This window comes from Trachurus trachurus (assembly GCF_905171665.1).
Source record: "Trachurus trachurus genome assembly, chromosome: 14".
NCBI lineage: Eukaryota > Metazoa > Chordata > Actinopteri > Carangiformes > Carangidae > Trachurus > Trachurus trachurus.
Genome location: NC_139903.1, coordinates 21,560,449 through 21,697,224, shown reverse-complemented (window position 1 = coordinate 21,697,224; position 136,776 = coordinate 21,560,449). Strand labels below are relative to the sequence as shown.

General features: G+C 41.6%; 2 protein-coding genes across 3 annotated transcripts; one reads left to right on the top strand and one right to left on the bottom strand.

Moving 5' to 3' along the window:
- The first annotated feature begins 2,924 nt into the window (after nt 1-2,924).
- Nucleotides 2,925-16,906, top strand: LOC310997649 (14-3-3 protein epsilon). The gene is made up of 6 exons (XM_083987428.1): nt 2,925-3,161; nt 7,117-7,316; nt 9,284-9,390; nt 10,548-10,754; nt 12,260-12,396; nt 15,750-16,906. Exons 1-6 carry the CDS (start codon nt 3,098-3,100, stop codon nt 15,800-15,802), a joined length of 768 nt encoding a protein of 255 aa, XP_083843554.1. The 5' UTR covers nt 2,925-3,097; the 3' UTR covers nt 15,803-16,906.
- A 3,221-nt stretch (nt 16,907-20,127) lies between these two features.
- gria4b (glutamate receptor, ionotropic, AMPA 4b) lies at nt 20,128-133,390 on the bottom strand (the record flags this gene model as incomplete). 2 transcript variants are annotated; one of them, XM_083986058.1, is made up of 16 exons in its annotated part: nt 20,128-20,292; nt 23,284-23,421; nt 26,990-27,104; nt 30,821-31,068; nt 31,841-32,039; nt 42,779-43,152; nt 49,391-49,597; nt 58,793-58,903; nt 60,577-60,681; nt 62,415-62,582; nt 66,666-66,824; nt 68,766-68,819; nt 71,458-71,642; nt 83,474-83,713; nt 129,191-129,349; nt 133,300-133,390. In XM_083986058.1, the coding sequence occupies 16 exons, from the start codon at nt 133,388-133,390 to the stop codon at nt 20,128-20,130; spliced, it is 2,718 nt and encodes a 905-aa protein (XP_083842184.1). The 2 variants fall into 2 exon arrangements, with proteins under 2 accessions (XP_083842184.1, XP_083842185.1); XM_083986059.1 differs by lacking the exons at nt 20,128-20,292; nt 23,284-23,421; nt 26,990-27,104; ... (2 more) ...; nt 42,779-43,152; nt 49,391-49,597 and adding an exon at nt 57,782-57,814.
- Nucleotides 133,391-136,776: the final 3,386 nt, after the last annotated feature.

The window sequence follows — 136,776 nt, the reverse complement described above, 5'->3', positions numbered from 1 at the left end:
TTTATTTTTGTCTTCCAGCGTGGTTTTTATAACATTATCATTCGCAAATGTTTTTGAGAAAAAACAACTCCACTCTAACACTAGTTCTTCTGCATTTTTTAATGTAAAAATGGTAAAACAGAGAATGTGTCACTTTGTCAGTTCTTGTGCCACCAAGGTGCTGTGAAGGTTTGAGTTTTTCCACCGTAAGAAGCTTTGATTCACACAAAATCACACAGCCCCACAGAGTATTATGTCATTTATTAAAATAAACTAAAAGTTTTCTTAAATGAAATGTCCTGTTTTAGAAGACTGCTGTCAGGGAGCTCTTTTTTCCTCAAAAGCAGGGTTGTCTTTTTTTAACATCACAGCTAGTAAACACGTGTAAGGTGGTGTTGGATGGTTTTAAAATGTGGTAAAATGGCAATAATGTTAATGAATTCTGTTATCAGTGACAATAACACTGTTTTTGAGAGAAAAAATGCATCCTGTGGTCAGAGCTTTATTCACATTTTAAAGGAGACTACAGTTGGGTTCTACTGACATCTTCCAAACACAGGAATCAGGTGTATCATTTTCCCCATGGTACATAAATGCAGGGAATGTTTCTATCATGCTACAATAGGAACATGGTGAGTGATAAACCCCAGCTACATGATTAGTTGTCAGTCACGGGAGGATCTGCTGAGTTACATCCTCTCTACCTCATGTGTCATGGATTGGAAAAGATGAGTTGAATAGGAACTGGTCCTGAAGCCTGAAGGTGACTCAGTCACTCATAGTTTTGTTTTTGATGATGTTAAAAAAAAAAAGAATAACATGAAGCCAAATTGTTCCCACAGATCTCACACAGATTGATTTTGTGTTTGCTTTTCAAATTACAAGTTCAACAAAGTCCTGGGGTCAGATGTATGAATGATGCCAACAAACAGAACCCTTCATTTATCATTTCACACAAGGAACATATGTTGAGATGGTGAACATCTCGCACATCAAACCAGCACATGCATGATATTATTGAGGAGATGAGTGTGATACGGTAAAGCAGAGAATCTAAAAATAAGCTCAAGCCCAAACACCTTCTGTGCCTGCGTTATAGATGCAGTTGTAAGTAAAGCCTTAAGTTTTGTAGAGCAAATTCAAATGTGTTTTTCCTGTTCCAGCTAACTGGGAGGAGAAATCAGGCTGATGCATCTGCACACAGATTCACAAAAACATAATGTTTTCAAAAGAATGCATATCCATACTTCTGCTAATAGGAAGCAAGTCTTAAATCTCTAGATCAAACTTTTATGCATCTGACCCCAGATGTCCCTAGAATTTAGTATTTGAGTTTACAGTGTTTTTATATGTTGCAAAATGTTCCTTTAATTTGTTTTGTTCATTTTTGAGGCTCAAATTTAAGGAAATTATTTTATTGTATGCTTCATTAATGTCATTTTTAAAAAATTGCTCATTAAGGTATTTGAGCCAAACTGTAGCTCTCATGCAGCCCCATATACTGTATGTATGAATAAACACCTGCTATAGTTCAAATGCTCACATTGCATGTTTCTTTAAGGTAAACTATGTGAGCTCAATTGATCACTTAACCAGTTGATATGCTGATGATAGTCAGACATTATGTAACTACATTATTCACTACTAGAGTGCCAGTATAGAGAATACATGGGTATAAAGGTGACACTAAATGACTGTTAACGACAAGAAGTGAAATGACTATGAAGTGTGCTGCTGCAAATGTGTTGTGTTAGTACTTTCGTGGAGGTTGACTATAAAAAATCTTAAATATGATGCGAGGTATAGCCCAAAATATGTCATTATGGGTAATTTTAGTGAGTAAAAAAACATTAATTTGAAATGAAAAACTAAAAAAATATGGAAATAAGGCCACAAAATGCAAAATGTAATGTCAACTGTCAAGTGTGGTTAAAAAAATGTCACACATGGAAAGAAGTTCCACAGGCTGTTCTTTTCAATCTGTGGTGGTACCCCTAGACTTGGTTTTATCCTGTTGTATCTGTAGTAATGCCTTTATGCAAAGTGTTAATTGGATGTCTCATTCAGATACATGTCTGAACTTCCACTAAATGTTGCCTTTGAGAAAAAATATTCTCATTTCATTGTCATGACATTCCTCCAAACTCCAATGAATACTTTATTTTTTATAAACCACTGATGATCCTACAATATGCACCTTATCTCCTTCACAGCTCACGACACAACATACCAAATAATGTTTTTTTGTTTGTTTGTTCTTTGCTATGATTGAATATTTTAGCTTTGTGCCATTTCACCCTGACTCTGAAGAGGACTGTAAGAAGCAAAAATAGGATTTATTTTTAAGAGACTGTACAATATGTTAAAAAATGCTATGAAAATATATTATTTGAAGTTCAAATTTTTTTTATTTTCTTTATTTTCTGTAGTAATGTGGTAATATACCTAGTCAATAAAAAATACCAAATTGTCATTTTGGGCTTTAGATAACTAACCTAATAGGTGTGAAGTTACTCCTTTCAATAACATCTAGTACAGGTTGTTAATGTTAATGCTGAATTGGCTAACCTACATTTTAATTGTGTCCACTTAAAACGTTTGAAATATTGAAGGGAAAATCATATTGTATAATGTTATAGCTCTCATCAAATGATGTATCATATTAAATAACTTAAGTTGCATAATAATATAGCTTTGATTGCAAATGTAAGAAATTGAATATGAGCCAAAAATAACTTAAATTTTTTAAATAAAAATGATAGATTTTTTTTTATTATAGGCTATTTGTATGCCGAATGGAAGAGTTTATCGAAATGATTCAAGGGGGCTGAATTTTTGAGATGTAGTGTCTAATAAATGTGAGTTTTGCGGGGTGATTTATTTCAGGATTTGGCACGAGTAGAGGGGTGTAGGCGTTACTGTGGACTGCTGCTGCTGCTGCGTGGGTTTCCCGGATGGAGCAGCGGCGCCATCTTTACGCCAGTGCCACCGGTGGGTCTTCGATTCAGCAGAGCGACGGTGCTGTTGCTGATCCACCACCAGGAATCACCGAGCCAGTCGAGACTCTTTCCCTTTCCACCGGGACGCTGCGAACAGCCCCGAGAAACACCCGAGCACCATGGCGGATAGAGAAAACTTAGTTTACCAGGCAAAACTCGCCGAACAAGCGGAGAGATACGACGGTAAGGCTCCTGGTAGATAACGGTCAGTGCAGACAGCCTGGCCCCTCTCTCTCCCCCTCAGTCTCCCTGCGCAGGGGGCTTGGAGACGCAGGTAAAGCAGTTTCTATGGATTTGTTGGGTGAGAGAAGACAAAATGGCGGAGATTTCTTCAGCCGAACGAACCGTGGTTGGTCGTTTAAATTACTGGCGTTCGGCAGAAGAGCAGTTGGCTGTAGGAAAACACACACCGTGCTTTTGTTGGGTGCTTTGGTGTCTGGTTACCATTCACGTTACGTGGTGAGCTAACGTTAGGCTAGTCCCATCTATGGCTAGCGGTGGTTAGCAGGCTACCTACATTGCTAACTAGCTGGCTAGCCTTTCTTCAGCCCCCGACACGCGTCGTCACGCCAAACTCCCATTCAAAAATACAGCGGCACTGCAAACGTCCACACCCCATCAAACATGACTTGCGGTGCACCCTGTGAACTGCTTAGTGTCCACCGACCAAGTGTCCGTGCTACGACTAGCAGGGAGGATTTATCTGAAAACTAAACGACAGTTGATGCTAACATGTATTTTGGTGAGAGGTTCGTATCAGCTTTGCCAACTAGTTGTGTGATCGTTGGAAAAAACATAACATTTGATCATGTTTTTCTTGTCGTGTTGCTTGCATGCGTAATGTGAGAGTGACACCACTGTTTATCAACCCGCCCCTCCTCTGCCAGGTGAATTCATTGCAGATAAACATGGAGCTGTTCAACTCTGAAACTACAAACTGTAAAAACTGAACTTACTGCTATTTTTTAATGAGGCCAGGATCGCCATGCGACCGTGTGGTTAATTGATTGATAAGCCCAGGACCAATAGGGTACAGAGGTAGGCGGGTTAGTGAGTTGTGCTGCGGTGTGATTGGTTAAATAAAGTTGTGGTTCAGCCAACTTTTCTTTGGCTTCAGTGTTTGGTCAATTGACTGGAAGTCTTGTTTTATTGAGCTGTTCACTGATGGAGAACATACAGTAGAGTTGATTTACCTATACAGACATCCTTACTATTATTTAGCATGTTCTTGGTTCCACAGTTTGTTGTTTAAATTGTCATTTACTTTTTGCTTTTAGTCTGAATTTCCTACAATGGAGTTTCCATGATCTATAGCATTTGTTTATGTTTCTGAATCTGAGATAATGGCTTCAAAGGTTTTTTTCTCCTACTAAGATATTCAGTTAAGAGAAAGAGAGCAGCAAATCTTAATATTACAGAGGAAGCATTATTTTATTGACATTTTTGCTTAAAAGTCACAGAAACAATATAGATTCTGAGTGTAATGGCAGGGTTATTTCCTTTCTGATGAGTGAAGGCTCCATTTGACTCATATCAAAGACTGCCTTGACTGCCTTGACTGGCTTATGTGATGGAGGAGGCAATATGTGGAAAGCCACAGGGGTCAACACATATATGCTTGAACGCTTGAGTGCTAACAAATGCAGATCCTTTATTGAATAACATGACACAGCAAGACTGACCACACATTGTGTTGCGTCATTTTACGCCCAAAACACACACTGAATAAGAAGCCTGCCGGTGGAGCACTGATGAACAATATCTTGAATAGGGAAAAATAACACTGCAGGTGTGATAAATAGTCTGAGCATGAAGCCAGTAACAACTATGGCAAAAACTTTTTTTTTTATGAACCGAGGTTTTGACTTGGCAGCCAAAATCCCTGAAGTCTCAAGCTTGTTGTGAAATTGCAATCAGCAATAGTGTTGTATTCTTACTGAGATGATTAATAGCTGATTGTGGTAATTATCTAGTAATCATCTACACTTGATTCAGTAGACATATCTACACTAGCAGCCTTTAAGCGACCATCTGCTCTGATTTTCTAATTTTCCTAGTCATTCTTCACTGCTTGCATCAGAAATGCCATTTTTAAATAAATCTGAAAAAAGAGTCAGCTGTGTCAGCTTCAGAGAGGGCTCTGCTCAGTCTGGACCGTCAGTCTGGCATAGCGTCTTATCCACAGTGACTGCTTTCCCTTTGTGCCGCAGCCTCTCCCCTGATGTAAAGAGGCACTGACAGTTTAAAAAAAAAGTTGTGTGAATAATAGTCAACAGTGTGTTCTCACAGCTCCATTTGCCTGATGAACGATGCATAAAATAACCTTTTATGTCCAAAGTCTTCACTGCAGCTCGCTGAATATTTAGTTGAATAATTGTAAAATAATTGCTATTCATCAACAACCCTATCGAGCTCCAGCGGGGTCCTATTGTGCTATGGAGCCATTAAATCCTTACCCCTAATGTCCACTGGACAGGGCTGCATTGTGTTTTAGCTGTGCTGCAGTGTTTATTGTACCAAGTCTAACCAGCTTATGTGCCCCCCTCCAAAGAATACCCTCAAAATTCAAGAATAAAAAAGAGCGAGGGGGGGTGTGGTGGTGGCGATCAGGTGTCCTGTGGTCTAGGATGAGTAGTCTACTGTTCAACTGCAACATCCCCGGTTCAAGTCCGCCCACAGACCATTGTTTCACGTTACACCCCTCTGTGTGCCTATAGGATGTGTCACAGGTTGTGCATGCATGCATCACTGGGGACACGTTTAATCTTTGAAATGACTGTGATCAGTTTATTGGTTCTGTTGCAGCTTTAAAATACTGAGAAAATGCTTAAAAAAAAAAAAAAGGCACAGAGAGGTCATTGGGTTTATTGGAGTGCAGGCCAGGCTGGAGGGTAAAGTGATCAAAGCAGCATAGTGCTCCTCCTGGCTTGTAACCATCGCGTATCGGGTTTCGCCAGCACGCTGCGTAGAACCCTGCCATTGGCTGCAACAGATAACGCCCTGTCTGTGAAGTTAAAAGCCAAATGACTGGCAAACTGCTCTTACCTCCAGGCTACTACGCTTAGCATGGGAGGTGTGACCCGTCTGCAGCTTGAGCCAGGCTTTTGTTTTAACCACCGCTTTAAAGATGGGCCTCTTTTTTCTGTCTCTCATTTGCATAACACACATGATGCTCTCTATTGTGTGTACTCGACAGCATATTATCCCACAGAATGTGTTGTTCCATTTTAATATTCATAGTAGCGTATGTGTGTGTATATATAGTTTTTGTTTATTCGGTCTAGGAATTACTTAAAATAATACTGACAATTTCAAATCCAGTTTAATTGATTTATGTGTTTATGTTCCTGCAGTCCCTCCTTGAGCTGCACCATGTGATTTGGAGAAAGAGGCTCAGTATTGTGTCTGTTTTATGTCACTCCCCAGGGGGAACTGCATGTCGTGCTGATGAGTGGCTGCTCTCCGAGCTGAATGTAAAATTGTTTTCATTGCCGTTTCATCCCTGGACTCTATATTCATTTTTCACACCACGTCACATTGAGTCACCATGAAGATGTGAAATTTAGAAGTGATGAAAAAAAGACAAATCACATTTGATCTTGCTCAGGCCTCCGGCACATCGTCCTGTCTCAGTGTGCCACCACGGGCGTCCATAGGTAGTGGATCTGCATTAGGGGGGGATAGACTTGGGCGGTGTCCCAGCCACTCCATTAATAAAGTCCTGACGATGACAGAAACCTTCCAAGGCTCTGCACTGGGGTTTTAACTTTGTTAATGGAAAGAGGATGTCCTCACTTTAAATTAAGTAAATCAGTGAATGCACCACATGCGTTTCTTCTCAGAATCTCTTTTACACCCTAAGCTGAAGCAAAGAATAGTATCGGACATGTCTGTTTGGCACTAATTGCAAGGACTTAATTGCTGCCATTGAACAACCCTGACCTGACTGTGTCACTAATTGTCTGTGAGGAGGGTTTTTGTTTTTTTTTGCCGCAGAAGAAGAACAGATTTAGAGAATTGTAAATGAACAAGAAGTAGAAGATGTGTTTACTCCCACAATCTTGTTCAGGTTTTTTTTTCAAATTCTTGTGCAGAAGAACTTACCTCTGACGGCGTTTTGCCTCTCCATGTCTTTTAGAAATGGTGGAGTCGATGAAGAAAGTGGCCAGCATGGACGTGGAGCTGACGGTGGAGGAGAGGAACCTGCTCTCGGTAGCGTACAAGAACGTGATCGGAGCCAGAAGAGCCTCCTGGAGGATAATCAGCAGCCTCGAACAGAAAGAAGAAAACAAAGGCGGAGAAGACAAACTAAAGATGATCCGAGAATACAGAAAAACGGTCAGACATTGTTATGAACCTAAATATACTAACTGCTTACATTCCCCAATTGTAATCGGTGTGAGGCTGTGTCTTTTCAGATACAGCTTCGAGGGTTTTATAGTGCAAATTCAGATGTTTATGCAACATTTCAACTTGTTTTTCTTTCCCATTGAAAACATTAGAAGAAAATGTCCTCAGAGCCAAATGATAGATAATGTAGATGATGAAATGTGTTCTTTTTTGAGAACTTAAAAGTGTCGAGTGGTGGACATTTAGTTTTGTTGTCCGGAAGAAACACTGGTGCAATGAAATCACTCCCTGTGCTAATGTCTGCAGCAGATTTTCTACAGAACATGACAGTGATAAACAGTCTTTGGGGTGACTGTTAGTCCTCCTTGCATCTCTGGTTTTTCATGCCAACAGTGTCCCATATTAGATCCTGAAAACACCCAGTGAAACTGATCTGAAGTTCCCACCTGCCTTGTTATTCCATGGCTGTGAGTGAAGCTGGTGTACTCTTAGATAATCTAATTCCCATATCCATAGGCAAGATGCCAGAGATGCCTCACCCTCTGTGGTAGGACTTTTTAAGCTCTTCTCCACTGAGGAAACGGTGAGATTTCACAGCCCAGCAACACTTGTCTGAGTGAAATAATGAGGCAGGCAGCGAGCATGAAGGGACTTAAAATCACCTTTTCTTCATTTTTGCCGCAGAGAAACTTCTGTCAGCGGCAGCACTACCGAGTGCAGCGAAGCGCAGCAGCCCTCCAGTCACTCAGTGAGGAGGGTGGGGGAGATTTTACATGACTTGATGTAGGAGAATGGATTTCATCTACGCTGCAGTGTGTGTGAAATTTGTGTTTTTTTTTTGTTTTTTTTGGTCACTTAACTGAGACCAGACTTTGGCATCATGCGACTGTCTTTGACTGACGCCGTCTTTGTCATCATGAATGTGCTGCCTGAACAAAGTGCAGCAACCCGAGCCCCGGCCTTTATCTGCTGCATTTTCTTAAGTTGCAGCTTTGGCTGTGGCAACATGATATAAAATACAAATAATTCAACATTTCATCTCCACAGTTATAATGGGGATTCACCACATGGTCTGAAATCCCATTCTGATTCAGATTAGTGCTTGTATGTTAGTGTTAATTTCCCTTAATGAGTTTGGATCTCTGAATGTATTTAGTACCTTGACTTTTAGGTGTCGTGTTCCTTTGAGGCCACAGAGTGAAGGTCAAAGTACTTCTATGAAACTTTGATATCAAGGCAAAGTCAAACATAATGCTTCATCATCCTCTCAAAAATATGAAAATGACTCTTTACAAGTACAAAATTGTGTTACTTATTGAGATAAATGTTTTGCAATAAATAAAACCCCTCTAACTCCGATGTTTAATGACAGTACTAATTCTGATTTTCAGACTTTGGAGTGCAGCATTTGCTTTTTCCTGGTGGCCAGTGTAAATTAAATTTGCACTGAATTTGGGATGATTAAAAAATGTGTTCATTTCTGGCTAAGACTTATTAAAAAGTGGAAGAGGAAACAAAGGTGTCAGATGTTTGAGTTACCAACCGATACATTCTAGTCCATAGGGTAAAAGCAGCACCCAAAGAAAAGGCTCTATTGTTTACAAGGACATGTCCCCTCATAGTGATGTTAAATATGTCAGACTTGGACGGCCGACACCAACACTGACCCTGAAACTGAGGCACAATACACCCGGTCGACTTTTCACTGACAAAGTGCTTCCATGGGGACCGCCCCAAAAGCTGTCTTCTGTTTCTCTGCTCTCTTTTTTTTTTTTTTTAACTATTATAGTGTCTGGTACTGCCAGCTCAGACCGGCCTCGCTTGAACCTCAGCAGCGGTTCTTCACATCAAGTCTGTTTTGAATTGTAACAGAATTATTGTTTTCATGTCTGAAGATGGATTGTGTGGCGTTGCAGCTTGTTGACAGTTGCGTTTGTGTGTGTTTGTGTCGGCAGGTTGAGAAAGAGCTGAAATCAATCTGCAACGACATTCTGGATGTACTGGACAAGCACCTCATCTTAGCTGCAACCACGGGAGAGTCAAAGGTTTTCTACTACAAAATGTATGTGTCTAGTACATGTGTGTTTTAGTTGTTACACAGAATGTATTGACCCTGTTCACATTATTTTGCTTCTCCAATCAACACAACTTTTCCTGGATCAACTATTACAAAGATATCTCTACATGAACTACTTCATGTAGCTGCAGTGCAGCGATTCCTCAGTTGATCCCCAACTAACTAACTAAATGTTGTTCTGTGCTGAGCAACCTGACATTTGAACATGAACTAAAACAGTTTCTAGGTTCAGATTTTTGCCCACTGGACGACTTCAGTCATGTTTCATGTGCACATTTACAGAAATATCTTACCCAAAGTCAAGCAGCAGCAGCAGTTGTTAATTTTTAATCACAGTTTGCTCTCTGATATTAATTGTGCAGGGGTTTACGCAGAATCTGAACATCCTCAATATTTCATCCTATTTAGAGCAGCCTCGAGCCACGTCCCATTTAAAATTTTTCATAAAAGGTTTGGTGAAGTAGAGAGATCTGTGGCTGAGGAAGGAAAACCATGCAAGACCCCCCACCCCCCCTTGGAAAATGAAGCTCTGCCACACAGCATGGAGCCACAAAAGAGATCACGCCTGTGCACGAAACAGTACCTCACTTACATAAATAAATAGATGATTCAGCTCTTCACCAGCTTGCAAAGAGATGAAACAACACCAGATAAGAATATTTTAGCTACAGTTTTGTGAACTGCATCTCATGTGGCTGAAGGCTACACAAGCTGATACCTCTAGTAAGACATGTGGTGGATTCCACAGGCTGATTGATCTGTTTAGAAATGAGAAACAATCATGCAAAGAGGGAGTTGATCATTAATTCCTCATCTGGTAAATTACAGACCATAATGATTTAAACCAGGTCAGAAAACTTGTGTATCAGTTGAGAATAATATTTAGGTGTCAGCCAAACATGAAGATATGTTTTGATAAACAATGAAAAGCGACAGCTCTTTGTTTGGAGACAGTATTAATATTTAAAGCCCTGTTCAGTGTCATGAGTTTGTTTATGTTGGGGCTGTACTGACATTTAGTTCAATGCTGCTGGTCTGTCGATGGGTTGGCACATTAACACCATCAGTGCCCTGGACTGTATTATAATGTGTGTGTTTGTGACGGCAGAGATCGGTCTGACGCTGTTGTTCCCTCTGCTCAGGAAGGGAGATTACCACAGGTACCTGGCAGAGTTCGCCACAGGCAACGACAGGAAGGAGGCAGCAGAGAACAGTTTGGTAGCGTACAAAGCTGCTAGCGACATCGCTATGATCGAACTCCCTCCAACGCACCCCATTCGCCTGGGACTGGCCCTTAACTTTTCAGTTTTCTATTATGAAATCCTCAACTCGCCAGACCGTGCTTGCAGGTGAGTGTAAATATTTAAACACTGTATGATATCCACTTTCATTCTTTATTGTTCTGTTTTACACATTGAGTTGCTTACTAAGAGGCAAATGTGAGGAATGTGTGCTTCAGTCACTATACAGCAGGTGGGGGCTTTTGAATATTACAGAAAGCTCGGAAATAAATTATCCAATCATCTCTTAACTGAGAAAAATGAGACATGTGTGCAGTGCTTCCCTTGGTGATTGGTTTCCCAGTTAATTTGATGAAGGTATGAACATATTGAAACTTCAAAATGAAACCACAGTGTTTTATATGAAAGAAGTCGCTCACTGTGCTGCGATTTTTAACTCTTGACTCACAAACATGGCAGCTGGTGTCAGTTCTGACAAATCAACTGTACATCTCAGCCCATGACCATCAGAGATAAGGCGGCCTGTGGCTGGCAAATAGTCGAACATCTTGAATGCAAATGAGCAAGAAGGTTTTTCCTCAGCAGCTGGTGGAGACTGAACCGGAGCTTGAAGAGAACAAATATAGGAATCAAGTGCAGAGGAACATCTTGTTTTGATCTAGAGGCTGAAACGTCCACAATTGCAATTTGATCATCCTCTCTGCTCTGCTGCAGTTCGATTTCCACACGAAGAGAGACTTTGATTGTGCGTCTCTAGTGTAGTTACAGGTTGTTCATTTCCATCTGGACCCACAGCCTCACTGCCTCTGCAGCGCCGCAGCTGGTAACACAAACACACTGTATGGTGAAACTGACTCAAGAGCAGTCTTTGTGTTGACTTCAGTGACAGTCAGAGCTGCGGGCAGGTTGTTTTCAGGATGTCCGTCCATCCGTTCATCCATCTCTCCAGGACACAATATCTCTAAAAGGCCTTGAAGCAGCTTCTTCAGAATTGGCACAAACATTCACTATTAACTCAGGGATGAACTGATTAGATCTCGGGGTCAAAGCTCACATTGAACTCACATACTAGGTTTTAGGTTTTCATTTCTTAAAATCTTTGTAAAAATGTCGATCTGGATTCGAGGTCAAACTGACAGATGTTGGTGGCTGAAGGTCAAAGTTCACGACGACCCCTTAAAACAATGGTGTGGTCTTGTGAAGGCAACATCTCCAGAGCTCCTCAAGTGAACCCCTTCAGATTTTGCAGAAACATTCACTTTGACTCGAGGATGAACTCTTTAGATTTTGCAGGTCAAAGGTCATGGTGACACTTTCTAGAGTTTCACACCTGGTTAATACCTGATGATCGAAAATAAACTGAGATAAAAACTAGGGATAGGCATTTTGGGCAAAGGACTATTTGATAATAGTGCTTTAGTCTGTCATTTTAGGTGAGAAGCTATTTAAAAAAAATAATGTAATAACAATTTGAATATCTGAAAATAATATTCCACCCCTAATCAATGAAACTAGAGGCATTTAGTCTTTTTTTTTGGTCATATTTGATGTACGGTACCTGTTTACTGTTAACATGTTGTGACCCTGTTGTCCTGCGTCCTCTCTGCTGACAGGCTGGCGAAGGAAGCGTTTGACAATGCCATTGCAGAACTGGATACGCTGAGCGAGGAGAGCTATAAGGACTCAACACTTATCATGCAGTTGCTACGTGACAACTTGACACTATGGACCTCAGATGTGCAGGGAGACGGTGAGAGACTCTCCTTTCTTCTCTGAGCATCAGTCACAGCTACCTCTGCTAGTGTTATCACTTATCTCGACCTGTTCATCGCATCAGGGGCGATGCTCCCTCTCTCTGCGTCATTACCGGCCTTTTGACAGATCGTCTTGTATTTCCAAAGCTGATTTGTTCCTACAACCCTAATGGCTCCTGTTCGCAGCCTCTGGGACACATGTCCAAGAGAAATGAATGAGTGTGTTTACGTTTGCTGAGAAGGTTTCAGAAATATTCCTCCATTGCTGAGGCTAATACACTCGAACAGCACCGAGGAAACAGAATAACCCTCTGTAACACTCCCTCTAACCTTTCCTCTCAGCGCTCTGACCCCTCTGAATTCCCTCTTTTCTGACACTCTGCTCTAACTTCTCTTCTCTCCCTCGTTCTTCTGTAGATTCTTAAAGGCAGCCCTCTTCCTTCCCTCTTCCTCCATTATAGAAGGGTATTTTGTAAGTCATCCCTCCTGTCTTGGGCTTTTTCTTTTCCCCCCACCTCAAGCGATCACTCCTGTCTCTCACCACCCCGACACCCTCACTAACTTCCTCACAGCAAACTTCAGCTGAGGTGTAACTCGGTGACATGTGCCCTCCTCTTTCCACCTTTTTTCAACACGGGTGCCATGTGTATCACGATTTCCGCAAGTCAGGAAAAGTTGCAAAGTTGTTAACTTCAACATACTGTCCAACAGAAGGCAGAGCAGGGGTGGTGTGTGTTAGAGTGAATGAATAAGAGATTTTGAAGTGTTTCAATTTGATAAAACACTGTTGTGTCTGGTGGTCACTCCTCACTGTCACTCTGCTGCAGCTGAAGAGGCTGCAGAAGCGTAAGTAAAATTAACAGTGAAAATAATATGAAATCTACTGCATCATCTTGTGAATATCTATTAAATAAGATTGAATTTGAATTCACAGTTTAAAACAGTGTTGCAACACTGTATCTGTATATATTTTGTTATCGTAATTGTTGTTTTTGTATACGGTTAAACTAAGCTGCACTAAACTAGGCGCAGTACTTCTCATCAAAAGAGCAAAACCATATTTCTAAATGCATGAAAGTCTTCCAGTGAAATTTATTTGAACTTTGTGCTGACCTCACAAACACAAATCTGCAGCAGCAGCAACAACTTCAGGTTTCAAATTAAAAGTTTGAAATAAAAGCGCAAGAACTGCAGAAATATCTACAAAAATCGAAAGCCCCTTCATATAAGTATATAAAAAAAAAAGCTATCACTGAACAGAATAAACCAAGTCAGGGTGACTGCAGGAGCCAGCAACAACTTAAAAGTTTTCACAGTGAATATTTGAAATGGTTCAAGATGACAGACTGCTGAGTTACTGCTGTGCTGTCAACTCACTCTGTTTCTTCAGTGATGTGGATCAGTCAGTTGATCAATAAATACCATCAATATACCACCCAATATAGATATTGGAGTGGATTGGTCCCATCTCTAATAATAATACTTGATCATTTAAAACATTTACCGATAAGCGTTTCAGTTCCAGGTTTTCAGGTTCAGTTTAACTCAGGCTCTTTGATAATTACAGAACCTGTGAGTTGGGGAAACAGAGAATAAGCAACAGAATCAAGTTATCAATTCAACATGAAGTGGAGAAGTGACTCCAGCCTTGAAACCATCAGGACCTGTGGGCACGCTGCTCCTCTGTGGATGGACTGATGGTGGACGAGGAGGCAGAGTGTGGAGACTTGTGAACACAGCGTACTGAAGTGTGATGTAACGGACAAACGGCAGTAGCAGCATGTGAGGCCGCCGCTCCGTCTCCCGTGGCTTTCTCACATCCCAGTTTGCCACGGCGCTAATGAGCACTGTTACGGTTTCTATTTTAATCATGATGGATTCTCCAGCCTTTGTTATTTTCGCCTCTTAGTTCTTCATTACACGGATGGCTGTGCTGTCTCCATGGTAACCTTTCCAAGCAACCAGTCGTACGGGTTCACAAGGCATTTTACCCCCTTAGTAAATCTGACCACAGCTTGTTGAGAAGACACTGAATTAACTCGTGGTGCATGTTGACACAGTCAGCGGCGACACTGCAGCGCACCCCAACACGGAGAGGCTGCTCTCTGCATGAACAACACGTTTCTGAGCTGATCCCAATCATTTCTAAACAAACATCGCTCTCTGCCTCTGAGTTCAGTTTGAAATGAGCAACAGTACACAAAGCAGAATATTATCTGTTTAATGTTTGAAATAGAAAAGCTGTCAGCACCTTCCTCCTCCCGTGGGTACACACTGCATTCAACACGCTTCAGCCTTCTGCAAATTCACTACCTTTTATTAAAACTATATTCTCTGTACAGAAACACTGACACTGCACTATTTCCTGCACTTACTGTACAAAAGATTTGTGTATTTTAGGAACTTACAGTTGGAACGACTCTCAGGAAGGTGCCACAGTCTATTTTCTTTGTTGTCCTCGTAGCTTGTATTAAGGATTAAGTTTCATTAGTGGTTAATTAAACGAGGTTGGGATCAGTACGTCGTATGAATGTTTCATGTGTACAGTCTGACAAACATTTGTGACGTCAACGCTCTAAAACTCCTGGTGCTGCTGCATGTTGTGGACCAACAGTTGGTGATTAACTTTTCTCTTAACTGACTCGCATTAACCACGTAAGTCAAGTCTAGTTTCAGCTCCTCACATCTTTCTCTATCTAAAGAACTTCAACTGAAGATTTTTGGATTTCTGGATGTTTAGACAAGTGGAGAAATGTGAGATTGTCATGTTTGGCCTTAGAAGTAGTGATAAATGTTAAGTCATTTACATTTTTGACATCTTATAAACTGTTGAATAAAAATAATAATCAGCTACAGTTAAAGATAAGTCAGATGTGAGGTAAAAAAAAAAAAAAAAAAAACTAATTTTTTTCCCCCACAGGTTTGTGACCAACTTTATTTTTTCAGCTTAAATCTTACTACAGTGGCTTTACAGTAGAGATTCCTGTGCCGTGTAATTTATAAAGTTTAGACCCAAACTCTGTTAAACGTCTGTTTTTGAAAACAGAAACCTGATCATGTAAATTCAAACTTAAAAATAACTCTAAGTGTCAAAAGTATTTTTTTTTCTAAAAGGAAAATGGACAATATTTAATGAACAATAAATGTGTCGATGGGTTTCATTTGAGAATTTGTTGCCTTGTTTGCTACAAAATCAGGGAATTTGACAGAGAAATTACCAAGCAAGTGAAGCCTGACGATAAGATGTTATCAAGTTGCATCATGGGAAGTGTAGTGTTTTTGGAGCTCGGAGGCGGCTCTTCTGTAACGTTTTGTTGAATAACGACCTGAATGTTTGTGTGTGTCTCAGGTGAAGAACAGAACAAAGAAGCACTGCAGGATGCGGAGGACGAGGCCCAGTGAGACTGAACAACACAAGACAAGCCCTCCTCTTCCTCCTCCTCCCTCCTTTCTCTCCTCCCGGCACTAGCTCCTGTCCCCAGCCACACTTTTCAACTGGGTTTCTACTGCAGCCCACACTCTTTCTCTACCTTTTCTTCCATTTCTACCCATCTGTCTCTCCTCCCTCTCCTCGTATGCACGTCATCTCCCAACTCCACTCCCCAGGGGTTTTACCTTTTCTTTATTGTCCTTTTTTTTTTGATGACTCCTTTTGCAAGTCTCTACCCTTTAAGGTTCATGTCCTCTTTTACTGTTTTTATTTTGCTTTACTTTGCTCTATCATCTGTTGCCAAGTTCGCTTGCCTGTATTTGTAACACACACATATATGCAAGAGTTTATTTAAAAAAACAAAACAATACTTTGCTGTTCAACTTTTTTTCCTGTGTACGTGTGACTATGAACAACATCATCTCCATGCTTCTGTCGGTTTTGAAACATTTCAGTTTGCAAATTTAGGGAAACAAAGTGGTGATGGAAGGTTTAAAAGGGACGTGTTAAAGCTTTTAGGAAGAACTAAGTGCCCTGTTTACTTTGTGGTTACCAAACCTGCTCCTTCAACACGTGAATACATCTTATTTTTCCTTTTTTAATGACAAACAGCAGAATGTCCCCCCTTCTCCAGGCATCACTCTGACCTCTATTCTCGTCCACTCTCGGACCAAGTATTGTGCTGCGAGGCTGTAGCGCTTTTGCTAATGGCAGATAGTTAGGTAATGGCTTTTTAGCAGACAAAATGTTCGTATGTGTGCGTGGGAGGGGAACGCTCAACACTCTTGATTGTAATGTAATGCAGTTTTGCATTGGCACTATATTATAAAAAAAACAGTTTGGGAAATAGAGGCCTGCTGTATCTTTACTCCCCCCCCACCTCCCCCCTCTTGACTCTCCCAGGTTTCCTCGTCTCAACTTTGTCTCTCTCCTCATTTCCTCTCTTCCTTCTGTTCAGTATGTGTAACGTGAATCTGATTTGTACTACTGGATATTCTCACCGGAGCCACAAGTACCATCTGTATTCTTACTGAAACACAGCATGGAATTAACATTAAACTTCAAGTTGAAAAATGGTTAAATGTCAAGTGTCAGGTGTTTTTTTGTTTCCATTATGAAGTAGTTTTGGTGACACTTTAAGTCTCATCTTTAATCACTAGAGGGCAGTGTTGGACTGTAGCTGGAGAAATTTTCCTGTTTCAGATTGGAGGTGTTAATTTTGTTTGATTATTTTTACTTGCAGTGATTGAAGATCAGATTGAAAAGAGAGAGATGGAAAAAAAAAAATATTATATATAATATATATATAATTTTGGGAAAATACCCAAAACTTGGATAACTGCATTTTAACCAATTTAAAGTGAAACTGCTTTAGTTTTACATGACAAATAAATTTCAAGAATTATTCTAGATCATTAATATTGATGCATTTATCCCCCAATGGTTATTGAGCCATTGGGGGATTGGTTGAGCTAATTTTAATGTGTATTATAGTTTAGTAGTAGTAGTAGTAGTAGTAGTAGTAGTAGTAGTAGTAGTAGTATATTATAGTTTAAGGTGAGCTGAGGGATGGTGGCTCCGTCAAAAGATTAAAGCATAGTTAGTTGGGAAAGAGGAGAATCTCTTCTCCTTTCCCATGAATTAAAATTGATACACATTGAGCTCAAATCACAGTCAGTTATTGGAAGAACTTACAAAAGAAAACATCAAAAAACATAAATGTATAGGATATCCTGTGTTTTTCCTGTGAGAGTTTGCCTGAAAAGTCAACAGTAAACCAAAGCTGTCGCTTGAAACACTTCTGTAAAGTTTCTACATGATCACAGGATCAAGACTGATTTATCTGGAATTCACTGAATTTAATTTATTTCATATTTGTTTTCTAATCAGTGTTTGGTCTTCCAAGCCTCCAGAGAATTCTTCTTTTTAATGGCCAAATGAATAACTGCACTTAAAAAAAATGATACTGAGATGTGTGTGTATGTAACTAAGTATGGATTAATGTGTGTGTAAGTATTACACCATAAGTATTCGTGTGTGTGTGTGTGTGTGCATGTCTGTAAGTAACATGCAAGTATGATTAACACCATAAGTGTGTGTGTATGTATATAAGTAAATCTGTTTAAATGTGTATGTGTGTGTATGTAAGTATCTATATGTGTGCATGTATGTAAGTAAATGCGTGTAAGTGTGTGTATGTATGTATGTAAATTAAGCCCTGAAAAGCAGGATCTTTTGCCCTAGTATCTGCTTTTGTAAGTTTGTTAATTCTGTTAGGGTCAAAGGTCACCAAAAACTAAATTCACCAGACCACATCCACGTTTATCCCGTATGTTAAATAATGACACTACAAAATGCAATTTGAAATTTGTTTTTACTTAAAAAAGATCAAAATAAAGTTGTACAATTGAACCAAAATAAGACGCCATGTTACACTTCAGCTCTAAAGACGGATGGCAGGACGAGAAAGCATGACCTGAAATATACCAGCTGGTTTTTCCTCTGCTGCCCCTGACCAGCCACTGCACACCCACAGGAAGAAACTTGATGAGAACTGGGAATAAACGATGACACGTTAACCAGCACCATCGTCAGTGGGCTGGTGCTGCTGAAGATGTGGCGTCTTTGTGTCCTATTGCAGATTGTCCGTCCTGTTTTTTTTTTCTTTTCACCAAAAAGAAAGAGATGAGGACACTTGAGTCAATGAGACCGGAGCGAATACATTTCTGCTACAGTTGTGTCCAGCCTCGGCCGAAGAATCCACAGTGTTTTCAATAAGGAGAGGGCTCTAACTCAAGGTTCAACAAACAAACAGCGGCTTCACCCGCTCAGGTTTGACGTCTCACTGGAAATATTCTAGACACTTCAAATAAACATATAGTGAGAAATGAGAAATGGCATTTTTCAATTCCACCCACCATCCCCACCCCCATTGTCTCTGGACTCACCTCTCCACACATGTAATGGTTCAAAAGATCTACCCGGATAGTACTCAACTGTCCACATTTAAAACCAGGAGACAGACAGGTTTTCTTTTTAATTTCTCAGTACAAAAAATAGATCAAAGAATGAAAAAAATAGTTTATATTCTGACGGCAGAAACTCGATAGCTCTACTTGTGAGCAACTCTCAGGGTCTACGTCTGCACAGTGAGGGTTGTGGTTTAAGGAGTGGGGGTGGAGCTAGTTAACATTCATTGTTGAACATATTTATTAATTTGTTATGTAAGGTATCAGAATATTTGGGCAGTCGATACCTCTTCACATTTAGAGTTTGAATGTTGCTATATAATACAGTTATGTATTCAACAAATTTAACACTGCCTTCCTCGCATCTCCTCCTCCTCCTCCTCATCTGCCTTTTCATTATTGCGATGAATAAAATTTTTGAAGATGATTTACAAAAAACAACTGTCTGTCTGTCCACTACAGTATCTGCTATGTACATCTGTTTAAAAAGCAAGCATGTTACACAGTCGTCCCTATGTACAGCTAGATTTTTCATCTTGTTTTTCATGGAATATACATATTTACTTATTTTCACAGTTTTCTATGTTTGCTCATATATTCAATATCAATAAATTTCATTTCTGTTATTATGAATACAAATATTTTTTTTGTTGGTTTTTTTCCCCTTTTTTAAATCACATCTTCACGGCACCGGTGCTACAACTCCTCCAGTGTCACTTGTTGATATCTAGTGAGATTGTTGTCTCTTGAATGCTGCGTCACGTCCATGTAGCAAATACTGTTCAGTTTGAAAACAATCTTGATTGTGGTTCAGTTTTTTTTTTTTTTTTTGCCAATTCACAGCAATCCAAACAAAAAAAAAGAAGAAAAATCAAAAGGAAAGAAAAAAAAGCACAGTCTTGAGTTTCAAGTTTACAGTTTTCTGGTCTTCATCTGTATCATATATTATGATATTTTTAATTTTTCTTCCACACTGTTCCTCTTCACATCACTGGAGGTTGTAAAGTGTGAGCGGCTCCAGTGGATTTCCAAAACAAAAGCTTCTGTTAAAAAAAACAAAATCAAGAAAAGTAAATTGAGATTGTTCTGCCTCTGGTTTCCACAGACTTCAGAGGGAAAATCATCGAGCCCACAACAAGTCCTAACATCCACCAGTGGGATTAGTTGTTCGCTCCTCCGTCGGTCCGGTCTTGCCCACTGGAGGTGACCTGTTGTGTGAGTGTGAATCCTGTTTCCTTGTGGTTGAGTTTCTGGTTGTTGCGTGGGCGGTGTGATTAGTGTTTGTTTCTGTTGTTATTGGAATAAGGCACTTCAGAGGTTTTTGGTTTTCACGGGAGCTCAGAGGAGACCAGGGCGAGGCCGGAGCTCTGGCGGAGGGGCGGCCCGGTGTGAACGGCCTTGGGACAGTCGGGCGTCAGCACCCGGCCGTTCTCCCCAACGCTGCCTGTGATGGACAGTCGGGCCTTGTTCCTCATGGCTTCAGTAAATGTGAGCTGAGAGGGAAAATGAAAAGAGAGGTTTGTGGTTTGGAGCAGGTGAAAGTTGGAAAAAATGTACTACATTTGCAGACTGGAGTTTTAGGATGTTAAAAGTAGAAGTAGAAATATTTAGGAATCAATTAGAAAAAAAAAATCCTGAAAATCTGCAATCATTTAAAAATGATTGATGATTTGATTGAGAATTATCAGTGGTTTAAAATGCTGACCAACATCCAGGTTCAGTAGATTTCTGGGTGCTAACCTAAACACATCCAACAATTTATATTTTCCTCATAAATGCTACAAATTGCAGCAAATATATAAAGCAATGATCATAATTTCTATCACTTCTAAAAACACAGCACTAAAATGATCAGATGCTGTGGGAAAGATGAGCATTCGAAAAAACTTGAACCCTGAGATTTGTTTGAACTTATCTGCAGGGGAAAAAAAAAGGCAAACTAAAGTGGACTGAATCTGTTGTGATGCCCTCACTGACTGATATACATTTAAAAAGTGACAAACAATAATTTGGGTGGTTTGTCTCTTCGTACGCCTTTCCAAGTGATGTGGTGTACAGTGTACCAAGTGTTGTATTTAATTTACCATGTGCAGCCAGCTTGTCTGCAGATATTTACACAGCTACACAAAAGGACACTGAGCTCAGCAAAAAGTTTCCTTGTTTAATTAAAATAAAATTGTATTAATTAATCTATTCAAATATTTTGTTTCTCTCTTGGCTTGTTTATTGTTTGCAAAAAGAATTATTTGTTGAAATATGCTGACTGTATTTCAGAATTGTCAATATTTCAAAATGTATATATATACTGTGGGCCTATAGGCTATAAATATCTGGATTATTGGGGCCACTTTTTGAGGTTTAGCCTCCAAATAAATGCTCAAATGTTGTCAAAGCTATTTTAGGCTACCTTGTTTACAACCTGTCTCATTGGCTGGCTGCACATGTTTGTTCGACATAATCAGGGTTATTTAAATTTGAGTGTATAATATGCACATTGTTGTGTTTTTTACTTGTGTACGATGTAGGCTATGTGATGAAAAACAATTGGGTTGTTCAGGGCTGGCTACCTGTGTTTGCTAACACAAAAAGATGAGAGCAAAAACCTCAACACTTAATCTATAAAAACAACAACAACAAAACTGTAATCTGGCTGTATTGTACAAGTACGAACTACATCCAAATATAATTTAGATTTTGACCAGCATTTTGTGATTGCTATTCAGATTTGTTATTTAAAAACATGTTCATTAGCTAACGCAGGAGAAACCTTGAAAGAAGTAAAACTCCAACCTGCTTCGAATAAAAACAACAGGGAGAAAAGTTTCACAATACAACTGTACATTTAAATAGGCTAAATGTAATATAGAGCAGTGTAGCGACTGCAGATTCAGAAAAAAAAACACCTTTCATAGCCATTCACTACAGTGTCAAGCCAGCCCCGGACTACATGTAAATCTATTAGCGACAGAATTATTACACAGTGAGTGATGGGTACAGGGAAGCTGACTAAGCAACAGTGAAGCTAATGAAGAGTTGGTGCTGAAGTGCTGATGGGGGACACATAACCACGTCGCACAGATATACACCGAGTGAGAGGAGGGATCTGAAAAGTCTGGTGGTCAAGGAGCGAGGGGAAATATGGGCAGCTCCAACATTAATAATAAGAACAATAATAATAATTTCAGCTCAGCTCGAGGGATGCATCAGTTAACATTTACTCTGGCCTTACAAAATCTACAGTGTTTAAATATGGCTTCACGGTGCAGCTCAGGGCTGCTTTCTAATTTAATCTGCTCTGATGCTCTACTGTAACTGACAGACATGAGACTGTCATGCCCCTGAGTTACAGCATGAACTATTCAGGTTCACGCATGTGTGTGTGTGTGTGTGTGTGTGTGTGTGTGTGTGTGTGTGTGTGTGTGTGTGTGTGTGAAGATGGGAAAACAGGGTTCAGAGGGGAAGAGTGTGAGACATTGGACGGACGAATGTTCTGCAGTTTGATGAAATGTCCTCACAAAAGTAGACGTGTGTGTACAAGTACGACATTGGTCCTCATTTAACACATGTTTCCTACCTGTTAATACACACAAGTCCAATGGAAAAGCAGCACAGCAGTAACATTTACAGAATAAACTTTATAAACTTCCACTCAGCCAAATGTGCTAATAAGATGAGTCTACGATTATGTTTTCAATTTCATACTTTCATTAATTTGTGTAAACTTTCTTTTTTACTGTCACAATTTCTGCTCACTGACTCAAAAAGATTATAATTTTTAATCAAATTGCAAAATTTGATATGGGCGATCAATCATGGCATCTATTATTCATTTCCAACACTATTTAATTTATGTGAACGTCGGACGTGAATATTATCTCACCCCTGAGTTCACAGTGACTAATACTTTTTTGATTTTTGCAGGAAAACGGGTCACACTGTACGCCCGCTTGATAAATGAGGGCCAACGTCTGCAGCCACACAAGCTGCGAAGCAGTCGAGGCGACAACTTGGAGTCTGAGGATGACTCATTGCTTCCTGTCACATTGAGAAAAAAGCTGGAACGCAGACCAGACCAGGACGTCACATGACCACAGAGTAAGCAGATAAGACAGAGGGGTGGGAAGCGTTTTGCCACTGGTCACGACAGTCACTCAGCACGGCAAAGCTAGCACAGGGATATGATAGGTTTCACTTACAGTCTCTGTGCAGGGAGCTAGTGAGGGGGAGGGGAAGCAAACACTTGGACCGACCTTCTACGAAAACCTCAACTACATCTTATCAGCTTCCCCATCGCTGCCATACCCACTGAAAACCTCGCTAAACTCGGCTAAGTTGTGGATGCTGGTGCTGGCCCTCGGACTCTGGCTGTGGGTCTGGCTAGGCTCGGGGCTGGGGCAGGGGCTGCCTGACCGGCAGGGGTAGCAGTGGTGGTGGGGGTGGTGGTGATGGGGGTGTTGGGACTGTGACTGGGACTGGGTCTCCACCTTCATTCTCTTGGCCTCGTTGCGCGACTTGTAGCAGAATTCGATGAGGGCCACCAGCATGGCCAGGCCCAGGCCCCCGACCAGGATGTAGAAGACCCCGGCCACGTTGCTCAGGCTGAGGGCCTGGGACGACTTGTCCTGCAGCCGGCGGGGAGAGGAACAAACACAAGTCAACACTGGCTTTAGTGGAGGCAGCAGACAGACACTCAACATTTACACATGTACACACACATCACGGGTCAATGTGGAAAAAATCTCACGTCAACTTGACAACACGTCACACATGCACACACACACACAAAGACACAATCACACTCACACAACATTTCACTTTTCACTACTCTGCCTCTGGCCTCAGTGTGCTGCTGCACAGCTGTATGTTCTAGTTAAAGATAATAGACAGCAGGTCTTCTTCTCCTGGATATTTCAAACGCAGCATCTCACTTAACTTCAGTGCAGCTGGACATGCAAACAATTTAGGTTTTATTTACACACCTATGCGCCAATATGGAAGTCACTTATTTTGTGGTCCAGAAACAATGTCCAACTTACTCTGAGTAAACCACAAAATGGCGCAACAACTTCACGCCTTTATTTCATGCTACAGTACACTTTCTAATGAAAACCTAAATGACAGGAGTGAGACTTTGGCAAATTGGTCCATTGCCATAATCCCTATAGTCTTAGGAGTAGGTTTGTTACCTTTAATTGTCGGTGCAAGCTATTTTTAGAACGGTGGAGCAGAGCCGCAAGCTGCTCAGAACTACACTACGGAGCTTAATTGGATTTCTTGGTTTTCCTCATCAAACTCATCAAATACACAATCCAACAACTCCAAAACGCTCTCATGGACAAGTTGTGACCTGCACATTCACCACGCTATGAGATAATAATTTAATATTACGAGACAAAGTTGTTTTCAAGGTAAATTCATGCAAAACCGCTGATGGGTGTTTCCGCCGGTGGCAGTTTTTCAGCAAGCAGTCAATGTGCAGGTCACAACTTCAAAACGCTCTTGTGGACAAGTTGTGACCTGCACATTCACCACGCTATGAGATAATAACGGAACGTTACGAGACGGAGTTGTTTTAGAGGCAAATGCAGAGACTGCTTGCCGAAAAACTACCCCCGGCGGAAGCGTGCATCAGCAGTTTTGCATTAAAGGTAACAAACCTACAGTACTCCTAAGACTATAGAGATTGTGGCAATTGGCCAATTTGACAAAATGTTGAACTATCCCTTTAAACTGTACAATAAACACATGGTCGTACTGTTTTGCTACAGTGTAAGTTAAGTATGAAAATGCTGCAAAACCTTGTTAACATATGCTCTATCAATGCAGATTCTGTCTAAAGTTTTATATTACATTATGCTATGTTATGTTATATTGTATTATATTATATCATATTGATTGATGTCTCATAAATTACACGATTTTTGTGTTTCTATATGTCATTTTATTTCATTTCTGCTATGGAAAAAGAAGGATGTGCCATGGTGTAAAGCCTGAATAACAACACTGACTGATTCGCTCCACTTAGAACAAATCCAATACATCCTTAGAAACAGGTTCAAGGACATAGGCACCATTGATCTCTTATATGGAAAGGACAGAGATGAGATGCACGGCACAGTGAGCTGTTTAACACTTCTAGGTAGTGATGCTTGTTATTTTGTGTGTGTATGTTTATGTTGCTGTGGCTGTTCGTCTTCACTGTCATTGTTGCAATTTGTTAAAGTTAAATTGAACCTGTGTCAATAAAATTTTGAGTCGTCCGTTGTATTTTTGTGCTGCTTTATGCCATATTGTAACTGGTTGGTTAGTCAACATTGTGTTGTGGCAGCACTGTGAGACTCTGCTTTGACACTGTCAGTGTCATTGCCACAGGTCGTCTTTTGCCTCTAAAGCTGTAAACCAGCTGCCGAAGCCTCTCACACATCTGAGAGCCAATGCTGGATTTTAAACCACACGTTTTTCTCATTTTGTCTTGTCACACACTGTAAAGCTGCAGACAGCACATTTGTGGATTATTCACAGCAACAATAACACTGTTTCTAAAAACAGAGACGCTGCTGTTGATACTTAAAAAAAGGAAACTAAAACTGTCTGCATGTCTAGATACAACCGGAGGTAAATGAAGACACAAGGGTTTTGTATATACTACAGTAGGACGGACTGGCCCTTTAATTCTCCGACAGGCTGCTCTGCCTCTCAGTTTCTGACATTCACCTTTTAACCCCCTTTTATTTAAATGTATGCAGATGATCTCTCTGAGCTCTGACTCCTGCTCCTCCCTGCCATTTATCTCCCTCCGATAAATCACCTCCATCCTTGAGGGTGCATTCAACTTATTACCTCGACACAAACGACTGTCTGTCATGCTTAGTCTCATTTGCAGGTGATGGCGAGTGTGTGTCCTGTGTTTAAGGATCTGATTAAGAGGACATGACTGATGTGGACGGTGCATGCTGCTTGGTTTTCTAAAGAATGTGACAGCTCTCTCCATGCTCCGGTGCATCGACAGTGTGGATCAGTACAGTACGCATACAGTAAAACTGACATCTAGTGTGACATACAGTAACGTATGAACATGCCCTGGGAGCATCTGAGGTGACAACCAGCGTGAGTGTGAGCCTTCATCTGCAGTTGCAACGCATAGCTTAGCTGCTGTAAAGACCGTTAGTGCTGCGCCATGCCTTGTTTCTGTCATGCTGTATCCCTCAGGCTACGCCTTAAGTTTCTACCTGCGTGTCTCTCTCTCTCACTCGCTCTCGCTCTTTCTCAGAGATTTATGTGTGTGCGTCATATCAGCCAGCCTGCTGTAATAACAGAACAGTACTGCCAGCGTTATAGAAGGGTGCATAGAGACAAAGAGAGGAGGGGAGGCTCCCGGGCTGGTGGAGACTGACCTTACTTCCCGAGTCCTTGGGTCCACACTCCCCTTTATCGTACCACCATTTGTTTTTCAGTTTGTCTAAGACTCCTGCTTCACTCAGTTTCAATACGGCAAGGTTTACAGGCGTTCTTCAAATCACGGGGGTGGGGGGTTGGGGGAAGGGTAGGGTGGGGAAAATAACATAAATAACATCATAGGACATGTTATTTTATGTTATTCAATCAGAAGAAGCCCAACAAGAGCAACTCAGTACTCTTCATAAAGTGACGAAGCCGGGAAGGGGCCCCACTTATCGCTACATGTCTCTTTGCTCGTTTGGTCAGAGATAGTTGTTTGCGATGGGGCGTTTGGGTTTACTGGGAGTTGTTAAGGGGGGAGGGGGCAGAAGCTAACAGACATATATGCATGGGGCCCCGGCTGCATCGCTTTTCTGGAACAGGCACATACTGCCGGGACCTTTATTTGAACAAGTACGAAGGCTAGTACTGTCAACCCAAGACTATTGGCTCACAGGATGTAGTTTACGCTTTAAAACCCAAGATGGCACTTCCATCGTGTTCTGTATCTACATTAAGCAGGCCACCAATGATGATGCCGTCACCTAAGGTCAAATTTTCAGATCACTTTACAGCAAATATTTTTGCTTCGACAGTACTCGCTCTTCTCTCAGGATTTAAAAAAAACGCCATTTCCTAAACAGCGGCGTTCTGTCACCAGCATCGACCCGGCAGATGCCCCTGTTGCCAGCAAAACACATTTCTGTTTTACCCGCATTAAGGTCACATGGGCATAGCGACATAGTGGCTAACCTTCTCGCCACCGCCTCCGCTGCCACACTCTCCTTTGTCGTACCACCACTTGTTTTTCAATTTGTCCAACAGGCCTTGCTCATTGAGTTTTAACACTGCCAGGTTAACTGCACTTCTTGAAAACGATAAAACATATTTGGTGAGAGGGGTGAGTATGCTGTCCAATTTGGGAGGGAAGGAAGAGAAGGGGGGGAAGGGAAGGGAGGAGTAGCAGTAAGAGAGGGACAAGGGTGGAAAAGTGCATTAATGCTCTAAACAGTTAAATCCCAACCCTGGACCTGAATACACACTGAGCACAAGTCTCTCTCCGGTGTTGTTAACAGGCGGCTGAGGAACGTCAACAGGAAGTATCAAAAACTGCACTTCTTTGAATGGCCACTTGAGGCCAGCTTTGGTCTCTAATTCCCTCCTTCATACCAACTTAGAATGATTTTTATATAATTCACTTGTTTATAAAGTTATGTGTAATAGAAGATATGGCCACTTTGAATGACAGTTGAGTGAATGTATGCTAGCATGTAAGAATGTATGCTTAAAGGGACAACGAGGAGTTTTGGAAAGCGAAGTGTCTTCATACTACATTTACCATGAGCCTCCGCGCGCACGGTGAAATTCTTGGACCGGCGCAAGACGGATGTCTTGCCAAGAATGTTTTCATTCATCAAGAATTAAAGTCAGAGGTTCGAAGACGATCAGATAGCGTCGTAGTTCCGACAATTAACGGCGATTCGGCTGCGTTATTCCCATGACCCGCCGGGCAGCGTCCGCGAAACCGAAAGTAAGGAAACGCTGGTCGGCTCGCCCAGCATTTCCACCATTAATTAAAATAACAAAATAACGATAGAGACAAAACGATATAGGATCGAAAATGGAGCCATTAACAAGTGTGGGTAGCGTAGATTCATCCACATTAACGTGATACTTTTTTTATAACCAAATAGAAACTCCTCGTTGTCCCTTTAAGTCTCCTCTTTATACATTGTTGATTTTTGGTTTAGCTGGGAATTTGGTGCTGCCACGATGGCAACAGTCGAGCAGCCCACTCTGAACTTTAAAACTGCTCTTCAGAAGGCTATGTGTGTTGTAACAGAGGCTATGTCCATCTTTATCTACAGTCTATGACCCTAAATAAAAAAAATGGAATTTACCGGTAATAATGTTATACAATATAAGTCACTACATCACTACCTTTACACTATTGTTTATGTTAGTTATGTTGTCTGAGGAATATAACACAGAATGAGTTTGCGGTGTAAGTATGTAGATATTATGTGAATATTCAAAACAATACAGTTTAAAATGAAATCAACTAGCAACTTTAGCAGTGTTAGCATTAGCTTATACTGGATATCTAGTGACAGTTGATATATTCCGCTAGGGACGGTTGTTACTTTGGCAGAGAAAATCCACCGTTATGAACTGACTGCTTCAAATGTTGTGCAGATTTTGATATGAACGTGCGCTGGATTGGAAATCTTGACATAAGGACGGTAATTAAGGGGAGTGAACTTCAACAATAATTGATTGATACTATTGGTTTAAGACAGTGGTTCCCAATTTAGCAGTATAGGCACCTAAGGGGCTGTAAAAAGATCGGAGGATTAATAAGATGGAAAAGAAGATGAAAAACATATTTATGATGCACAAACTTTTCTAATCTTTACTTTATTTAGCAAGCAGTGTGTGGCTCTTTAAAAAGGCAGTGTCATCATGTATTAAGTGAACTGCCATGGAATGAAGTGATAACACACTCGTACTCGGCAGACGATGATTTCTCAATGCTTTGGTGATCCTCTGACTTTTAATGAGGCTCCACAAACAGCTTTTTAATTAGCCAGTGAAATATCAACCTGATGAATCCTCACAAAACCTTGAACAAACATTCATGGTGTCAAGACAGTGACTCTAACTGGCTTTGGTTATCAAATACATTTACTTTAAGTGCCACCATCTGGTCCAAAGGTTGGGAACCTCTGGTTATATGAAGAAAAGTCACTAGAATCTTCAACAGCATGAATATGGTAGATATTAAACCATTACAGAATACTTTCCCCATCCTAAAGCATTAAAAAATATTGGCTATAAACGTCCTTAATTAAACACTTGATACTTAATTGAGTCTGCTTTTGGCATAAAATTTGACCAATTTAAACATTAAATATTGGCACAAAATGTTGGCAATCAGCACCGTTGGTCCCAAAACAGCGACCTCAGCCAGCGCTTTAAAAACAGACACCCCCAAATAATTTGGACCTGGTTTACACATGTATACAGTCTATGTGCGTCAGCCAATTCAAAGCTCAGTGGATTTCTGAGCATTAAGCTGTTCTGGAAAATCATGATTGACTTGCATTAAATGTCTATGAAAAGAGGTTTTAAATAAGTGTGCATCATAATTTCACGGGTTCTTTTGAAGGCTGCAGTAGTGATGTCTGACGATAGTGGAGAGAGAGATTTGCCTCAGCGTGCATTTTGATCCTTTTAACGTATTTGTATCATTATGAAAAATAATAATAATGTAAAAGAACAACAACAGTAATTAATGGAGATGGATCAAAAACACAAAGCAACACAGCCAATATTTCAGTTTTAAGCTCACAATGTTGTTTTTGAGGAGCCAAGTGAAATGAGCAGCCTTGACCAACCATGCTGCCTGCTCTTGGTGTTGCTGGTGTGTTTCGTCGCTGATATCCGGACAAGTGACTGACAGAAGATGATAATCCCCAAAAACAACAAGATGGAGGCCCGGAGAAAGGAACTACCGTGATCTGTCAGGGACTCTTCCTGGTCAAAGCAGTGGCTGAAACCTGGCACCAGCTTGGCTGCAAAACAAACCAGTAGCTGCTCTGCTGTTCGACTTCAGACTTGACATGGGCAGAGGAATTTACAGAAGACAACTAACAGGGTTTGATTTACTGGCTGTGAGGAGTTGGCTGCTTTCGGAACAAATTACTTTCCTTACTTATTTACAAAAAATGAAAACTTTCATGTTTGTCTATTGCTTCCAATGCACTCTCCACTTGCGTATGATGGATGCTGCAGCACAGTTGCTATGAATTGTGGAACAATGTGGGGTCAAGCAATCATGGAGCTGTAACTGTTACTTTGCACATACTGTACATACGAACATCTGTGCAGTTTTGCCTTTAGTATATTTATCCATTCCCTCGAGCGAGATCTTGCCAGCAGGCTTTTGATCGATGAGTGTGCGGATTGAAAGTGCAACTCCCCACAGTAATGACACTGTATTCTCTGGCAGGTCTGTAAATTCCACTATGTGCGGGAGGCAGTGACAGAGTCTGGCAGAGTTACCCAGGGCTGAGCATTCAGATGGCTCCCAAAACACTACTTCAGTCACTTGGTTGAAAAGAAAGAACCAATCAACTGTGAAGGAAAGCTGGAGAAGCATTAGCTAAATATAACAAACTAATTACATTTGCATATAAAAATGTGGATGACTGTAAAGCTTTTCTTTTTTCTTTTTTTTCTCTAAATAGCACATTTTCATTTACCAGAGCCTCGAGCATGCCATTCCAACATGTTTGCTCAAACGACAAGCACAAGCACAAAGATTTACCTGGTGTGTAGAGCTGTGAAGAAACAACAAATGAAATAAAAACCACCCCTGCGTAATCACAGTAAGCGCCACATGCATGCAACAAACACAGATGTCAAAAAAAGCCACTAGCTCTGCACTAAAACAAACAGGTAAAAGGCCCCGCCCACCCACACCAAGCAGTAAGTGGAGACAGAGATAGAAAAGGCGGCACACCAGGGAAGGTGGAATACCATAACAACACGTATGACATATTGTTACACTATTCCACCCACCTTAACTGTGAACCCTTGGGTGTGGCTACTCCGTAGCCTTTGGAGTCCAAGTTGCCTCCCACTTTCATTGTGTCGCACGGCTTGCGCTGCTCTGTGTACTCATTCATTGTGGACTCCAAGAGGAAGGCGTATTTCCCTTTGGACTTGCGGACTCGAGCCACGCCTTCGGCCGTGGTCTTGGTGAAGACTGTGGGCTCGGCCGACTTCATGTAGCCCCACATCTTCTCGTAGACGGCGATCTTTGACCGCTGTGGGGTTATGAGGGGGGTTGGAGGTTGAAAGGTAAATGTGATGTGAGAGATGGAAAAAAAAAAAACATGTCCACAGACAACAGCAGGTAGACAGAACATGGAGCATCAGTTCACAAGTTGGTGTTAACGTTTACTAGGTTTCATTTCCCCATTTTAATCTCATTGAAGCCAAGGAACAAAAGATCAATTATATTTCCGATAACTGCCTCTACGACTTACCGTGGCTGGTGAGTCAGCTGCACTTCTACATGTTGGGTATTTTAGTCCTTACATTGTTAGGTTCACCCAAATATCGTGAACAATGTTTCTTGGGGTATTTACATACACATTATATATACAGACATTTTTGATTTTACTTGTTCAGGCTTTGCCACACGTCTCCGTCCTCACAAAAAGCGATGAAGGAGACTGTAGAGAGTGAAAACTAGGGTGAACAGACCCAAATACTCCACCCAAAAGAACCACTTGAATCTTATAGCCTTGGGAGGTGGTGACTAACAGAGAAACACAGAGGTTGTGGTCATGCAGACCCTGTTGTCCACATATATAGGAGGTATTTTCTTGTATTCTAAAGAAAAGCCTTTGGTATGAGTCTTTGTATGTGCACATAAACTGTGCATAAAATGATGAGAAACTGACACTTTTCTATAATATAACTGACATGGCTTCAAGCAGCCGACAGCTGAAGTTGTGCTAACTGCTCTAAAACCAAGGCTTGAACCTGGTCTTCTGGGAGTGGACCATTAACCCCCGGTAACGACAGACTCACCCTGAAGAACTCTTTGGTGGAGCCAGAGTCCAACGTGCCGTAGGCGATGTCCGTCTGCTTGGCCAGGTCCTCCGCACTCTCGATAGGCGACACCATCCTCTCCACAGTGAGGAAGGCAGCCAGGTTGGCCGTGTAGGACGAGATGATGATGAGGGTGAAGAACCACCACACCCCACCCACGATTCGCCCCGATAACGATCTAGGAGCCGGGGGGGAGGAGGAGGAGGAGGAGTAGGAGGGAGGTGAAAGAAAGAGGAGTAAAGGAAGCAAAATGGGAGCGGAAAAAACGTAAAGAAGGCAGTGACAGAAAAAAGGTCATTGGGGTTGTGTACAAGGTAAAATTAGGAAAAAGAGGAGAGGAGAGAGAGGTAAAGAAAAAAACAGAGACTACAGTCAGCATTGGAAAATATTACACAGTGAGAGAGTCTACAGTTACAATGAGTTATGACGGAGTAAAGCATGAAGAGACTGGCCACCACTGTGGACACCAGGATAATGCTGACTTGTCACCACAGGGTGGAGCTCTGACAACACTCAAACCCACCAGAGCTGTATTTACCCTTCATTAGTGCAGATTGCCTCATAAAAAAAACCCTCTACATGCTTGTGTTGACCGGGCTATGCTACAGAAAATGTACAACACTTCTGTCCCTTCTTCCAGAACACCGACACCCACCCTCCCACCCCCTTTTCCCCTCTTTTTGTTTATTGGCGGGATGAAAAGAGCTGCAGGTCCCCGCGGCCGGCGAAGCGAGGGCACTGTTCTTTTCTTGTTTGTTCGCTCGGGGGAGACAGATAGCTCGCTGCTCAGGAGCAGCGGAAGGTCGTGAGGAGAATCTTAAACCATAAATGCTGCATTGAGGAGAACAAACAAGATCTCCCCTCGGTGCAAATCAAACAGCAGAGGATACAAAACCCTCAGGCCTCCGTGTCAGATGGAGAGAGAGAGAGAGAGAGAGAGAGAGATGGGGACGTGAGGAGGGGAGGAGAGAGGCATCTGCAACAGTCAGTGTGTTTTCCTGGCTGGTATTTCCAGTGTCTCTCATTGCAAATCTGGCCATTCTCCATTGTTCCAAATACACAAGGGGTACTTTGTTCTCAGCGTCCTGTAATGTTGCATTGCATGTGTGCACACGGCTTACGAAAAGGGTGGTAGCATCCTTTTTCTCTGCACCAGGCACCTTGATTACCTGCACCTACAGAACGTTCAGAGGAAAAACATTTAGCGTACGTCAACTCGCTTCTTCTGCAGGAGCGTCACCCCCCAAAACCACAGAATCACTGAGGAAACCTTTGTTTTCTCGCTCTGTGCTGATGAAAGTGCTCGTGGCGGCTGAGGCAACTTCCAATAGAGAGGAGCTGCAGTAGTGCATGTCTCCTCCACACACACACACACACACACACACAGCGAGCTTTGCCCATGAAATAGACTTACTTGACGTATTAACTCAGGATTTGAATACAAATGACTTCCGTCTCTTTCTCTCCCCACACTCTATTTGCCTCTCCTTGAGACGATTGAGAGCATTTCTGTGGCTTTTGAGCACAGAGAATTTAACTGTAAAATAATGACTAAAGAGGTGGAGGGGCGTGTGCGATAAGATGCGTGGATGGGTCCCATCCCCTCTTTCCCCCTTGTCTGGCTTATTTCCTCTTCCTACCTGCTGAAATCCCCTCTGTCTCTCTATCAGACCGTCTGCATCTCCCCCTTTCATTCTCATTTTTTTCTATGGGAGCAGAAGTGGATTGTGGGGAGTGTAATAATGGGACCAGAGGAGGAGTGTCTCTTTGCCATCCTTCCAACCCCTCTGAGCTGTGTGTTTCCTGGCTGATACCACTGACTCTGATCCACAGTGACACACTGCTGTGTCTTGATGAGCCTGCAGTAAACACAGGGGATGGGGGAGGGTGGGGGGAGAGAGAGGCCTAGCAGTGGGAGTTTGTATAATTTTCAAGCTGCATCTGTATCTCCAGTGTGTTTTTTAGTCTCTATTAACCTTGAATTGATGACGGCAATGCGCAACGCTAATGCATTCCACATAGAATAATAACAGCATAGAGCAGAGTCACCGCGGGTTAATCATTTAAGACCTACACAGTAAATATGATTGATTTTCATTCTCTGCCGATAAGATGCGTGATGCAATTTATTTAAGATTTATTTTACATTATTAATTAAGATTATTTTACTAATCTCAGGGCCTAATTTTGTCTGATGGTGCTTTATAAAGGGTGGATTCAACAATCAGCAGCTTATGCAAGAACCACTTAGTCTACAGGAAATATCTATGGTACGTTGTATTCTTTTCTACTCCACTGTGTTGTGGAGATTTATTATCTTGTGTTTGTGGCTGCACAGTGAGCAGCACCATCTCCTCACAGTTAGAAGGTACTAGGTTTGAGTATGTCGGCCTTTCTGAGTTTCCACACTCTACTTGCCCATGAGTGTGAATGTGAGTGTGAGGTTTGTTTGTGTTATGTTTCAACCATGTGATAGACAGGCTGCCCGGGGTCCCGTCCTACCCGTCCTCACACAGTAAGAGTTAGGGTACAACGTGATGCAGTGACGTAGATGCTATATCGACACTTCCTACCATTGCAGCCCAACTGTTTGCTATGAGAGTAGTTTGCCATACTCTGTGATTCGTTACAGAATTTGCACATTTTTCTGACATCTGACACCGTCACTTTCTATATATGCTATACCACTGTTAGTTAGTTTATGGATTATGAGTATACATATTAAATGTATGCTATTTTGATTGAAAAACCATGACGCTGTCCATGGTGCTGAAGTAACAAACATATACTAGCACTTCATGTGATGTTGAATTATCTCTGAAGCAAATATGGCATAGTAGCTGTCACCTATCAGCATGTATGAGCTGCAAATTTCTTTCTATTATTCCTGAGAAGTCCTGACTGTGTTGAAAGAAAAATCTGATTTAAATGAAGGGTGAAAATTAGCTGTAGGTACCTACTTACCTCCCACTGTCTGTGCCATGTGCAAATATTCATTAGTGGTTAGTAATAAGTTTGTCATAGCTTGATTAAGCATGTAACATGCATCACATAACTCCAATCTAAACTGAGATAATCCAGGTTATATAACAAAACACTGGCTGTGGGACAATGTGAGGGGAACTGACACAAAATAAACTACAGTACACTGATCGATGAGCTCTGCCAGGGCTTTGGCTTCAACACCACACCTGAGACTAAGACCAGGTCACTGATGGTTTTCAAGACATGTGTGGACAATAAAAATACAAATCTTCCTTTGTACTGAAGTGGTCTGTGTGGAATTACCACCAGTGAACCTGAGACCACCCCGAGGAAAACAGTGACCTGCTTTCTTTGATTGCTTAATGCCCAAAACTATCATCATCTCAAAGACATTTTGCAGTAAAATACACTGATTTCATATGGAACAGTGCACTGTGTATTCTGTAGCATTTAAGTATAATTTAAATAAATCATTAGACAATACTCAAAAAATAACAAAAGTTTGGATGCACACGGTCAGTAGACATTTAAAAGTTTTGGTCATGTACAACATTTGCTTCTCCAAGTGTGGTCCTTACCAGTGTTTTTGTACAATATGAAACTCTGTAAAAAAAAAAAAAAAAAAAAAGGAAGAAAATCAAAAAATGTTTCACTGCAAGACTTGACTGTAATGATGTATGAGCTGAGTTTTCCCACAAGTGGAGGAAACAAGAAAACCAGATGGGGAAAGTATTAGAAGAAATAAAGTGGAAACAAAACAGAAATTGGCTCCAGTGTTTGGGGGAATGGGATTCTCTGCAGCAGTCCACCACGCCTCAGGGTATAAAGAATACTAAATGTAGAAAAAAACATGAATAATTTCAGTAATTATACAGCAATTAGTCAGCACTTCTACTCTACTGGTAAACGTGCCTATGCTAAATTAATTTGTATTTATTAAATGGGGCAGGAGAAATGGAAAATGGCTGGCATGGTGTGCAGTGCACGTTAGCTAGGTGGCATTTTTGATCTGCAGCTATTTATGTAATTAACCTCCGCAACAAATGAAGTGAACTAAGTCACACTGGAATATCCACATGCAGTTAATCAATGTAATCTATTAAGTTATCTGAAAGGTCTCGTGTTGTATAAAGGTAGATTTTCATTTCATTATAAAGCAAGTGTAGATTCTATATTAATAATGTGAACATTTTAAATCTTCAGTCCAAAGAGAAAAGCACACAAACCATATTCAAACAATGAGCCTCAGAACTAGCTGTCAGGACTTCCTGTAACTTAGTGATGTCACTGAACTCGTCACTGCCCTGAAATCTGCTAAATCGTCATTACTGAGTCAGAAAACACTCAGCCTAGAGCTTCCTCTCCTCTGATTGGCTCCCTGATCTGTTTTCAGAGCTGAAGAGAGAAGCCTGAGAGAGGAGATGTAAAACTACACTGAGGTGGATTTGGGTTATTAAAACACACATTAAATGAGTAAAAAATTGACTTTTACAGAGAAAAAGCATCTTTTCTACACCAAACCAAAAACATTGTTGTGGTCTGTGGCAACGTGGTGATTACTCCCACTGAAGGATGATGGGAAAAGGTGGAAAAAATAATGCACAAGATATCCTTTTTTTCATCTGATGCAACTATGCAGCTAAAGAAAAGAGGGTGGCTCAGGGTTGAATATTTCACACCGTATGTGCGTCATATATTGTAGCTTCAAAGAACCATTGGAACAAACAGCATATGGGGTATTAGAGTACGTATACTGTGTGTGTTTGACACCGATACACAGTGTGGAATAATGTTTATTTTCTCAATCTGAATAAAAGCAGCATTTAAAGGGAAAATAAGCTTCAGGAGCTCAAATGAAATTTCAAGGACAAAAAGCAAGATGAAAGCAAAGAGAATCTCATCTCAGGATTAAATATAATATAGGTTCATGTTAGTATTGACCAGTCAGCAAACCATCTGACACAGTGATGTGAGGTAACAAACTTTAAAAGCACACAGCTCTCACTCTCTGTTTCCCCTCTTTCTATTTCCTTTGATGTAAAAAGAAAAAAAATACACAGAAATAAAAAGCTGCTGTCAGAGATGATTTGGTGCAGAGTATAGATGTGCGTGTGGAGGTTTTCCACGGGATTTGAGGAATGTTTGTGGGACAGAGAGTGAAGACAACATGAAGTGGAGGAGGTGATAGAGTGAAAGACGTGGAGACAAGGACAGACAGCTCTGACCTTGAGCTGAGCCTAAATAAATGAGGAGGTACTGGTCTGCTCCCAGGGTGACACCTGGGGCGACCACACAATTTGACTTATTCATAGAAGACAATCTGTCACTGTAGATGCCCTTCTCTACCTGTCTCCACATCCTGTCATCCTGTCTCCCTCCTCACCTCGGATACAGCCCTGCTATAAGATTTTAAATATGTGTGTTACTGTAAATGAAAACTGAAAACACAAGGGTGCTTATGAGAGTTGGGTAATGTTCATTTACACCACTTTCTCCGTCAATACAGCCAAATATTCACATCATAATTTTCTTTTGATCGCTGTTAAGCTACGGACAGCGATCCAACACTTCCTGCTGGTTCTTCACATTAAAAGCCAGCCAGAAAACGGAGGCTAATCTTTCAGATGGATGGATGGAAAAGATGGAAATAGGAACTAAGATTGTTTTTTTTTTATATATAATATAAAGCTGTTTCTCATGTAATGTAGGTCTGGTTCCTTTACATTATTTGCAACACTTCAGTATTCTGTTCATTCAGTATGTCCACCATGAATCTTTTGTGTTCTACTGTTTATGTTTAACTTTTAATGTGGGATATTTTCATGAATAAAACTTCCAACAGCTCAAAGGTAACACCTGATGTGGGGTCTTTCCAGAGAAAAATAAAATCAAGCAACAGATAAAAACAATGTTTAACTGTCAACATTTTTTCTAATCTTTATTTTCTCCTTGTGAAACAATGTAGGCTTAGCTTCAATGGGCTTTAAATGTTACTGAAATAAAACAGTCTTTTAGTTAAACTACTCCCAAAAAACTCTCACACAAGTGCTCCAAGTATTAAGGAGGTCACAAGCAGGAAGTTTAAACCACATCTCTAAAATGTTTTCATAAAGGCTACACAAATAACACTTCAGTGGGAAGCGGAGATGTTTTTGATGAAAGCTGCCTCATTAAGCACTTACTCCGACAATATCAAAGCAGGAAACATTAGCTTGGCTCTTCTTGACTTTGATATAGCCATAGACCAAGACTGTACACAGACGCAGTCACAGCCTCTAGCGGTGTCCATAATTTGCAAGAAGAGTGCGACAAATCAGCCGAGTGTGAGGAAGGACAAGGCCTGCTGACATAAGCAATAAGCGATGCAGCAGAACAGCAGCGTGTCAGCTGGATAACAAAGCTAATTGGCAATGAATTAATAGAATAATGGGAATCTTGCAGATAGGCCACTTGAAAGTCATCTCTTCACCTAGATTCATGACTGAAATTAAAAGTTACGCTTCATCTGCGGCTATCAGGAACTGTGCCATCAGTTCGCACACACTCCGGGGCTAATCAGGACCAATCAAGCCAATCACGGCCTCCTCATCCGCTCGCCAGAGATGTGACGACTTTGACTCAGCGGAAGAGACAAAGACAATCCGTCTGATGGCGACGAGACGGAAGTGGCTGAAAACACCTGGTACAGCCGTGACCAATTACACTGCGTGGAGCGTCGGGTGCCGGTCTCCACGCTTCAACTGATATTTTCTGAATTAGTGATGTGACGTCACAAAAGTCTCAAGAGGAAGCACTAGAAAAACTTAAATTCTGTTCAGCTGGGATTTGTAGTCAATTAAAGAGACGATCATGTCACCGTTTCATTTAAGCCCCCTTCTTCTCCTGTTTCCACGGAGACATTACCATCAGAGACCGGGATATTAATCACTGAATTAATTATTATGGGTTGCCTTGAGGGAGCAGAAGGGGGTATTAACCCTTATTAAGAGAGAGGAGAGAGGGGAAGATGTTCTGTGCTTTTTCAACCTCTGACTTTCCCGTTGGAGCAGTGTCATGAAATGAGCAGGAAAAAAAAGAGGTCTACATGAAACATGAAACATGGGAGAACTACTCTCTCATACAGGACAGAATCACATGAGGAAATACAGCTACAAGTACTACGCCAAAGAGTGGAACGTAAAAATAGGGCGATCAGGGAGCTTACACTGTGGCTGTCCAGTGGTAACTAACATTATGGACTGTCTGTAAAAGGCTGTAACCTTTAAATGTTTTTAGACCAAAACAATGTATCAAATGGCAACATACAAAAGAGTAATTAAGTACAGTATCAGCTCGTAGTTAGAAGTGTGGTTTGCCCTCATTTTCAGATGAAAGCTTCTAAAACCCAGTGTAATTTACAGTATGTAGCAGTGACTCTATATGATGATTGATTAATCAGATAATTTGTAGGCGTCTTCTGTCCAGTGGAAAGCCATTATCACCACTGTGACTTTGGTTAATGACTAGTTTTTTTTTTATTCATATTTAAAAAAAATAATTTATCATTTTATTTATTTATTTTGAAAAATAAGATTGTTTTCCACAAATGATAAAACACTGGCTTATAATTTTGAATTATTAAATGCTAGAAGCCTGAATTTCTGCCAAACAAGACACTGGGCCTTTTTAAGGAAACTTGTTAAAATCTTCTCTCTGATGCTGACCATCTGTGGAGAAACCTGGCCACAAAAAGAACTTTACAGGTAGCCTGATGTAGACGCTGATAACGCCACTGATCATTTACCTCCTCTTTACCAGGTTGCGTTTGTCAGGTTTAAATAAATATGAAAACTGTTTGAAAGGACCAATACCTGAAATCATTTGTATTTACATACTTATACAACTCATTTGTGCTGGATGAACATGTGGAATACCAAAAGTTTCAGAGAAGAGGAGTGAGTTTCCAGCGTCCGGCCGTCTCCCGACTGTAACCCCCTGAGCGAACACTGCGGCTCTCTCGCTGGATTCGTCCCATTCACCTCTGCCCTTGTCACTCCCTCCGTGCCGTCTAATCTCCCCTGTGTGAAGGGATTTGCATGTTGCCCTGTCAGGCTAAACTGGAGTGGAAGCGCTCCTGAGCTCCGGGGCTCTGTGCTGATGGATTGGGAGAGGCCCATGGGATTAGCGGTGACAGGTGGAATGCAGCGGGGACCACAGCCAGAGACAGAAAGGGTTGAAATGTAGACTTTTCATTCGAATGCCGACATTGTTGTGCGGCTCTCAAGTCCTTATCTTTGGTATACAGGCAGAGATGGTTATGGTGACGGTGGTGGTGGTGGTGGTCTGCACACATGTGAACAAAGCGAGTGTACTTCTTAAATGAGTGTGCTTAATTACAGTCACAAGGCCAACTACAGTCTCCTCTATAGGTTGCTTACGTGAGGCCGGGCTACAATTTCGAAGGCGCTCTAATGTACCTCAGGATCCTCCATCTTGTGTGTTTCTCTGTGCTCCTCTGGTGTGGGGGAGGCTGAAAGATACAGGCGGGTTTGGTCCTCCTTTCATCTTCTCAAATCTTACCAACTCTATTACAGTATAAGATCCATAAGGGCTTAAAGCAGATAAAAGAAGAATTATATAAAAGACTTAAAATAACTATAGGAGCCATTTTATCAGTAGCTTAAAATAACCCAAACAATCCATCTGCTGGAACTTTAAGCTTGACAAAGCCATTCAAACAGCCAAGAGAGGCTTCGCGGACAATGAGAAGCCATTACTGTAAGAATAACAGGCTTTACCAGTCTATGGGTTTCACATTGACGGGAGATGTCAGCGGAGAGTATGTCACTTTGATAATGGACATGATGCCTGATCTTTGATTGCAAAAAAACAAAGACTCCAAGGCTGGAGAGGAATACAGCCACACAATAAACAGCACAAGTCCCAGTTCTCCATCCTTTTTCCGCCGTCCCGAAGCCCAAAGGGCTGCTCGGTTTGGGTCTCGTAATTTGGACAAAGGTGGGAGAAGCCACAGAGACGGTGAAGGACGACACGTTGACAGTGTCTTCTTAATGAAGCACACAGGTTTTCAGACTGGAGCAGACGGCTGGTTCACAGAACAACGGTCGCTTAATGTAACTGGAGCTCAAACACACAGACAAGTACAAGTGTGAGGCCACTACGGCCGAAGCCGACAGACACAGAGACAACCTAATTCCCTTACAGGCAGACGACACAGTGTGGCCTATGCAAGTCAGACAGTGAATTACAATATGGCCGAAGAGGAGAGAGAGAGAGAGAAAGAGAGAGTAAGACAAAAAAAATCAATACTAGTGGAGACGCTGTCTCTCTCTGTCTCTCTGTCTCACTCACACACACAACAGATAAACCAATGAGAAGCTACTATACACATACAGACACATGAGACAGCTGCTTAACAACACTAAACATGGTACCTGACACTTAAAACCTTTATTGAACCACAGTCCCCATGCAGCTAAGTAGCACAATGTGCAGTAACTTACTTAAATGATACAAACAGACTACATCTGCTGAGATGGTGTTCACTGCATCACCAGTAGCAGATGAAACAAACTGAATAAATATTTTAGTTGTTATTTAAAGGAACAGTTCAACTGTCAGAGATGAGAAGACTGATATCAATCTACTGTCTGTGGGCTGGGATGTTAACTTAGTTTAGCTTAGCTTATTACTCATTTAATCCATCCGTGCATTCACACAGCTATAAACACAACAGTTTGTGCTTTTCAATTTCTCAAAAAGACAAAGTAATGCACAGATTACACAAACAAGCTACACTGTGTGTGTTAATTTAGTGTTAGACTGCTTTCAGTCTTATACAGTACGTAGGCTCCATACTTACAGAGCTTTATATCAGTCTTCTCATCTAATTCCCAGAAACCACAACCATATTTCCTAAAAGGCTGAATTCTTGCTTTAAACACTTTATGGTCAACACTCAAGTTCAGCAGCAACTAAGTTATCACATAATAAACTGTTAAGTCAGTAACGTAATATGTTATTGCACCCAAAGAGCAAAATATATCTGGCCCATACTTGGACCACAGTCTTATTTTCTCCTGGCCCAGTGTAAGCCCAAGTCCACAGCCTGAATTTGGCTCATATAGCCTACCACATGACTGTCAGATGCTACTTCCACATCTGGACTTACTCTGCTGCAAACACAGAAAATCTTTTGGTTGTCAGCCAATATCAGGGGAAAACAGCTGGACTATGCCCAGATGTGGAAGGATATGGGCCAGACTCGGGCCGAGGACCGGGGCATACATGGGCCAGAAGCTCCATTTTGATATTTGGGCACATATACTGTAAGACCGTTATGTGGTTATAGTCGAAACGAACAGTCCCCATTATAGGAAGATCTCCATGGTTTATAATGGAACCTCTGGCTTTAATGTAAATATCAGCTGTGACTCAAGCGAAGGACACACTACACAACTGTTGGGACCGTGGGAAAAAAATACACAAAGACAATCACTCATGCTACCTGATCCTCAGTTGAGGACCATTTATACTTCATACTTTGTATTTGAAAATCAGAGGCTACTGCTACTGCGTCAGTGACAATTTAACATTATTATCCACATCACGACAAACTAATGTGTTTTTCTTTCCTCTTCACTGTCACAGACGACTGCTCATCACAGGGGGGCGTCAAAGCTTGTCCAGTTTCTGCTTTATTTTTGTCAATCAAACACGTCTGAATTAATGATGACTGTCTAAAGTGAAATTGGCAGGTGAGGGATTTGAGTACTGAATGCCGTCTGTCTGGAGACTAGCAGGCAGTACAATCCAAATAGACACGACGGCACACTGAGAGTAAAACTGGCCTCCAGGTCATGTAATGTGTCCCCAGCCTGAGGAGATAAAGACGAGTAACTTCTCTGATGGTTGAACCAAAGTGGGGCTTACCTGGGGGAGATGTCACAGCCCTGCTGCATGAAGGCGCCCAGGGAAAACCAGAGGGAGTTGAAGATACCAAATTCATTGGGGGGCTGGTCGCTTGGCGGACCGTCGGTGCCCTCTTCGGGCTCCTCGGTGTGCCATTCGTACGGGCTGAAGCGGCTGACCAGGAAGAGCACCACGCTCACACCGATATAGGCAAACACGATGCACATCCAGATCTCGTAGGCCAACGGGTCCAGGAAGGAGAACACCCCCGGTTTGGATTTTTGGGGTTTCTTGATCATGATGGAAATGCCCAGCGACATGAAGGGCTTGGAGAAATCAATCACCTCCTCCCGGACCAACGTGATAGTCAAAGGGGCCACAGCGATTTCCGCTTTCTGTGGGGAATGAAGAGGGATTTGATTAGGCACCTGAACGAGCCTTTCTGAGAGCAACTCTAAATCCCAAATGATGACAGATAAACAAATGCAAATGATGGATCATCTCTCTAAGCTGTACCACAAAACAATCAAACGTCATTTAGTCACAGATATGACATCCCGAAGGCCAACAGCTAGCCAGCCATCAGAAAACAAAACAACAATTACCCCATTTCTTCTTCTTCTCCTTCAGCTCGTGTCACTTTATCTGAATTTCTCCCTTGACTGAACAAATCTCAGAGCGATCAAGTTTAGACGGCAGCTGAATACATCTCAGAGTGATCAAGTTAAGACAGAGGGAGAAAGAAAAGAAATTGAAAAAGAAATTCTGAAACCCTCTCTAATGCCGAGAGGCTTAGCTGAAACTCTCGGGGAATCAGCAGGGAGGATAAAATAATGTGTCACAGAAATATGCTTACAGCAGAGGAAGGCAAAAAATGGGATACAGCCACCTCTGAGGTCTGCAGCTGTGGAAAAATGCACACTGGCTTGCTGAAAATCCACAAACCAGATTAAAGTTAGTGACTTAGCAACACTTGTGTGACCTTGTCTGCCTGGCTTGGGAGCAAAAGGGCTTAATATCAGCAAGAATTTAAAGTTTCATTACGACCATCTGACACTTAAGGAGGTGGGAAAAAGGAGAAAACAGGGGCGACAGAGAGAAAATGAAAGAGATTTAAGTTCTTTCATCCTCAGCAAAATGCACTAAGATGACAGCCTTGGGGCATTTAGTGTTCGCTAAAATACATGGCAGGTTAAATGGAGGCAGGGCTTTTGTGGTAGTGTGGAGCTTTTCAGGGGAAGCCAGGAAGAAATGAATGGTCTCCCGGCAAAGTCTTAGTCGGGAAAGTGCTGACAGCTTCCATGTCCTCAGTCGTTCCCAAGAAGACTGTAGAAAAACCTACCAACTTCCCCTCTGCCCCCAATCACACACTCCGTAGTGTCCCTCCTGCTATACACACAAGTGCCCTGCATATATTCTCAAACACACATTTTGGTATTACTATACTTGTGACAACCTTCCACTGAATCTGCCATTACTGGCTCCTCCCACTAAAGCAGCAGTCCCCAAGATGATTGCGATCTACTGCTAAAGCTTTAAACTTATAGAACAACAATAGAAAAACTAAGTCCATCCCTGGGGGGAATGTGTTCACTGCAGTCGATGGAGACTTTTTGGCTCTGTTACTATAAAATCTGTTTGTAACTCATGTGAACGAATGTAAGCAACATTTCATTGAAGCTGCAATTCTACCCTCAACCACATTATGGGTTGCAAATGGCAGATCAATGGTAAATCCATACTCCTACACAAATAGATCAATAAATAAATTGGTAGTTCTTACTCAACCATAAAGGCTTGTATTTTCCATCCAAAATGTGAAAATTTGAAAAGGAATTTCTTTCTATCTTGGTGAAAGGAAATTAAGAATATTAAGAATAAAAGGCCACAAGCATTTATTTTTTGTTGGAATGATAGTCAATATTTATTTAGAGCTGAAAAGGTGACGGAAAAACCCTTAAAACAAGAAGCTGTGGCTGTCAGACTCTTGTGTTCTTGGTTACATTCATTTGAGAGCTGGGGTTTTGTTATACGGATGCAGTCAGGGCAAATAAAGAGGCCCTGAGCTGGACACACAATCTGGGTTGTCTTTTTTCTCTTGTTGGGCAGTAGGTAGGTATTGGCTTTCACTCAGGCTGAGCTCAGGGATCTTTGGCTGAAAAAGATTGGTGACCACTGCTCTAAAGTAAAGCTCAAGGACTTCTGTGGCAGATTCAGCATTTATCTATTGAACCCACTGTGGATCTTAAATTCAGCTGGTAACGTGTTCGCTCCTTTTCAAAACGGAGGTCAATACTCCAGCAACATTTGTAGGATATAGAAAAGTGTTATTCTCAGGCACGTTACAGCCTGTGGCCCCGATGACCCTGATGAAGGCCACAAGCCAAAAGACCTTTTGCTTTTCTCCTCTCTGTAAGTAGGTGAAGTTCAGAGCAGCAGAAACCTTTCCTCTGCTTCTACTCGTTTTCAAACAGCCAAACAAAAATGTTCAATACCTCCACATTTAAAGCTTATAAGAAACCTTGAGCAGCTGATAAATGGAAAACAGATTTCTGCTTTTGGCAAAGCACAGCATCCATACTTTTCCAGTTAAGGGATTTATATTTAAGTAATTTCGTCTCCCAAAGCTTCTGAATAGGAAGCGTTTCTGCTCACAGAGCTTGTTAAAGAGACAAAAATAGCAGAGAGTACAGCTGCACTCTTTGTTCCTTTGTGTTTTACCAAGCTGGTCAGTCTTTACACCTTAAGTGCACTGTGCTGCTTGATGAGTCCTGACACATCCTGAACTGTGCTCTCCTCTCTGCAGTCGACCTCACAGTGAGTCACTGCAGCACCAGAGAAGTTCAGGTGAGAAAAATGCCACTTAGCCCATCATAGAAAATAGGACAAGAAAAACGTTTCCTGGGCTCTTTGTTTCTAAAATATTGTACATTTTAAACTAATTGTTGTTACTGTAACTGTTGTAATCAGAAATACAGACTAAAGATGTCAGACATTTATTGATAGATTTTATTTTTTCATTTTTAATTAAACCCTTACTCAGTGCTTCCTAAACCACATCTGACCATGTTACAATATGGAAGTCAAATAATGCCTTCACGGAGCACTATTTATTTTAATGATAACATTCAAAAATTCAGGAGTGGAAATGTGGAGGAAGTATATTTTTTTCTTTTTTGTCTGATGGTTAAGAGATCACTTGTTAATTCCCAATCTGTCTGTTGAATCTTTCCCCTTAATCAATTTAATTCTAAAACATTTTAAAATATCTTAAAATATGTCCCTATTTATACACACATTTTTAATGATTGCATGTAATGTTTTCCTAAATTTGTAATGTTTTGTTAATTTTGCAAGTTTGATAATCTTCTGTATTTTTCCTCTTACAAAGATGCTCTCTTTCTTCAGTCTAATGCCTTTATAGGATCTGACCATCATCCAATACAAGATTGTTGCATCCTGTTTGATTGCACAGGGAGGTCGGCAGCAGAGAGACTTCCCAACCTCTCTCCCTGAATCAGACCATCACCTGCAAGGTTTTATAAGAAACTCCTCCACACCCCCGCTTCTCCACTTTAACCCCTCCAAAAGCTCTGCTCTAATGCCACACTAATTCCCCCTCTTCCTGCTTGGATTTATACCACCAGAGACTGCTGGCTTGTTTACACTTTCATTTTCAGGTGGTTTTGATCTTAGATTTATCTACACAACAAACAGCACAACACAAAGGTGCTGCAGACAGAGAACTATTGTCTGCACAAAGACTTGTTGTCCAGCAAAACCTTCTGTAAACGCAATATTGTCCAAACTGCAAGACATCTTGAGTGTTTTAGAGATGCAGTTATATACAGTAGTATCTTATTATTTATCCCAACACATCCTCCATGTCTGCTTGTAGCCTTAGTCAGTTCTGAATAATATACATAATAATTTACACGTACAGCAATACAACAGTGATGTCATACTCAACCATGATTTTTCTCCCTCGAACAGAAACATTATTTTCATTCACCCTTCTTTTTTGCATTTTTTGAGCTTTTTTTCCCAGCTGAAGTAAATTAATGCAACACCTACTGCAGAGATATTTCACATTAAAAGTGTTAAGTGCCAGCTTCCTACTGGTGTTTTTAATTTGAAACATCTGCAGGAAGTGTTGAGTTCCATTGATGGTCGTTTAACGGCAATCAAACAACACTAATGGGCCATTCGAACATAAACTCAAATGCTGGAAGACTGATGGGCTGCTGCGCTTTGTGAATGGGACGTGGAGTTGCAGCCCGGCTCCGCTCACTCAGCTGCAGATTTGAAATCATAAATACATGGAATAAACTTCAGCAATCCATTTAATAGTTGTGTGGGTGTTTCAGCCTGCTGTCCCCAGAGCCACGCTGCTAGTGTAGCTAATCTAAAGCAGAGTGGTGAGTACAACATGACTGTGTGGTAGGGTTGGGCCATATCCAAATGTTGATATTGTTAAACCTCCTCAACATTTTACCGCGGTATATGGTATTACCGTGGCCAATAAAAAATCATGTTGTACAGCTCAGAGTCAGCAAAATGTCGTTCAGAAAAGGAATAGCCTACCAAACACCAAGAACAAGAATACTGAAACAATAACAAAACATGTACATTACCAACATGAACAACTTTTATTAACAACAAATAGATGAGAACAAAATGTGGATGGCCCTGCGCTCTATACGCGTGACTTTCCGTCTTTTCCTCTCTCTCTTTCTCTGAGCTGTCCCATGACGACGTCACGTCCATCAAAACTCAACCACACACATGTAGGTGCTGGACATACACTCATTATTGAGGCAGTAAAATAAATTATATTTAGTAGGTAATGTACCAGGCCCCTATGAGTGCACTGCAATTTTTTTTAATGACGTAATGAAACTGATACCATTTCTATTTTAAGATACCGCGGTATAACATATTACCTTATTACCGCCCAACCCTGCTGTGTGTTTCTACTGATGGAATTGGCGCTGCGAAAATGTACTGTAGTGTACATTGTGCTCTAAAAACCACGTGAACAACTGGAGAACTGGAAGGTTCTTCACAGCATCGGAAGGGACATTAAAGTAACCGTCGTAATGTAAACATATAAACTTAATGTTTATTATTAACTCATTGAGCGCCATTGACGTCCATAGACGTCAAATGCACCTTTCTGCGGCTGGTAAATGGGGACGCTGTCGCGCACACTGTGAGTAATTTTGGGGCTTCTGGGATGCGTAGAACGAAGAAGACTGTAGATCAGAGCAAGAAGTGAAGAAGAAGGAGAAGACGAGCGCGATCGGTACGGAGATAAAAAAAAGTTGGAAAAAGTTTCTATTTCTAGAGAAAAACGACGGGCAGAGCCTGGAACAAGTGTAACGTGGAGCTGGAGGGAAGCTTAGCCACGGATCATGAAGTGATCGGAGGAGGCAGGAAAGGTAATCAGTACCAAAATGCCGAAGCGAAAGCGGATCGCAGAGTCAGTTTCACCGGTTGCTGTCTGAAACCGACGTGACGACGAACCGAGAGATCAGCGCGGTGCGTCGCTGCCGCGGCCGCGTCCAGCACAGAGGCTGAAGACGCCATGACGTCTCCCTCCCTACTTCAGAGACGATGCAGCAGGAGAAGTAGGAGAGAGAGGGGAGGGGAGGGGGAGGGGGGCGTAGGAGAGGCTGAGGGGGCAGCAAGTGCTCGTACTTGTTGTATTTTAGTTGTTGTTGTTTTGTTTTGTTTTGTTTTGTTTTTTTTTGGGGGGGGGGGGCAATGAAAAAACACGTGAAATGAAATTTTCAGACGTCTTACATGTTTTTGAAGCCAAAATTAAAACGGATAAATCACTGTTTTTCTTGAGAGACTCTCTTTCACAAAAATGTATTTTTCTCAGCTTTCTAGAAAAAAAGTGGTCTTTTTGGTGCAACCAGGCTCTATTCAACTTAAGATATATCAAGAATGGAACAAGGTACAAACAAATGGTTTTTTCCCTAGTTAAATAGAGAGTCTCCTCTTTCCTGTGAGCTGTTTGGTGTTTTCAGAGTCATAGTACAAAATATTCTCTGGGTCTTGAAATATTACTCAAAATGCTCCAAAACGTTGGCACTGACCATTTTATAAAAGGGCTGGCACTCAATGAGTTAAGATATAAGATCTGTTTTCACATCTAAGTGAAACTGTACCCAGTGACTGATCCAAGCATTAACTCTGGGAAATTCATTAGGCCCATTAGTGTTTTTTATATTTGAGACTAGCTCCAAGCTACAATACAATAGTTAAGACAAATCAAGTCACGCATTAGTATTTATTATCTATTTATATAATCTATAAACGGTGGTGACACGACACAAAACAAATGATACAATGATAACAAATTGTTCCTCTGAATACATCCTGCTTTTATTTTATTTAAAATGTTGACTTTGATGTCTAATTTCAGTGATTTTCAGCTTTAAGAGATTAATTTTTTTTTTCTGTCACAGAAAAAACGTCTGTTAGTACGAACTAATTGTCCCTAAATACCATCGTGAATCTTCCTGACAGCATAAAATTAAAGTTTGAATGTGATGAGTCAGTTTCCATGAAAAGCTGATTCTAACCGCTTCCTGTCATACAAAGAGTGAACACAGCAGCTCTTACCCCGTACACCAGCTCCCCGACCATGCCGTTCCAGATCTTCGTCTCTGGGTCCCTGGCGCCGTACTTTCCATCGGGGACGATGGAGATCTTGTACTTGATGCCGATGTGTTTGGCGATCTCCGAAGCCAGGTCCACGCAGTATCCCTCATACTGGTCGTTGCCCTCGTACATCTCCCAGTTCTTCTTAAGCATCACATAGGGACCCTCCTACACAAGGGACCATAACCAGTGAACCAAACCATCAGACAGACACATGGACACGACGGGCTTGAACAGTGACTCATCAACACAACAACAGACAAACAGAATGATAAACAGGAACTGTCACTCATTGGTATCAGCAAGGGTTGAGGTTAAAGCTGCTGAAGTTTTTGACCACTGAGGGTTCTATGGAGCAATGTTTTGATGATCAGACTGCCATTTTGTTTGTATCACACATGTGAGCATGCATGCAATGCAATACACATTCATGCCATATAATTAATCAACATTGGGTGGCAGTAACATCTCTATAAACATAGAAACATGGCAGATTTCTTGCTAACAATATGGATGTAAACAACATGGGCTTAAAAAGGCAGAAAATGCATTTATTAGGTCTCAAAGATACACATGATGATGCATTTGGGTAACTGTGTTTGTTTGAGAGAACTCCATTGGGCATCTTCAGTTTCAGCTCAGGAAATGGATTTTCTTCAATGCTGCACATGGGAGACATTTGATTTATGATGAAACAATAAAATATAACATAATTTTAAAGCTGCACCAAATTCTCACAAGCTCTGCAGACTCAGTTGTTGCCTGAATTAAAGATGTGACTCATTTTTTGGAGTACAGGACATTTTCCACATTAGTTTACATGATGAGTTGTAATTTGAACAACTATGATGATCTGGTTGTGGTTGGTGAACTTCTGAACTTTACTGTTGGGAAGCAGTATTTACCAGAACTGATTTCAGTTATAGTTGTTGTGGGAAATGGAAGCCTATGTCAGGAACTCAACATTTACTATAATTTCCTGTCAGCAATTACACACACATTCTTATTCTCATTAAGTCTTTCTCTCGTGACTAAAAATTATTCATCAGTGGATGGTTGCAACAACTAACAGTACCCAGGATACCTGGAGGGAGAGTCAATTCGAAACTCTGCCATTGGAGGAACAAAACATGATACCATTGCTTCTAAACTCATCAAAACTTGATTAATTTAAAGAGGCCATTTGGAAATTTTCTTTGTCAGTGGATGTGTTTTCTAGATTAGATTAGTGGTGGTGATTGTTACTTGACAAGAGCTTTGATTATCATTGTGTTTATAAGACAAGAAGTAATAGCAGTGTTACTTCTTCAGGGACGAGTGGCTAAAGTCGCTATCCGAAAGTGATGAGACGGGCCGGGGGTAGCTGTTAGCATGCTACCGTCAATGGAGTAAAAGTGGTGACTGAGACAAGAGTTAATAAAGATGTTATTTTTCCACCAACGAAGACAGCTGTTGTTGACTGAAGGAATGAACTTTGTAGTGTTTATTCCAGACTGGTCAGTAAACCGTTGTTTATGCTAATGCTAGCTAGCAAAGGCAAATATGGCAATAGCTCCTTTAAGCCGCAGAGTATTTCCAGTTTTGTGAGAGGCATAATCATTAGCAGGGGATCAGCAAATGTTAAGTTCTATGTCGGTGAGTTGTAATTTTTCTTTCATGCTCACACATTTGTTCCCTTTATTGGCCATCAGTCGTATTGATGACATGAACCAACTGTTGTGACACTGGACATTAAAGGATAATTTCCGTTTTTTACAACCTGGACCTTATTTCTAGCATAAAATAAGATCATTTTACTCACCCAGAAACTTTGGTGTCATTTGGAGTTGTTTTGACGAAATTAGCCCCAGTGGAGCTGCGCGTATATCCGTATAATGCGAGAACACGGGGCACCCAATGCAGCCTCTAAATAACACATTATCCGCTGCAAAACTCGTTCATTTCGCCAATATTTTGTTATGATACACTAGTGATATTCCCCTCCGAGCCCGTGGTGGCATGTTATCAACATGCTGCGCCTGTAGGTTGACTACTAACCTCCGACCTGGATGATGTCATCTCCGACCGCTGCCCAGCGCGGCTAACTTGCTACGGCTGATGCTATGGTTCGTTTCTGCGTATTTCTGACTTGTCAGAACAAAATGAGCAGCTGGATGAAGTTCAGCTTCCACAGGCTTCCTCTCCTCAACCTGGACTCACTAAAGCTCCGGCTAGTTGAGGTAAAAATGGACCCGAATGCCGAAGCAGAATGATTATTATCAGAATGAGCCGGGCAGCGGTCGGAGATGACATCATCCAGGTCGGAGGTTAGTAGTCAACCTACAGGCGCAGCATGTTGATAACATGCCACCACGGGCTCGGAGGGGAATATCACTAGTTGTATCATAACAAAATATTGGCGAAATGAACGAGTTTTGCGGCGGATAATGTGATATTTAGAGGCTGCATTGGGTGCCCCGTGCTCTCGCATTATACGGATATACGCGCCGCTCCACTGGGGCTAATTTCGTCAAAACAACTCCAAATGACACCAAAGTTTCTGGGTGAGTAAAATGATTGTATTTTATGCTAGAAATAAGGTCCAGGTTGTAAAAAACGGAAATTATCCTTAATAGAAATGCTTCCAGACACTGTTGAGTAATTCAGACTCTTTAAAATCCCTCTATTTCCACCTAATGTTTCAGTCTATACAAGAAAAAAAAGAGAAAGAAAAAAAAAGCCTAGTGCAGCTTTAAATCTAATGACTTTAAACTGACTTGATCCCACCTGCTGGGAGATGCATTTTTTCCTGAAGGTAATTTAGTGTTGTACAACCGAGGGGGATGCATGTGTAATCATAGTGACAGCCTCCTGCTGCATAAACACAGCACACACTGGAGTTTAGACAGGGGGAAAAAATCATCAAAGTGTTAACATGGATGCATGATGCACAGACTCAGGAGAAGGCAGGAAGGTATGACTAAGCAGAAACGGAGGCAGACATGGAGCTAAAGGGAAGTGAGGAATGAGCTGCAGTCAGACTGAATGACTTAATACCTAAAACAAGCCTGAGTCGACACAAACACTTAAAGTAATCGGGGTGGCTGCATCAGTCTACACAGTAACCAGCGGTGGGTTATAGATCATTAGATCCGCTGTTGCTCAGAGAGTGATCTAAATGTAAACCTCGTCTGGTTTCCGCGCTCACATTTCCAAACAAATTACTTTTGTCATGGAAGGCAGCCTGCTGCATGTTGAGAACAGGAGCAATTTATTCTTGAGATGTGTTTGCTTGACATTGCCCCAGGCCAAAGCAAGGTAAACCAAAGACTCCTCAGCGGGGAGAGAATGCAAATGCTCGGCTGAGCCTGCGGCACAACAAAATGTTACTGTACAACATAATGACGGCAGAGTTTAGCAGTTTCATGTCATAGTGAGACATTTGTATTCTGAAAATATGTTTCACAACTGCTCTTGCACAAAAAATGCTGATAAAATTATAATATACACAGCACAAAAGATCCTCTTTACTTGAAGTGTATTCATGCATTAATAATAGGTTAATTAAAATGATTTAATAAGCTTATTACAAAATCGTCAAATACAAAAATGAACATTTTGCCATAATCTTTAAAGCATCCATCAGATGAATAATTTCCAAGAAGCTTCCTGGAAATAATGGTATTGGTTCACTTCCAATTGATAATTCAAATGAATCACAAGCCAGATTTACATAATGTAGAGACTCTGTAGCACAGCACAATTTTAGTGTACAGACGACAACATGATGTATCTAAAGATTTATGTTTCTGATTAAAATAATGATGTGAATATTTACTTGACTTTAAATGCAGATTTAAGCTTTTCCTATAATTAGTACTAAGTTCTTTCCAGGACACCTTCTGGGAAATTATTTAGAAATGAGGCACCTGTAAAATAAAGCGTCACCAAAAGCATCTCAAAGCCTATTTATGCAAGGTAGTAGAATAGACAGGAACAGTGGTCTGAAAGCTACACATGGATCAGATGAACTTTACCTTGACCATCTCAAATCTCTAGAAACATAAACTGATGGCCAAAGAATAATCTGAATTTTAATGGAAATCATAAATGCTCTGCCCCATTTCACAGGTCTGTTATCAAGAGAGCTATATCAAATACACACACTGCATCCTAGGACATTTAGACCTTAAAACCTTTAGTTTTAGTGCCTGGTGCAAAGCAGCTAAATTCACAAAATGATGTCTCTAACTGGACATACACATGTGGACAATAGAGTTTCCAATTTCTTTTCTTTATGATTGATGACAAATCATGTTCCTCTGATGAAATGTATCAGAAAAATAAAGCATTACCTACAAATGTATAAGGTTAATTCTTTCGACCGACTGTGGTGACCTTCAGTGGTGGTATCGTAAAAAATACATAAGGCTTAATTTCAACGATGCTTCAAGCTCGGATAAATTCACATATATTACTGTCTTCAGCATCACTTCAGCTGCTCCCAACTTTTTACGCCAGCTGGAAAACAGAAGTCATGATTTACTGATGGAAACTTCATTCGCCAGCTGATTTTCGCAGATGTTTTGGATGCTAATCAAAGAGAAAGCGGCCAGAAGCCGTGTGATTTAAGATAGCAGGGTGTATGACAGAGCTGGCAGCCGGAGCAGCGGGAGAAGTGGCAGAGATAAAGGATTCAGTCAGTGTTTCTGGCACAAGAGAAGGAGCAGTGCTTCAGAGGTCTTCACAGCAAAAGGCCAGCATGGCTGACAGGCTGGTCAATAATCACAACCACACTGCTTCACTCAATGCCTAATGAGACTAATTAAACATGCCATTAAAAGCACACAAACACACGTACACACACTACAGGGCACACTAAATCCATACGTACACACACGACGGCACACACATGCATGTTTGACTGTGCTGCGTAAAACTCTGCCTGTTTGGTTTTGTGTGTGTGTTTGTGTGCGTTGTGTAAGATAAACAATCTGTTGCACATTGTGTTTGAATACCAGCAATGATAAGCAGCAACGTGATAGTCCATAATGCACAATAACTTGAGCACAAAACGTTTTATGAAGCAAACACACATTAGTGCTTCTCAGTAAATGACTCATTTCTGTGTCTCATTCATCAGCAGCCACTTGAGGCACTAATCACATTTTTATTTGACTTTGATTTAATGTGGCTGTGCGACATTGAAAAGGCAGAGAACACTTAAAGCAAGAAATGGAAATAAATCCTATTTGCAAATGTCCAGATGAAGTGCACTGGACTGGCTGCTGCAGAGGGACATCTCGGCCTCGTTGAGGGCTTTTGATAACCAGAGAGTTTGAGTGGAAACCTCTATTGTACTAGCTGAGCCTCAATCGCATAAAAACTGTGCATGTGGACCTGCAGCAGGAAATATAAAAATATATGATTTAAAAATGAAATTTTATGTATGAAAAACAACTACGGACTAACTAATATCCAGTTGGATTTGAAAAGCCTCTAAACCACCACCTGTCCTCCTCTATTTGTCTGCAGCTTTCATCCACAAAAATATCACCCTGGAGTAAAGAGAAGAACTTTGAGCTAACAGGCCTTTTGTAGATGTAAACACACTTCCACTCGGGATGTAATACTATCTAAACCTGTCCACAGTGTGTCATCAGAGAGCCTGTCTATGACAGAGAGAGAGGAGGACATGGAATTAGATGACAAAAAAAAAACATCTTGCTAAAGCAAAGCAGTGCTTGACTTGGGGGTATTCAATCTGACAGGAGGAGAGAGTGTCATACTGAAGTTCACCTGCTAAGAGCACTTAGTTGAATGTGATGGGTTCTCATAAAACACCTGTACGTGCTACTTCAGAAAGGATCTATTCTAGCCCGAGGCCCCGTGTGTTGTCAGTGTGCTGCAGGTGCATCGTCAGGGGTTCCTTGGGCAGAGGTTAAACAAAATCATAATTACAGTAGGACCTTGTCTGTACTTCCTAGCCTCTGGCAAACTGATGGTGTGCCAGGTTTAAAGTGCAATGGAGGAGTTTGAAGCCAAGGCACATTTATCAGAGCTTTAAGCCTTGTCCTGCCAATACGATGACAGTCAAACTTTGTCCTTGGCTCTGGGAACTTCTCTCAACTTCCAGGCAGAGATCTGTTATCTGTTACCAGGCTGAGATAGACACAAATCAAAATCCAACAGACAAAAGAAGAAGATGCCATTGATGTGGATCTTTTGATTCACAAGGGCCAAATTAATGTGAACATGACCAGCCAAGTTAAGGGAAACATCATCACCTAGCTCACGACAATGTTTAAAACTGAAGCCAGTGGCATCTAATAACCAAGCGGCGACGAGAGCTCACAAACAGCAGGAGATACTGATGAGCACTAACCCAAAGGCTACAGCAAGAGGCAGTAATGAGCCCAGGCACGTCAATGAGTCTTTTTACATTAAGCAAAAGTTACTACTAAAAACTTTTTTAGGAGGAAACTTTCAGGAGTGACTGGAATTACTGCTGTAATTGGTTAAGTTCATACTGTATGTCATAGAGAAGTGCAACCTGACCGGATAGGTCCTTAAGGGTTGTGCTAATGTTGGCTTATTTTCAAATGTAGTTTAATAGGAAATCTCTCTCTCTCTCTCTCTCTCTCTCTCTCTCTCTCTCTCTCTCTCTCTCTCTCTCTCTCTCTCTCTCTCTCTCTCTCTCTCTCTCTCTCTCTCTCTCTCTCTCTCCATGTTTCTCTCTGATTTTGCAAATCATCCAACCTCCTTCCGCAACACCTACTCTCAAAGAACATCCAGATGGAGCCTGTACAATGTTCTGCTGGGAAAAGTCTTTTAAGTTTAACATCTGGTCCATATTGGGGAAAAAGTGAAGCTACTAAATGGTAAGGCGGATAATTAATCATTTTAAGATGCTACAGTTTTACACATCAGCTGCGGCTCATTGGCTCAGAGAAGTTAAATGAGTGTGTTGATAAGCCACCAATCTATAGTTGTATTTGTGGGAAAGCGGGTACTGTATGTCCTCAGGCCTCAGGTTCCAGTCTCAAATCCTACAATACCAGCTGGGTTCAGGGAGTTAGGTCAGGTCTGAAGTGTATATTTGGGGGCCAAGTTCAGGTCTCTGCTATAGAGCCTGTGCAGACCTCTACATTAAAAACAACATCTTGAAGTATTGGGAACGCAACCGACTGTGCAGGGAAGAAAAGCAAGATTATAGAAAAGAAGAAAAAGCTCACAATGCATTCAGTGAGGCGCCCCCCAGATAAACTATGAGGTGGTTTGAGGCTCTAGAAGACAACCACACTTATGTTCACTTAGACATAAAGGGAAATAAATAACATTATTTCCATTTTTTGTTGCTGTTTTGTTATTAAAAACCTCCCAAGCTTCTTAATGGTTCGAAATAAGAGAAGCTCCTTGGTGTGACGATGTGTGTGAAATTTTCTGCAGCAGAAACTAAAGGCCTGGGATATGACTAGCCTAGCTTTATTAAACACTGAAACCAGGAGGCAAACCGCCTATGTTTGATGACTGACACAACATACTAAAGTGTTTCTGTAAGGACCTAAGACACAGAGGCAGCCTGACTGTAATATAACACTGCAACACTTCATTAAGTTCATGCTAAACAAACATTAGTCTCACAGACATGGCGAAGAACACATTAAAAGCGGGTGTGAAAGGCAGCCGTCACAATGTAACTATAATATCATACTGCATAAAAGCATGATGGATATGAACTGGGATGATTATGGGTGCATTAGTCTTTCTAAGCTGGTTTAAGCTCACAGGAAGCCCTCTGAGTGTGTAATGTACTGTAGGTAGAGCAGGTAGTCGGAGAAAAGTGACAGATTTAGAGCAAACAGTAATTCAGTTAGACATTATGTATGTTCACATTCTGATAACGCCTCGCTTTTTTTTTTTTTTTAGCTCGGGGTCCGTGGAGCTTTGCAAAAATTACAACTTCAAATCAGGATGTAGTTCAAGCTATGATTAGCCACACAAAACACACGGGGCATGACAATGTATGAATCTGGCATACACACAAACTGGTGTAGTGGGAGTTTGTTTATGCTAGTAAACAGACACTGTGCTGTTAGGACCCATTTGAGCCTCAATGGGCGTCCATCCACAGAGCACCGTCCTATGAAAAAAAAAAAAAAAAAAAGACCTCGTTTTGCATTTCATTTTCCTCTCGAGGGACTCCATTACGGCTCCATTTCTTGTTCTGATTTCTGAACGGGGCGTCCATTAACATAGTTGCCGTGTCTCTCCTCTCGCCCAGTGTCTTTAGGGCTTCATTTTGGCTCGGGCTGTTGTGTCCATCACTCTGCCATTAAGGGCTTTCATATCCTGCTTGCGTCCAACTGGGGCTCAGTTTCTTAAAATGGGGTTCCTCATCAGGGGCTGAAAAGAGGGAGGATTGTGCTGAGCTGTGACTCTCCATTCCCACCTCCTTCCCTCCTCCACTCCCCTCGCTACATGTACGCTTCAACATCTGGCTTGGCATGTCAAGAGTCACTGTTACAGCCAGAGGTTCACATGCCATGCAAAGGCCATTCATTTTTATCATGTGTTAAAAAAAATGCTTTATAGCTGTTATGAAGTCTTTCATCAAGCCTCGGCTGGTTGTGGAGCTGTTTGGCTGCTTTTTGAGATGTTTATTGGTGCAATAAAAGAAAATCTAAGTGACGGTAGTTAGTCCTGGAGTTGCATGATGTTTTATTGATGTTTCTATTGGAGTAATAAAAATGAATCCCATTGCTTCAAGGGTTTCTTCACTGAAAATGTGCTGTTGTAACAAAGCTTGTGATCCCTGAATTTTAGTCAGTCATAGCAAACGACATAAGGGCCTTCAAGGAAATTAAATTCTGGGCAGTGAAATGTGTATTCCTGCAGTATTCATCATTCTACCTTCATTACTAACGCTGGAGAAATTTTAAGTTTGCCTACATCGATGTTAAAATACAGCATCAAACAAGAGAAGTTACCCAAGAACAGAGAGTTCAATACAAATAGATGCTAATAATGTTGGAGTGGAAGTACAGGTAGTAGAGTAGTAATACTTGTAAAGAGCCTCAGGAAAAGCTGAAGCGCTTAACAAGGAAAAGGTGGTGAAGCATGTCAGTGCAGCTGACCCCCACGCTTCCCTGTCAGACTGGCCGGTGTCGGAGATTTGAATGCAGGGTTTGATGGAGGCAGGATGTAAGATGTGTAGCCGCTGAACCTCGGGCTCCTGTCTGTGCATATCCCTCAGCTATTATGTTCAATGTCGTCTGCAGCAGCACCACATAATAAAGTCTCCTGGCATTACAAATTGCTTACAATATCAGTGCATGCCTGAGAGTGTATGTGTGTTTTGGCGAGCACATGCCGGACTCTTACCATGATGGTAGTCACGACGACAGTGCGGTTCTCCATGCCAGAAGTGTCATTTGGAAGCAGCGGAGAGTCCTGGATCAGCACCAGCTTGTCTGCGTCGTTCCAGTAACCGATCTGCAGGGACAAGAAAATATAAGGAACTATACCATAGCAGGGATGTGTGCAAAACTGAAGGACATGAGTGTTACTGCCTTTGTGACCCTATAGTAGTAGTAGTCTAAATATTTTCATGCATCTCCTTCAACACTTTTAAAACTTATGACACTGACGACAACAGCAGCAGAGGTGAGACTGCAAGGGTGAAGAATTCACTTTTGTGCTCGAGCCATGAGTTTGAGAAGAATAAAGGTATGAGTCTTACTGTATATTAACAGAACAAAGATTATTTAGAGAACACAGCTGTAATTGATGAGTTTTTTTTTTACCTACAATATTTAATCTTTTTTTCTTCCTCATAATTATTACAATTGTCAAAACACACTTTCTCAAAATATCACAATTACTCCCTGAAAATTTTTAACAAAATGAATGAATCCAGACTCAAAGTAAAAAGATCTCAATAGATTTTTTTTTCTGAGACTTTAACCACATCTCATGGTCCTTACCAATGGATAGAAAGTGCTCTATCGGCGTGAGGACAATGCTAAAGCTAAAGCTAGCAAGTAAATCACAGATTACACTATACTTATATTTTTAAACACTAGTTCACTGTTTTTTTTTTTTTAGTTTACTTAATCAAATAACATCCTTTCACGATACAGCGTTGTTACATCGTGCAGAGTTTAATGACATGTTTGATGATCAGTGGTGTGATTTATTGCCTGATCACATCTGAAACGCCCCCATACACAATCCCTACGTTAAGATCGACATCGTGCTGCCTCTTTTTGTCTAAAGCCGTTTCATGTTGGGCTGACATCACTGTTGTCTTCCACGAGTCCTTCAGGGTCAGACTGACTGACGGGGGCTGACACATGATCTGATGTGGTCACAATTATGAACATCTTCTGACAAAAAGGATGTTGAGAGGAGCTGCCCTGCACCGCTTCCTGATACATGACTTTTAACAAAAAGCCGTTTCGTATTTGCAAACCAATACTGTGTCAAACTGATGTATTGATCTTATTACAGACATGAGCTTTGACAGCGACCATAAGCTGCTATAAGTCAGCCAGAGTGGAGACGCTGAGCGAGCCAGCTGGCTGCTGGTGGCGTGCCAGAAGGGAGCGGGGAGCTGTGATTGGCCGATATCTCCTGTGTGCCAGGGCATCAGGATGATTGAAGAACATAGAAAATGTAGGAGAGAGGCTGTGACCCAAACCCCCCCCCCCACACACACACACACACACCATGTCCTGACAGGACCCGTGCTGTGAGCAGGAGGCCAAAGCGTCTTTTGATTGATGGGAACTCCTCTCTGCTTCCTCACCCCCTCCTCCTCCTCCTCCTCCTCCACCTTGATTGTTCTCTATTTCATTTCACCCTCTTGCCATCACTTTTACAAGTGCCCTCTCTCCCTTTTTTCCCATTTTCCCTGAATTTCATCTTCAGACATCCGCCCTGTCATATCAGAGGCAGAGATGCTGGAAGCCTACTTATGATAATAGAAAATGTCACACTACAGACAGAATCGTCCCAGATACTTCACATGACAGGAGTCTGCACATATCTCTAGGCGAACACAAAATATATAGTGTCAGCTAAAACATATAGCATTAGTGCCATTTCAAATGTTCATCACATAACAACACAAATGGAAAAAAAAACAGTGTGGTGTGATGCTTTACCCGTCTGGGTCCATTATTCTTCAGTTCAAACACGTCCATAGTGTAGTTGACCCTGCGGCCATAGTGGTCAAACTGGACATTACCTGTTAATCCCTGCAGCCGGACCTGCACACACAGGAGAACACAGAGATGCACATTAAATGATACTGCTAACACCAGCAGGCAACAGATTTCATGCTTGATACGGGTTGAAGAGAAAACTGCAGCGTATGAAGGTCATAAGAAGATGATAATACCTCTTAGGAGGAAGAAACAAGAATTACCACCCTGCTGTTGTGTTTGGTGTCAGGTTACATCCATGCTGTCTGACTCCTATCCTGAAGTATGACTCAGGAGAGATTTGTGCAACATTTTGGCCTGAATGCTGCATGATGTTTTGTTTTTTTTTTGCTTTGTGCTGCCATAGTGACCTTGATCTTTGCCCTTCAACAACCAAAACCTTATGAGTTTATTTGTGAGCCCAAGTGAATGTTCATATCAAATTTGAGACTAAAACTGTGGGTTGTGCAGTCACCATGACCTTGACCTTTGACCACCAAAATTTAATCCATTCATCCTTGAGTGTTGCACTGAATCTAAAGACATCCCATCCCACCTAAGATATTTCCTTATAGACAATCTGAAAACAGAACAGCTGTCACCAGCGTGGAGGCACAAAAAGCAGATCAATGCAACAATAAAGAACACACAACCACTGTGACAGTTCATGTATTGATAATGGTAAACTTGGGTACACTGATGTAATAAACACTGGGGAGGAGATCATCTAACACTTGCTTCAACTGTTTTGAGGGCTTTACAAAAAGAGCTCAACATTTTGGGAAACACGGATGCCTCCACAGCTTCATTAATATTACTGTGTTAAGAGTCTGTGCCATACTCTCTGAGGTTACGTCAACTGTTTCCGTAGCTGAGACGCACCTCTTCAATAATGTAACTACGTGTTGATGGCTGCAGAGACACCATAACGGAGCTCTGTGTGTGACTGCTGGTGTGTTCTCCTGCAGGTTTCTGACGCCCGTGGAGATCACGAAAGATCAGAGTGAATACAACATGAAGCAAGTTAGGGGGAAAAAAAACTGTTATCTTCTTCTTTTCAATAACACACATCCAACAAAGACATCTCCACTGCAAACCTCCCGCTTCACCACGACCCCCGCTCTCTATTAGTGAATGAAAGCATGTAAATGCAGCAGCTGCACAGAACGGCCCCGTATTCAGTAATAAAACAACTGTCGCTCGATCGGGGAGGATACAGCAGAGTGTTGGCACAGTTATTGAGGAGATTAAAATTAAACCACGACTGTGTTTAATACATGCGTCTAGAGCCGTGGTGGTGCTCTCAGTCCCATGCTGAACTATATAATTGGTTTGGGATTTCTATTAACCCCTTGTGTCAGCTGTAAATCTAGCTTGAGATGAAAGAATCATTGTCAGTCTCGTGTCTGTGCATTAAGAGGACATATTTTAGCATAAAGAGTGGGAGCAAGGGGAAAACAGCTTGTCGGGTTCATAAATACTCCTGCCACCTCAAACCTCATTAATGGCCTGAATATATTTACATTTACTGGAGCTGTTCTCAAATAGAAACCTAAAAATGACAATTTTAGGGTTTTTTATGGGGATCTATATGTATATTTTATATTATATTTCAAGGTGTTGTACATGAAGGGTTTTTGTAAGTGAAGGAAAGGAAGCTGTGAAATCTCCAGTGCTCATTTCTGAGATTACATCAGTGTGTGATGTCTTATCCCTCAGCAGGCTGAGACCAGTTTTTCTGAACACCATGCTTTTCTCTGTAACCCCCCCTCCTCCACCCGCCTTTCCCTCTCTCTGACCTGTTTCAGAGTGCGCTCCATGTCGATGCCCTGGTTCCACGGGGCTGCCGGGTTGGCGAGACAGTCGCCAGCGTTCCCCCGCCTGGAAATGTCCACCTTCTGCCTGCGCAGGTTCCTAAAGGCCTCGGCCATCACCATCACCCCGTCATATGTCAGCGCTGAGGTGTACTGGGGGACAAAGAGTGGAGGGATCAGAGATACAGACGCAGCTGCTGTGTACTGTGTAAGCACGGCTGGGTTATGTACACGGCTCCTATTCAGCTAAAAAAAACAAGCTAACATCACATAAAAACACTGCAGTTGGAGATATGGTTCAACTCAGGCCTATTACATTTATCAAAAGGAAATAAAAACCCGGTGGGAATGGAGCATGTGATTTGTAAATTACAGTGTTTGCAACCTGGAGGTCACCCTGCTGCTCTGTCTGTTTTGGGTATATAAAGCACTGGAGGACACAGGGGGAAAAAAAAGTATGGGGCCAATTAAATGCTGATTTAGCTGGACAGGCAAAAGGCTTTGCAATATTTGCTGGTCAGATCTCTTTAAAAACAATCTGCGTAAGGCTGCCTCTGAGAGCACACTGTGTTTCTGCAGGGCCATGCTGCACACTGTAATGGCCTGGCTTTTGCAGAGATGCAGCAGTTTTACTCAGCTCATTATTTTCTGGGAATGGAAAGGAGGAGAGGGCGAGAAGAGAAGAGAAGAGAAGAGCACATTCCCCACAGTGTAAGCCTCCCAATTTCCCCTAATCTGTCTTTGACCTGAAGACTCTGTGTTGCCTCTGATTATTTGCGTCTACAAAAATCACGCTCTCCCTCATGAGCTATGCATTTCCCTAAAACTCACCTCTGGCGCTGCGGAAAACTAATTGAGTGAATGACGAAAAGGCAGCAAGATGGAGAGTGAGTGAGTGAAAAAGAAAGGAAAAAGGCGAGTGTTTTGTCCAGCCGGGTAGCAGTCTGGCATTAATTATCCCGGCTAGCAGGAGTTCATTAACTTTGCCTCCGGCCGGGGGTGAATCCTATTCATTAGCCCACTACTCACTGTGACATTATGGCTCTCTACGGAGGCTGCTGCACTCTATCCCCTGGTTAATCTTTGACAAGCTGCCTGAAGTATCACACACACACACACACACACACACACACACACACACACACACACACACACACACACACACACACACACACACACACACACACACACACACACACACACACACACACACACACACACACACACACACACACACATGCAAACAAAGGAGGTGTGTGATAAACTAACTAACAGTCAAGACCACCTTCACTGCGATTAGTTCAAAGCTGTCAGGGACATCAGCGTGGGGCAGTGGACAATTCAGTCTTCAGATTCAGAACAAAGTGGATGTCTGACTCATGCCTACTACATGTGGACTTCAGTGTCTGTTTCCTGAGTCAGTATATTGAAGAAACATACCAATTTAGAGTTATTTGCACTGTAAATAGACTTATGATGTCCTTACTCACACATACTGCCACATTTTGTTCACTATTTTCCATGAACATGACTACATAGCTGGGCAGCTATATAACAAATTCACATTCACTGTCTTAAACCTGCCTGAACAGCTCTGATTGCTCATTTGTTTCCCCAAACCAGGTGTTGTTGACACACGGCTGTATTATAAGAATTAGAGAATTAGAATTAGAGATTATAGCGTTTCATTATACATCTGTGGTTGATAGGTACAACACCAAATTAGTGAACAACGTGGTTTATGTGTGTATGGGATTACAAATGTGTAGGCCTATGTAGTCAGTTAGCCTACCACAATGCCATGGCCCCTCATACAAGAACACAAGATCACTTGTTAAAGGAAAAGTAGGAGCTTTGTGGCTTCGACAGACTCTGTTTGACATCTCAAATAAATACATGAAATGTAAATTGCAGTTCTTCTGTGAACTCCAATGTGTTTATAGAAGAGTCTTTCTAATATGGCGGAGATGTTGACATAGGAGAACGAACAACGTCTCCTCATGAGGCTACGATTCATTGCCACGCCACCAATGGTAAGATTGCGAATTACAATTATAGATTTATTTGTAGTATTTTAGCTCAGTTCAACCGCTAACTGTTCAACTGTTAAAACCAAGGATGTTAAAATCTCAAAAAAAAAAAGTAAACGTTGTCAAAAACAACAGGAGCAGCATTTGAAAGGGCTCGGCAAAACGCACTGTGTAAATCCTCCCACTTCAGAGATCAGGGTGATGTGAGTGTGGGTGGAAGCTGAAGCTAAGAATTAACACTTGTCATAGCTAGTTTCTCCTCTGGTGGCATTTAGCTTCAGCGATCCTGAATGTCGTAGCAGGCTTTGAAAGTATCCCAAATGTACAATGTGACAAAGTTATTTGTTAATACGACATGTTAATAGTGTCTAATGTCTCCTAGACTCCAAACTCACAGTACAAGCGCTGTTATGAGTTCATCACCTGCTGATTCATAGACCTTATATACACATTGAAATGCATTTGTCTTAAAGTGAGTAAACATGCCAGAGGAAGACCAACAACGACCGTGTTAATAATAAGGCTGTGGACAAACTTAGTGGGAGCACTATAATTTAGTGTGAGTGGATTTCCAGCAGCAATTTACTAATCGCAATTTATCAAGAAGTGAAATGGGGATAAGCATGGACACACACTTGCACACGCATGCAGTATAATGTCATGTGATATCCCACTCTGGTGTAAACTTTTGATCTGAACCACCTCAAACCATCACACACACACACAGCCTGACTCACACAGTTTCCACTCCACTGCATCTGGATTTTAAAATAGAAATCTTTGTTGGACACACAGATTTGCTGGAGGGGAGGAGGTTTGCTGACCACCATGGCGTGATGCCTTCTTGCCCCAGTGCCATTTGCAATCTGTGTGGCTGAAAAGAATGTAAAGTGGGTCAGTCTGTCACATCGCTGCGTATGGCAGCGGTGGACGAGGTGGAGCCGATTCCTGCTCCTTGTACAGTACGTACACTCTCACAAACACCTTCTCCCACATCTGCTGTTTGTTCATTTTTCCCGACAAATACATTGCTCTCATATATTTCTGTCTCAGTGTCACTGCTGCTGTTGTTCTGCTCACCTTGCAAACGTGCTGCTATATATTCATACACTCTTCATCTTATCTGACGCTGTGCTTACTTACATTTTCTCAGTCACCCCAAAGGAATGATTAAAAGGGCTGAGGTTTTGCATATTTTGGCCTACAACTTATAAATAGCATGACATTTTCTTGCTTGTGCTCAGGCTACAAGCAGCAGCAAGGAAGCAATATTAAAACAATCACAGCACACAAAATAAAAATGCATATTAATAATGATAATGCAGCATGTTTAGTTAAAACTCTGGGAACAATGAGTAACACTGCACCAGTCGATCTGAGTGTTTCACAAGCTGTGCAGTGATTTATGGACCAGTCATAGGATTTCCAAGTTAATTCTTTCAGAGACTGGTGACCAATGAAGGGATCTAAGAAATGGAGTGATGTGCTGAGCTCTTTTTTTATTGGCTCTTGTTACAACCCTGGCAGAAGCAGCGATGTGGATCAGCTGAGGCCCTCTGACAGCTGTCTCAGACAGACCTGTAAACAGAAACACTGCGGTAATCCATCCTGCGACAGATAAATGCATGTATGAGATCCTCTAGATCAGGTTTTGACATCAAGTCAATCCTTGCAATACTTTTGAGGCGGTAGAAGACTGATTTTGTTATTGACTTCATGCGATTGCTGAAATTCGAGTTCGAATTGAGTTTAACTCCCACCGGGTTTTTTATTCTTCAGTGAGCACTGGCTTTGAGTTCTTCTTTCTTTAGCACCAAAACAATAACTTGTCTTGGAGCAGCCAGCCACTCATTTACTTTACCGGGGAATATAATGAGCTGTAGTTCTTTAGTGACACAACCAAAGGAAGCTGTTGGATCCACTTCATTTCACCAGTCTGAGAAAAATCCAACTGCAGATATTTGAAACTTGCTCAAAATTGGAGACTTCACAGTTAGTTCCTGAAAACCGACTTTTTTGAACTAATCCTTTGTCAAAATCTTTATTCAACTTGTGTACATGTGTTTTGATTTTGTTAACAGCACGGCCTGCCACCAGTGAGTTCCCTGCACACTTCTAATGCACCAGATCACAAAAAAGACAAACGTGGTGTCTTGCTGCTCATCTGATCTGCTTCCATGTGATTCCATGGTCCAACAGGACATACCTTGGGCGGGGCGTCTGAGCCAGGATACTCCCTCTGATCCAGCTTGTTCCAGCGCTGCATCAGTTTGATGACCATGGGGTTGCTAAAGTCGACCAGCTGGAAGCCCGTCACGTTGGCTCCACCATGCATGAAGCGCTCCAGGTTGATGTCCTTAAAACCCTTCAGGGCAACAAGAGGAGAGAGTGGTCACGGTCTGAAGTTACAGGTACAATGAGGTCATACTTGATGATTTGATTTACATTTTTTAGCAGCAGTTGCAATTAACTACAGTAGTTTTGATTTATTTGTGGTAAAATATATGATGGTGTCTAAATGCTACGTTGTCCTAATCCTCAAATCACCATCATCACAAAGGCAATGGGCTGGGATAGGATAAAATGTCTATTAAACAGATCCGCAGCAGCTTTCATGGGTGAAAAAAAAAATCCTCTTCCAGATTGTGAAAAACAATTAATTTTTTCTGATCAATTCACGAGGATACTGACATTGATTATTTATGCAAAACATGTGCAGGTTCAGCTGCTTCACACCGTGTGACAGATGGTGAAGGAAAGATGAATAAATGAGGGAAAGGTTGATGTGAAGTAAAATTTTAATTTTTCTTTGATCATCTGGGCAATTTTATAACTAGTGTGGAAGCTAACGATTATTTTCATTACTGATTTATCTCCCACTTATTTTCGAAATTAAACAATTAGTCTATAAAAACATCACAAAACAATGGACTTGCTCAACTAATGGTGCAAATAACTATAATTCAAGGCCAGAAAAGCTGTTTTGTCTATTTTCTTCAAAGTTAATTTTCAGCCTGGCAGATTTACTCTTGTGAAATATGAGCAATCGAACATCTAACTGTGAAATCCTTCCACCACTGAATACTTGAAGATCACCTGCAGACATGTTTTATGATATATAAAAATACTCTGCTTGGAACAGTAATTTGAGAGAGAAAAGTTTAATTACACAATTAAATTTCACTCACTTCACAATATCTCCTAGTTCAATTTCAAGTTTTCACATCAGACATTAAGTTCAAAACTGGTTGTGGTGTCACTAAATAATTTAATGGACTTTCTTCAACAGACAAGTTTTATTTGGCAGGAAACTCTGCACATACTGTACATCACTCTACGCAGACGTCCACAACAATTAACAATAAGATAAATACATTAATGTTGCTTTAATGTTATTCATTAAAGGGTCTGGTCTGGTCTCTTTCCCTCCATTTTGCTAACCCTCCTCTCGGCCATGTGCATTTGTCTTCAACGAAGCCGGCGAGAAATCAATCCATGGAGCTGTGGATAATGTTATACATCATATATGTGTTATGTGTATATTTGTGTAGTCATAAACAAGAGATTAGGGGTTACGCGGCGCCTTTACGTTGCGGTGCTGCCTAGACGAGAGCTGACACGCCGGGTTCGGCAGCACTGATCTTGCAAGGTTGGTTTTGAGCCAAGAGACGCTACGTGGAAGGCAGAGAGCCTCCATTCTCCTTGGAAGAGGTTACGAGTCTTTATTGACTTGATTTATTTAACCATCACAATTACTCTGAAGCTGTTTGATTAAGGTAAAAATCTTGCATAGTTCCTCTGTAATTTAAGAGAGATGAGACCTGATGAGCTATTGGATGATTGGTACTTGAATTTTCTACGTGAGGTGAAGAAGCAGAAGAAAAACATCAGGTTTTTGAAATATGAATTGAAATAGCTTTCAAAGAGGAATTCACACTATTACCTCAGACAGAAGGCTTTGAAGGTGAAATGTTGCAACACTGTTTAAAATTTAACTTAGTATCCTGTTCTCTGGGGTGATTACACCTCGCAGTAAGGCATTCTGTCACTTGTACCACAAACTATTACAGCCTCTCTTTGTTCCCATATTGGGTATGCCAGTGTTGGTTGGGTGGTTGGGCAAGTGTTGTCTACTCCCACAGCTAGACCTTCAAAGGCGCCGGGACACAGTCCACAGATCAATAACAAAACAATGTTTGAACAGAGGGCTGTGAAGGCGAAAGAGATGAGGTGAAACTAAGGTGATCAGAGGAAAAGAAAAGAGACAAAAAGGGACAGAGTGTGAAGACGTGTCATTTTCTCTCACCAGGTTGGCCATGATGTAATGGTAGCCTTTGACGTGTTTCCCGACGCTGACGATCTGCGAGGAGGCGAAGCACAGATCAGTGTTAATCTGACTGGATTACAGCATGCATGCGTTAATTGCTTTAAACAATGCATATGGCAGGCGTGTGGCTGCATCCTGACACAGTGGGACCGCTGGCTTTAATCCGTGGAAGATCGGATGTCTAAACAAATGAACAGGCAGTCATGTCAGCGTCTCACTGAGGAGGTAAACACTTCACGCTTTCACAGACATGACAATGCTACTCAACGCACACGCACGCACACACACACACACACAAGTACGACCACAGAGCTGTGATATAAACTGATTTTGAAAGCTGACATCTGCTGGGAAATCCCACTGGACATCTAGTTAATAGGGGCAATAATTAATAATAGAAAATAAAACAAACTCACAAAAGCTCGGATTGATATCAATTCCCTAACATCTTCGCTGATGTGAGGACCTGAGTATCAGGTTGTTTAACAGTACTGTTAGTGAACAGTCATGGCTGCAATATTAAAAATATAAAAATACATCCCTTATAACAAAGCTGAGGGAAAGACAGATCAGCAGCCATGCCACAGGGCTGAGAGGTTGGAAATGAGCTCAGATTAAAGAATTGCCTCTTTGCCTGAAAGTGGTTTCCGATCAAGTGTTTTCAAAAGGAAAAAGAAAAACCGAAAGTGCAAAATTGACTCAAACTATGGCATTTTCTTTTCTTTTTTTACTCGTTCTATTGTTACACAGCAAATCCAGTTTGACTGATTTGATAAACATGATCATTGTGAGTAGTTTACTGACCACATCCTACATAAGAGATGGTTGGTAATTAAGTGATTCATTCATTCGGTTGCCCAGAAAGGACAAACTAAGCTGCAGCTAACGACAGAGAGGCTTTTGTGTTTTTCATGTTTCTTGAAGGCCACCACATGTTTGGAAAGGAGAAGGAGTTATGGGAGAGGAAATCATTTGGTTGTAGTTTGTAGCCCCACCACTAGATGCCACTAAATCACACTGCCCCGTAAAAGTGACTCCTGTTACCAAGTAAATTAACTGAGTAAAACATGACACATGAATGTTACAGCACGTCTGAAACAAACAATACATAAAGTTTTGGTGAAATTTTGTTCACTTTGACCTCATTGTAATTTTAAACTAAAACCTTAAAAGTCCTTACTCAAGTCTTCATTTTGCCGCCTTGACACAGTTTACAAAACTTGCAAATTAGCCGTCATCAGATTACATTTCATGTGTGACTGAAACACTGACATCCAAAGTAACATCTGGTTGCTCATAAGTGCTGATGTGTTCTGATGATTCTGTGAATAAGCAGCTAATGAGGCCTTGTTATGAATTCAACTCCTCGTCCTGAATCACAATGACTTGGCACCATGTAAACATGAAGAAGGAGACAGGTGGGCTGAACGCAGGATAAAATAGATGTTTACGTCTTTGGCAGCATTTCTGACCACCGCTGCACAAACAAGTGCATCATCCCACAAGCTCTAAATCTGACAGAGCCCATCACGTCTACTTGAGAGATGTTCTGTGCTCTGGCATCGAGTGAGGAAGGAGTGGGACGTCAGCCGCTCTGTGGGGCAAAGAGATTCACACACATCTGCAACGTAAATTGTTAGAGCTATGACAGATGTCAGAGTGGAAGATTTCCTGAATAATTGAACAATTACACAGACACCAGTAGCTCCAGGGAAAGATGGAGGGATGAAGAGGAGCAGGATGAGGAGGAGGAGAAGGAGGAAGAAACACAACATATTCTGAGTGTGTTTATGCCAAATAACACCACCGGAGATCAGAACAGACTGTTTACAAGTTCAAAACTTTCTAATTAGCACAGACACTCACAAAAAAAGAAGTGAGACAAACACTGAGTAAATGTGTGAAGTACTAACTTGTGTATATTTTCTTTTTTGCTGAATTTAAGTTTGTGGGATCCTGCATTTCAGAGTAAATTCAGTAATGTAGGTGATGTAAGAGGAGGACTAATGTACAGAAGTTCCTACTTAATAAATAATTTAATTTAATTTAATTAAAAAAAAACATACAATAATTACTCTGCTCACTTATGCTCAACTGAAATTGTTTTGTAACAATGTTGGGGATCTCAGCTTTTATTTTGCTAAGTACAGTGTTCTTAGCACTGACAGAACCAATGGAAATGACCTCCAAAATAAAGCGCATCATGGTATCCTTTTTATATCTCAGGTGATGTGTCCTTTGCCAGTCGACCATACAGGAGATTTACAGTTTTCACTTCATTGCTAAATTGTCTCAGTCGTATGGAATAGACCATTAAACATCATTGCCATTAGCACTCCACATGCTGGATAGCTGACACATATTAGCAGGCTTTTTATGGCCATTCTTAGTTGGCAAGCTAACAAACCAATAAAGCTCAAACCCAGATCAGCTGACACATATGAGGACGTTATGAGGATGTTTCTATCTGGAAATACAGTACACAAAGCTGAATGATCATTACACTGCCGAGTGACTATGTTGTTGCTATGGTCACACACTTTTAAAGGTAATGTCTTATATCAACAGTAACAATTTGTATAAGCAAATCTCTCTTCTCTATCAGTTCAACCAGGTAAAGTCAGTAACAGCTACTACTGTAGGTGCTGATGTCATGGTGTGGTGGCATCACCTGTTCCAGCATGTTCTGCAGCCGCTCGGCCTCAAGGTCGATCACAAACTTCTTCTCCTGTCTCCGGTCCAGATCCTCCAGCAGTCGTCGGTAGTTGGCGTCGTTGAAGTTCTCTACGCAGATGGCGCTGACCTGCCAGTTGTTCTGTCCTGCCTTCTCCATGATGGCCTGAAGGATGGCGTAACCTGTCAGACACAAAGCACAGGGAACACTGATTCATTTAGCACAGCACACAAGTATCTGAAGCTGGTTCCTGTGTTAATCATTTTATGTACTGGATCGTTATGTTAGCTACTACTGACTATGACTACCTACCAATGATACTTAGTTTTGCTCTGCACTTCATCAACATAAATAAATACACAAACATGCCAATCATCAAATTATTGTGATGGATAGTTGCACTGAAAATGAATAAAAACTAAAATATACTACTATAGTTTACTGTTAATAACAGCTACAGTATATAAAAATAATGATAAAGTGTTTCTAGGACGCTGTGTACGTCAATGCAGGAATTAGCTACGCAAAGAGTCAGTGTGAAAGAGCTGATGGTTGGAGTGATGGATGATGTGATGGAAGTGCTAATTGAAAGTAGAAATAAATATCAATCGTCAACAAATTAAATCTCTATTTTTGAACAGAATATACAAATTCACACACTATTTCAGTAAATTGTCTGACATTTCAAGGCCTTATTTTTTTGCCTTAAACTTCCAAGCATCTATCATGGAAAACCGGTGACATAGATCGATATATTTGTTACGGAAGGTATGAAGAATCAACCAATAACAGTGTTCTAGTCAGGTATTGATATTTGTTGAGACTGTTGTATGTGTAGTCCTGTTTGTTTATTTGTTTTTGTCTACATGTCTCGAGTTTCATGAATTTTTAAATAAGGTTTCTTTAATCTGGAGTTTTTTGCAAATGTGTTGATGTGTTCAGTCAGTGTTTATCGTCTGTCTCGTGGCCCCACAATCATGTTGGATACATTTTCTTTATCAAACGGAAACTGTAAAGCTCCTTTAGGAATGTGCATTTACCATCTATCCAATGGTTATAATTGGATTTTCTGATAAAGGTTCATATTATGTAAAAATGTGTTATTACCATAATAAGAACATGCTTTCTGAATGCCTTTTGCTTTTCAGTGTAACAGCCCCTGAATATGTTAAATTGAGGCTGATATTGTCCTGGCTGAGACATAGAACATTGGGCAAAACACACTGCTCATAATTGCTGGTTGAAATAGCGAACTGGCTTCAGTTGACACAACACGCCTGGCAAGACAAACTATTTCCCATTGTACGGGAACTGCACTCATGCAAACTCCTCTAAAGCTTTTATTCTTTTCCAACCGGATCCTGGCTTTTGGTCCAGTCGGGGAAACAGGCTCATTTCCATGAGTTGGATGTGTCACTCGACTTAGAGGGGTGGAGGGTGGTGTTGGGAGGGTGCGCTCTCTGTGTATAAAGAAGATGAGTGTCAGAGAGGAAACTAGGGAGCTGTGAGGGCGGCTGTTCTCCAGCAGGAACAGATGTCCCCCTTAAACGGCCCCTCCTGGTGGCCATCACAATCTGGCAACCCGTCTCCCTTTGCTCCCAATTAGTGGATTAACCTGTGCACTGGCAACCCAGCTCCCTCTCCACCTCCTCGATCCCCTCCCCAGCCCCTTGCTCCCCATTAGAGGGCTGCCGGTGCCAGGAGGGACTGCTGGTTGAGGCGACGCACAAATGGGAAACACTCACACACACACACAGTGTACATACTCACACATGCATGTTCTGCCTCATGTCAGGATGCCTTCAGTTACTCCTGAAGGAAGAAGCCAGACTTCTCCATATGGTGAAGACTCTAGTCCACAAATACTTTCATTTCCTGCTCTGCAAGAGCAAGTGATTTTACATGTGTAGCAAATTATATTTAACTAAAGCCAAGCTCATAATTTAATATCATCAATTAGAGCTACAATTAAAAACTAAGACTACAAACAAAGAGTTCATTCTTTAAAAAAAAAAAGGAGTGAAAGCCCAAACAGAGATCCATCACATCTGACCTGGTTTCTCCTCTGGAATGACTGATATCAGTTCCTAAAAGGCAAAAATCAATATTTCTATTGTCTCTAGACTTTGGACCAACTTGTCAATGAAGCTAAGGATTTCTTCCCCCAGGAGAAAAGCAAAAAGACCTAAGAGTAAAGTGACTAGGCCTTCTTTCAACACATTCAGTGTCTTCGGCTCTCCAGGTGTGAACATGCTTTATTTTCTTATCTTAACATTTACTTTGCAATGTTTGCATCTTCCTGCCCAGGGACCACAGTCTGATACCGGACTGCTACCTAAATCTGATTCAAAGTGTCTCTTCTTATTGCTTGAGAATAAGCTTTAAGCTTTTGCACATAGTCCCTGACAAACACAACATAATGAAAAGGGCGGACTGTGTGCAGGGTGTGCAGGCTCGGCTCAGAACGACTCCCTGTGGTAGCTGCAGCTACTTTGCAGCTATTGACTCTATTGACTGAAGCTGTTTCAGCTACAAATGAGCAGCTGTTACAGCTCATTGTAAGTGTGTTGCGGTTTGCAACCATACTTTTTTGTCATTACAGCGGTGTCCTGCTATCCTTTTGGTTTTGCTTTGAACCTATAGCAGATTATACATTTTTTATCCCAGGCTGCGGAGTAATACTTTAACGTGAGGAGCCTCAGTGATGCTTTTTAAACTCAAAAATTATATTAACAATATATTCTGTATCACGTAGCTACGTCCTCTGCAGATATTATTATTCAATCTGTCAAGCTGCTCATTCTTGTGGAGAAATTAATCTGTTTACAATAATGGCAGCGGAAGATTTGTCACTTGGAATCGTTCAGTAAATTTTGAAAAGATTGTTCTGAACAAAAGCATTTCCAAACGACATTATGTGTGGACTCAGAAACAATGACTGTCACTGACAGCTGTTATTAGCGTCTGCTACGTAGTGTATGCTAATGCTGACGCTAAAACTTCTGATTTGGTTGAAATGTGCCGTCTTTAGCTGACATTTAATGTTTCCATCTGATTTATTGAAACTTGTAAAAGGCTCTTGTAGTGTGTGTGTGATGGCAAGATACACTTTTTAATGCAAAAAGCAGCAGCGTGGCGCTTGTATTTAAGATCAGAGCTAACGGTTGACCTATAGCATTATACAAGATATATGTAAAGGAAGGTATATCATTGAAGGCAGTCAATGGGAAATAAATAAAGCAAGTAAATACAGTAAGTACCAGTAAGTAAGCTTTATTTCTATAGTACTTTCAAAGATAAAATCACAAAGTGCTTAATAAAAGTGCAAGCATGCATGAAAATAGATGTAAAAAGCAAGTAATTAGTAGTAAAAGTAGTAATTTAAGAAAACTGTATAAAAAATAGAATACAAATAATGATTCATATCTAATTAACATGTTATTATATACATTGTATTGTAAAAAAAAAAAAAAAAAAAAAAAGTGCCATGGTTTGACACATCACACTAGCTGATGCAAGTTACTGTATTAGACTTACTGTGTAAATCCCTGACCAAAATTAAAACTGATCAAACCACTAACATGTGACCAAAACATACAGAGCAGCTCCCTCAGTCAGCAAACTCCTCTGCATCATGTCCCACATGTGAAATAGAGACTGGGAGCTTCACCCACACTGTTTGTGATCTTATCACCAAATTCAAAAAACCTGGAGTTTCAACGTGTCAATGTTGGATCACAGATAAGGAGCCATGTTTAGTAACTGGGACAGAGTCACACATGAACACATCTGACACGTATCTCACACACACAAAAAACAGCTTTTATCTTAAAATCTGGGATCTCTTCGTAATTGTGTGTGTGTGTGTGTGTGTGTGTGTGTGTGTGTGTGTGTGTGTGTGTGTGTGTGTGTGTGTGTGTGTGTGTGTGTGTGTGTGTGTGTGTGTGTGTGTGTATATGTGTGTGTGTGTCATCAGTTGTTTCCCATTGCAAAACTATTCTGGTCTCAGACTTTCAGTCTTTAGGACCAGCCACAATGAAACCAGTTATATTACTAGATGATCAGTGTGTGTTCCACATGTGTTTTCTTAACTGAACTTAATTGAGTTGGATTGAATTTAGTTTTTGGTATCTGTTTTTGAATTGACCCCCCCCATCCCATAATATATAATGTATATGCAATGTACTACTGTATATGTATAAGAATACACCAAAGCATAAACTATACCAAAATCAGCACTCAGAAATCATTCTGTCCTTCCAGATGCAAATTAGCAGCTGTAGTAATTTGCTCATGCAGTAAGTAACAACAATGACATTGATATTCCATCATGTCCTATTGTGCCGCCCGGTCCACACAGTGTACGGACAGGAAGCTGCAGCGGCGGCTGCCGAGGCAAGCAAACTGTGCAGAGGGGCCAGCTGATTACCAGCTGATAAATGTGTAGCCCCGGGGCTGTATGTGGAGCAGCAGCCAGCCGCAATGAGCATCAGCGTCAAAGACACCGCCCAGGGGCCAGGGTGCAGACTGACGCTAAAGCATGTTGTGCTGATTGGAGCAGAGCCGGACACTAGATGGAAGCAGCTGCAGCATGTGGAGAGGGAAGCGAGTGCACATCTGGCCTCATGTGTGTAGTTTCTGCCTCTGCTTTATCTTTCTCTCCCTGTTGTCCCGTCTTAACTCTCCACTGTGATGCACACTGTCAGTGTCTGACTGCTGAGCCTCCACTGCTCCCTTTCCTTTCACCTCTTCCTCTCCAGAGAGCACACAGAGAGACTTATGCTTTTAAAAAGAGCCATTCATCATGGCCTGTACACACGGCTACTACTAGTCCATCTGCTGGAGAGAGATCATGTTTCCTGTTCTTATTTCCACTTCCTCTTTTGACTCCCCTCTTCATTTTTCATGGTCTCATTTCTTTTTCTCATTTTCTCTCCTTTTGTTTCCTCCTCATCTGGTTTTCTTCCTTTTCTCTCGTTTATTCTCTACCTTATTTTCTCCACTCCTTCCATTCCCTCTCTTCTCCTCTTGTTTCCCTCTCCTTTTTCCTAACACTCTCCTTGCCCACCCCTCTGTCTCATCTCCTGGGTTCATTTTGTCATTCAGTATAATTGTATTCCGCTTTTCCCCTCCTCTCCTTTGATTCTTTCTTTTAAAACTTTCCTGGATTCTTTTTTTTATTTTAATCTATAACCTTTTACTACTTCTTTCCTCTGTGTGAGCGTGTGCATGTATTTATGAGAAAGGCTAATGGGAAAAGCATGCACTATAACCACACAGACACACAGGCCTGCATGCACGTACGCACACACACAGCTATAGTATCCAGCCCCTTGTATCGCTGTTGTTTTGATGCAGGGAATCAGACTGGCGCTCATTGACTGAGCTCAGCCATGCGTGGGCTGATTCTACATTATAGTCAATACTGGATGAATGCCTGGTCCTGTGTGTGAAAAAAATCCTCAGGCTAAAGTGCTGCAGCCTGCACCCAAAAGCCTTCTGAAAGGCAGTGCTGTCGTACACACGTACACACACACACACACACACACACACACACACACACACACACACACACACACACACACACACACACACACACACACACACACACACACACACACACACACACACACACACACACACACACACACACACACACACACACACACACACACACACACACACACACACTTTAACAAAGACAGAACACCTCACGACAATATTTAAGTGCTTAAAATATGTAAGTCTACCTCTTCTGACTGAGTCCACTCCTACCCACCTGGGGCCTTAGTTCATTGAGTAATAGTAATTTGTCATTTATCATTTTCCTCTCTAGCCCATTGGAGGATGAGGGCTTCATGGGCTAGGCCTGTCACAGTTATTACATAATTGCCTGATCGCAATTATTTGAGCTGCCGGCAACTATCATAATCGTTAAAATGGTTTCCATATATCTAAAAACAGCTGGATAAAACTAACATAATTCCATCACTATTCCCTTGCAGTTTTCGACCGTTTGAGGTTTGGCTGGTCCTCTTTTAATGACATCATCATGTTGCGCCCCCTTCTTCTTCTGCTCTGGTTAAATGACATATGAGTGGCGCGCCATTCTAATATTCGACGAGCACATTTCGATGAGCATCTATTGACATATTGACAAAAATGTAATTTATTATTGCCAATAAATGGCTGATTAGATTACTGGTGGTACTGGTTACTCCTACAGTAAATAGGTGTGCACGTTAACAGTTCTTATTACTTAATTTCAAAGGCAATTAGTAAGATTACTAGTTACAGTAGGCTAGCTACTAGTTACACCATCCCCTAAAAATAAATAAATCGGCTAAAAAAAACAAAAAAAACACTAGTAGGACAGCGGAGCAGGTCGACACTGTGTTGGTTATTATTGGTTGATGGGCTGGGGGCCGGTCCAATTGACTGGCGGGCCCGCAGGCCGCTAGTTGAATAGCCTTATACTATTATATGGTCAGATATTGTGATTGTGATATGTGATCACAAATTCAGTGAGAATGGTCATTTCTGCTTTTCATTTTGACTCGATGACTTGACAAGACTGATGATGTGATTTTTCTTGGGTTCTGCCCAAAGAAACGTCTTAGAATATAATTTGCTGTCCAGGGCATCTCACAACACTTACAGTGCTAACAATGCACAACAATGTTGTGACACATTTTACCTTTATCAAAAAATTGCAGCTCTTTCGGATATTGCACTTGGCCATATTGCAATTTCAATTTCACTGTGATTCATTGTGCAGCCCTAGTCTGGGCCAACATTTGTTTTCATGCTATGCCAGGTAGCAGAGCAGATATCAAGCTGGTAGGGAGTTGAGTTGGACAAAATGTGGAGGATGAGAGTAAAAAAAACTCACAAGGTTACTAATTCATGAAAATGAATCAACTACTGTGAATGTGTTTAACTGTATGAATGTATTCCCCTGGAAAATGACTTTCAATGCAAAACTGACAGCCAGAGTTTCCTCTGTTAGCAAGACAGCAGCTTCCACAGAAGCACTACAACACCAGCAATCAGTCAGTTAAAGAAGAGCAGCTTCCCCATTTCAGCACCATGGACAGAGCTCTCAGAGGGGAGCTGCTCATACAATAAAAGGAGATTAACGAATCCAGGAAGACACAGTTCAGCAATATTTTAACACTGAACAGGTAACGTTACGTGAGAACTTAGGCTCAACTGGATGTACCACATAAACATTGATGGGATCCCATTCACTTCAATGACATACAGGGAGAGAGATGTACTCACTTGAAGTCACTGTTCACTCTGCACAGAAATATTGATTGTTTACACCCTTACTCCTATACCTGCAGTGTTGAATAATACAAGGAGAAGAGATGCAAGCAAGGCTACAGGGCAGTGTAAGTAGAGAGATGCTCAAATTCTCTTCTACGTTGCTCTGTTTATAATGTAGGTTTAATATATATCGGCTAAGTTTACTTTACTTTAATCATGAAAATTGTTTTTTTTTTCTTAGAATAGCCATAGCCACCTGAGAAGTCTTACAGGACAGAAATCAAACCATAAAACATTTTCTGGCCAAAAATACAGCTATAAAATAATTGCTGAATCCTCGTATGTCTTTTTTACGTGATTTCTTTAATTTTTGCACTAAATAGTCAATGGGTATCTATAAAGTATCAATAAGTATTGGTATTGACAAGCAGCTTCTGTGTCAAAACAGTTAACATAGGGTTATCCGTTTTTCAACTTTGCTACCCATTGCTATCTCTATATCCAGTCTTCTATTTTCCTGCACATTAATTTTACCATTGTGTGTGCACTGCCTCATGTAACACAACTGTTTAAACCTTTCTCCATGAAGGTACAGTAGGAGACCTCTAGGATGTCAGATACAAACTTCACATAGAGCTTGGCACTGTGATTACTTTTTCAGCAATGTTCAGTTTCTCTTTTTGCAAAGAGGAAAAACAATATCCTGTTAGTCACTGTTCCAGACAGACAAACTAAAGCCTGCTGCGCTAACTTCCAACAGATCATTAGAGATTGAAATGTTCTTCCTTTTCCCGGTATTTGAAATTTCAGATAAAAAGTGACAGCCCAGTCTCTCAGACACAGAAACACAGAGCAGACTAAAGGGCAACTCACGCTGACATAGTTTTCAAAAGATTCTCTGAAGAGTTTTAGACATCCATCAGTCATCTGTCTCACAGAACAGACAATATTCTTGTGTTTCTACAAATGTATCGACTCGACAGGCTTCCATGCGTCACCTCCCAAAACACCATCACCTCTGTTTATCGGCATTTGATTTCTGTTGCTCCTGGTTTTCTAATGTTGGGAAGATGTTTTTGAGAGACTATAACCACTGACAGATCAACGGAATAACAATGAGTATCTTGAGAGAATGGCTCAGGCAAAGGACCGGGATACACTAGGTAGTAAATGTCAATGACAGTCAAGGGGCTGGAGGAATGGGAAGGTTCAGTATGCTTTAACAAGAGCTGGATGGTTATGGCCAGATGACTTGGGCGTCCCTGCTCAGCAGTGGTGAGGACTTAGTGACAGTGGTTGGAGTAGAGACAAACTATGAACAGGGTGTTGGGGGATCTGCGGGGAATCCAGTCTGCAACTTACAGGACTCAAAGAGCACATTGCAGGTTAGAACCCCCCTTACATCAGTGGTTAGAAAAATATTTTAGAGTCTCAGAGGGTCGGTGGCGCACTTTGGACCAATAGCATATTAGTCAGTGGCGGATAATGTTTTGGCTCATCACTTAATATCTAGAATGATCAATAAAGGTCACCAGTTTCAGGACAGAGTCACAGTTGGATTGGTTTTGGGATTTGTATGCTGGAAAATAAATCCAAACATTTCTACAACTACGCAGCAGACAGGTGAAGAGTTTTTTTTTGTTTCTTGTGTTCAAACTGTCAGTACTCATTCCTCTTTATGTCCACCAACCTTGTTTGTTTGTCAGCAGGATTTTGCAATAAGTTCTGGACTGATTCGTTCAATTTTGACGAACGTTTTGACGTTCATGTTGGTCAACAGCCAGTTTATGTCTATTTGTCTCATCTTCATAGACATGATATCTCAGCTACGCTTTGATGGAACGTCTTCAAACATTCACTAGGACTCAGTGAGGATGAAGTGCTTAGATTTTGGTATTGAAAGGTTAAAGTTCAAATGGGCAGAGAATAGATGCCCCCAAAACCTTTTGAATGCAATATCTCAATAACACATGGAACACAAGAAACATTTACAAATTCGGCACAAATGTTGTCTTGGACTCAAAGACAAACTAGATTTTGGTGGTTAAAGGTAACGCTCATATCACAAAGTATGGATTTGACCTTACTGAACATAGTATCTTACCTAGACTAAAGGAAGGACTGATTTTGGATTTAGTATTAATTCTGGACTTTGGTTGCTAAGGGCTAAAGCTCAAAGTCATAGTGACCTTGGATCACTTACTCCAGACTTTGAACAGCAATTATGACAAAATGTCACATCAGTGTTCCACATCTTATATTCTCTATGATTCTAACGCATATAAAATCTTCCAAAGAATTATTACAATCTGTTTCAAATCAAAAGGGCAGAGGTCTTTACATATCACAACAAGCTGAATCCATCACCAGCCTATTTGCACTGCAGCTCAGTCTTACGGGAGAAGCTGCTGCGTATTTTATTTTTTTTTTTTTTGGGGGGGGGGAACTTCATCAGATACAAGTAGGTTTTGTTGAAAGGGGAGGAGGTTTTTTATGCAGTCAAGCATGTACAACCTGAGATAAGAGAGAAAGAGGCAGGGAATGAGTTGTTCTGAATGGACGCCATGCTGATACGGCGCTACCTCGTCGCCCCCTATACACCCAATCTGCTCAGACATTCAGTGCAGTTCCCACGGCAGGAGAGAAAGAACGAAAACCCATGGCTACCTTCTGGAAAATGTATGAAAGTGAGATGTGGAGATGTGATCCAAGCAGTAGCCCATATCCATTCTGTCTTGTAATGGAAATGTGGCATGGGAGTGGGGGGAGTTGAATAGGTACAAACCTACTGCCTGAGTGTGTGTGTGGTGAGAGAGAGGGGAAGAAAAAGAAGAAAAGGGGGAGGATAAGAAAATGTAGAGAAAAATCTGAGAGGGACATATAGAAAGAGCCTGAGAGAGCAAAATAAAGGTGAGACAAATACTGTACACAGTCCTCATCCTCAGGTGGGGAATGGAGCCAGAGAAAGAGAGATGGATGGAGAGAGAGAGGTCCAACAATATCCACCAGACTTGTAACAGCGGCTACACTGCAAGATTGATTACTTGCAGGCCTCAAGACATGTTGTGGATAAAAAACCATTATTTTACAAGCACATCCCTTCACACCTCCGTGTTTGCCATGTAGGGGGCAAAATCGGAGCAAATGTGACTGAGAACGTCTTGGATGAACTGTTTAGCTTCCTCATAGAGATCTGATGGAGGCGTTGTAGCCTCTTTAGAGAGGGAGCTCAAAATTCAGCTAATTGTCAAATCTGAAAAAACAAAAATCAGACATCTTTTGTTCGTCTAATAAGTGCATGTTACACAAGAAAACAGACTGCCAACCCACAAAAATCAAGTGCATCTGATATGACAAAGACCGTATGATTCTTCGGTAACACTTTACTTGAATAGGTATTCATAAGATTGACATAAAACTGTCATAACCATGACATAACAGCTGTCATAAACATCAATGAATACTTATGACAGCTGTTGTTAAGTGTCATTCGGTAAGTTATGTCACTTTTGATGCAAAGTTGACATTATTTGAGATGTCCTTGTTATGAGAACTTGACATAATTTGTAAAGTTTGGCAGTTAGGTCTGCTATGACAGTTTAGATTGTCTTTATGTCAAGTTGTCCGAACAAAAACATCAAACAATGTCAACTTTGCATTAAAAGTGACATAACTTACCGAATGACACTTAAAGCAGATATCAGCTTCACGGCCGTTTCGGCTAATGCTGCGTTCAAGGCAGGCTTTTGAAACCGTAAGTTACAGCTTCAAGTCACAACTACGACTTGGTAGCGTTCCAGGTAACCCGTAGCTCGTGTTTTTACCATCCTGTTGTCTGTGAAAGTTCCCTATAACGGCCACTCGTAACTTCCGACCCGTGAACTCGTACCAGATCGAACTGGTATGACTTCACAGGAAGGAAAAACACAAAGTACGAGTTTCTTTGAACGCACCATGAGTTAGCAGCCCCCGCCCTTGTCAGGCATCAATTGGTCCTCGTGCTACGTCACCACATTCACGCGCATCCCTTGGCTGCACACACAGCCCTTCATGCCGTTCTCTCTCCTCATTGGATAACACTTGTATCCCACAAGGAAAATTTTCTCCTCGGGTTACAGCAGAGCAGAGTGACGGAGAGACTCGTGTTTAGGCTGAAATACTTCATGTAAGTGATTGCTGACGGAAAATAGGACTATTTAGGACTTATATTAACAAAAACATTCCACTGATATCTGCTTTAACGACAGCTGTCATAAGTATTCATTGATGTTTATGACAGCTGTTATGTCACTCTTATGAATACCTATTCAAGTAAAGTGTTACCGATTCTTCCTTCATCCTCAGGAGCAACAGAGTTTGGGTGTTGAACAATCGACTCCAGATGAAGGAGGTCAGGGTGGATGGATGAGCCAAACAAAAAGTCTGACTTAAACATGGGAGATTTTCCTAATTACTCTCAACTTTGGCCTCTTTTAATCATCCATGCCAATTCCCCTACCTAACCAAATGTTTATTATTGTGACAATCTTAACAAAGTAGGAATTTTAGCCCCCAACCACAATGTTTGCTAACCTTAACTAAGCTGTCTGAATCTAACCAAACCTTTCAGAGTTTTAAAGGTTTTAGATAAGATACACGGAGTGCCCTCACATTCTGGCACTGCTTCCCTGCTGAGCACATCTTCATCTTCTACATAACCTCCTGACATGAAAAAAACTCAATCCTCATCCTCATCACTCACCCCGGTCGGTGTCGTACAGGAAGACGAACTTGTTCCAGTCGTAGTGGTCGAGGAGGGACAGGAGCGCGCCCCGGATGGATGGCCGGAGCTGCAGGGTGAACTGGCTCTCGCCCTCGGTGGGGAAGCTGGGCGTGATGAGGGAGATGTGCAGGGCGCTGCAGAAGGACGTCAACGTGTGGACCGAGCGCTTGTCGTACAGGCCAAAGATGGCGAAGACACCGCGGGAGTACTGGGAGCAAACTGCAAGAGAAAATAACAATGTCATTATTTATTGTATTAACTCCTTTTTCCTTCTCTGCACCTTCCACTAGCAGTGACAGCCATCTTGTCTATTGTTAAAATATGTAGGCCTATGTGTTTATGTACACTGTATATTACTGCAGCTTTTAACCAAACACATTTATAAAATATTTTTCTTATTTTTTTTCTCATTATTTTTTGTCTTCTTCGTGGTCCATTGTTCTAAAATCAAGCTTCCGCACGTTGATACAAGGACATTGTCAGGCAGTGAATCACTACACTTATCTTTTATTAAGCACATTTCTCCAGTGATAATTTCATTGTGTTGGAGAAAAACAACAGTGCACACAAATGAGGGCTCATCTCCTGAGAAACACATTTTGTAAATGATACACATCTGGGCTCGCTGCCAGGAAACAAGGCCCGGCACACAGGAAGTGATGTTTCCATTTCACTTCAGATAAATAGTAGAAGAAGCGGGTGGTTAATACTGTATGAGCAGTGACAGGAATCACATTTGAGCGATGCACCTGAACAGATGATGAAGAGAGAGAGAGAGGGGGGGGGGAAAAAAGAAAGAAAGAACGCTTGCTGTTTTGAATGACAATGGCACGCTGGGAAACGCGGTGCAAAAATCACCACAGCAATGAGCGTTTAGCAACGAGACCGGAGACAACGAAACAAACCATTATCCCACTGATTACCACTTTAAATCCTTTCAAGAGAACCGCTGAATGCAGTAAACAGAGATCAAACCTAAACGCATCTGTTTCCACTGACGCTTTCATCTCAAAAGCTGCTCTTTTTCCCCATTTAAACAGCAGCAACACTGAATCATTCCCCTTTCTGTAGTGTAGCTACGTTCCTGGCGACGTATTCCCCGTCAACAAAACGCATTGTGTTCACGCCGCGCTGCTTCGCGACATCAAAACAGCGCCAACTGAACCTGCATCTACTGCGTTTTATTGGTCATACTTTGAATTAAAGGGAAACTTTTCATTTGCATAAAGTCTACACAGGCTGCGCTGTGCACACATGCAGTGTGTCCTGCTTAAGGAGATCTCCTCATTATAGAAAGGCTTGGCTGTCTACAAGAGCCGTGCTATAATTGCCCACTTTTTACACACACACAAAGAAACAACAACAACAGAGGAAGGAAGATAATGAGCAACCTCTGCCAGTTTCCGGGTACGGGGAGAATCAGAGTGAGTGGCAAACTGAGGGAAAAGCTCAAGATGTTCCTGTTGTTAAAGGAAAATGGGGGTGGGGAAGTAAACAAGGCCGCTGCTTTACTGACAAACCCATTGTTTCCATGCAGAGTGCAGTGCTCCACTGTAGACAGAGAGAGAGGGAGAGAGGGAGAGAGGGAGAGTCTGCGTCTTTTCTGATCTGCCTGCAGCTTCCTCCCTCAGTGAGACAAACAAGACTACAGTGAGCGGGCGAGAAAGCCACGCTTCTTCTGCTGTACACACAATTAAAGTACACAGAGGTGCTGGGAACCTGCACCATCTGGAATAAATGAATTTAAAGAAAGAAAAAAAATGATGGGGAAGTCCAAACTGTGCTGCAGTGAGGGGCTTGTTGTAACATCACATCTGAAGTTTGCTCCGCGACTCGAGTGTTGGATGGAAACGTGACGTAACTATGAATATTCTGCCTTCGTGGAGCCAGAGAATTGTAATTGACTAGGAAACGGCTGTGTGATATTACAGGTACGGCCACACCTGCTCCCTGAAGACCAACACAGAGATCGGCATTTACTGTAAGTGTGTTTGTGTGTGTGTCCATATTGAAGGATGAAGGCTCTGGGGAGGGGTATAGTCGTGGTAGAGAGAGTATCCGCTCAACCAAGAAAGGAGTCCAGAGGTTGGAAAATCCACAAAGCCCACTGATGTCCCCTCAAGGGATGGGATGACATCAATACACGCACAAGCACACACACATTTCCCAGAACCCCACACCCTGTGTGTAGACGCTACACTTCCATTACGCAGAGAGAGACTTTGACTACTAAAACGTTCCTGGTGTGATATCCAAACCTCGACAGTTTTGTTCAAACTTTGTCTCCCCCTGCTGTGTTTGTCTCTAATTACTGCCTGTTGTCACAGCACCAGGGTTCAGGCCCGGTGTGCATGTTTACGATGGCAAAACAGCAAAAACAAAAACAAAAGCAACCACCTCTATGAATAAAAGTTCATTTCAGCTCCTGCCCCTGTACCATATAAAGCCACTAGCTCGTATAACGACACGCCGCCGCAGCGCGCTGGATGTTGAGTGACTTTGCGGACACATCTGCCGGGTAAATACCCATCTGCTGCCGCTCTCGCCCGGAGTCAGTCAGGTAAATAGGACCAATACACCAGCAGCAGAGACTCTGATTATCATAATGTTGCCGCAATTCATCTCGAGCACACTCACATTGGTGGTCACATTTACAGAAAGCGCTCTGTAGGACAAAAGGACAAAACCGACAGTACCAACCAATTGCAACGACACAATTCATAACAAAGTCAGACAGGATGAAATTCCTGTGAGATCAGAAGAGACTTTATACTAGATTTTCTAATGTTATCTTTCCTAATTTTCCCCCTGTACCCTGCCATGTGTATTTATTCAGGAATAAATATATTTCTGCAAGTGGTGCATTTAGAGGCTGTCCATAGTGTTTAAAAGCCACAGGGAGCATAAATGCAGGAAACAGCGTGAATGACACTTTTGCCTTCAATTGCAGGTACAGGTTTATAGGAGGCTGTTCTTTTGTGGTTGAAAGCTTATAGTTACTTATTCATTTTCTGAGAATGTTTATTTAGTCCTGTTTGTAATGTGAGTGTAGCATATATCACGCAGTCTTGATTCATCTTTTCAGTCTGGACTTCTTCCAGGGAAGGCACAGAGAGAGCAAATAGAGACTCTGTGAAAGCTGTGAATGTTCCTTTACAACTTGGATTCGTAGAAAGTGTTGTGTTTGTCCAGGCTCACAGTATAAATACGGCCTCAAAGTTCCTTGGTGCGGAATTAAAAGAAAAAATCTTCTGTCCACAAAAACATGGGCATAAGGTTCATAGACCATGAGGCAGCTGTCCGATTGGACGCCTTATAGCTGCAGCATCTCCATAAGGTTCATTACTATGTATGTTCGGTCCAACTCCGATCATAACAAAGGATTGGTTCAAGGTCACATCCGCACACTCAGAAGCTGCCAATGAGACTGTTCTGCCCAGAGAAGCTCTGGCAGAGTGGACGGCACAGTAGTGGAAGTACAGTTGATGCCAAATGGCCAATGATGAGTGTTTCTGTTTCATCCAAACAGACTGGAGAAGGAATCCATCTACCTCCAGATAACTGGTACCCAATGACAGACATAAGAATTTCCATTCAGCCCCTCACCACACACGGACGTAGGAAGAATCTCTTCTCAGCATGCAGGACACACGACGTCTCTGTCAGGCTGCATATTTTTCTTCTTATTCTTAATGCGGCGCACCACACGAACGTCCCCGAGCAAAGACACAGAACGTCACTTTGCAGCAGAGGCCAGGTGAGTGTCAGATGTTACCTGACAGGCAGATACAAACACTGCTGTGCCGAGAAGTCAGATGTGAAGCACATGACCACCTGAGGCACAGAGAGACATTCAAACATTCACATCTTTTTACAAAATAAAAGCCTGGGCAGTGGGCAGCCAATCCTGGGTATCAACCACAGGAAATAAGTTTAAAATATGCCATGATCACACACACTTTTGGTGCCATTTAAATGTAATTGACATGGTAAAAACAAGTGAACAGTCAGCATTGTTACCATGATGCACTATTGAGTATTTAAGATTACATTTCTCCTGAACTCTGCAGAGCTTGTTGTTTGCAGTCTAATTAACTTGAGTGATTTAGTGCAGTCTCCTAAACCGTGTTCCTATACTCGCAGCACCTGACTGGAGTCAGTAAGTGGCGATGTGGAGAGCGCAGCGTGGGAACGCTCATGCTTAAGATCCCGATATTTCCCAGGAGTCACCTGGGATCAATGCTGTGTCTTAAAGTTGTCAGTTGACCAGAAACACGTCGCTAAATCAAAGTAAATGTTTAGTGGTACGCGCTGGATCGATTGGCCAGTGTTTCTGAGGATATTTGGAAATTTAACAGTCTAATGTGATAATATCTACATCGACTTTGTTGTTTTGTTTGAGCACGACATCACTGACATTGAACTTTCACGTGTCTTGACTCGTCTATTTCTAGAATAATCTAGTCAAATGCTTTTACACAGTGATTCAGCGATGATGTGACAGACACGTCCCGTCATCAGCTGAATCTAAAGGTCTGGACTTGCCGAGACCTTGGACTGATAGGCTTCAGACTGATGGAAGTCTGGAGCGAGACCCAACTGTCAGTTCCACCATTCGTCAAGACCGCAGAAGGGCAGATACAGACTTTATGACTTTCAGAGCCTCCGTCAGATGCAGACTCCATAAGACAGTCTGTGTCAATTCATTTAATGCAAGAGGTGATACGACGCCAAGTCCAAATTAAACTGTTCGCTGGAATGGACGAAGCCTAGGTTTCTCCAAAATATTATAGGGAATTAAAGCAATTAAGTCAGCGAGGTCGTGGTGTTGTTCTTCACACTGAATTCAGCAGGTGTCGGCACTGTGATAGACCAGCAACTCATAACTAATGGATGGATGGATGAATGGATGAACGGATGGATAGATAGTCTGTGTTGTGAGTCTGGTTAGGCAGACTGCATAGGAAAACATGAAATATATAATTAAACATGTGCAACTGACTGGATCTAATGGTAAAAAATATGCTTTTAAATATTTAACTGTGTGTATATAATTCATTCACTAGTTAGACTACCCCGCTATCTAATGCTGATGTTTGTAGCTTGGAGCGGGAAAATGGCGACGACTCCTTTTGATGTCGTAGGAAAGAAAAACGCAAAAAGGAAAATTTTTCACAAAAATGTCAAAGTGTCTCGTCCTCAGCCTGAGATGTGACATTTGCCACATATGTTTGGAGACACACAGCTTCACGCAGAGAATCCCGAGCAGGAAGGCTGCGGCGCAAACAGACAGCACAGGCCAATAGTGGCAATCCATCAGAGTCAAGCTTTATCAAAGAGAGTTTGCTCTGTATGACCTAGTCGTGATGTGACAGCAGTAGTACTGACAGTGAGTGGGCGGCCACTAGTGACAGGCTGGCCTCCTGGACTGGTCCATTTAGTCCCACACCAGCAGTGACCCTGAAACAGCATCCGCTGGCCTCACACTCCACTGCACAAACAGGTCACAGCACACACACACTCACTGCAGCTCATTCTGATCAATGGGCCAGACTTTTCTGCGTGTGACACACTAACAGAGCAATGCAACCGAGGCTCTCCTGTCATTTTACATAACACTTGTCTGAAATCAACTCGCAGCACTTTGAGCACAAAAACAAACCCCTGTGAGAGTGAATTTGGCTGAAGTGCATCTTCTCCCTGAATCATGTGAAACTCAAGAGCGCCGAGGTTATCGGAGCCGTGCTAAGCTAAGCTATACGCTAAGGTAAGATAAGCTTTCCTAATCTGGTGCTATTGACCAGCAGGACTTTGGGGAGGCTAAACTGCCTTGTCATCAGTGCTCTGTGTAAATCAGTGGACGGTTGGACACGGTCTAGTGCCAGTGACACACTTTTCCCTCGGTCCCCCAGGTGTCAGGCCTCACCCACAGCACAGGGCGGTTTGATGATGACTGCCCCCGACCTCTGCCGCGTCAATATATCGATCTCAGCTGCACAGAACAAACCTCCATTATTTACCACTTGTTTTAGAAGCAAGAGCATCCACAGCGCTCACTGCCGGGGGAGCCGCTCCACTGGACTCTGAGTTATGGGAGATTCTTCTGCATCTCGCGTCACTTTCCTGTAACACAACCTGTTTTAAATCAGGGAAAGGTGGTGGAGCAGTGAATGACGGACAACGGCCCCATGTGTTCAGCTCGCACACAGCCTAGTTTTATCACATCAGAAGACAGTGCAATTGTGTTTTCAAAAAAAAATTGTATTGTATAATTGTATTTGTTTACAGGAAATAGCTAAGAACACGGTAACTCCCTTGTTTATAAGAATCTTACTGTTTTCTGAGGACAGGAAATGGATACAGGGAGCTGTTTTATTCTGGGGTTTTTGTGACTTTGTGGACTGAATAATGAGGAGTTTTATTTTCTCAGTTATTAAAGAAATGTATTCAACTTAACAGAACTCCCATATATATATACTAAATTAGGTTTTAAGTTTAGGTTAATATGTTGTTGTTGTTGAGACTTATTGAGTGCATGAATTAAATTGACGCATAGTGATGTAGCTGTTGTCAATGAAGTATTTTCGATAAATAATAAAAACAATAAGAAGAAGAAGATGAATTTTACTGCTATCTATTATATTGTTTCATCTCATCTTATTTTCATTTGGTATTTTCACTTATTCCCCTGAGCATGGGAAACTTTGACAGCAGACTGGGCTAATAGAAAGGCTTCATACTTTGAAGAGTTACAACGTAGTTCCACAAATGAAGTGAAGTGGCGTTGACACCAACTGTTTAAACTCATGGGTAATCCTACCAACAGCGTAGTTTCTTAAAATAGTGAGGCTTCAAAGTGACAAAAGAACATTTCTTTTCAACACAAGCGAATCAAGTGTTGAAAACCTTTCAAGTGTGAACTGGTTGCTGGAATTACTGTGACAAGCCATTTATGACAGTATTTTCTATCATCAGCAGCTCTTTAAGGACGATTGTAGTGAGACGTCTTCATCGACTCCCCAAAGAAGCGAGCGACATGAGTGGAGGTCTTTTATGAAAAGGCATGGAGTGGACAAGAATGAAGCCCCCTTTGTGTCCGTAATAGTTTCAGTGAAGTAAAAATCAATACGGGCATCTTGTCTGAGCAGTCCGGATGAAAAGAAACCATCACTATTTTGCAGACGGTACACAGAGCTCACGCCGGGCAGGCAGCCATTTTAAACAGGATCACAGCGGCAACAATCGCTCAATCCCCTCAGTCTCTGCCCGACACCTCCATTGACACAGCTACTGTCAGACACAATACAGTGGCTTCATTGAGCTTACCATTCGTTTATTTAAAGGCTTAATTACTTGGTTGAATGGGCGCTCATTGTGTCAGCTGGACAACAGACAGGTCAAAGTAGAGAATCAACATCACTACAGCCGAGTCACAACAGTAAAACTGCCTCATAAGAGGCGCCGCTGAATTATGGCAGTTAAAGCTACTAACTTGCACTCTTATTACCTTTCAACTAGGGCTGTCAAATGACTCAATAACACACCAACATTAGCAGCAATTCAGTAAATCAACCTGTCCAAAAAGAAACACCTATGGCCATTTGGAAATCAATGAGAAACTATTTTCCGACAGTTTTTGTTTTTAGCCACGGGGCCAATAAAGTTAGGCAGGTTATCAGTCCACCACTGCTCCTGACTAAAACATTACATCACTACTATTGGATACACTGACACTCATTATTTCAAGAAAATCGGTCACAGCCCATAATTTAAATATAGCCGAATACTTCCATCAACAAAAAAACATCATTATCAGCCTCAGCTTTGTTTTAGTGCCAATTAGAAAACTGTTGCACAAATGGGGACATACGCAATATATGCTCATTATAAAATAAAAGTTTACCTTCTGTGAAGACAGAGTATTTCCTGTTATCAGAAAGTATACAAATTCTATATAAAACACATGTATCCCATGATGATAGTATCAGTATTCAAAATAAAAGTCTTCTTTACTAAAACAATGTGAGATGGTAGTCTGGTTTGCACCTACAGTATATACAGTATATTATATGCTTTATATGGTCAGTTGTTTTACAATTTGGCACAAATATTACCTTCAGGATTAATTTAGTTCTGTGTTCTTTATAATGTTCTGTTCATTACATAGAGCAACCACGACACATTATGACACTAATCTGTACAGTGATGACGATTACAGACATTACCTGTTGAACATCAATATGTAACATTCTCATTATAAGCATATACACGTCAGCAGTTTTCTGTCTGTGTGCCTCATCACTGTGGCTAATGTGACAGACACAACAGCATGACTGACTTCCTACAGCCTGTGAGTCATCGCTGGTTTGAAATCCTACACGGAAGCACCGAAATCAAAGCTGCAAAACCCACTGAATTTGTCATGTTGTTGGTGTAAAATGTTTCTAATCTGCGTCTCTTTGTTCCTTCAAATACCGATGAGTATGTTCTTGTAGTTTCCTTGAAGAAATTCCTGCATCTACAAATGAATCCGGTGCATAACTCTATAGTATATCGTCCCTGCAGGACTCCGTGGAACAGAGAACATGTGGAGACAACACAGGAACAGTAGCTGAGCTGTGACCGAATGTCTCACCACAGTGGGAACAGACAGCAGAAACACAGACATGTACAGTATCTGAAAGTGACAAAACTACACACACACACACACACACACACACATCGTCTCCCTGGCTCCTGCTGCTATTTAGTTAAACCTGGCACCGTGCAGCACACTGCTCCCTTATTTCCTCTGTGTATGTGTGCGTGTGTGTGTCAGCTTGAATAAGGTGTTTGTGCAATGTGCTTGGTTGCATTCAAGTGCATGTTGCATACATGTATATATGCATTTGTGCGATTTTTCCTTTGGCATTACACACATTAACACACAAAGAGAGAGAAAGAGAGAGAGAGTCCCACTGGACATCATTGCAGCACATTTCCACATAATGCATGAGTGCCACTGACAGACCAAGTCTCACTACCACACACATAATACACACAGACACACAAGCACACATGAGCACACGCATGCAGTGTGCAGTGCCGTATTCTGTCTGCTTGACTTTGTCTACCACCATGCCCTGGGTTAAAAAGTGTTGGTGCAGGAGGGCGGGAGGGGAAATGAAGCTCTGCTCTGCACACCATTTACACTCCTCCTCCTCCTCCTCCTCTCCTCACCCACCCCTCCATTTCCCTCCACCCTGCCATACAATCAGGCAGCCTGAGGTTGAATACTAAGAGAATTAGAGGTAGCCTTGTGTGTGTACTTACACACACAGGCTGGTTAAACCCACAGTGTCACCACTACAGTATTCATCACACCCACAACAATTTTATCTTTTAAATCCTCTCATCATTCTCTGAATGCGACTTTTATTTCCTGGCCTTATCGAGAAGGTGAAATCTGTTACATTCATCTGAAAAAGCAACAAAATAAAATATTTATATGTGAAATCTATTCAGGACAACTTTGCAGTAAACAGATGCAATCAAACAAACTGCCCCATCATATCCATCATATCAGATGCCAAAGCCCAAGATATTGGCCGTATGTTAGTAAATATTGGTGAGACATAAAAATCACACAATCAGAAACCGAACTGGAGCCACACAATTACATTAAGTGCATGCTGTAGTAAAGTGGAGCTCTTGTACCTAAGCTGTTACCCCTGTGGGGGGGGGGGGAGCTTGTGACAGATGAGTAAACTACAGCTGTGGCCATAAGTCACCCATACAGCACCCACCAGCTACGTGGAGCCCTTTATCCCAGCTATAGCTTTATGAAGGGGCTGGGCTGGTCAGGGTAAAATACACAGAAGACTTCCAAGTCAAAAAGCATCAAAAAGCAACAAACACAAGAGCTAATAATGTAGCATAGATCCTCAGAGGGATTGCCAAGAGGCACAAAACGCTGCAAAGTGTGAATATTTAAAGTGCAAGCACCAAGGGATGAGTGAACTAAACTCCTCGTAAATCCTTTACCACTTAGCATCCATAAAACATGAGCCAACCAGGGGTGGGGAGAGAAGGGGGGTGGGGTTGGGGAGTTATTGGGAGATAACAGCCAATCAAACTGCTCGGGCTTCCCACTGAGATTTTCCGTTGCTCTCGTGCAGGAAAAACCGATGGTGAAAGAGAAGCCATGGAAAGTAAGAACGAGTTCCTCTCGAGGTGCGAAGTGAAATTGGACAGCTGAGCGTTGGCGCTAAATGACGCAGCGCAGCATCGCGTGCGGCCGTAAAGCTTTTCTCAGAGAAGACTATTTTGATTAGTCATAGAGAGAATAAAGCAGTGGTGTTGCTATTGCATTAGGCTCTGTTGATCCAATGGCTCTGTTTGACTCAGGTGTTGCACTGAGCCATGGCAGATGTGTCAGAAAACACCAGGACTCTGAAACCGGAGCAGCAATGATGGAATTCAGTCATCATTAATTTTATTATTTGCACCCATGCCTCTCCTTCTGTGACGTGTCACAACCTTCTACAAACCACATCTCTGAAATTATACAAGTGAAGTATCTTAACTGCAGGAACTAAGTGCACTGGAACATAACATACTATAGTCACTGTCACAGATTTCCCCAGCTCACTTTGTGGATGTTCATGCACGGCTCAGGTGGTGACACAACAAACAATGCCGTGCAGAAATGGGGAAACAACAACACACAGCCAAAAAAAAGAAAGAAAAAAGAGTGAATAAATAAACTTCTGAAAAATGGAGGGTCACAACATTTGTAGTGAAAAATACTCTGGTGCTCTGGCCTCTGTTTGGCTTGTGTCAGCCCTGGCAGCGCTCTGGATTCTCCGTCAGCTTATGAACTCTATATATTTCATGTTCACTTAAATGTGAAAGAAAATCAATAACAATATCTGTACCACTTGTGCTACTGTCTGTTCCACAACTGCCTATTTAATGAAGTATACAGTACCGAGTCATTTTAGGTCATAATTCTACAGCTTTCGTTTGTTTCTCTGACATTAAATTTGACTAACCTCAGAGTTTGTTAATAACCTGCCTGATTGGCTGAGTTCGATTTTCATCATAGACACCAACCAACCAGACCAACACATGGAAAACATATCTATAAAACACTATAATCCTCCTTTAAGAGCCAACAGCAGTGCCATACTTGGTTTATCAGAGAGGGAAAAGCAAAGAACCGTCTTCTTTAGGAGCCTCGTTTTTTCTGGACAGAGGACCAACACTGATAACGCTTTTCACTCTGTTGTAAATTAGCTACACAGCCAGTTTGACGGTTGCCAAATATTGACAAAGTGCAAAAAACAGACTTTTATGTGCAGCACCATGAGCTCACACAGTCACACAGATTCATTTCTCAACATGTTTTTTTTTTAACTACAGGAAAATTCATATAAACCTGTGATAAACAACTTGCAACTACAGCATCAGCTCTTAATTGCTAAGATGTGCAGTATTTTCACCATAGTGGAGGGCTCCCACTGAAGGGTTGGTGGTTCAATTCCTGGTCCTTCCTGTCAGAATGTTCCTATATAACTTCAGTCCTTTATTTTTAAAGTATTTACAGCATGGTATAGATATAGGCATTCACAAGATATTTATACTGATATTTTCAGCACATTTCCCCTGCTCCTTCACAATAAAAGTCTCCCTGTATTTTGTCAGTTAAATGTAATTGGCTTTGCATTAGCAGTAAATGCATTCCTTGTATCGTGTGAGGCATTTTCCTGTGCATTGGGTAATTTGATTACATTACAATTAAGTATAATATCACAAAACAGGGTTTGATTAGGACAAACTTCAATATTAATTTTGATATATTTCAACTTGTCATTTCCACAGCATCAGTAACAACATTGTATTCACAACATTCTCTGTTGATTGATGAGATGAGTGAGAAAAAGTAATTTATTTTGGGGGAAATTCGTCAATTTAACTGCAACTATCTGCCTGTGAATGATACGGGCAGATTCATCCATCATTACAGGTCACTGTTTACTGTTATGAGCAGTGGGATAAAGTTTTTTTTTTCCTTGTGCTTTTCTACTGCTACACTCCTGCAGGTCTGACTGTTAAGTCTTGATTTATACATTTCATTAGTTTGTCATTCCATTCCTCATAACCTCAGACAGTATAGAGCCCTAGGAACAGAATAAACCAGGTGTATATAAGCCAAGTTGTTGCTTATTTATTTACAGCCCACTTCCTCACCTGAAGACGTCCCGCCTACTTTCCTTTTCTTTACAGGCCTCTATAAACGTAAAGCCAATGTTCTCATGATTTGAAATATGATGCTTTATCAGCTCAAATGGGTCCAATCCTCACATGAAGCTGAAAGACACTCTCTCCCAATGCACATTCTCACTCACACACACACACACGTGAGCATATCAGCGAGAAAACCAATAAGCTGCAGTATAGCTCCCCTGACGATCACCACTGCTGCTGCTTCATATCTGTACAGCCTGATTTACAGCAGCTGACATTTCTCTGCTCCACAGGTGACTTGGCCGATATGGCCGAGTGTGGTTCATCCAATACAGACGTCAGCAGCTGTGGTTTATTTCACCTCTGCACAGGGCGCACACCAAACATGTGAGAAAAATAAATCATTTTAGAATTAAATGATTAATGATTAACTGAAAAGAAAAAAAAAATAACTGCTACACGTTGAACAACATAGCCAAATCAAATAGTGAAGCCCCCCTGTTGTAAATATTGTAAATTTTGTTATTTTTCTGGCAGAGAAAATGATTAATGTCAGCACAGAGATAAGATTAAAGTGTTCATTATGAAACATCTTCTCTTACAATTTCCTGAGAGAATGTAATATTTGCTTAGGAGACCATTTAATATCAGATGAGGAGTTTGTATGAATCTGTTACTTCAGCACCACGGACAGCGTCGTGAATGTACAACTATGAAGCATCTCGACATCTGCTGCACTAAATTAGCACTAAATTTGTGTGCATAAACGTCAACATCAGGTGATGATTTGTCTTGACTTGATATCCTGAATTTTTGTTGTGTCTTTTGTTGCCAACACCGAGTTGACATTTTGTGGGTGTGAACTGTGTTGTCAGTACCCATGATGCGAACTTTGAGGAACTTTAGCGATTCTTTGACTTTTAAGATTCAAAGATGTTTATTTTTTTAATCTTATTTATTTGACCTTTGTTCTTTATCCATGCAACATCTTTGAGACACAGGATCTCATTCTCAAGAGAGATCTCTTTAGGACAGACAATACAATGTAACAACAATTACTTGCCAACTGGAAGCAGTTCAATTGGTAAAACCTAAAAACAGGAACAAATTTACAAAGTTGCCTTTCTGTATGTAAAATAGTTTAAAATCCTTTAATGGGATTCAGATCCTGCTGCAGCATATTCCAGTCAAGGGGGCAGAGAGGGAGAATGCCTTTTTGCCAAGCTCTGTATGAACTGTGAGCTTGATTCACTTTTAAAACAACTTCTGATGTGAGCATTTACATACCACAGTGTCCGTAGCGTGGCTGGTGAATTCATGTTATACTTCCTCATCCCCACAGACTTGTAAACTATATATAATGCTGAGTCCTCATCTTGTGCGGGTAAGAAACAAAAATCCAATAAGCCACAGCTTTGTCAGACCATCAAAGCGATAAGAAAACATTTCTAAAACTGGACATGAATTTGCAGAATCATGTATCCACTCATGCTCAAAATGTCCCGAGAACATTTACTTCCACTACACTGCCAGTGCTCCGCCATAACCCTTGAATGCGGCATCAGCTACGTTACACATCATCACCTTAAGACACAGAGATGTCACGATGCATATTGGCAATGGGAACAATGAGGAAACGTAGCTGAAAGAGATGCAGAGCGCATATTATAAAAAAGGACAGAGGGCAGACACAACAATCAGCACCAGGTGGTGTGTGTCTGTGGTAATATATCTGTACTGTGTACTGGCGCAGCAGCGACTTTGAGTCCAATTGTATTTAATGATATTGCTGCTATGTATTTTCATATGTGTACTCTGGTACATGATAATGTAAAAACACAGCGCTTTAACTCGAAAATCGCGTGCGTACGATTTATGTGTAATATAAACTATGCCCTGTTATGGGCTGTTCTGTGTTGTCATGAGATCCAATGGTGGAGGATGGGGCTGTGTTAGCATGTTAGCTAATGGTTTATGACTCACTGGACGGTCAGAAAGCACAGCCTGGGCCTGGGGGAAGAGCTGCACCACGAGGCCTCCCCCTGCCCCACTCAGTCAGGTGGCTGCTGGTCTGCTGTCAGCCCTGGGGCCCAGCTCGGAGCTGCACCGTAGGGCCCCTGAATGGCTATACCACGGAGGAATATTACGGCTAATAGGATCTGTTTTAGGTCATAGAAGCGCACACATGAGCGGACACACATGTGTGTGCTGGCTACACACACTAAGACATCATGGGAAAGGGCATTCAGGAAGAGGAAGCACACTGGTTGAAGAAACACTCTGCTTCACTGATTTTTGAGACAGCGAATCCGCCCACACTAACACACACACACAGACATCGAGAGAGAGAGACAAACACACACGCCGACATGCCTGCACGGACGTACACACTGGCAGAGCAGGGAGATTCTTGGTCTGAGGACAACAGTTCTTTTTCGGCTGATGCTGTCAGATCCGCTCATCCTCAGAGATGCATGGAGCTCACTGCACACACATGCATGCACGCACACACGCACACATAGATTGGGCCTTCCTCAAGCTCTGTCTTAAAAGCAACAGAGTAAACAGTGAGAGAATAGGATTTAGGCAAACAAACAGATGAATATTCATGGTGTGCAGTGCGTATGTGTGTGCGTGTGTGCGTGCGTGCACATGTTTGTGTGTATCTGTAAATCAAAGCTATGAGTCAGGAAAAGGAGGGACACGAGGATGAGAAGGTTGAGGCCAAAAAGAGGACAGGACACAGGGAGAGGGCAGTACAGAGAATGATATCTCAGTACCATAACAAAGCAGAATGGAGACGCCCCCCGCCCCTCCCCCTCCCCACCAGCCCCACTGCAGCATCACACTCCCCCCCTCCACTTGACTCACCCTGCCTCCTCACTCTCTGTATTTCAATTAAATCACACTTTCTGCTTCCATTCATGACAGTATTAGTCGCTACATTTTCTTTTCGTTTTTTTCTTTTTCTTTAAGAATTAGACGAAGGCTCATTTCAGAAGGTAACAAGAAAGAGCAGGATGGTGTTGATGAATTCATTTTTATTTTGCCGGCGGCAGGGCAGAGGTGACCGTCCTTCTTACATTCACTCCTTTCATCTGTTCTTCCGTCCGGCACTTTGGAGGAGAGACCTATCTCAGGGACTGCTGATGGGCTGCCCATGAAAATGAGGTGTGGATATTCATGGTCGGGGCCCAGAGGATTAACCTTGTCTCCATTAGATCAAAATTCCCCCCTTGATCAACACATTGCTCCGTGAAAAGGTATCTGGGAGACTAATGTTCAGAATGTCCGTGAATTTTACCGAGCTCCTTGGGGAAGGAGCGCTCCCTGTTTTGGACAGTTAATGACTTTTAGTCCTGTTTCACCTTCAGGATAAAATTTCCTCACATTGCACATCCAGTGCACCCACCCACCACGACGAGGACTGCAGAGCATGTTCATGGTCACCAGGGCATGAGGCCTTTTTTTCCTGGTGTTTTTTTTTTTCTTTTCTTTTTATATTTTTAGCCACACTGCTGGCAAAGCCCTAAGACGAGTTACATTATCAGCCTGATGTTGGCTCTGTCCAACACTTTCTGAACGAACATTATAGTCTGTTTTGATGGGCTATTATAACTGATGATGCCGGCCAAAACTTTAAACCTGCACTATTGTATATCATTTAATATACTAACAATGGATCAAACGACTATAGCCCAATTCAGGGGCCCCATCTTCTGGTGGCTGCATTTGAAGATTGATGGGGTCACAATGGCGCAACTAGACTATCTGACAATGCAGCCAACCAATACGGCTTTATTTTCCAGCAGGATCGAACAGGTTGTCCTTCGAAGGATGCAACAGGTGAATCATTTGTAGTGCTAGAAGCAAACAAAACTAAGAGAGAGCCACGTAATACTGAAAGGTAGGGTTGGAGATCCTGGAAAATCGGTTCTATCAGCCAGGCCACATTTTCAAAAGTCCCAGCCCCTTTCCTCAGACTTCTCTCTGAAGCCACACCTTCACCTTTCTGCGGACGTGGGTGAAGACACCCAGCGTGCATTGCCAGAGCTATATTGATACCCACCGGACTGGAGTGTGGCTTTTCTGCGGACGTCGGTGAAGACTCTGATCGTGCACACGAGAGGACGAAGAGAGGGCGAGAGATGGTAGCTTAATTGACACATCATGATCCAATTGACTACAACGTGACATTGTACATGATTGGATGGTGTTTTTGAGGCCTGTTCGTTCCCCCAGCAAGTGATTTTCTTCATTTTTGTGAAAAAGCCTTTATGTACTCAGTTGCAATCGGGTGTTAAGAGGATTTCTAGCAGATTAGTAAAAAATGATCCAGAATAAGATCTCCAACCCAACCTTTAATTTAAATATAAGGTTTCAAATCAGATTAGCATCCTGTACCAGTAACTCCATTTTTTTTAGCCTGTGTTAGCTCGTTGTTTTGGTTTGGCATCCTGAAAATTTGCTCTTATTAAACCTCATTTCCAGCTGCTGCAGACACCTGTTTAAAACCAAAGAGCTTTTCATGAACCCACTGTAAAAACATGACCAGCACCAAAGCATAGACAGAGACGAGAAGCAACTCGTGGGTGAACTGAGTGAAGCATTTTGCAACTCATGAGCCAGATAGCTTGACTCTTTGTCTAACTTAATGGAAATTTGTCTTTGGCTTCTCACTAAAATGCAACCATGACACAAAAATCCTTAAAACATCAAAAGATACGACACACCACATACACACCATTAAAACATGTGACAACAGACGATAGAGAAAATGCGCAGGAAACAGCAGCAGCAGGTGGGATTACTTGGTCTCAGGAGTTGGTGGACTGAAAAACAGACTGAATATTGGACTTGTAAACATAATGTGGTCAAAATTGGCCATTGTTTGCAAATCTACTGTGGTAACACATCAGAGCTTGTTCAACTTCACTGCGCCTAGAGGTTTAAAGCAATTAATGGAATTTTAAAAAACATGTTGCTGAGTCAATAACAGAGACATTCAGGATCAAACATCCTCCAAACCATCCAAATTAACACAGAAATGAACTGACACCTTACTGACACTGTGTCAACAACATCTGAAGATTCAAATCTTCATAAAGACCAGATTTACTCCGGGGCTGATGTATTAGATCGTATGACAGCTACAGATACACAGACCTTAAAAAATCTGGTGGTAAGTGATTATCAAGATACTGTTGAACATTTTCTTAGAGATGCACAACATGGTGACACGACGTGATGTATAGAAAATAACATGTTTCATCTACGTTCATGGGAATGTGGTCCAGTCCCACCACTGCTGTCATGCAGCTGCCATGTTCTGTCCTGCCGCTACCTTGCACTAACCACTGTAGAGATTTGTCCTATTTTTAGAAGGCGCTGAAAGCAGCTCAGACAAGCAGAAAAATATCAAAAAGCACACAATATATTTGCAGAGTTACCCAGCAAACGCATGGGAGCGGAGAGGAGGAGGGCAGACAGTTATTTACAACTTAAAGTAAGCATCAATTTGGATTGCCAGGGAATGCTGGGAGGAGCACCGATCTCTTGGCTGCCTTTTATCAAAAGGAGGAAAAGCTGCAACGGCTTTATGTAAATTCTGTATATTTGAGTAGGTATAAAGATGTGTAGAATGGTGATCACAGCTTTACATTACAACTGATGACAAATCAAACGCAAAGCAGCACACTACAGTAAAGTAAAGTCATCACCTGACTGCAATTGCAGCTCGCTGTTTAGTGTGTACTTCACTGTACTGCATCCTGCAATCCTATCTTTTCCCATTCACTATTTTTGTATCGGCTTATGTCAAACAAACAGCAATTGAGAGTCTGAATTTCACTTGATTCCTCTGAGGGGAAACTTTTACCTTCCACATCAGACGTAGAGGAGAGAAATCAAATATGAAAACATCCAGAAATAATATATCTAAACAGAAGAAATGTCTGTTTATTTTACAAAACAGTGCTGCGGAAACGGTACATCAACAAACATAGAACACAGACCAGCAACTCATTCTAAAAGAAAAAGTGCAAAAAAAGTAATTAATTCAGGAATGAAATGCTTTCACCCCTGGGTGGTGAACACAGAAGGTCATGGGGCGGATGAAAACAACAACAAAAACCAACAGTGACCTTCAGGCTTTGCACACACACACACACACATATAAACATCCATATTAATAAATGCCTGAGTGTGTGCATGGAAGACAAAGTTTAAATGAGCAGGTCATGTTACATGTTCATGTCATGATGTATCTTATTTCACTGAGTTAGCGAGTTCATGTCTTTATTTAGTCTCTATGTCTGCATTAGCACAGTTGCTTTTCTTCTAGGGGTGGGGATAAGAAAGCACAAACACACACCACCACCAGGAGGAACAGCTGGGGCGGGTGGAGTCGTCTTCAGTTTTGCAGATCATCAAAAATGTATTAGACAAATTTAAATTATGATCCGAGGGCAGCGTTTGAGGGAAAGTCAGAGGGTCACGGAAGTTTTGGCAAGGACACGTTTCAGCATAAGTCAAAGTATCAGCAGGATCCAGAGCTTGATCGTCACTATAATTACATTATTTATGCCTCTATTGACAGTAGAAATGGAGAGACATATAGAAGGGAGAGACAATGGGGGACTGACACGCAGTAACTGATCAACTCAGTCACGGTGGGACAGACTCTAACCACTCACCCACCAGCGCTCCCTGTAATTGCCATTTTTAGAAGATGTTTAAAAGGTTTCAGCTCCATGTTCAGGGTCGCTTCTCCACCAGCACATGAGAAACTTTAAGTTTCAGATCCATAACAACCACCTTGAACAAGAACTCATGACTGGAACAAGACCATAGACTGTAAAGAAACAATGGATGTATCTTCCATGATGTCATCCACAGGTTTCTGAAGGACAGTTTTGAAGCTCATCTTGTCTCATATAGCCTCATACCAAAAAATAGGCAAAGAGGAGGGGCACGAACCCAGCCAAGACTTGTTTGTGGCGACGTACCTGTCAGTCAAAGAGGACCCACCCTCAATTACACATAGGTTTAAGGCTTAATAAATCTAAACAAGTAAGTTATATTAAAGATTCACCAGTGTACAGTCTTCATGAAGAAAAATAATTTGCTGTAGAGACCAAAAACGGTTTTGTACCAGGCTGTAAACATCTTTAATTCTGCAGTGAAGTCTGTAATTTTAATGGGAGTCTATGGAAATTGACTCACTTTTGGAGGCGGACCCTAGTGGTCATTCGAAGAACTGCAGCCTTTGGTTCTTCATCTTTCAGCCTCAGAGGAAAAGAAACACGAAACGCGTGATCCAAATGAACGCACATTGTTCTACACACAATGCCCTCCATCTTGTTGTTATTATTGTTACAGTAAATAGTCGTATGTTGCACACAAGTGATGTTATTGTAGCAAGTGCCTGCTGGCGTCCCTATAGGCAGTGTATATTCAAACAGAAAAAGCCCTCGAGGGTATGTACTTCCTGTCAGGAACTCCCCCTCAACTGCTGGGTCCAACACACCTGATAATTACTCATCTCAGAAATGAATAACAACCTCGTCCGATTTTGAAATAATCATCAACAATCAGCCTTAATTATCGGTCTGACCCTTTGACATGAACAATCCCACGAGGCGGAAGGAGAACCGCAGAGAGGAGCAAACGACAAGCGAGAACCGATGTGAACGATGGAAGAGGGAGAGAGAGAGAGAGAGAGAGGGAGGGGTGATTGAGTGACAGTGCAGGGAGAGCATGCCTCCATTTAAACACCGCCACAACTTGCAACCAGATGGGAGGGTTAATGAGGAAAGAGTCATGCCTGAACACGATGCTTCTGTGTTGGGCTGCAACAACAGGGAGCACCAAAAGACCCAACGGGAGAGAGTGTGTGTGTGTGTGTGTGTGTGTGTGTGTGTGTGTGTGTGTGTGTGTGTGTGTGTGTGTGGGGCGGGTTTACAGTATGCGGTGTGTGTGTGTGATGAAGGATTGAAGGTTGAAGCTTAAAACTGCATCACTGGCAAACACCATCTGGATGCTCAGAGGAGCGTGGACACCCAATCTCTCTCTCTCTGTCTCTCTCTCTCTCTCTCTCACACACACACACACACACACACACAAAACACACAACACTGTTATCAGGTCTTTAAGAGTAATTGTTGAAAGAGAGAGGACTTTTCCACCAGTGCCTTCCTGGGGTTTAAACTGACAACTCAAGCCACACACGCACACACACACACACACACACTTACATACTCAGCTTCCTGTCTCAGTCCCACTGTTACTGTTGTGAAATATGCAGTGGATGTAAACTTAAACGTGATGCATTATTAAAAACTTAGACCATGAATAACCCAGACGATGCATCGCATTCACACGCATCATGACACAACATGAATTGTTTTCTCAGTCCAATCAACACACAAGGCGTCAGCCTTCACCTTGAGAATGAGACGCCGAGTGTTGACACATGTTTTTCTTTTTAGCGTTAAGTGTTGAATTTTTGACTGACTGAGTGACTCTTATTTGAGTCACTACTTGTCTTAGCCAGGAATTCAATATGATGTCACTATACTACAGTTATTATATATACAATTTATGTTTTTGGTGCTATGGCAATTATCATTTTTGACAATTTGAGGGATAATTTCAATATAAGTCCTCTTGACACACAGCCTAATGGTTAAACTGCTTCATCTGTGTCTGAAAAACATCACAAGTCAAAACATTACCATCAACGTTACTGGCTTCATTTGCTTCATTTTGAGTTTCCAAAAAAAGGGCTCCTCAAATCCAGCCTCATGTACAGTAGTTTATAGAAAAACCTCCCAGCTTTCTGTCACAGTTTTTATTATTAGCTCTTAGTTTGTGTACTTCCATTATTTCCACACTAGCAGCATAGTCACTGCGTTCCACAGCCAGGAATTCAACATAATGTTATGCGCTTTATGGGCCTGATTTACTAAGATCCCAGATAAGGGGCGCTAAATTGCGTGCTCCTGGTAAAATTTTGCATGTTTGGTTAGCGCAGGCAAAACGGGTGATCTACTGTAAGTGTAACCCACTAAATGACAGCATGCGCAAACCGCGATATTTAAATGAGGGTTTTGCACGTGGTAATCGTTTCCACCATAGAGAGTGTGGACAGAGAGCTGGATGGCCGCAAACGCAGAATGAAATTTGATCTCGATGGATTAATAGAGAGCTTAGGTGGGACACTCAGATCTAAACGCCCTGACCAGAGGGATCACACGTGCTTAAAACTTCCACCACTGTTTCTGTAAATCACATTGCACACATCTTTACGCACACAAACCTTAAATAAATCAGGCCCTATGTGTTCTTTGGATGCTTTTATTTTGAAAAAAAGTTTGGTTTAATTCTGAGTAAATAAACATGTGTATGTGAACAAATAACATTTACATTTGTGATGAGAAGCGTGGACACTACAGTTACCATAATGCTTTGGGTGATGCATACAGATAAAGAGGGAATGTCTGCGGGGGCTGATATACCATCTATAAAGTGATGCAGATGGCAGACAGGCACACAGTTTGACCTGCATTGGGTAATCAATAAGTGATGTCGTCATACGTGAGGACAGTGTGTACGGCTTGTGCGTCCATACATTTTCGGTTGAGCACAGCTGCCAACACATAAAATAACATAATTGCATTTGTGCGTTGTGGTTTGAAGGCAAAAGCATCAGTCCATTCACGTTCAGTGTGGCATAATGTGTCGGATCCATTTGATCTATAGTAGTTTATACGGCAGCGCACAACAGTGTCATTGGTGATGCTTTCAAAGTTGGATAAGAGCTCGCTCTGCTGCAGAGGCACTTTCAGCTCTATACACATCAGTACTGCAGAGTCGGACTCAGAGCAGTGCTGAGGATCTTGTCAGGTTCACCAAACTGCACTGAGATACAGTTGGGAGCTGCACAGATAATTATTTGCAGTTGGCCAGTCTTACAGGAGGACTTTACTTTGTACCTGTAGAAGAGGTACCTGGTAAAATGTCACCTTCTAGCCTCTCGGGAACACTTGGCTCAGCTCCAAAGCAGATACTGCATAAACCTCCAAACTCCATCTGTTATCCCCGGTGTTTTTTGTCCTTTGTCTCTCTTCTTCTGCAGCACTCTCTCCTCCCAGGCTACTGTGAATGCATCGGCTCCCGGCAGCCCACCCCCTCCCTCTCCACTCTGTATTTGTTCTGCTGCTAAATGTAGTCTCTCTCTTACTGTGGAGAAGAGATGACATGGTGGTGGGTAACTCTGGGCCTTTGGTCTCTCGCCTCCTTCTGCTGCTGTTACACCTCAGTAAAGCTCAGTGCAGTGAATTGCTTCAGCCTGTGTGTTTAATTGCTTTCCACTTCCAAGAAGCCTCCCTGCTGGCCCAGACGGAGAGATTCCTACGTCAGACTGTGGTTTTTCATTTGTGCAAGAATTTGCCACTTCGCTCTTGCAGAAATAATCCACTTCCCAAAAAAATTGCCGGACGCCCACCTGCGGCTTGATGACCCTCAGCCAACGGCCAGTGACTAAAGAGGGGACAATCACGCCCCACCGAGAAGTTTGAAAGTAAAATATAAGGTTAGCTGCTTAAGGTGCTGCAAAGTCAGACAAACATTTGAAAATCCAGCCTTAAATCTACAGTTGGTAAATTGACGAAAGTGAAAGTAAAGTCTGCATACCATATCCATAGCAACCGGAGACTCGAAAACGATCTCATGTCTTTCTCACCATGAAACACATGGGCCAAGTGAGGTAACTGTAACAACAACAATCTTTTTCTTACTTGTTTTCGCTGTAAGCGGTCTTTGTCCACAATGTCACCAACAGTTTTACATATTTCAGCTGGGGGAGAGGGGTACGTGCCTGCAGCGTGTGTACGAGCTGTGATTGGCTGCAAGTCTTCTTCCCCCCTCTACCTGACTGGTGGAAAATCTCCGGCGGAGGATTTTGGCAAATACTATTTCAGGCTGTAGGTGGAGCCAGAGGAGTTGGATTTGGTCCTAAATGACCCATTTCATGTCCTAATATCAGAATATAGTGACAGTTCCAGCAAATATGACTGAATAATTGTCACCAACTGAAGCTTTAACAAACGGTTGTGCTGTGTGCGCAGTGGACAAAAAGCATAGAAAGTGGATTAAGGTAGAGAAAACACTGGACTTCCTGTGAAGATTTAGGGTGCTTTCACACAGGAATTGTTTAGGTCGACCCACTTGAACTTTTGGTCCAAGTGCAGTGCAGGTGGGTCAGTGTGAACACAACGGCCCCACCAAGACCAGCCCGAAACTATGGCACGGCCCGTATGTACAGTATGTGAACACGGTTGCACTTCGGTCTGCACTAACTGCCTGGTGAACTGTACGTTACAAGTTTGAGCAAAAAAGGCTCCCATAGTCGGCTCCCGCATCCACACTTCACTCTCAAAATCTATTATTTGCAGAGAGTGGTGAACACAAATAGGTCTGTCTTTAACGATGATTTTTCAATCGACTATTTTTTCGATTAGTCGATTAGTCAAACGATACATTTTTCAACCAATCTAGCAATTCTTTTTTGGTTGACGATTATTAATGCACATGATTAACCATTTAACCTTCAACAGATAACAATAACTTTGACCGATTAAAGGGATATTTCAACATTTCGGCAAATTCGCCCACTGCCATGATCCCTATAGTCTTAGGGGTAGGTTCCTACCTTTAATTGTCAGTGCAATCTGTTTTTAGATTGGCCGGGCAGAGATGCGAGCTGCTCAGAGCTACGCTACGGATGCTCATGGTATTTCTGGGTTTTCCCTCAAAACCCATCAAATACACAATCCAACAACTCCGAAGCGCTCTCGTGGGCAAGTTGTGACCTGAACATTCACCACACTATGAGATAGTAATGGAGCGTTACGAGACAGAGTTGTTTTCGAGGTAAATGCATGAGTAAATGCGCTTTCACATCAGGGGCAGTCATTTTTCAGCAAGGAGTCTCTTTTCGGCACGACACCGACTTTGCATTTACCTCGAAAACAACTCCGTCTCATAACGTTCCATTATAATTTCACTGCGTGGTGAATGTTTAGGTCCAGCCAGGTACCGGAGAGGGATGACCACCAATGATAATTTTGCTAAAAGGATACTTGGGCAGTCCCCTGCTGATGTAGAAAGGAATATTTGCCTGATTTAGCCACTGTTTGTCAGAAAACACATTATTTAAATTGTTTGCAATATGCAGTCACAGTTTGCTGCTGGAGAGCCACGTTTAACCATCTCTGTAATGTCAATACCTCAGCATGTTTGTCCTGCTCCTGTATCAGACCGCCTTTATTCCCCATCATCCTCGTCACCCTTCATGCTCAAAGATACTTCAGTAGATCTGTCTTTATTGGTATGTGCAGTGGAAGGCAGCTGGACCTCTTCATTTCTGTATAAATCTCCATCTGAGCCAGACAGTGGCGACTCTGACCTCATTACGGTCAGTAACAAGCGTTATCAACACCATTTGGGCAGAGGATTTATCCTCGCGCTCCCCTGCTACTCCCCTGCTCCTTTGGCCACGCAGCTGAACACAAGCACAGCTCACACTGCATTGAAATTGATGTTGTGCAGAGCTTGTGTGTTTTTACCGCAAAGTTCGGACGAGGTTAAATGAAGACCAATGAGGTTTCATGAAAAACAAAAAGTCTGCCGGAGCCTTGTGTTTAGGCTGATATTCATTAAACTGTAAAGGTCAATTCATACCAGAGAATAAACAGAAATGAAAGGATTCAGGATTTTCCTCCAGAAGAATGGAGAAACTGGAGAGCTGAGATTAAATGTATTTATCCATCGCTTTGTTCTGGACTCAAATATCTTCACAGCAACTGGGTTTGATTCTATGAAATTTTATACTGAGATTTATTGTCCCCAGAGGATAAATCCAACTATTTGTGGATTCATCCAGACTTTTCCACTTGCGCCACCAACATGTTGCTTGATGGTCTGCCATGAACCTTAAGGCTCATTTATGGAAGGGTTTAAACAAATGCATTTATTTTCACACTAATGGGAAGCATGAATGAGCCATTTGGCTTCAATAATCACTGATCATTTTGGCGTGATCAAAGATAGAGCTGATTCCAGATGTTGCTGCATTAAAACAAAGTCACAGGTAATATTGCTGTTAACTTCTGTAAAAACTGTTAAACAATTTCTGTTGATTTTTGATGCTAATAAAAATAAACATATGGTGTGTTTTTCTGAATTGGTGATCACCTAATGGACAAAATCGAAGTTTTGATTTTCAATTTCAAAATTTCAATCAGGCTCCACTGTGGTTTGTGGTTAATGCTAATTAGCACTCACTACTGTGTTACTGAGACTCTTGTTTGGGAACTTTTGGGTTCATCAGTGTGATGTGTTGCATTGAGTGTAAAATTACATGAATATTCACAGCGTTAAACAAAAACTCAGTCTGAGCATTTATTTGCACTGACTCTTTTATCAGATCAAAGTCAGGAAGAAGCCTACAGTATTTACTATTGGACATCAACAAATCTGCAGCCCTGCTATTAACCTTCAGGTTTCAGGACTGTATTATTGTGTCTCTGTAATTTTTAGCTCTGCACACAGCTCCTCAATTAAACCAAGACTAATTAACTAATTAAAATAAAAAGGGTAAAATTTCCCATAAGCTTGAATGCGTAAATCTTTAATTATGCCTAAAAATATCTCACTGTTCACTACGTCCACTGTCTGCTTTTTGGTGCTGTGAAAATTAACATTAGTGACAAAGCGAAGTAATTAATTAAAGGGACCATTTCAAAACAAAAGTCTTCTTGACACTTTAAACCATTCAAAGCTAATTAAAACCTAATTGTGTTTGGTCCATCTGTGTCCTTTGATTAAGATTCAAGTCAAAACATTACCTTAAAACAGTTTTGACTCCCCTCCCTTACTGACTCCTAATGCAACATGACCAGCTTCATTTTGAGTTTCCCAAAAAAGAAAGATCCTGAAAAAACAAGATCAAAGCCTTGTGTAGTTTGCAGAAAAACCTCCCAACTCCCCTACACAGCAGAGCTACAGTGCGGGGACAACAACAGACACAGTAGCGATGATAATGGGACACTCAACGTTTTTTTTGTTTTCTCGTATCTGTCAAACGTGTTTGAAGAATGAATCCAAAATGAAAGGACGGAGGAGGACTGGCGATGAGAAACATCCCGGAGGTTTACCACTGACTGAGGATGAAACAGATGGCGACTTGGCCGGCAAGAAACAACACAACACATTCTAATTCATATCTCTTACTTGCAAAGGTTGAAATGAATAAATAAATGAATAAAATAATAAAAAAGTCCTTTGGTCAGCATCTACATCAGCATCCTATTGGGTTTGGGATTATCGGTGGAGAGTGGGAGTGTTTTGGCAGAGCAGCGTCACCCTGTCTCCAGCATCAACAGATGATTGAAGTTCAGGTGCGGTTTCCAACTAACAGCAGCCCGTCAGAGCTGCAGCGGACTTTCAAAGTGTCACTGAGATCGAGTTTGTTTGTGAGCGTCGGTGGGAGAGCTCTCACCGTCGCCGTGGATATCATTAATTAAAACTGCTGGCTGCTGTTCATTTGTTTGTTTGTACACTCACTTGCAGTCCTGACAGTCGGTGTACTGGGGCATGGATGACAAACATTGGACTGAAAATGGATCAGGATTTGGCTGATGAGGATCGATTTAAGGTGCCCTGATCCAATGGACTGGATTAGGACATTACAAATGTACACATACAAAACTGGGGTTGTTGTACACCTGAAAAATTCTAATGTTTAAATAGCTGAGACAGTGGAAACCAAAAAATATACATTTTTTTTTACCAATGATGTTTTAGAGAGCTTTCTTCCATTGTCTCTGACTTTTCAAACTTTAATTCGTACACTGTGTTTTTACTTTGCTGTTGTAACAATCGATTTCCCTACAGAGATCATTAAAGTTTCCCCATTTTTCTTAAGGTCTTGGAATAAACAGAAACTGCAAGAGAGTAGGACAGCTGACTGGATGTGGTCCAACATTGAGTTCTCCGGTTCTGTGCAGTAACAACACAACTCTATTCCCCCACTGCTACCGATCCACATCAATGAGGAGCCCTGTGTTTGCTGTGTTTGTGTGCAGGTGTGTGTGTTTACATTTTATATTAGGCTAGTGTCAGGCCGCATCAGAAAATCTCTCCTCCCCATCTCCTCTTTCCCCTGAGCACACACTCTCTCTCTCTATCTCTCTCTCCACCTCCTCCTGCTCTGTGTTTTTGTGCCTATTATCTTTCAGTCCCTTTTCTCACCCGAACACACACCACCGTCTATCTAAGCCATCTAACAAGGATGCACATCATCGGGGTTTACTGCATTTTGTCTTGAAGACTAGTTGGACATATCTCACATAAACACACACATACACACACAGTATTTCAGTGTGAACTCAAATAAGACCAGTAGGACAACTGTTTCTAGCAACATTGGCTGAATTGATTTCTAACACACCTAGCTGAGGTGTTGAGGATTATACTGTACCAGGTAAACATCATAAGTTTAACTAGCTCTTGTTGACTATTGGTCATGTAGCATTTATCATATCAAGGGTAGAGACTTGTGAAACTTTACAGTCTGTATTGCTGCAATAACAACTGTGATCTTGGCAAAGAGCACATAGTCCTCACAGCTTTGTGGAAAACTGCACTTAAGAGAAAATAACTCAAACTCTTGTTTTCGAGTGCAGCCAAAATGATAAACACACGGCTTTTATGTTTTATGCCGTATTTCACTTCCTGGTGTTGACGACATGGGAGAATTTACTGTACAAGTTGAATGACTACAGACGTGATTAAGTGAGTGAAGGTTAAAAACACTTCACGTTTACAATTTAAAAAGTTGATCTACAAGACAGAATCTCACAACTCAGACATGAATGTGTACTGGATGTGACATAGACTTGTAGCAAAGCAGTAACGACGTCAAAGCAGAGAAGATCTTGTCTTGCCAGGTTTTTTCTAATTGTGAAAAAAGGAAGGCACAAACACAGCCACACACACCACAGTATGATAAAGAGATACTGCAGTTGTGGCTAATTGCTTTACAACTGCTATCAACTTTGCTACAAAAGCTACAGGGATTTCCAGGCGACTATCTGTGTTTGCTTTCAGTTCAAATCCATGTTTGAGACGATTCCTGTTTTGTTTGTTTTAAAAGCCGATGTAAGTGCGATGATGATGATGCACTAAAATACGACAAATTCCACTCTAAGTGACTGCATATATGTATGAACGGAAGATGTTGATCAGACGCAAATTCCAAAGCAAGTATTTTAACCTGAGTTCATTCGCACAGCCTCAAATGGCTTTTATCTCGTGTCAGACACGGCTCTTGTAAAGTGCAGGTTTAAGGAACTTTGGATGTTCTTCACCAGGAGGAGCATCATCTGGCCTGTCTGCCTCATTAACCCACCCTCAGCTCCCCATGGAGGCAGGAAATAACACTGGGAGGAGGCCTGGATACATGGAGTGGTGTGAATGATGGGTGAGTGCGTGTGTGTTTGGGCGACAGATAGAGAAATGGGGCAGAGGAGCTGAAGGAAAGACGTAAAGTGATGATGTACAGAGGAAGGGAGGGAGGGAGCGAGACGACGAGAACGACCAATGAAAGAAAGAATGACTGCAGAGCTACACGGCAATGATGTTTTCTGTTGATGTAAAGAGGAATTATTTTAAGAATCTGGCCGGTTGCAATAATGTGCACAATCAACGCATCTGTAAAATGTTCACAGACAACATTTTTGTGTTACACTGCACAAAACACCTCAGGATCCAGAAATAGTTGCACAAATGTTTCAAACTACGACCCCATTTATGATGAAATCTTGACTGGCTCTGATCTCAGCATTGAAATATGAACGAATAATAAAAAAGCTTCAAAACTGTTCCAGAAATGATCAAGATTCTTACAGGAACCTAAAATGTTGTATCTCCAGGTAATATAGCTTTTAGGGCATGTTTCAGCCCTTGCTCTGGATTACCTCAGAAAAAGAGCACAGTATTAATTTATCTTCATCCACATCATTCTCTCTCTTTCTTGCTGAGGGAGCATCTGTAACTTTGTAATTTCCCCCTTGGGATCAATAAAGTATTACTGATTTCGATACAGCAGCAGTAAAGTAGGGACCTGGTTGTTTTTAACTTGTCCCTCAGAGTCATGTTAAACCTGCAGGCCATCCCTCTCCCCTCTCCTCCTCCCCTCCATCTCCTCCTTTGTTTCTTTAACAGAATCAAAACATCTCATCGGTCCCAGTTGGGCGCTGTCATATGGAAATGGTATTTTCTCTCTGCCTGGGCCATTAATGTACATCATCATGGAGTCTGTTCCCACAGGATCAGGCAAGTCAGCGATTTTACTCTGAGAGGAGAGGGGGGTGGGGGGGGGGGGGGGGGGGGGGCGGAAAGGAGGGGGGAGGTTTAAGATCTCCAGTCAGGATTCAAGGACAATTCATTATCAGAGCCATGGTGCAGCAGGGCAAAGAGGGAGGGAGGAGGGTGGGGGGGTGGGGGGTAGTGGTGGGCTGTAGGACCTCGGTTCAATAATGTGAGTTTTGATTCTCTAACTGAGCTGAAGTGAGGCGCCGAGAAATGTCAAGGGCATCACATAAACAAGCCGCTTCCCCACTCGCTCTCCAAACCCACTACAAACTGTCTCAGAAAACGAGCCTTGACGTCAGTGCTGGGAATTTGCATCAGTGAATTACAGAGAAAGAAAGATGCAAAATAAAGCCTCACTAAAAAATCTAATTAGCACTGCATGCTCTTCTTATTTCATTTTTATGCTCGTCTGGAACCAGAAGCAGCATCACAGCTGGAAACCACTGCTTCCTTTACGGCAGATTTACTAACGCCACTGTTGCTAATGCTAGTCCTACTGCTAACACAACGTAGCTATGCCTCAACTCATACTCATACTATTCAATGTGTTAAAAGCCATGAATGTCCACTCCTGTGGTCAGTTTTCATGGATCTTACGACTTTGGCCATGTTCCAGGGATTGTCTCAAAACTACTGCTATGTTGTGCACACACAGTGAAGGCTGGGCGGATTCTAATTAGGAAAGAGGAGTAGTTCACATGTAGCTATATATAGACGCTCCGCAAGGAACAGTTCCTCCTCAAAGCTCAAAACTGGGGAGAAACTGTTGCAAACTCGCAGCTAAAAGTGCCGGCCGAAATCTAAACCAAACATTTCTGCAAAAAGAATATTAAAGCGAACAAGAAAACAGGTTAGCAGTTCAGGGACAATGTCGTGCCAGTTCACTCTTACAGTAAGAGAAATAACTGGTTTAATACAGATGAAGATGAACTAGTTCACATTCATAAAATTTGAACCAAGTTTGACGTCCCAAAAATGAACTAGTTGGTATCAATCTGTTCCTTTCTTCTTTTTTTAATAAATAGAAAAATATTCTTTTATCAATAGAACCTCCTTTTGCCCATCCATCACCAGGACTAAATACCCGCCTCACAACTTAACTATAAAACTGAAGAATCACAGACACAAGCTACATTTAAAACTCAAAAGATAAAACAATGTAAAGAATGAGATTATACTTTGCTGCAGTACTGCAGTTACCATGACGTCAGAGTGAGACGACATGTGGTGTGCTGTCTTATCATCATAAACTGATTCAGTCAGTTCAGTTGCAATCCAATACAGAGGTGGAGGGTTCCCATTAAAAAACTCATCTTTAATCACAGTTCAGTTTTTTTTTTTCAAATTATGCATTACTATTATGATGATGTCATTTTAAGAACAAGACAGGGTTACCATACCAACAGTAACAATGAAAACTTAACTACATGGACACCTGTGTGCCCAGGGTCTGTCATCATATAACCTATGATGATTATTGGCAATTGATGGAGTAAACAAGTGGTTTGATTAGTAGTTAATCTTTTTTTGGGGGTCCTTACTTTGCCACAATGATTTTGTCTTTATTCCTAAAGGCCCTTCCCTTCACCGCCTGTTTCCTTTTCCCTCAGCAACCTCAGCATCCCGAGGCCAACTGCAGTTATCAATCAGCCACCATCATCTAAGTGATTTTGTACGGCGTTATTAAGCAACAGAAATGCCCAACTTCCCTGAATCATCTCATCCACTCCCTCCCACCGACTGCCGACCAATGAGTGGGCGTATCTGGGGTGATAAAAGCGCAATAATTGGCCAATCATGGCGCAATCACAGGCTCTTCTCTGCTAGCCTGCTGGAGAGAGTTGAAATGGTGAGGCCACCCAACAAGCAGGGAGAGCACACACACACACTGACACACAAACACACACAGGCAAACAGGGTGAATGGCTTGCAAAGACCTGGTAACTAGTAATGATCGGCTCTAATAATAGTTTCATCATTAGGCTGTATGGAGCAGTAGTAGCACAGGGTGAAAGGTTAGTGTGTGTGTGTATGAGAGAGAGAGAGACAGTGTGTGATAATTGTTCAGGTGGGGCCGTGTTATTTCATCACTGATTGTATGTCTGCCTATAGACAAAGCTGTCCAGCTGCTTCACAGAATCAATGCTGATTGATATGAACACGGCTGTTAAAGTGTGTGCACCACGGATGCAGAAGCGCAGGTACGAGTACAAAGCTCCGAGCTGAATGGTCCCTGCTGCAGTTTTCTATCACCAGTAACATCATGCAGAAAAGTTTCTAACAACTAGGTCCCTATTTATGTTTGTATCATACAAGGATGAAGCATATAAACTTCTGAGCACGTGGGCGACATGATATTTACATGGGTGTCGACAGAGTCCTGCTTTAACATTGATCATCAGCTGGTGGTGGTAAGTCATGCCACAAGAAGAGGAAGAACACTGTGTCTAAGGGATGTGGGTGTAAAGGATGTGTTGTGAGTAAAGTTAACTTCAAACCAAAAGGAAATAAAAGGTATTCATTTAAAACATCTGCCATAAAAATCCACGCCTGGTCACACGAAAACATAGAAAAATAATCTTCACCATGATGTACCACTTTCAGAAGGAAAACGGTAAAAAAAAAAATGAGAAAATTATAATAGCAAGTTTGACTTAGAAAAGCACAGAGGACACAAGGAAATAGGAAAAAAATCGAGTAATCGAAACACACATTTTTCACCCCCACTTCCCTGATTTTACTTTTTGTTTGTACTGTTTATTTCGAATATGCACATAATATAGCTTCCAATTGCTACTGAGCAAATCCTTGCCCAACATAATATAGAAATGAACACTGAGGAAGATGATAATAGGTCAAACCTTTGCATCTATAAATCCAATTTATGGAGTTATAGCTATGAAATTGATGAGAAACATTCAGCTCTGGATTGAGAGACATCAGCTGGCTCCCCTCCATTTTTATTTTTGAGGGGGCGGGGTTAAAGGTGAAGAGGTCATAGCTGTGTGCCAGCAGAAGGTCCAGTCCCTCCCGGGGCAACTCAGTGGGAGATTGACCCCTTGACCTCAAACTAATGAACACTGTAGCTAATGAACAAAGTCCTCCGAGGGTTTCGCCATCAAAGCACCTCGGCTCACACCGGAAATATAATGGCCATCGTAGCAGACCTGCTAATTGTTTGGACACACCTACTCATTAAACTAACAGACACGTTGCTCATTTGTCTTGTTCACAGCACGTTCCTGACACCAGGCTGATGATGACAGTGAATTACCTCATTAACACTGACTGAAAAACACTGTATTAAACTGTGCTGAGTCATCACAGCTTCACTATCCATTTCCAATACATCCCATATTTGTTATGATTAACTTTTTAGAGATGGCAAACACAGGCGGTGTAGAGAAAAAGTATTTATATTTCACTGAAAAAGTCTGAATTATTTGATGATTATTCTGTAGGCAAGATGAAAACACAACATCTCTCAGCATAATAGAACATTTTAGAAAAATGTGGCAAAGAGGCTTCTTTTTTCACTTCCAGTAGAAAATAGAACAATTTCTGAAAATCTTTATGAATTTCTAAATCTGCTCAAGTCAAGTCCAAAAAGTCAAACGTCCCGGCTCTGTTTTGGCCTCCACCACCTCCTTTGACTCCTAAGCTGATGATCGCTCCACTATGTTCACCAGGTCGTTGCTAACTTTAGCTTATTTAGCTGAAGACTGACGCTAGAAACAAGGCTGACAAGGGCGGAGTCAGAGTACTGATATGTCAACAATAACTGTGCTAAAATGCCAATATGTAATGTTTATGATATTCACCATGCTGATTTAGCATGCTAACATCCCATTATTTACTGTACTATGCAGTAAACACAAACGACAGCTAAAGGCTGGATGTCTTTGCAGGGTTTGCAATCACTTACTGATACTAATCATGGTACTGTATAGGAGATGTACTGAACCCAGTTCATCCTCTGGGGATCCTGTGTCCTGCTAATCCATCCAGTGCTTTTTGAAATACTTGTCTTGGACCAGTGAACCAAACCACCACACCACAAGAACTTTGGTCAACATTTTAGTTTCCAGAAACTATTTTGATCATAACGCTTCAAATTTCTTTTGAAGAATTCAGATTAAATTATAAGTGAGCTACAGTCCTGACACGCATTAATTCTCAAAGTATCTCATCAAAAATATTTAGCATTGTTTGGTTTCTCAAGACAGCTTCATGAGGTGGCATTACTAAAGCTAATTGACTGTAACCACAGACAGGAATCAAGCATGCTACATTTTGTGTCTCCTTTTAAAATTTTGATGAATCCTTGAGAAGTTTATGTGCTCAGTAACATTACAGCACTATCGAGTTCTTTGTCATCATAAACCACTGGTTATACCAGAGCAAGTCAAGCTGTGGCAGCTGGTGAATTTATATCTCATGAATACAACTTGTAATTTGGAGGAAAATAAAATGATTTATTCCGTACATTATATTACTTCAAAGTAAAACAAACCCTCCTCAGCACAAGACAAAAATAATAATGTAGTAATAAGGTCAAAATGTCCACTCAATAACATAATTATGAGACTTCTTACATGATTTGAGCCTCCTCTCAGTCCTTTTATGATGAGGGTTTTTACAGCTAAACATGAGCCTCCTCACTTGATCTACATACCAAAGGGATTTCTCACAGCTTGAAGGCTGAGTCTACTTCCTGTCATTTCAAAAATGTGATAGCGGCTCATGCGTGCAGCACGTTATAAGTGTGTGTATGTATGTGAGGCTGTAACAGCATCCTCCAGCATGTGAGAACAACTCCCCTGGCCAGAGTGTGTTCCTGCTAAAACCCATCTGTGATTTCACACGACTCATCCACTGTGATCTGAGCGCAGACCTACTGTTATTTCCCTCCCACTCCACTCTCTGTCGGTCTCTCCAAATATTCTGAGCAAAGCAATTCCCTTCAATCCGTCAGGCTTTCATTAGCGTTAATGTTGCATGCACAATGTTGATATTAGCAGATGACTGATACGGTTGTTTCAAGGTCAGCGTTGGCTGCTGTGGGTTTTTGCACTGAAGTCTTTGGGCCAATATCCTTAAGTGGTTAAAGCTAATCCACCAATCACAAGGAGCTCAGAAAGTAATTCCCCAATCACAATAAATGCAAAGTGGCGTCAGTTAGCCTACAATGACAAACTGAAATTAAATCAACTGCCAAATGTTTCCTGCTTTAACTATTTAAAACTATTTTAAAATGTGTGTATTTCATTGTTTTGTGTGCAGCTGTAAATTGACAGTGTTTGACAAACATCATGGATCTCAGAGGTGTCACTAATCAGCTGATTTGCAACAGCTGTGCCCCCACCCTCTTCACTCAAAGGTTGCCATGGTTATGTCAAAGTTGACATCAGAGCAGAGGAAAGCTCAGGCAATCTGATTAGGTGCATCCAGGTACATCCCTATCCTGAAATGTTGATTCATTATGTTACAATATAATAATTATTATATCAAAAGGGTACAAGACACTGTGCTAAGGCACCTGTTACGCAGAGTCCGCTAGAGTTTGATTTGAAATGAACGATTTCATGGAATCATTCCTAAAGATTTCCTATGACCCCGTTGACCTTTCCTATACCACCGTCTCCAGGTCAGACTTCCCTTTCGAAAAAAGCTGTAATGCAAGACAAATTATCAATTATTAAGAGTAGCTGGGTTCCTATTCATTTGGAGCTTTAACGGATTCATTCAATAGATTTTCTTGACCTTTGCCCTTTTTTGCCACTAACACCACAATCAGGTCAAATGTTTCACTTGGACACAGGAGTTATAATGAGCAGGTATCCACTTATTCCTTCTCCCCAGAGGATGAACCATGACTCATCAGAGTTGTTCGTGAGGTTATTAAATAGCTTCAGAAACATGAACCCCCCGCACCTTTCCAACATTGGATTAGGTAACACTGTTCCTAACAGTATCAGAAACTAACAGCTCAATTCACTCCTACTTCACACTATAATTTGCCAGATGTGTTGTGAAGGAAAAGAAGCTAGACATTCGTCTTTTTTCATGTGAACAGCTAAGTACAAAGCTGTGACTGTCTTCCACTGGAAGGAGGTAATAATCTGTTGGAGCACTTTCGAGACTGGACATTCACAACAGCTCTAGACATGTCAAGGTGTGTCAAGGTCAGTCAACATGCAGTTTGGGACAGTTTTTATTTTGTGCAAACCAACGTTTGTAATTTTTAGTCTTTCCCATGAGGTCAAGAATAAAAAATAATATCTTCAAGTCATATCTACAGTTAGGGAAGAAAGTGGGACTTTATTCCTTCGTTTTTGATCGACTTGAATTACCTACCTAGACGCCATCATTTCCTGACCCTTCTTTCATTCAACATGGACATGGACAAATTGTTTTCCCCAGGTGAGGATTAAGTTGTCCAGCCAACGTGGACAAACAGATTTAAGCAAAAAGTGAGCTTCAACAAAACTTCAGTTCTGCTCCTAAGATGCAGCTCAACTTATTATTTATAGTCATAGAACAAATAGAAATAAATAAATTCATATTACTTATCAGACGATCTGTCCCTAAATAATAATAAAAAAATAAAAAAATGTTAAATTCGGCACTTGTTTACTTATAATAAATGTTTACCCAGTGCTGTTGACTGTGGCTTTATTTCCCTCTGCAGTGATGCATTAAAAATCAAATGGCAGCTCAAAGATGCTCAAATTTGAAAAGAAAATCTCTAAATGATTCACACAAAGTAACTGGCATGACTTCCTGTCCTAGTTTGGAGAAAATCCATCAGAACATGCTCGCGTCCAAAAATAGATTTTCTAATTGAGTAAGAAGGTGGCGAGGCTGCTTCACACCCCTGATGGCTTCTAAATGTCCAATAACTCCCCACAGATGACGGTGGCTGTGTAAGTGTAGTGCATGGCCTGCTGACACATCTCAACCTGCATATAAGAGGAAAGTGGCTCTAAATACAGACAGGAGGTGTTTTACATGCAGTTTGATTATAATAATTGACATTTCAGTGTCTTTGCTGCTTCTCTCCTTAGAGCTGATGCTCTGCAGCTGAGCATCACTTTCATGAAGAAAAGGATTTCTTTCAGGTTTGACACTGTTGCTCAGTTCAACATCTCCCCTCAGAGGCCTTCCTCAACCTGTGTGACCCCTGCTAACACAAAAATACAGACACACACTCATATAAACACACCGGAGGGAACCACTTACATAACCAGTGTACAGATCAAGCGGGTGGGGGGTTGGGGTGGAGGTGCAGGGAGGTGCGAGAGACAAAGTGGAAGGAGAAACATGAAAAAGAAATCGACACATGAGAAGATTCTCTGCATTCAGCTGAACACTCGAGGTATCACTTCTGCGTCGTTAATGAAAGATAAAAGCTGATTTTTTTTTCAATTACACACTTGTGGAGTTTGTGTGGGAGCAACGTTCAACACGCACACACACAAAAAAAGAAAGGAAATCTCAAGCTATGGCTGGTGAACCTCAGCTTCTTCAATTATCTTTTCCACTAAAGCAGAAATGACGAATGAGTCATATATGATAAATACTTGTGAGAGTGGACACTGTGTTTTAAATGTGTCTGAACACAAAGCGATCCAGTAGCTATACACTGTATAGTTTCAACATTGTGACTGATCTGTCTATTTTCTTGACTGAGCGAAGCCTTGTAGTTGTGGAAAATCTATGAAACTACAAATTAAGTTTTAAATCAAATTATTAATGACACAATAAACAAGCATGTCTGATGATTTGAACCTTATCTTCATTGTAATATTTGATTATTTATATATTTGAACCATATCCTCCTTTTTTTATACATTTGTTACTACCATAGTTTTTGTATGTTTATTTTGCAAAAGCTGTGGTTCAGAGAGAAAACTAAATTTCGATCCTCTGTTCCAACTTCTACCGGTAGAGAACTTGACTCTTATTTTGACGGGCACACAGGTGCAGCCCAGGTCAGAGCCGTCTGAGTGCAACGTCGACTCTATGGTTGGACGTGTTTTTGCTGCTGCTCCACGCACAGGATGATGCAGAGGGCACTTTTCATCGAAATGTCTAGACTAAATTTATCCACCTATGACTAACAATGCCCTGTCACACGTTCCAGTGACAGGTTATACATGCTAATACGACTGCACCAAGGAAAAGTCATATTTTACCTTGTACAGACATGAAAATAACTCAGACTTTACCTTTTACTATGCCAATAAATCCCTTCTTGTAAAAATCCCTTACTTTCCCCTCCATCACCTCCTTGTCCTTGTTACCCCCCCCCCCACATCTCCGCAACCCCTCCATCCTCCATCTTCCTCCCTGCATCGCCACATTAATCTCTCATTAGCTGCCCCCTCCCCCTCCTTCCCTTCCATCCTTTTCCTCCTAACACCAGCCATTACACGCACACGCGCGCACACATACGAGAGAGTGCGTCGCCAAAAGGCCTGTATATTTTCACTCCCGCTTCAGAAGAATCCTCAGACAAATGAGGGGCGCAGGCGGCCATTTAAAGGGCAGCTCTACAGCGCAAAGAGCCCCTCTGAATGGAGCCCATGGAGGGAAAGATAATAGACTTAAATAGGGCTAACATGCAGCACAGACAGATTATTTTTGCGTGCATGCCCACAGACACACACACTAAGCACACTACGCACAAATGGGAGAGCTTTTTCATACTCAAGGACAGACAAGGAAGGCATATGTTCACGTGTGAGCAGCAGAGAAAATGCAGAGTCTCCTATGAGTACATATAGGAGTGCAGGCTGCTCGCTATCTGGATCTGGAGTGAGTCAGAGTGCCACGCTGAATATAAATGACTCAATGCAGATTAAGATGTCACTGTTTCAATGAAGGCAAAGGCAGGGGCCGCATGTAGGAGGTCAAATTAACCCATTCCACCCCCACGCTCCCTTTTTTTCAACCTTTGTCTGGCTTCATGGTTAAGGGGGCTACCTACCACGAAACACACAAAAGATCAATTGGATGAATGAACTGCAGATGAAATGGTAACACACACACACATACACACATGCCGCCGCTGAGACGTCTGCAGCTGCTCAGAGGCATATTGATTGGTTTTCATTTTATTTTCTACATGATAGCGTGAGGTCTCGATCTTTATTTAATTTGGAGTTTAGAACAAAGGCAAATGAGATCTAATGCTCACTTTCCTCAAACTGTGAACCTCGATTACACACAGCTCTCCAAAGCCCTTTGTCCATCGCTCAGAGGTGAAGTTTTTCAATATCCCGGTTCACATTTACTTTCAGTTAACTCAACCGTTCCATCCAACCCGCCCCGGATGTATAGTTTGTCTCCTAGCAGCTTGGAAATTAGCGTCTGAGATTTAGCTCATTTAAAATAGATCCCACATACAGAAAATTCAACTCAAAGACTGACCCAAAGTGTTGCTAATCATCCTCCACATTGTCGAAAGTAACCCACGACCACTGCAGGTATGGAGATGAGCCGAGATGCCATAGTGCCAATCCTGTGTAACCACCAAACCACTCATGTTTGTTGCTCTGCTGAACAGACCATGATCTCAACAAAACAGCTCATGAAGACACAATGTAAAGGCAAAGGTCAAACGTTTTGAGCTTTATCCATCTTGGTTTTCTCAAATCAGTAAATGAATGCATCAACAAAGAGTCTCTTTTCAGATAAAATCAATCAAAGTCAAGACAGTAACAGAATAACTAGGAATGTGGTTAATGGCAACTCTAAAATAACACCACATTATAGATCTAAATTTGGCTTCCTCAAATCATTCCTCACTTCCTCTCTAAAGAGCTCACATCACCAACCAAAACATTTAATTCTATTAGTAAGGTGTTACCAATTGTGTAAGTACATGGGTCAAGAATGAGTTAGAGTTATAACCTCTTCGTGTATGACGCTGTTTTGTAACCAGGTTAAACTGGATTAGGCTACCCTTCTCAAATAAATACCCAAACTGGACTAAACCAGTGTCTGTGGATTAGAATGTGTGGTTTTCTTTGAGTTAAGGACCTCATTTCTTACAGCGATGGCTGAACAGATATCCAGGTGACACACACATTTGGCATCAAAGAACATCCTTGAGCAGCTACACACATCTACACCTGAGCCACAGCTCCATTCACTGTGGCTGAAAGCTCAGAAGACTGGAAAAATAGTTTGAATAGGAAAATAACAGAAAGCTGTTATTCATTTTATTTTATTTTTTTTTGCATTCAGCTTCACAAAACTACCAGACTACACAACATGAATAATAAATGTAAACTGAATGTAAATAATGTAACCACTGTGCTACAGTGGTAAAAGCATGGCGTAGTCCTTTAAATGTGTAATTTGAGGTTACTGAGACAAACGTGGTCAGCTTTTGTATGCTTGAAGATATATGCTGAGCACTAAGGTTTTGTCTGCAGGTCACTGAACATCACTCAAGCTTTTATGTCATGAAAATATGACCTGTCCTTTTGAGTAAAATCTGGTGGGTGGAGTCTCAACCCGCCGTCAAGAGGGGCGGCTCTCTCCGTGATTCCCGTCATGTATGCTCCTCACTTTCATTCACACTTCAATGTGGAGAATCTGAGATTAGAGAATTATCCTGCCAAAGTCTTGTTAAAGTGTATCTGCAGGATCGTACTGAAAATACATCGGATATCCAAAAGTTCTCAAGTACTGCAGGAGTACCACGGCTAAAGTGCCTCAATTTTCTGCCTCTTGTCTTTTTTTGCCAAACCCGTTTCACAGGTGATGTAGAAAACTCTCTCGTTGTGCACAAACACCTGGATGTTCTGACTGACTTTCCCTCTGAATCCCCTGAGGACATGTCCTCACATCCAGGAGACAAAATGTTCGAGAAGCCGTTCAAGCTCAAGGACTCACACACTCCCAACACAGTCGCTCCGGCTGTCCCGAACTTCTGCACCTCACCGGCAATGGCACCTTGACAGCAAGGCAGAGATCCATGAAATCACTGTCATGCTGGCTCAGTGTTTCATAATGAACCAGGTGGTCTGGTGCTTTGGCGTTTTGCCTCCAGCCCCTTCCACACATGTGAGAAACTGGGATTTTCTTTGCCCAACATCAGCACACAGAGACTGAAATGTGCTGTGCTGGGGGGAAAAAAAGACAATTTCGCATTCAGATTTCTGTCTCAGTGACATCTACCATCGGTGACGCATAATTTGTAGGTGACACAAGGCAGCATTACGCATTTCTACCCACAAGACATATTCCTCCGAACCACTCTGTAACAATTGTGTCACTTTTCTGACCCCATGACCTCTTTCAAAATGCCAAAACGCAGCAGGAAGACGCAGCACTTCCCTACGTTTGAACACAATCCAATCATCTGTGTCTGAGACATTTCAGAATTGCACATTAAACAAAAGAATAAATGAATCAACAGTGACCTTCCTCCCTCACAAGATGTGCACAACGAAGCCATTAAAACATAAAAAATGTACAGTTTTGAGTTAACTACATGCCTTCTATTTAAATTTGTCAATAAATAAAAATGAGTCAAGGCAATAGTGCGTATTATTGCTATGAATTCGCCCTGATAGGTATAGCATTTAAGAATAACAGCTCACAAATGTGATTTTATTCTTTAAAAAGGTTCGGCCATTTCCTAAAACAAACGGTAAATGTAGTTTTTATGTCCTATACTCAAACAGGAGTTCACAGTGGATTTGTTGGGGTCTCGAGTAGCTCAGTGCGTGCTCGGATTGCTACAAGGTAAATTATTACAATGTCCATGCTCATACAGTAACAAAGAACATTGATGTGTCTTTGATTACATTTCCTACATTAAATGTACTTCAGCACTTTCCAGGGTTATTTTCAGTGAATATGTGAAATTTATGCTGAATTAGTAAATGAATTATTTGTTGTTGCTTCATTACATTATAACACTGGTGAGCAGTTCACACTATGATATATATCAGCATCTACGTTATTTAAGGTTGATGTTCGACAAATGGTAATTCTACATTATGGGGGCTTCAAGTAAGTTTTGCTTCTTTAAAGGGAGAGTTTTTTTTTTATGTGGGGTTGTGTGAGGTAGTTATAAAATTCATGGATAACATTTTTAGCAGTTCAGATCCTACACTATATTTTTTTCCACCACCTTTCAACCATATCCCTACACACATTCCCATGCATGTGTGTCCATAATAACCAAATCAACCAAAACAAGGACAAATATTGTCCAGAAACCTTTACAGGGTGCATTTGGCATGAAAAATACGCGGCCATCTGAGTGGTAAAGAGACAGTTTAGCTTGTGTCTGCAGGTGGTTCAAACTATGCGTTGGGCCAAAAGCCAGAAACAGAAAGTGTGTAAAAAAATAAATTAATTGGGTTGTTTTTTCTGGTCCCTATGCAGAGCAACACATTGTCATGCCTGTGTGCTGGTGCTGAAGATCAGCTCTAGATCTGATGTACTGACAGGTAGTGTACACACATCACTACCTCACACAATCCCAGATCAAAACACCCAAACTATCCCTTTAACAAAGACAGAACTTTTTTGTAAAAACTGTAAAAGTGTAAAACACAAATTTCAGTTCTCGAGTTATTGTCCTATAATGAAATGTGTTTATAAAACTTGGACTTCTTCTGAAGAAGACAAATAGCCCTCAGAAGTCCATTTATTGGCAGGAGCCCAGTTTCCCCCACAGAGCTAAGCACCACAAATAAATTCCCAGCCAAGAAACACTGAACACCACCACTGAGAAACAGACTAACAAATGTGCGACCATCATCTCATTTGTTGATGGTAATTACACCGAGGTGTCACAATTAACTTGATAATGACACAGATAGATATTGCTGCGTGAAGGATCTTTGAAAGTTGTGAGATGACCTACGAGATAAATTTTTATTAGTAGCGTTACATCCCAGCAACACCAGTAACCCCGCTGTGTATAATTAAGGGCTGCGCTGTTAATCAAACGTACGCGGCAGAGTTTATCAGAGGGTCCGCACAATGATTATCAATGACAGTGGGAACATACAACAACATTTGTCCTCGTCTTCCCACCAATTATGCCCGTCCGCCTCCCTGACAGCGGCACGCACACGCGCTGAATGGCCTAATCTCTCCTCACAAATTAGCTCCGTCTCTCATCTCCCCATCCCAAATGTACACGATGCCCTTAAACGTCACATAGTAATACTGCCTATTCATAACCATTATCTCAGGGCCTTTGATAACGGAGGGGATGAAAAGGGGGAAAGAAAAAAAAAGACACAGAAATGTAAAACGAGGGGGTGAAAACAAGCAATGCCGTTCGATCTCAGATTTCCCGCTGGCCCTGAGCTATCAGAGCCATTGATTGGCTCATGTAATTCTGCTCTGATTTGGCTTGACCAATCAATGGGCTGCAGACTCACTTCCTGTGACTGTGCAGCCATTAGACTGGAGGTGAAAAATCCCATAGTTTCTTCTGTTCCTGGAAATACACGGTTTACACCCACACGTGCCTCCACCACTGGGCAGCAGGACATCGAGCTGCTTCCTGCCTCACTTGCAGCCAGGTAAAATACAAGCGAATACGAAGGGAACGTTAAAACAAGGATACAGTATGTGAGATTAGATTTTACAACCTGATTTATAACACACTTGTGAAAAATACTCAGCAATTTGCAGTAGTTTCGATCGGGATCATTATGCTTATCCACAGCAAAGGCTTTCACCAAATAATCAACAGACTGTATATGAAATGATTCCAAACTAGGACCGTATTAATATTCATGCTTTTCCTCACAGTCCACTTGAGCTACGTTGCAACCGCCTGCTGTATATTTATATATGCATTTATATAGTATGTATTAGTTTTAATTGCTCATCTGTTATTCTATTCTTGTGCTCATAACCTACTTTTCTGTTTCTCCCTGCATTATTCTGTTTGCTGCTGGCACTCATTTCCAGAGATCAATACGGCTTCATCTACTGTGATTTCATCTTAGGTCAGCAACAGGCGAAACCTTACTGATACGTCGGTTTTAGTGATAAAAGCATTTGAGCCGAATGCTTACATCAGCGCGGTTTCAAGGTTTCCAGTGATCCCACTACAAAGATGCACATACCTTTTCCGTGGAAGGTTGAAAATCGCTCATGAGATGTTGTTCAAATAGTTGTAATATAACTTGAATGAAGTACCAGAACACACTATCCTGAATTTATCCTGCATTTGTGTTGTTGTCACTGTGAATCAGAGGGTTTCATACCGTGAAGGGAGTTTGAATGGGCAAAATTTCATACTCTTTCATGGAGCTATAACTCACTTCAATTTGAAAACACTGGTGACATATACACAATTTTAGATTCTGTGTGCATTATACTTTCCAGTCATGTCACTATCTCCAGTGTCCATCGTGTATAAATCTCCTAAGAAACCATAAACTCCTGATCATAGAACTTGCTTGAGAATCATTATGTTTTGAAGTTTTTTTCATTATCAAAGTAATTCAGTGATGGTTATTATGTGTACATCCATGGGTAAACTGCAAAAAGGAGCTGCTAATGTGCGATTCAACATAAATTTGGTGCCAAATTGCCAAAGTGCTACTTTGGAGGCCTCCAGTGTAATTTAAGGGTCAAGAGTAAATCTAAAGGGGGGATATAAGCAATTAAAATGCAAGAGTAGACTTTTCAAAATACTTAATCACTGAAAATGTGTTCCTGGTCGTCATCGACACACACACACACACACACATACACACACACAATTACCAAGCAAACATAACAGCACTTCATTCTCTGCTTAATTTAGTCATTGATTTTTCTAACACCAGATCACACCATAGATAGCACAAGACATCAGGCTGCAGTGTTTTATGGTCTTTACGGGAACCCCCACACCCTGCACACACACACACACACGCACACACCCTGCATACACACACACACAAACACACACACACAATCAGACAATGAGAAAGAAGGAAAGAAAGAGGACATTTCCCCAGGGACCATCGCTAAAAATCACTGCCTACTACTATTAGGAAATCTAACCATGGCAGTATGTGTGATTGTTGTTTTTGTGTTTAAGCGTGTGTGTGTGTGTGTGTGTGTGTGTGTGTGTGTGTGTGTGTGTGTGTGTGTGTGTGTGTGGTTGCAGCTGCTGTCGCCCTCAGCGTGTGCAGCTTTGCTCAGATCAGATGTGAACCAGCAGACACTCACAGACACAGCTGTACTGACACGTCACACACATACACGCATATACATTTACTGTACGCTCACACACACACAAAAGCTGTTTTAGTGACACACAACCAAAATATGTGTCATCTCATCTGTGTGTCATTTTTTTTGGATGACGCCCGTTATAATCACTATAATTTAACCTTATTAGCATTCATACCATTACTACGTCTACTGGCACTGATCCTGATCCGAGTTTAGCTAATAATGACGCTGATGTTGTGTTATTCATCGCAGAGAACACCCGGCTTTACAGGATCATTCCTGTTGCAACTCTCAATCGTTATTTCTATCAGTAATAATAACACTGTGATGATCGCAAATGTAATTGCTGAGATCTGATGACACAACAGCGCCCAAACCCGACATGGCAAGACACACAAGCAGCAAACGAGCCAAGAGTTTAATCAGATTATATGAACCACTGGTGAGTACGGCAGGAATGTTGGTAACGATCCCTCGTTCCACAGGAAAACCGTTTGCATACGACTGCAGTGAACACAAAGTTTAACCAGGAAGTAAATGATGGAGGATGTTTACAGTCATTAGCCTCCGTTAGGGAAATACTTTATTTTAAGCATCTACCTGTATGGAGTCAGGATGTGGTTAGCCTTGCTTAGCTTAAACAGCTGGAGGTAAAGCTAAACACAAACAATGTTTCCTGTGTTTGTACAGAATACTAATAAGTTAGGATCCTAAACGTGGTGTTTGCTTTTAGGGAACCTAATTATCCTGGTTTCCTGTAATTAAACCCCCGCAACTAACCACACGAACACAACATATGAGCAAACTTACAGGCATTCGTGACGGCAAAGCTGTTGGCCGTCTCGATGTTGTCCACGTGAGGCACCAGGTTGAACGGGGCTTCCGAGGCGTTCGGGCTGGTGTTGTGCAGGAAGATTGCCAAGCGAAAGGCAGTGTACTCCTGATCAGTGTTTCTGATGAACAGCCCCCCTGAACAGAGACAGAGAGAGAGAGAGAGAGAGAGCGCAGGGGGAGAGGACACAGGTCTGATGAGAAGGGACTACAGATAAAAAATGTACTTGCACAGAGGTGGCAGAAAACCTCTGAAATAACCATCTGAAAACATTCGAAGATAAGACCCGGTGGTCAACAAACACATTCACATAAACTGACAAAGTCCCTCAGAGAAAACAGATATGAGAATGAAACCCGTCACAAGTGATTCGTATATACATCATATGTGGAGGAGGATTTTGAGAATTAACAATTCCTCCCCTGCTGAGGGCCCCGACCAGAGGAGTTGAACTGAATCAAGGAGCAAAATAAGTTTTTTAATTTTTGCTTGAGTGGATCAAACCCTTTTCTGTACGATCACATCCCGTTATATGACCAAGGTTCTGTCAGGTCACAAATGAGCCTCCACCTGAATAACAATAACAATATCTATCTATCTATCTATCTATCTATCTATCTATCTATCTATCTATCTATCTATCTATCTATCTATGTTATACTTCAGGATAAGCGTGGTTTCACCTTAATGCTTACATCAGCATGTTAACATGCTCATGACAACTATGCTGACAGTGCTGATGGAAACATTCACCATGTTAACATGCTAATATTTGCTAATCAGCAGTAAACAGGCGAGGATGATGTCATTAATTAATGTCATTTTTGACTTGACAATGGCTTTAAGAGAAAAAGTGCAGGGATCAGTTCACAACAGTTCAACCTGAGGGGGACGTTGACATCTGGCAGAAATGTCATAGCAATGTATCAAACAGATGTGGAGACATTTCACTCTGAATTAAAAATGTCAACCTAGAGATGGTGCTAGAGGAAAGGTCAGACGACCACAGTCAGGAGGATTCATCCTATGGGTACCATGAATGTGTGCAGCTGCACATCGTCCAGTAGCTGCTGAGATACTGCAGTCTGCGCTGACTGAGTGGATGGCATGTCTAAGAAATACTTGGTTGAAGGTTAGGGGACGAATCTTGGTTTGTGTGTAAAAGGAAAAACACAGCTATTGTAATGTTAATGGTTAAAAAAAATAGCTGTTTGGTTAAGGGTGTATGAATAGAAGGATCCTAGAAATAGATACAAGAAACCATCATCATTGATAGGTAAAAACAGGAAATACTAAGTCTGAAAAAATCGACTGATGCCATATTTCTTGTGCAGACAGTCATAATATAGGGCTTTTAAAATCATCCACCTAAAGCTTATTAGAGGTTTCACTGACTGTTTTAGTAGCCATGTCCAGAGAGGAAGCTCCATCATATTAGTGGTGGACACAACTGACTGGACAATATATGAAACCTAATGAAAGGCCAATATTGGTCTTTAAATCACTTTGCCAATATCCTATTGCTGTCAATTCAGCCTTAATGTTACAATATAGGAAGTCATAGCTCTTTGAGCACCTCTGGGCTTTGTGGCACAGCCTGTTTAACATGTAAATCACCTTTGTTTCATTTCAATGCAAGCAGAGAAAAAAAGTGATACAATATTCATCAGATGTCCTGCTGAATCGACAGTAGTTCCAGTATCAAGCGTCTCATGTGTGAGTTTGCTCTTGGTTTCTCTTCTTTTCTTTTACAGCCATGCTCATTTACAAAGATCTGGACTAAGCTGTTCATGGCTGTGCAAATGTCAGTGGTGTTTTAAGTTAGCAGCAGTGCCTTTCACATTTCAAAATTTAACTCAAGGCCATAATTCCTAGGATGAAACTGTGTAAATGTCATTTTAAGCAAAATGCCAGTGTGGTCTTTTCGACAGCTGACCTCTTTAGAAGGTAAACTTATGAATACGTTGCCCTCTTTATGTAGCGTAATCCTATAAATCCCATAGATATCGCCAGTGGAGATAAAGCAGTGGAGACGTTTTGATGCACATGAAATTGGTTTCACGTCCCATTGATTCACACTTCCTATCAAAAGCTCACAGAAAGAGTTCATTTCTGAATTACAAAAAGAAATGGAGCAGTTATACATCACATAACCTCCGTGTATAACCTCTGAAGAAAGGCACGGTGTTAAGATAGGTATATCTATTCTACACACACACACAGAGCAAGACTATTCAGATAATGTTAGGATCTTCCTCAGAAGTGACAAGAGCTTCAGGATCCTTCAGAGAGAGCCAGTAAATCCCTACAGAACTCTGAAAAACCTTTTACTGTTGCTCAATACCAACTCTCAACACCCTGCTTCACTTTGAAGGAGGATTTGAACCTATGCGCTTTGCAAACATATAGAATCTTGATAATTTGGTGCGTTTTTATTTCATGGATCCACTTCCTGTCAGGGATGCCCCTCCTTCCTTGCCCTCGACGCAATGTGTGTTGACACCAGGCTGCAGCCCCACCAAAAGAAATAAGACAGTGCGGCAACATATAATTCTCAGGATCAGTCTTCACGTCTCACTAGTGTCAAAATGAATCTGAGGTGGTAGCACAGTGCGTTGGTGCAATTGTTTCTGCTGCTTGCATGTCTGTGTAGGCTACACCATAAATTTACCAGGGGATAAGTGTTGATTTTTCAGTGACAATTAACTGATTAACAGCTGAGAGTTGATTGGAGAAGCTGATGGAGCCACTCAAAAGTATGAACTATTACATAACATCAGGGGGTCAGGACAAGGACACAGTAGCAGAGTTAAAAAATATGATAACACAATAAGTGCATCAATGTTTGTTGTCACTGGCCAAATAATAATGTATGAGGGTGTTTAAAATAGAGAAACCACATGAAGACACCATGTGTTTAATTTGTGTTTTTCTTTTGGCTAAATCAGCAGTAAATATCACTTGAACGTCTGTCATGATGGCACAGCAGTTCCACAGATGAAGCCCCCTCCCTCCCTCCCACCCACCCAGCTCAAGTGTCCTGACTTCCAGGGGTGCTGTTCTGTAACAGACCCTGGCCCCTGACCTCCCCTGGAGTGAGGGAAAGGGGGGAGGCTGGGAATTCGAGTATCACGTTGATATAAAAGGACAAGGAGAATCATTTGAACAGCTTGTCATTTTTCATCAGGCTGACTGATTCTAATGTGCGTCAACTCTGATACAAGCAGGGGCGCAGTGGAGGGAAAACCCACCAAAATATAAAAAATAAAAACTCAGTGCAAGCAAATATTCACTTTCAGAAATGCAGCTTTAGCATACAACAAGATAACAATTAATTTATGAGGCGATTTTTACAGGGGGAAATAATGAATGACTGCTTTTCTGATAATTGATTTTTTTTAAGGGAGGGTTGTGATGATCAACAACTGGAGGTCACAGTTTGCCCCTCTTTTCATTCCCTGCCATTAAATCATGCAGGTCAATCTGCTACAGCAGTGGAACGAACCACACATCCATCACCTTTATCTCCTCCCTGTGACAAACACTTCTAAGTTTGTTAAATGCAAACATGGAGGCGTTTTTTTTTTTGGTGGTAGGCTATGTGCAACCGGGGGGAGCAGGAAGCAGGGATGCTGTGAAGGCTCATGGGACCGTGGCAGAGGTTTATCGCAGCGCCAGGACCGGGGGTCTGCAAGAGTGTTAACGGCAGTCAATGCACAGGCAGCCTGCATAGGGAATACACACACTTTGCTGCTCTGATCTGCTGCAGTGGCGGAGTGCACTGGGATACACACTCTAGCCTGCAGATACAAAGCGCATTAGGTGCGTGTGTGTGCGTGTATGTGTGTGTGTGCCTGTGTGTTAAACATGCACAGCATCTACAGAGGAAAGAATCCTGCCCCTGTGTGTGTGATTATTTCAGAGGAGGAAAAAAAAAAACGCGGAGGAAATCAACAATTTCCACTTTGAGTAGCGCTGAGGTGTTGAATGGCAGGGCAAGAGGCGGCAGACAGGACCGTCCGCGGATTCATCCACATGATTCATTTTCTGCTTTAAATTAACACTGAGGCTTTCCATGCACACTTACCGATCTGAACGCTGCTCGGGAAAGCTCCCATTGCCAGTCCCCAAAAGCCACAGAATATCAACAGAAACCAGCCTCGAGAAGAAATCCTCATTTTGTTTCGGTTATAAACTGATGAGAGACATCGAGCAGGTTTAATTAACACCCCCGGGGCAAGAGCAACATCATGGGGTAGAAAAAAAAAACAAAGAGATAAAAAAAAAATATGTCAATGTTTGTTAAATATCCATGTCTGCTTCTGCTGGCTCTTTTTTTTATTCTTCTTCTTCTTGTTCTTCTTTGATATCCCCCCGCAGTGCCGCTCGTTTGTACCGTCAAACTGCGTTCGTCCGTCCGGCGCTGGAGATTTTGCGCACAACACCACCACCACCAAGATGAGGAGGAGAGGAGAGGAGAGGAGGAGGGGGTGTGGGGGGTGGGAGAGAGCCAGCGGCGGCCAGTGCGTCTGGATGCGGCTCAACTCACATCACAGCAATAACACACATGCGCCTTTTCCCCGACCGGGGCAAAGCAGGCAGGAGGGGCGTCACTCAGTCCGCCCGGCACCGAGCCGCGGAGAAGTCCCCGCATGCAGCTCCGTTTAACACCAAAACTTCCAGAACCGCTGACACGAAAATATACACGGATGCCACGACTGACAGGAGGTTTTGTTTTTGGGTTGTTGTTTTTTTTTTCACGGTATTTCAAAGAGCTCTCGTTGCAGAGGAAAAGATAGACACCTTAACCCCTGGACCCTCTGTTTAACTGCTTCTTTAAACAGCCCTTAATGGTGCCTTTTAAAATGCTTTAACGGGCCCAATTAATAGGATTATAATCAACAAGCCAAACCACGTCTCTGGGGCTTGTCTCTTATAAAGTCCGCTTCTGTATTTTGCTACAAGTCACTTTCTTTTGAAGCATTAAATGTCTTTTTTAGTGTCATTTGGTGCCCCTGTCTTTGGGTTATACTGTAAACCCCAGTAAGTAATGAACAGCACAGCCCTGATTTATAGTACCAGATGTTGATACATTGTTAAACTGAGGGAAAACGATGGCTTTCTAGGACACACTTCTCTAAACATGGGACAGCAGCTTCATTTTTACTGGCATAAAAAGGTTTGGACAAATGTACCCTGCAGCAGCAGCAGCAGCAGCGGTTCTCAGTGTCAAAGTGTTCTGGTAAAACCTACATGTGACATTAATGTGTCATTAGCAAGTGTCTGCCACAAGGATTTACTGAGGGCTGCTATTATGTGTCTCCTCACCTGCTGTTCCTCTGATGGCCACTAGATGCTGACTCAGAAAACTCCACTGTGATTTCCAGCCAGCTGTGAGGTGTGTTCTCCTTTTTTTTTTTTTTTTTTTTTAAAGAAGCTGACATGTTCACTGTGGTCACTGGCATCATCATCCCTCCTGTTTGGACCAGCTGTGAAGAGATTAATATGATTTAAGTGTAAGAGCGGTGTTAGGGAGTAATTGCTTACAAGTGAATTTCATGATTAACTTTCAAAATAAATGTAATTGTGAACTGAAAAAAAAAAATCATTAAAGTTACTAATCAAAATGTAGATGATGACATCAGAAAATGTTTTTGTGATCAACAAAAAAAAAGCTAATATGTAGAGAATACTATAATTCAGTTTGTGCTTTGCATCCATTGCCTGAGCTTATAGGAAATCAGATTTGTGTTTTCATTCAATATTAAGTTGTAGAGATCAAAAGATTGTGAAATTTCACAGAACAAAGACTACGTTAATTGGTACTGGAGAGTTATCCAAGTTAAATGTATTTGATAATGTAAAACAAAAGCACATAATTTAGAAATACATTGTTAACTGTTCATTGTTAACACTTCAAAAATAACATTTCCAGTACAAACAGACAGGAGACAATGTATGAATGTGCCAGGATCTGACAATTTAAAACTGAATGATGTGAAAAATGAAACATTACATCACTAGTTAATCAAAACAATATCCACATACAGTATGTGTTGTAAATTAAATATTTCTAATTTGTTTTCTTTAACTTTAGCTGGTTTCATATGCGATAATACTTGTGTAGTCATGTGTAGCCATACTGTGAATCAACCCACTGAGTACAAGCATACTGTATGACCAGCACCCAATAGGTGTACAGTACATCATGTTGCGTTTATGAACATCAGTGAAAGCTGTCACCACAAAACACGACAAGAAGAACAGCTGTATGAAGTTATCATGTAACTCAGAGGCATCAATAAACTGGCATGGCAACAATTTCCAAACACATTAACAATATTGTTTTGGCAAGTTATTTCCATAGACAACAAAGCTGCTACAACATTATTGTTTAAATTCCTATACAATATTCAACTTAATTATTGTATATTATAGATTAACTGGATCATATCGCAACCCTGACAGTCTGACAATCTGACATTTAAGGAACCGTGAGTCTCAGCCCCAATGCTTCCTTTTAGCTGGTGGTTGGTGAACTGAAGTGAATCATTTTCCATAGCATCACTTCAATTTGTCTACACAGAAATTCAGGTAAAAAAAAAAATAATCTAAAAGTTTTGTCTGCATCTTTTGAGGTGGAATGAAAACCAGTGTTTTGAGACATTAAGGAAGTGTAGGCTCGTTCCCTCGGGGTGATGCAGTTAAGAACACAAGAACAGCAGTAGATAGTGAAGCTGCAGACGGCTCAACTTCTGCTGAGTTTGAAGTTTGTGGTAGCCTCAGGTAGACCCACTTGAAAATTAGTAATTATATGTGAGACACTGCTGAAGGCAGAGCAGGAAGTTGATTTTGGTTTTGTCAATTTGAAGAGGCCTGGGTTCACCAAAGCGTCAGCGCGTTAAAAATCTGAAGAGCACAACTTCACTTCAAAAGGATGATACACAAACATTCATCCATAAGAAGAAATAAAAACTATTCTTTGCCATCTTGAATAATAATAATAGTATTAATGGAAGCGAAAACACAAGTCCTGAATCCCATTAAACTAAACTTCACCACAGAAAAAACAAAACTTATATCTATGAAGAAGGTAAAAAAAAAAAGGGCCGAACATTTCAGTGTCTTGAGTTTGAACTGCTCCCCTCAGGTTGATGGTGAAACAAGGACCAAGAGATGAGATGTTCCTGCTACCATTCAGCTGTTAAATAGCAGATCTCTTATTTATACAGGCTGTTTACTGCACTTACTCTGTGCTATTTGTTTTTGTATGTCTACTAATCCATCTCCTTGTAACGGGACAATGAATATCATTTGAACTTTGCCCTGAAGCTGTAGTGAAAGTGTAGGTTGTACTCTTGTGGACTTTCAGATAGATGTAGACCTCTTAATCGGTGGCACCAATAGGGCATTATATGATCGTATCGTAGACCATCATTACCAGCAGTAGTCTTGGCTCCGATTGCACCCTTTGTTGTCTCACAGTCAGGGTCACAGATCATTTATTTTTCTTACACCCCTTGAAAAATACACTCATCAGTCTGTCAAAACACTATCATAAAGT

Excerpts from the sequence above, each read along its gene's own strand:
- LOC310997649 (XM_083987428.1), top strand. The coding sequence starts at position 3,098 with ATGGCGGATAGAGAAAACTTAGTTTACCAGGCAAAACTCGCCGAACAA. Across the intron at positions 3,162-7,116 it reads ACAAGCGGAGAGATACGACG|AAATGGTGGAGTCGATGAAG; the intron begins GTAAGGCTCCTG and ends CATGTCTTTTAG. Across the intron at positions 7,317-9,283 it reads TCCGAGAATACAGAAAAACG|GTTGAGAAAGAGCTGAAATC; the intron begins GTCAGACATTGT and ends TTGTGTCGGCAG.